This window comes from Urocitellus parryii, chromosome 7, assembly GCF_045843805.1.
Source record: "Urocitellus parryii isolate mUroPar1 chromosome 7, mUroPar1.hap1, whole genome shotgun sequence".
In the NCBI taxonomy this organism is placed as follows: Eukaryota; Metazoa; Chordata; class Mammalia; order Rodentia; family Sciuridae; genus Urocitellus; species Urocitellus parryii.
This window is the reverse complement of record NC_135537.1, coordinates 104809305-104953483: the sequence shown is the minus strand read 5'-3', so window position 1 is coordinate 104953483 and position 144179 is coordinate 104809305. Positions and strand designations below refer to the sequence as shown.

Here is a 144179-nt window from a genome sequence, read left to right as displayed (position 1 = left end):
GTTCCTTTAAATTTTCACCTATTTGTGTTTTCATGTTTGAACAGAGTTCATTGTAATTTGCAGATAGAGACATAGGTCTTTCATTTCTATCCAATACAAAACATTAAATGGACATTCAGAATAATGTAATTTATTAATATTTTATATAATTGGGCTAAAATCTACCATTTTTTCATTGTTTTAATTTAAAATCAATTTTATTTCTTTTCTCATATTAGCTTTTGAAGCAACTTTTTACTTCACAATTGATGTAAATATATAGTATAAATACCATAAAAGAGAAGCCAGTTTTTTTCACCTAAATTTGTCTTAGTCTGAGAAAAAGCACATTCTGAATGGATAATCTTTTATCACAGAGCTCCAAGAGATAAAAGAGACATTATCAACAAGCATCTTTGCTTCACGTTCTGATAATTTTGTGATACCTAATGGAAGATCCATGTTTTCTCCTTGGGTAGATTTTTTCATGAGTTTTAAGAACAAAAAAATTACCATAATACTTGACTCTTCAACTCTAATTAAATCCAGTTCAGTTAGGTTGTCATACCAGCTGTCATAAGACTTGACTGACAAATTTGGAGAACCCAGAGCAAAGCAAAATATATTCTTATTTGAAGAAGTCTCCTTTATGAAGCCTCAAAATAGTACTCACTATTTAAGTACTATTTACTATGTGACATTATACTAAGTATTTCACCTGTATATTATTTACTCTTCACAGTTATGTCCTGTACTATCAGCTGCTCTTTAACAAAATGGAACTTTAGATACATAAAGATAAGCATTTTCAAGATCACAAATCTTGTCCTTTTAATTACAAGGCTTTGTTTCCCCTGTTTCCTTTCTGTTCCCCTTCTCTCCAACATGAACATGATTCCTTGTCATCTAAATAAAAACCAACAATTCTTCAAATTTCAGTGCCAAATACCCAAAATGGAAAAGGAAATGTCTATTTACTGAACACCGGAACCTTACCACTGAAAGGTCTCATAGTTGAGGAGTTCATGGTGGTGGAGGAAATCAGGTATTCCACCTCTGCTCTACCTAGAGCAGAGGAATACCAACTTGCTGACCTGATTCTGGAGATCATTCCTTCCTCTTTCTGACCAGATAGTCTGTTGTAAGCTGCTAAGACAAATTTCTTCTTCTTATTTACCCTCTCCACTTTTTCCCCATTGCAATTCTACCTCAAGTTCAAGTTTTACTGAGGTATCAATGATACACGAAAGCTTCAGATATTCAATGTATACAATTCAATGAGTTTGAATACATGCATACACCCATGAGACCATCACCACTATCAAGGTAATAGATGTGGTGTTCATCTTCAAATGCTCCCTCGTGCTCCTCTCCCTGGTGTTCCAGAAGCAAGGACACACGAAAATGTACTCTCAAAAAATTTCAGGTACAGAATACAGCATCATTAATTATAGGTGCCATGTTGTGGACTAGACCTCTAGAATGAATTCATCTTGCATAACTTAAACATTTCTTTTTCTATTAAAAATGTATTTCATTTATTCTGTCTCCCTTTTTCCTTCTTCCCATTGGACTCTGTAATTTTGAGGATTCAATTTATCACCATAGTTGGCTCATGAACCACAATAGTTTAGTTGATATTATGGGATTTAATGTGCTCACCTCTAACTTATCAGAATGTGACCTACACTGATGTTAGGCCATATGGATATAGTAACTTGAGAACAGCATGTTTCCATTGTTCTACTCCCAGCTTTTGTGTCATTATTGTGTTATTATTTTACTTCCACATGTGTTATAATCTCAACAACAGTTTGCAATTACTATTGTTTTAAAACATCCAGCAATGTTTTCAAGAAGCTTAAAGAAGAAAAAAATCTATTTACCAATGCAAATTACTATTTCTACAGCTCACCTTTCATTTTGTAAATCTTGGTTTTAATTCACTATCATTTTTCTTATGTTTAAAAAACTTAATATTTCTTGCAAATATGCTTGGGATGAATTCGTTTAGTTTTTTTTATTTCTAAAATCACTTTCAGCTTTGAAAGATATTTTGATGAATAAAGTATTCTACATTGATTTTGTTTTGTATCTCAGTAAAGATTGTGCTCTACATCTTGCCTGCATTGTTTTTTGTAAAGAATCTCAAAGAAAGGATTCACAGAAACAAGGTGCACAGGCAGGGAAGGTGGCAGGGTGGCTCTTTGTCCAAGGGGTCACTTTTATTTATACCAATAGGTTACATTAGGTCATTAGTACCATAACCACATTATTGTTTAGAGTATCAGTAAAGTTGCTTATGCTTCAGTCACACTTCAAAATTACAATATGCAATGTTAGGAGCTTTGTGCAGTTCTCAAGACTAAAGTCCATTGTCTGAAGTTACTATTAGGCAGGCAGAGGGGAGCTTTATGAAACATTGTAGTTATCTATCAAAGGAATTCTTCTATTCCTAGGAGCTATGTGCCTAAGATCAAGGTCGAAACCCTCATGAAGAGCATTGCCACAACGGCCAGACATCCCATGTCTTTAACACAGAAGTTTCCTAGTAGCCAGGGATTCTGCACCTTTGCACAGAAACTTCCCAACAGCCAGACATTTTGTACCTTTGCACAGAAACTTCCTAGCCACCAAGCATGCCACAATCACGAAGTTTATCAGAGACCCAATCTCAAACACAGAACTCCTACAGTTTTTTTTAATCTTCTCACATTCTATGTCTGTTCCTATTTATGAATTGTTTTTCCACATGTTCTAAAGATTTCTTCTTTATAACTAGTCTGAAGCCATTTGATGATGATATGACTAATATGTTATTCTTCATGTTTCCTATAGTTAGGGTTCATACTTCTTAGTAAAAAATTTATAGTTTTCCATTAATATTGGAAAATTGTGAACTATTATATCTTTAAATTTTTTTTCTACTTATCATTTTTTATATCCGGACTCAATGACACACATATTTGTCACAGTTCACAGATTCTTTTTATTTTTTGTTGTTTAATTCTTGCATATATTTCATTGTTGATTGTTTCTGTCACTTTCTTCAAGTTGCCAATTGTTGTTCTGAAATTTATGTTCTGCCATTAATCTCACCCAGTGAATTTTTTCATCATATACTTTCACTTCTAAACATTTGACTTGGGACATTTCTATTTCCATGTCTTCATTTCACATGTCTAATATATCCTCTAGATTTTTCAATATAGTGTACACATAAACTATTCTTTAAATGCCATTTTTGCATGTCTGCTAATTTTTTAAATGACTACCAACCAATGTAAATTTTACCCTGATGCTTATTTTTTTATTGCTCAAAATTTTTTTGAGCATTGCTTCAGTATGCAGTTAATTTTAAAACAGTCTGATCCTTTTGGTTCTTATTAGACCCTAGTAACTTCCTAGAATACAAAATATTGGGGGAAGGCGGGTAGCCAGGGATTTACAGGTCTCAATCTGGTTGTGGGGAGTCGGCACTCTTCTCAGCTTTGTTTGATTTTGCAGGGTTCCCACATTCCTTCTATGTGGCTCTTTTCTATTTCAGGTGTTTCCTGGCATGCAGAAGCTCATCAGTGCTCAACTGAACACTTGAGGAAATCCTCTGAAAGTCTCCAGATTTCTTCTGACCAACTTTCTCTCTCCCACAGTCTGTCCTTTGAAGTCTAGCCTCCATGGCTTCCTTGAGCTCTCTATTTATTCTTTTCATTTCAGAGAGACAATGTCCAGTTATCTCTGTACCCTCTGCCCTCACCCACACACACACAAAGGCATCATGCTGGGGAAATCATAAGCATGACATTGTGTCCTGCTTGTCAAGACATTACCATCCTTCATTGCCTGATGTCCAATGACAAGAGACAATTGTTGCATTTTTTTTCCAATAGTTCAGTTGTTTTAAGAAAGAGGATGAAATTTAGTAACTATAATTCCATTTCAGCTTAAGGTAGCAGTAAAATGCATTTATTTTTTCAATTATGGAACTATGTTGACTATGCCAATTTGTACCCTTTTTGTCTTTATAAAATTTCTTTAAAGCTAAAACACATTTGTTGACTTTTTTGAGATTTTAAAAATAAACTCTTTCTAGTACTTTAGAAAATAGATTAAAAATTGCACAAATTCTTTCAGTATGCATAGTACCTAGGAATAAACAAAAACAAATGTTAAAAACAAACCTATGAAAAAAATCAGTGGATGAACTTTTTGCTTTAGTTGACTGAGACACTTCTGAGAACCACTATGATCAGTAAGTGAACACCTTTGTAGTTTTCATATTCCTTCTATGATCAGAAATTTGACATTAAAACATAGTATTCCTTTAACACTAGGACAAAAGCAGTTTGGCACATCTATGATTAGGATGGAAGTATTTGGAATTGCATAGACTAGAGATTGAAGAAACATCATAGTCTACTAGCATCACTTTGAGTTCATATCAACCAACGAAATGTCTTCAGTTCATTAGCACTTCTCCCACTGCATTAATAATCATTCAGCATGTCAGAGCAGTAAAGACTGTCGATCATGAAACCACCACTCCAAATGTGAGTAGTATAAGAATTATTACATTATAGAGGAGCTCCCTCCACAACTCTGTGCCAAAACACTTTCTAGGGAGCTGCCAGTGGGGCTTATTGTAGAGATTTTGCCTGGCATAGGTAATACCTTGGGTTTGAGCCCAACTACAAGTAAATAAAAATAAATAAATACAAAAAGACACATTAGGTATCTATAGCACATATTAATGATAGTTTCAAAGGCATAAAAAGTCAGTTATTTTATATGGTAAAATATTTACAAGTCATCCATTGATCCATCTATCATCTATTTTCTAACTATTTTCTGTGTTTTATGTCTCACTTTCTGAATTTGTAGCTCATTTATATTACTTATTATTTTTATGTTATACCTTGAAGGCAGTGACTTGACTTCTTTGTGCTTCTATTTCCTCATTTTAGAACATGAGGAAAACAATCATTCCTCTCTGTAGAGTATAGGGAGGGAAAAACCCATAACCGGTTTTTTTCCCCCTTTTTCAGTGAATGTTAGCTACTAATTTCTGTTTCTGCTGAAATCTTCATCTTAAGCATTTTTATTTATTTATTTATTTTTTTACTACTCTGTCAATCCAGAGTTGAATCACAGGTGTCTTGTTTTATTTTCATTTACCCCACTTAACATGAAATTTAACGTAAACATACTTTAGAGACCTGAGGAAATCAGAAAGCATTACTTTACAGTAATGCCCAGTAAACATCCTTAAAAACTGAAATATGACTGATTGTAAAAGTCCATAACTCATTCTATCTTCTGAGAATTCTTCCAGGGTAGATATTTCAAAGCAGTATTCAGATCCTCTTTCCTACCTCAGGGCTTCCTGTTCCTACACACAAATTATGCTAATTTCTTCACACAGAACAGTCTAGCCCCCACCCCCCCAGCCTCATTCTTCAGTAATCAGCTTTGGTAGGTATGTTAACAATTGCTAAGATGCATTCTGTAATTACTTTTAACTGATTTATATCTTTTAACAGGAAGGAGGGAAGGTAAGGAGGGAGGAAGAGAACAAAGTCTGTCCACTTAAATGTCAACAAGGACATTTTAAGGAAATATGTTCATTTAATACAATGTAAATAATATTCCCTTTTGCAAAAGGCACCCAGCTCCAAATGATCCTTTTCACTGATTGAATAATTTTGTCAGGAACTTGCTACATGAATTGTCATCAAAGTGCTCACATGCCCAACTTCTGGCCAAAGTACCAATTGCATGTGAGTTTGTAACAAACTGATCTTTAGAATGTTGCTTTGCCCAATAACTCATTAGGGCACAGCTGGATTATCTGACCTCTAATGTTCTTTCCAATCCTGAGATTTTAAAAGGCTGCTATTTTCTTATGTATATACAAACCTTGCAAAAAAAAAAAGTGTAAGGATTTTATTAGACCCTATTCAAATTCATGGCAATGGTTAAATGCTGAGGTTTGAAAATTTCATTCCAATGGATTTATATGCAAATATTAGCAGAGATGTAGCCAGTCTGTATTTATTGGCTTGATGACTATTATCTATGTAGATTTCTCTAAAATATTCATTACCATATTATCTAAACAGCTTAAAGTGTGAAGGCCATTTAGGTACAGAATTATATCTGGATGTGTTTGTCCCCTGAGTTTAGAAAATGATCATTTGAAGGCTTAACATCTTTCTTAGAACACAGTGTCTCTCCTTGAATTCACCTCTGGGCCATTCAAAAAAACATACAGTGACCTGGTTGATCTTGCCCTGGTTAGGCTCCACCAGCACTGTAGTATTCGGGTCTACTACATTTATTTATGTCTTTTCCTGGGGCTTCTTTCACTAACTGTTCATATTTTTCTTCCTTTGTTATTTTGGGCCCTGTGGCATAGCTCAATCAATTATTGCAGTCAGAACTGATGTTGCAAGACTCAAACAAAAGCCCAGTAGCAACAAAGAAAAACAATGGCAAGAGTAAGCTGTAGTCCCTGTCACTGGATCAGCTGATCAATCCAAGATAGAATTGTTTTTAAATGCATGTCAATTGAAGAACAGAGCTCAGAGATATATATTTGAGGCAGGACAGAAAGGAGAGGTGTGATTTCAAAACAGTTTCCTTCATAACAGAGCAGAGCTGACCTTGCATTTAAAGAAAGAGGATGGGGGTAAAGCTATATGAAAGTGTGAGCAGTGTGAATAAGTACTGTTTATAGGAAGCTGTTTTAATACCTTTGCTAAAGCTGAACAATAGGAAGAGACAAAGCTCTAAAAAATGCATGCCTTTGCCTGTGATTGATCCTTTTATCTCTCCATTCCTGCCAGATGATAAAAAGCATTTACAGGGCAAACAAGCATCCTGCCTTTATTTTCCCCTAATATGAGAAATCTTCCTTTTTTTTTTTTTTTTTTTAGAATTTTGCTATTAAAGCATTCACCACAGTATGGTTGTTTTATTCTCCCTCTCATTTAAAAATGAAAAAAGGATTTAGGGTGGTGAAGCGAAAAGCTAGAAGTCTTTATAGAAATCTTTTGTTTTGTTTTTGCAATTAATGAACTCATTCTTGGCACAAAGGTAACTGGAGCGGTGCTAAAAATAAAACAGACTTTGAAGTGATGCAGGCTTCTTTAAAATTTTGATGACACTAGATGACAATACTAAGGACCACAGCCAAGTGAAAATAAAGGCTCAGCCTATGAAGATTCCCATCACCCACATTTTTTACTCAGCTGTTTCTAGGTTTCTCCATGAGACCATAATTCCATAAGAGTAACACATTGTATGCGAAATAGGAATTTAGCCTTTGTTTAATAGTGACATTAATTCAGGAAGTGAGTTAAATGCTTTTACCTACTGTATCACTTTGTTCTCATACTAATTCCTCCTGGTCATCCCCTCTCCCTTGCCTCAGGAAGCTGCATTCTGGAGTTATTAGTAACATACTGACTGTCTTTGACTTACACTTGACAAAAGCAAAATGTGAAAACATATATGGTTAAATTCAAGGGTCTTCTTATTTCTTTGAATCAGTGTTTCTAAAATGTTAGGACAAATCAGAATCCCTTCTAGGGCTTCTAAATACACAGGATACTGAGCCCCAAGTCCAAAGTTGGTCTACGTGGACCTGGGTGAGGCCAAAGGATTTGCATTTCAGCAATGTCCCCCAGGATGTGGATACTGCTGATTTGGGGACCACACTGAGCACCTCTGCTCTGTGCTTTGTACTATGCTGCCTCTCAACAGAGAGATAAACTGGGGAGATTTTACGTTTTATTGCTGACAAGATTCAATATTCAGGACAAAATGTTTGAGAATCACTTGAAAGATGAAATGCTACATACTGAGGAATAGAATTTTATTAAAGTGCTTTACTTATGCATCTAGAAATGACATGCAATGGAAATAAAATAATGAATAAAATGGAATCCTTGACTTCCAGTAGCTCTTCATTTCGTTGAGGTTACAGTCATAGCTAAGTACTTGTATTTACCATTAATATAGCAAGAGCAGTAAATGCCTAAGCAGAGACTTTCTAGAAATGTGGTTTAGGAATATGAGGCAGGAAATTCTGTCTTAAAAAAGAACAACAAAATTCCTTGCGTTCAACTTCTTTTGTCTCCAATGTCACTTTCCTTTGTCTCTTACTTTCAGATTAAAGTTCATTCATTCTATTTACTGTGGCCACTATTCAAATCCTATAGCTACCCTAATCACAAAATGAAACTTATACATCAAATACCGTAATGAAACTAAAGTTGGAAAGTTCACCATAAACTCCTATTGCTTTTTGGTCTATTCTGAGGCACTGGGTGCTAGTGGGCACCTTCTGTCCTTTTCTTTCCAACCTTGGCCCCACAGACCCCTCTTTGTCTTGCTGTACACCTTGACCTTTGCAACATCCTCCTGCTTACTGTTGCAAAACCACTAAGTGGTAACCATATGCATATAGGGTGTGGCTGGAGAAGGCAGGTCAGCTGCAATATCACATCTCATGCCTTTGTGGTTTATATTTTGTCCCCAGTGAGTAGAGTTCTTTCTGCTTCCTGCCTGTCAAGTCCTGAGCTATTTTCCTCTGCCACACCTTTACCATGTGAGATTCCCCCCCTCACCTTAGGCCCAGAGCTATGGAATCTGCCATCCATGGGCTAAACTTTTGAAATCATGAGCCAAAATAAACTCTTCATTTTCTATGCTGTTCTCCTCAGGATTTTTTGGTCACAGCAACAGAAAAGCTGACTAAAAATAGATATCTTTGATATGACACCAAGAAAAACAATATGCAAAGCAACAAGATGAGTTGTAATTCATTAAGAACTTCTGCTCTTCAAAAGAGACTGTTAAAATAGTTAAATATACAAGCCACAAAATGGGGAACATGTTTGCAAATTACACATGTGGGTAAAGACATGGAGGAGTTCAGAAAAAGCAATAGTAGGGAAATTAACATTGTTTTTTAAAATGGGCAAAAGATCTTACAATTTACCAAAGACAACATGTGAGTGAAAATTAGCATATGAAAAGTTTGACAATACTAGTCATTTAAAGAAATATGAATTCATAACCCTATGTACCACTGGTGCACATCTATTAAAACCACTGAGATTTGCAGTGATCTTAGGATGCTGGCAAGATGTGAAGCAAATGGAATTCTTATACATTGCAAATGGGAAATAAAATGTGTAACCACTTTGGAAAAATATTTGGGGTCTTTTTAACAAGTTCAATAAATAACTAATTTATGGCTTAACCATTAACTACCAGACATTTGTTTAAGAGAAATGAAAGCAAAAATACACACAAAACCTACACTTGAATATTCATAGCAGTTTTATTATAATCAGAAACTGGAAATCACTCATATAGCCATCAAAATGTAAGTTAATAAATGAAAAAAGTTATAAAACTAAACAGTGGAATATCACTCAGCCACAAAACAGTTTGAACTATTAATTCATGCAATGTGTGAAATGTTCTATGAATTACTATGTTGAGTGGCAGAAGCCAGATAATAAAGAACACATGTAGAATTATTCTATTTATGTTAAATTCCAGGGAGGGTGGTAAACAAACTAATCTGCAGTGGTGGTGGTTGGTGCTTGGAAATAAACGGCAGGAGGGCTAGGAAGAATGGAACACACAGAGAAATGTTTGAGGGAGATGGATATGTTTACCAGTTTGATTGGGGTGAGGACTTTACACATGTACACATGTCAAAATTTATCAGTTGTACATTTTATTGTGTGTACTTTAATGTATACCATTAACTAAAGCTATAAAAAGAAAACACTTATTGGTCAAATATGGAAAACATTTATAATAAGATTGGGGTCAGAGAAGCACATCTGTTTTCATGACTGCTTTTCAACATTGCATGGCCTCTTATAGCCAATGATAATAAGGGAAGCAAATGAATTAAAATGACTCAATGCAACTCAGTGGAGAAGGGAAATCTTTTTATTATAGAGTTCTGGGTCAATTAGAAAGCAATGTTGGGGGAAAACTAACTTTGACCATTACTTAGTCTACATACAAACAGTAATTTTAGGTGGATTAATTAATTTAATTATAAGTAATACTAAAATTTAAATATTTTAAAATTGGAAATCATTAATATCAAAAAAAGGTTGGTTCCTCAAAAGAAAGTAAAGAAATTGAAAAATTAGACACAGAATAGGAAAGAATACTTGCAATTCATTTACCTGACAGTGGACCTATATAAGGATAGATTCCTGTAAACTGATAATTTAAGATGACCATTTTTTTTAAATTGGGCGACAGATTTGAGAAGGCACTTCACAAACTGCATCATATAAATAATCAATAAACACGTAAAAAGATGTTTTAATATTATTGGTTTCAGGCAACTGCAAATCAAAGCCACCACAACTACTATAAACAGTAAGCATGACTACATTTTTAAAAACTGTGTGGTATCTAATGCTTGAGATGATATGGGGTGTCTAGAAAATTCCTATTATTTTTGTGAGAGTGTTAAATGATACAACCAGTTGGGAAACTGCTTGGCAATTTCTAACAAAATTATACTTGCACTGGCCATAAAATCCAGCAATCCAACTCTGTTACCAGCTCTGGTTCAATCAGAGCTGAGAAACAGTGAGCAAATTTGGACAGGTGAAGTTTAATACAAACATAATTAAGTACAACAAGAATTTAGAGATTTAAAAGTCAAGTGAACTCTAACGGATCAATGAACAGCACATATAAGATGTAGCTACTACCCTTTGGGTGGAGATAGGGAACCAGAGTGTTGGAGAAAGTGGTTCTTGGAAAGATGCTCTTATCAAAGACACTGTCTCACAAAACTTTCCAGGTAAGTGGACTACCAAGGAAAGATGGTAGTGACTGGTGCTGCTGTTTGCCATGCCAGGCAGAACACATGGGTTGAAGAAGTTTCAAGTGTTGCTGAAGCCAGAGAGGCTAAGGAGGTCCACCTTGTACAAGCCTGTGGAGAGGCCTGCAGCAACCTGCAAACTACCCCCAGTCTCCTGCAATATGTCTGTGGCGACCTCTATTGACAAAGTTTAACAATGTGTCAATTGATAAAGAAAACATCTAAATGACCCAGATCTATTTTGACAGAGCAGGTCACATTTTTGATTTGGAACTAGAGATGTTACAAATCAATAGGGAGCTCACGTCCCCAGTTATTTAATTTCCAAACCAGACTTATATTCATTGTAAAAATATTTCACAAGGATGTAGTATTTGTAGTGGGAGGAACAAGGGGGAAGAGAGAGATAGAGAAAGAGAGAGACAGAGGGAGGAAAACAATACAAATTTATATTAACATAGGATTGAGTAACATAATGTGATATACTTACTCAAAGTTATGCTATACAACATGGAAGATACCATACGATATATGTGAAAATCTCAAAAACATATTGAGCTAATGAAAGAGGACACAAAACAATGCATGTTACATAATTCCATTTATTGGAATTATAGAACAGGCAAAACTAATCTTTGAAGCAAGAAATCAGAATAATGACTGAGTCTATGGAAGGAATGTGGATGAGAATTGGAAAGGGGAAGAAAGGAATTTTAAGTGTGTTACAAAGTTCAATATTATGATTGCATTTTGGTTAAATACTTTTGTCAAGATTTATATTATACACTTAATATGTGTGTATTTTATTATGTGTAATTTTATGACAATTTTAAAAATCTACACAGATGAAAAGATAACCAGAGCAGTTTGTAGCAAAGTAGGTGAATAAGATTATAAGAAATAAACAAAAAATATAAACAAATTCTATTTTTTCTTACGGAAAAACTCAGGCACACGAAATAATTCAGTATAATTTAGTTCAATTTTAGTTTTAGGTCACACAGTTTCTTAAGTCAAACTGAAGGATGAACAAATTTTTTCAGTATAATCAAAAGAAATAATGATATGGTATAAACCTACTGTTTTGTAGCTTCTTATTTGCTAATTTGTAATAGCTGATATTATCATTCGAAACAAAGCAAATGAAAGTATTCATGTAAACAAATTTTATTTCTGTTGAAAGATTTCTGCCTTAGCCTTCAAACAATAGACAGTAGCAAGACTTGCTGACGAATATAAACTTCTTTAAAATACTAGGCAAAGCAGAACACGGGCTTCGTTTTTCTTTTTTCTTTTTTTCCTTTTTGCTTATGAGAGATACATTAAAATGAATCAGAAAAGGTTATCCAGTTATTGTGACCTACATAACATACCATTGCCAGGGGGAATAAAAATGAGTTTAATCTATTTGAAGGTATTTTCAATGAAAAGTTCTTTTTAGAAAAAAAATAACTGATAGGCTGATAGCTTTGAATAATTATGCAGTTAATATATCAGAGACAGAGTCAGCATAATTTTTACAATATAATGATATGGCCATTAGAATTACAAGAATATGGCCAGCATACATATTTAAAAGAAAATTCAACACATTTGTTAAACTCATTTGCTCTGCTCAGTGCCATTTATTGATGCGCAAATTGCCAAGACACCCATTTTATGGAGCAAAACAAGAATCAAGATGTACTACCTGAGTTGTGATGCAAATAAGGCAGTCAAATGAAGTGAAGTTCAGACTTTGTGTCCAAACAAAACAAGAATTAAATAGTGGAGCTGAAAGTCTTAATGTCTTTGTATTTCCTATTTTTACAAAAACGTATGACCATGATCTGGGTTTCTGTAGCAACAGGCAGGAATGTTATCAGAGTCATGCTATAGATAAATGGCCCCTCATATATCTTATTTTTTATAACCATAGAAAGATACATATGAGAAATGATATTGTAGTCATAATTAAAGATTAAAGCAGAAACCATATCACCAGTAGACCTGCAGTCTCATCAAGACAGAAAATACTCATCAGAGCACTCATGTTCTGTAAAGAATAACTGGATGTTTATAGCTATTATTTCCATATTCTATTTTGGTTGTTTTCATTGATTTCAGTACCAGTGTCTTTCAGAAACACTAGCAAAATTTGATGATGCCCATATCGAACCCCTATAATGGAATTAGAATTTATTTAAATATGTTGTACTTTTTACAAAAGATAGAGTAAGGTTCTCACTTTGCTTTTCATTTTCAAATTTAAGAATAACTAAGCAGAAGCTATTATATAAAAAAGACAACACTCTAGGTTGTTATCATTATACTATTTGCTGGAATTTTTTAATTTTTTTTAAAGTATTGTGTTCAACTACAATTTTTTTAAAATATTTATTTATTTTTTTAGGTGTAGATGGACACAACACAATGTCTTTATTTTTACGTGGTGCTGAGGATAGAACCTGGGGCCTGCCCATGCTAGGCAAGTGCTCTACCGCTGAGCCACAATCCCAGTCCTGGAGTTTTGCATTTTTATTCTTAATGACATGTACTCTAAGTTTTGTACTTTTATTCATAGTAAAATATGCTATAAAATTTATATTCTCAATAATATCAAATTATTTCCTCTTCTTAATTTAAGTTTTTCAAGCACAATTTAATTTGAAAAATTAGTAATAATTATTATAGTAAAATGTGATTTTACTATACAATGATTATTTATTATAAAAAGTAATCACAGTAAACTCTGTATATAATAGTGTATATTGCTATTTTAATATTCTTCTTATCATCTTATTACATCAGGGAAGCCCAAAGATGATACTCTGAATTTTAAAACACAGAATAATTCCAAATGGTATCAAAATGTTATTATAATAATTAAGAAATTAAATATTTCAGGATTCACATTAACCTCTTATAAAAGAATCTATATCAAAATTATTCACCTATTACAAAGTCTAATATCATTATCTTTACAAATTAGGAAGGTGGTATAAAATCTAATGGAAATTATTTTCAGCAAGGTGCTCGTAAATAGAGTATATTAGAAACTACATAGATAAAACCTCACTATTCACCAAATAGCCATTATATCATAGAGATCTCTTTCAATTTTTTTTAATCTTACCTTGAGAACAACCAAACAATATAACATAAAATGGGAAGCTGAATTGTCTTTCTTGACCTAAAGTACTAATGTCATTAATATTTCTAATATAACACTATTTATTATATCCATATCAATTTTCTGTATTCAAGAATTGGGATATTATTGAAATGTATAACCTCAGATACCGAATTATTTGTGTGTGAATAAATATATATAATAATATATTTAATAATATGTTAGATTATATTTAATAATAACTAACTATTATTAAAAAGTGAAGTTAGTATTAAACAACTTGTTCTGGGTGGAAATATACTGACAAAGAACCCTGTACCTGTTTTTCTAAAACCATTTACAAATAATCACTTCAATGTACTTTATTCTCAAATTGGTCAGCCTTTCGCAAAGATCACCTTCCCTCCTAGTTCCAGAATCTTAGTTACTTCTTTTAGTTAATAGCTTCACGTTGTCAATTTTTAAAAATTGGGTTTTTTTATCTTCTCCTAATTCCTTTCCTCAAAATAGTCTCCAGGATTAAGAGTGTAAGATTTCCAGTTGTATTTTTAAATTATTTCAAGTCTATCTTAATCTATTGTATCTGAGACTGAAGATGAAATTATTTTAAACTTTTAAATGTTATCTTATTATTTAATATACTTAACTATTCTATTTTCTCCTAAAGTTTTTTATCCTTCAGAGGATTGTCTTTGGGACAAAAATGAAATAAAAAAGGAAGGAGCTCAGTATTTCTACATTTTGGTTTGTGTGATAATTCTTCAACCTTCCTTTATACCAACACCTGAATAAATGAATTCTACCTTCTTCATGCTTCTTCCTGTGATAGCATGCATTCAGTCATTTTCTCTATTAATCTCACTTATGAATAATTTGAATGAAACTAATGGGAGATGAGTAGAGGAAGGAGACAGAGGAAGGGAGGAGGGCAGAAAAAGAGGTTCTGGGGAATTAAATTGACTGAATTCTGTTATGTGCATGTATGAATGTGTAACAATGAATCCCATGATAGTGAATAATTATAATATGCCAAGAAAAAATTAATAAAAATTTTTAAATTAATGACACAACTTCATCAGGCTTGTAAACTATATACAGTTCTAAAATCATCACCATAAACAAGATATAGAACATTTCCACACTCCAGAAGGATTCTTCATACCCCTTTGAAATGCAAAGCTCCTTACACATCAGAACACAATCACCATTCTGCAAATAGTCACTATGGATTGGTGCGCAACATGTATCAACAAAATCAAATAACATGTACTCATTTTATGTATAGATACACCATTTTTTTGTTAATCAACTGTATCTATTATTTTGTTGATAGGCATTTTAAGTATATTCAGTTTTGTACTATACTGAATAAAATGCTATAAAAGTCCTTGTGACTTTTATATATTCTCATTTCTTTTTGGTAGTATTAAGGAATGGCAAGTTGAATCATACCATAAGCAAATGCATTAAAAAAAACAGTCAAATAGTATCCCAAAGTGGTTATATCATTTTACATTTCTACCAGCAGCATATGCAATCCAGTCATTTCAGATCTTAGCCTTACATGCTAATGTAAGCTATTTTAACTTGAGTCATTCTAATAGGTAGATAGCAGCATTTAATTTGGTTTTAATTTGCATTTTCCTGAAGATTAATGATACTGAATATCTTTGCATGTGCCTATTGGCCATTTTCATATATTCTTTTGTGAAACACCTGTTAAACTCATTTGCCCACATTTTTTGAAGAGGAACTTTTCCTTTTTATCTTTGAATTGTCAGAATTCCTTAAATATACTACATACAAGTCCTTTTTCATATATAAAATATTTTCTCTACAAAACTCCTGTTTTCATTTTGAGAATCTCTGATGAAGGGGATTTTGTTTTTTAATCTTGAAAAGTCAAATTTCTGCTTTCTCATGAATCATGCTTTTATTATCAGATCTAAGAATTTTGTGTATTCCAAGATAATCTATATTTTTCTTCCTATTCTTTTCTCAAAGGGTTTTACATATTAGATATTCTGCTTAGAATTAAGGCTAATGTAGAGTCAGTTCTTCTGTATGATAAGAAAGAAAATACGAAATTCCTTTTTCCCCTTATGAATAGCCTGCTTTTCTGATTTTCTATTCCCTCAGGTATAACCTTAGCATTTTTTGAAAAGCAATTTATAATATATATGTGGATCTAGTTCTAAACTATGATCTCTTTCACTTATACGGCTCTTCCTTTTTTACTGTATTATACACTATTCTATTTCTGTTCTTCATTTCAAAAATCACTTCAGTGATTCTAAATTCTATGGAAGTTTATAATTAGGTTGTTGATTTCTACCAAAAATACTGTTCAATTTTTTTATTGGTTTTGCAACAGTCAATTGAGGGAGAATTGACATCTAAAAAATATTGAGTCCTTCCACTCATGTCTGCAGTATGTATCTCTATTTATGTATTGTTTCATTTCTCACATCAATATTTTATATATGTCATCAAAAGGAACTTTTACACCTATTTTGTTAGACTTATCTCTAAGTATCTCCTAATTTTTGGTTCTATTGTAAATAACACTAAGGAGGAAGAGATCTCCAAGGTCATCCCCAGGTTCAATGATTGGTAAAGAAGATTCACAGGACAAAACATATAGGTGTACTCATGACTAAGATTTATTACAACAAAAAGATATAAAGAAGATCAACATGTAATGGTTTGAATATGAGGTGTCTCCTAAAAGCTCATATTAGACATTGTAGGAATATTCAGGAATAAAATGATTAGATTTTGAGAGCAGTAACCTAATCAGTGGACCTATCCATTTGATGGCTTGCTAATTTGAAAGCACTACTGTACTGAGTAGTCACCATAGGTTGGTAGGATGTGGCTGAAGGAAGTAGGTCACTGAGGATATGTCTTTGTGGATTTTGAATCTTATCTCTGGCTCCTTTCTCTTCTCTTCTCTTCTCTTCTCTTTTCTTCTCTTCTCTTCTCTTCTCTTCTCTTCTCTTCTCTTCTCTTCTCTCTCTCTTTTTCCTTTCGTCCCTCCTTCCCTCCCTCCCTCCTTCCTGGATTCCATGATTTAAATAGTTTTCTTCCTCTATGTCCTCTACCATGAGGTACTGTCTCACCCTGGGCCCAGAGCAATGGGGTCAGTTGACCCTGCACTGAACCTCAGAAACAGTGATCCCAAGATAAACTTTTACTCTTCTAAGTTGTTCTTGTCGGGTATTTTGTTCACAATGACAGAAAGCTTACTAAGATATAGGCAAGAAAAAGGCACATGGGGTAAATCTAAAGAAAACCAGGTATACGTTTTTGAAAAGTCTTCTCCTGATGGACTCACACAGAATATGCTTAATCCCTCCACCAAGAAGTTGTGAGACCAGATATGAAATGTTCTTTCAGGAAAGCTTAGTAGAGATCAATACCTAAGGCTCTTATTGGGAGTGGGTCTTGTAGGCACTCTGCCTAGTGTGTACCAAAGTTCTGCAGGTATTCACCACAAATCATATTGTTTTCATGAAGAGTTTTGGCTCATTGACCCATTTTTATCAAAGACTGAGGGGAATCTTCCTGAAATTCATCTCTCCAAAATCTAAATAAAGGCCAGACTTGCAAGCAGACTTTGCCAAGGATAAGTCTCAAGATTGTTGGATTTATTCTTTTGTGCATGTGTACTTAATTTTTGTATTTTAATTGTTCACAACTAGTATGTAGAAATATAATAAGTTTTTATTTATATTGACATCTTGCAACTGTGTTTAACTCACCTATTAGTTCTGATAGATTGTTTTTATAGATTCCTTGGATTTTCCATGTGAACATACATTCCATATATGGATAATGACAACCATATTTCTTCCATTCAGATCTATTTACCAATTTAATTCTTTGTCTTACAACATCATATTGACTAGGACTCAGGGTGAAATTCAATAGGAATAGTAAGAACAAATAATCTTGTTGCTCATCTTAAAGTAACAGATTCTCTTGTCACTATTAAATGTAATGCCAGATATAGAGTTTTTGTAGATGTAATTTTTCAGTTGAGGAAGTTTACATCTATCTCCAGTTTACTAAGAATTTTACTCAGTAATATGCATTGGATTTTATCAATATTTTGTCTTTATCTATTGTGATAATATCTGTAGTTTTTTAAATTTTCTTCTTCTTATGTCAGTTGATAGGTTGAATTTACATTTGAATGTTGAGCCAGTCCTACTTAAGTTAATTCTATTTGATCACCGTTGACCAGTTTTCTGGTGGAATGACAAAATACCTAAAAAAAAAAAAAACTTAAAGGAAGAAAGGTTTATTTGCTTATGACTTTGGAGGTTTCAGTCCATAATCAATTGGCTCTATTGTTTTTAGGCCTGTGGTGAGGCAGAAAAATATGGCAGAGACTGAGCGGCAGAGTGATCCCAATATCTGCTTAGAGCATACCTCTAATGACCCAATGTCCATCCAGTAGACCCCACCTCCTCAAAGTTCCACCACCTTCCAGTAAGGCAACCAAATCTTTACTTCATGAGCTTTTTTTTTGGGGGGGGGGTGTCTGTTGAGATACAATGTATAGTAGTCAAAATATATTACCTTTTCAAATATTGCTGGATTAGATTGGCTAATATTTTGTTAAATGTTCTGCATCTGTATGTATGAAATTTAATGGCATATAGTTAATTAAGACCAGAAGTAACATTTGTTCTGTTGCTGTTTATGTCCCACTATTGAAGCCAAACACTTCTGAGGACCATCCCCAATGACCAATAAGTTATGATGTTTTTCAATCTGGCTGGTGGCAATACTCATTTTCCCCAGCTCTCTCAAAAAACAGATGCTATTCCCTCTAAGCATTTTAAGTGATTCTTTCCCTAGTGTCTGATAGTTTTCTTATACATATACACTGATCAGTACATAGCTAGGTACTTAAGGCAGATCCTCCATAGGTCTCCGGAGTTTTCTCCCTGAAACTTTCTCTTCTCCAGTACTCTCTCTTGCAAACTCTAGTCTCTTTGATCTTCTGACTCACAGCTTTATCTCCTTAACTCAGGGAGCCCACTAGTCTCTGCTTGGCTAAACTCTCCTTGCATATTTCCCAGAAATTTAGGACAATCAGCTGTAGCAATCAGAGAACTCCAATTAGAGGGCTCAACTTGGCTGGACCCAATCTCTCTAGGATCACCATTCAGGGCCTCATGTGGAGTGTCTAAATAAACATTATTTTACATATTGTGTGCCATTTTCTTAGTTGCTCTGGTGTGCAGATATATCCTGTATTTCTATATCTTGGCCTAAAGCAGAAGTCACAGTGTATTTTTTTATGTCTGTTTTCAAATCAACCTAAACCATGCTTTCCTTTTCACAAGATCCAATATTGAGAGTGCATTTCAGAGCTTAAATTCCTACAATTACGTGAAGTTCTCTTTTTCAAATTAAAAAAAAACTATGTAGATGCAAAATATATGATTTCACTGCTTCATCTGCTCTCATTTTCTATTTGGTAGAAAGTAGTCTTTTATTTTTCTAGTTTCAACATAAATATTGAGTTAATTGTTCTCCCAGGTCAGTTCAGATTAAGTATTTAAGAAACTCTTGAATTATATAAAAGATGTCTAATTCAAGTGGGTTGATATATATCTTTGATGAAAGCACCATTTTTTTTTTACTATAAGTGGGTGTCCTCATTAGGATGTGATGATCTGTATGAAATACTTCAACAAAATTAGTGGAAAGTTATTATCTATACTTCTAACTCTTATATGTGCTATTCATGATAGTTAATTATATTTTTGAGGAAAATTATATTTCCACTATTATATAGACATTTCCCCTAGAATTCTTAGTAAGATAAAATCTGGAAACATTGTATAAGGAGAAAGAAACATTAGCCAGATAAAGAAACATTAACCAGATCATAAGTTTCATTTAGAAGAAGGTAATATTGGCAGTATATACTTTTTCTAAATTAAACAGCAAAACATTGAAAGGCTCAAAGAGTACTTGTGGCACCAAAATGGACTTTTTGAATGCTCTGACCAAAAAAATAGATGAATGCGTAATATAAAAATAAAATTTTGTGGAAATGGTCCTAAATGTTATTTTCAGACTGATTCAGTAACCCTGCCCTAAACCTTGGTTTGCTCCTGTAACTAGTCAGTATTACTTAGCCACTTTAAAAATGCATAACTCACTTCTACTTGTGCAATTTACATACCAACTCATTGCCATACTTCTTTGTTGAAATACAAATATTGAGATTTTCATTTCCAATAGTATGGCAGACTACTTCAGAAGATATCTTAAAATGTTTCACAAAATATTTTCTTGCATTGGATATGCACCTCTGGATCAGAATAATAAATGAGGTGTCTAAATAATTTTTGTGTGCTTTCCTCATATAGCAGATCATTAAATTATGAAAAGAATCCATTTTTATAATCTAGAGAGTTATATGACGTACCCAACCTTCTACAGAAATCTGTGCTCTACAGTTTCTGAAGCTAATTAATCTTTTAACTAAGAATATCCTCCTAACAGCATTTATGGATCAGGTCTCTTCCTTGGAGAATATATCATTCAACCATTTACTTAAGTGTCTGTTGACAAGGGGGTTAACTGGGTCACTTTCTTTCTCTCCTGTCCCTGGCAGTACTGCTCATTCCTCATCAAGAAAGCAAAAAGAATCATAGGGCAGCTGTTTACTTACTAAAATGCAGGTACAGTAGAGGAATATGCATCAGAGTTTTCAATCTTTCAAGTAGGTACAGCAGAGCATTTTAAAGGGTGTTTATACTTATAATTTTCATGAATAAATAGACTGTTCCATGTGCCTAAACAACTAATTCTCAGAAAAGGCTGATGTCAGGTAAATGTGGCCTCTTCTTCTCTGTGACTCTAAACATGGTGTACTCAACTGTTCCACAAATGTACAAAAGACTTTCCCAAATTCTCAAGCACTTAAAAGTATTTAAATCCTCTTCCAGATATTTTTGTGTGAAAGGAAATCTGCATACATCTGACTAATGACAAATGAATATCATATTTTAACCTGAGATCTCAGTTGAGTTCCCCAACACCCTACACCTCAATCTGTACCTGGGATTTGTTTTTCCCAATATCTGATTCCTATCTAATTATGACTGCTGAAATTTATTCAGATAATTTTCATACTCTTTGAAGCTTATTTTCCATGACTAAATTCAGCAAATTTTTGTTAAGAAACTATTAGGTACATTGTAAGGAAGAGATGTGGCATTATATTCTAGAAGTGCGGGCAGAGTCTAAATAAAAAATGAAGGTTTTCCCCAAATCCAGGTTTAATGGGGATCTAGGAATTGCAATAACAATCTAGATATTAAAGAAAGCTTTACAGAAAAGGAAAACATAAGGTAAACTTTAACAAGTAAGTAATATTTTGACAGTAAGTGGACAACAGAATTTCAGTCAGATCTAGGCACACCTGCAAGTGCTGGGTGTGATGAGGGATTTTGGTGTGGGAAACAAAGTTTTAAAAGGTTGAGTTAATGGTGAATTATGAGTGTCAGCCTAAGAGTTTGTGCTTTATTTGATAGGTTACATATATTCACTAATGTATCCTGGGTAAGATAAGCTTTCATCAGACATTAGAATTTTTGTATAAAGAAGGGGAAAATGTTAAAATAGCATTTATTGAGTGCCAATTGTTTTCATTGGCATTTCCACATGTTTTGACACATTTACTTCTGGCCCTTATTCTATGTTGGACGTATGATATATGATTTACATTTGTGGGAATAGTACTCATAAATGTTTTAAACTGTGCTCCAAGTCACACAAGCAGTAGGTAGATGGTGGTGAAATTGGAACCTACAGCCATGAAAATTTTGAGGAAACTCTGATGGCAATTTAGGGAAGAAATGAGGAGAGTTACAACCAGGGCAACTGTGGTGGGAAATTTAAGAAGGTGAAAGATTTTCAAGAGTTTCATTGATAATATTTGGGGAACAAGGACCAGTCATCAGGCACTAAAATATCACTTATGTCTTTATTGTGGTTGTTCCAAGTAATACAGAAACCCAGGCTTGTTCTGGAAAGCCAGCTATGACAAATCCCCATTGTTGTTAAACCTCTTTGAATCCATCTGGAATAGTCATGAGGACATGGCAATATTCACAGTCTGGAGCACTGTGTCTTTCTAACAGTTGACACTTGGTATGTTAAATTGTTACAAAACAAGGCATGATCACTCATCTATTTTCCACCACCAGTGGAAGATGAATTGCAGCAATGCAATCACAAGTCTAGTTAGCCACTCACATCAGTTCCATGACAACACCAAAACCCACAAATAATACATCATGCATTCATCTATTTATTGATTGTTTGAACTTACATTGTAGATAATCTGAAAAAAATACCATGTAGGAATGGGAAAGGAAACCCCTTCCCTCTTAAAGCTTAAATTGTAGAAAGTATACCAAAGGGATTGTTTGACCAAATGAGGATTGTGGAACACATTAATGCTGCAAAAGGTAGGAAATTATAAATCTCAAAGTAGAGGAAGGTCCGATAAATGTTGGATCCAAGATTGTGGGTGGGAACTGAAGCTAAACTGAGAGTCTCTTACTTTCTACCTAAATTGATATTTGTCCGTGAGATACCCACTCACACCTATTAGAATGTCTTTTAACAAGAAGATGAAAGAAAGAAAATGTTGGAAAGCATGTGGAGAAAGGGGAACACTTACACACAGTGGCAATGTACATTACTGTGGTCATTATTGAAAATGCTTTCAACATTTCTCAAAATATTAAAATTAAGAAACTACCTTGTGACTCAGTAATCCCATACTGGATATATATCCAAAGGGTAAAAAGTTTCAGTTGAGCTGGGAAAAAAAAATTCTGAAAATCTATTGTTTGTTATGGTGAGACAATAATAATAATATTAATGTATACTTAAAAATTACTTTGAAAATAGACTTTAAATATTCTCTCCATGAAAAAGAAATACGTGAGTTGATGGATATATTTATTATCTTGATTTAATCGTTCCACTATGTAGTTAAGCATCAAAAATCACATTATATTCAATAAAAACATACACTTTTATTTATCAGTTAAAAATAAATTTCAAAAAATTGTGCATACATCTGTGTGTAGAGTTGTGTGCACAGTACAGACTTTCATACACCAAGCTCACTGTAAATCAATTTGTTAAAAAATTAGAGAGAGAAGGAGAGAAATGGTAAATATCCTTTCTCACCTAATAGACCTTGCCCATGAAATGTCACCACATAAATGCAGAAACAGAATCAAACCTATTCAGCCTGAGCCAAGAGAGGGTAAGAGAGAAATACAGCATGGTATGCATGAGTAAAAGCTCAATGTGCTCCACAAACTGATGTGTCTCTAGAAATGTCTATTATTAATACTATACATGACATCAACCACCTCCTCTAAGTCCCCTAATAAGAGGCCTACAAAGTCAGTAGTCAGGTGGGCTCTGGAGCTATACCGCCATAGGTTTTCATGTCACAAGAATGTAACCAATTTCCTTATCTACATTCATATTTTATGAGTTTCTTTTTCTTATAGCTGTCTTCTTTTGTAGTAGCAACATAGCCACCAAAACTCTGAGTTACTTGAGTTCTTATCTATATTCAGAGAGTATGAAAGGAATAGAGAGATGGCAGAAAATGATTTGGATACAGATGAAGAGATCACACAACAGGATATATCTCACAATGCCATATTATTCTCAGAGAACAAATTTCCATACCCATCACTAAACTAATCACTGTGGTTATGAGGAAACTATTGTTTAGATCTGATTATCATCTCCAACCTTTGGCTAAAAACTGGGAAAGTGAGATTTAATAGTGGTCCACCTTTGAAATTAGGTGATTCCCATCTAAACATCAAGATAGGAAAATGCAAGTTTTATTTTTTATTTTTACAAGAGAAAGTGGAATTGAATGCCAAGAATGTCAATAAGCATGCTTCGCAGCTAATAAACTTGAATTAATTATGTTGCACTTCTCATTTGAGAGAAATGAAGGGACCCAGAATGCTCCCTTGAAAATTTCTCACTTGTGGAGAGAAAAACAGAAACTTCAGAAACATGATAAGGGGTCATAGATTTTTCTTTCCAAACATACCATACAGCTAATTTTTTTTGGTCTTAAGGTATTCATAAATATAATGTCTTATAATTTTATTTAGGAAAAAGTGTATTTTTTGTAATGGTTATATATTAATATTGGACAGCTCTATGCATGTTTCACCTTTTGATTTATAGTTAGAATAAAAATTAAAAATTTAGAATACAGAGCAAAACACTACAATGGCTAAGTACATAAGTATTATTCATTATTCAAAGTAATATGAGTTTGTTAATCTTTGAAGCACTTCTACATATCTTCATTAAAATTTCATTGTAATCTAAGTAACATTTATGTTTTATAAATGTCAAAAAAAGGTCTTGTTTCAATTTGTGCTTGAACTTTTGACAGCCAACAGTTTTCTCTACCAACACTTGCGAGAAATAACTTCACCCCTAAGCTTTTCCCTTTGGTTTGTATTTTTGTTTTATGACCCAATTAACTTTAAATTAAGTAGGCTTTATGATGAAAGAGCACCATCAAGTTGACATATAAATAATGTTATAAATAGACTCCCAAAGGAGGAACAATGAAATCTGTTACTGCAACCCATTTAAAAACCAACTCTTATGAATATAATATAAAACAGTTTTGTTTCTAACTAAAGACTGCATTCCACTTGTAACTATCCAGCTTGTGATGAAAAATTAATTTTGCTTTCTCCTGAAAAACAATATTTTTTTCATGATATGTCATGTATATTTACTAAGTCTAACATACACCTTTGGGGTTTGTGGTATGAGTCTTCAGAATGTTTTACATCATATACTTACATCTGGATCGGCTGGATTTGGAATACTTATTCTGGAAGAAACAGAGATTCCTTTGAGAATAAAACTGTTTTGTGACATTTTTGTGTGTGTACAATCATATAAATATATGTACATAGGTATATACATAATGAGGTTCACATATATTGCAATTTTTTATTTTAGAACAATTTTAGATATACAGTAAAACATGTAAAGATAGCACACAGGGTTCATATATATTCTGCATCGATCCTTCTATTGATATCTTACTTTATCAGGGTACACTTGTCTCAATTAATGAACCAATATTGATACACTATTACTAATGCAAATCCATAGTTTATCAGGATTTCTGTGTTTTTGATATAATTTTATAAAATTTGTTCTGGGGTCCCTTAGACTGGGCTGCATCACTTTTTTCTGATTTTCCTTGTTTTAAGTAAGCTAACAATTTTGGGAAATTTTTGTAGAATGCCTCTCCACTGGAATTTGATAATTTCCTCATGATCAAAACAAAGATAAAATTTTTGCAGAGGATACATCTGTTAAAAGATCACAGAAGATACGTCCCATTTTTTATCACATTAAATCAATAGTACATAGGGAACATATGATTTATGAGTATTGATATTGACCTTGATTATCTGGCTGAGGTTGTGCTTGCCAAATTTTTACATGATAAAGTTAGACTCTATGTTCCTGCTTTCCATACTGTATTCTTTGGGAGAAAGTCACCATACACATAAAATAAAATTTCATTTTTATTCATTTAATATGTATCTTTCTACCTCTTTATTTATTGGCATTATTTTTTCAGCTATGGCCTTGAACAAACAGAAGTATTTTGAGTGGTTACAAAAATATCAAGTAGAAAGTTTTCAGAGTTGCATCATTAAATTTCATGAGTTAATTTTTTGAACATACTCCAAATTTTATTATTATAATTATGTGTAATTTTTTATCTTATGTACATTTAAATTTATTATTTATTATAATGTGTGTATTTGTTATTATTTGTTATTCTTATATGCTTTACAAGTTACGAGACCACCAGCAAGTGTCAGGTAATTTTAAATTACAAATCATGTTGGATAATTATCAAACTTTGGTTCTGTATCTAGGGATATATTTAAATGAATTTTTTATTTGTTCCAAACTCGTGGCAAATTAAACTAATTTTTTAATTATTAAAATGCCCTGCCTTCTTAATATAATTTCACCTCAGTCTGATTTCTGATTTTCATATATATTGCTGAATGTTATTTCCTAAGAATTTGATATTAGGATTATCCTTTCTGTTCATGAAAATTCTCATTCAATATTAAAAATAGGTAACCTTGAAATATAAGGTGGGTAATACTTCATCTTTTTTCATTCTCTGGACAAGTTTGTATAATATTGTTTTATATATTCCATAAATGCTTGTAAAACGTTACTTCAACCATCATCTAGACCTAAGATTTTGTTGGGGGATATTTTTCAATTACAGATTCAATGTCTTTAATAGTTAAAACAAAAATTTGTAAGTGTTCTGTCTTTGTAAGCAATCTTGGATAACTTTTGTTCTAAGAATTTGTCCATTAATGCCTAACTTGTCAAATCTATGGCATGTTATATATTTTTATATCTTTCATGTGTTTAATGGTCTTTCTTTTATCATTTCCTGTTTGGTAATATTTGCTAATATTTGTTCTTCTTTCTTTGTCATATTTTCAAGTTGTTCATCAATTTTTATTAGGCATGTCAATGAGTCATTGTTTGACTCTGTCGATTTCCTGCATTTTATATTATGTTTTGTATTTCAAAGATTTGTGATACATTATAATGATTAAAAATAACTTCTTAATGTGCACATCATAGATTTGCAATCTTCCTTGTTTCTAACATCTATTGTTATATAACTCTACCAAACTCTGCTTTCCCTGCATCTCACACACTTTGACATATAACATTTTTATCATCATTCACTTTAATATATTTAAAAAGTTCATTGTGATTTCTTTCTTGGTTTATACCTTAGGAATAAATATATTTATTAATCAATAAATATTTAGAATGTTAATTTTATGTATTGATTAATAATTAATTTCACTCTAATAAGAACACATATCTGATTTTAATTCTTTGATACTATGACTTGCTTAGTGAAGCATACTAACGATTTTGATAAAAAGTTCTTCTATACTTATACATAATATGTATTTTGTAAATGTTGCATGTAAAAATTTATACATATAGATTATGTGAAAACTTTTGATTTCATTATTCATCTATTGGTGTTTTATTTAATCCAGAAAATGACAAAATTGTATTAATGTCTCCCATATTGTAGATTTGTTATTTTCTCTTTTATCTCTTCCATTTGTGCTTTATATATTTCACAATGTGTTATTAGTTGCATATAAATTTTTAATGATTATAGTTTCCTGTTTTAATCATTATTTTATTATTATAAATATTACTACTTATTTCTTTTAAATATTTTGCCTTTATGTATATTTTACAATTCGTCTAGTGTTTGTTTAAATATGCCAGCTTTCTTTAACAAGTGTTTTCATGGCATAACTTTCATTCTCATTCCTTTTCAGATAATCTCTTTGCTTTTTAAATTATGTCATAATATATTTCTAGTTTAATTTTATTCTCCTTAGATAGTCTTCAACTTTTAACTATAGTTTTTAGTCCTTGTGTTTTGTTATTATTGTTTATTTGTATTTAGTTTTGAGATCTTATTACTTCTTAAAATTTTTTCTCCTCTTGTCATTTAATAGATTATTCAATTGCTTTATTAATTTATTTCATATTCAATTTTACATATAAAACATGAAAATGTATGTCATATTTTTCAGATAAGAATTTTTTTTTGCTTATTTTTACTCCAGTTTTATAATGAAATTCCCTTTCTTGATGTAGTGACAGTGGAAGAGAATTAAGGTGACTGAACCCTTGGTTTCAGACTTCATAAGTCTCATTCTTTGTAGTGAATATATGCTTTCCAGGACTCCAAGTGAGTTTGGGAAATTTACTTCATCCACTTTCCCTTGGTAGGTCTTTAACTCTAATGTTAATACCTCCCATATGGTATACAACAGCTGAACACAGATTTCCAATCTCTTTTCATTTGGCCCTTTTTGATATAAGAATTTGCAAGTGCTTTGAAAGAAAGACCAACTCAGAATACTTATTGCCATGAATAGGCATTTTATTTTGTTTGATATGATGCACTGAGAAGGATTCAACACCACTTCTGCATGCTAAAATTCATGATATAAATCTAATCTTGCCGAAGCATTGTACAACTCAATCTGAGTAATTTTATAAATAAATGGGAGTGCCCTTTCAAAATAACAGTTACTTAAGATAAAGAAAAGTTGAAGATCTCATACAGTTTTAGAGGAAACTGAAACTAAATGATGAATAAAGACAATGCTTGATCGTTAATTGAATGCTAAACCAGGAAAGAAGAAATCTATCAAGGGCTGTAGAGAGAACCTGACAAAATTTGAATATGAGCTACAGAATAGATAATAGTTTTAAATGAAATTTAAAACAATTTGAATCGTCAATTTAAAGTTTTAAATTCCCTCATTTTGATAATTCTGCCAGAACTGTGCAATTAAAAACCCCTTTTTATTATGTAGTGGTATAGTTAAGGATTGAATAGGATAAAATGGATAAATGTTTATAGCACAGAGACACACACACACGTACACACAGAGAGAGAGAAAGAAACAGTAAAGCCTAAGGCAATGTACAATTAATTGATTCATTTTTTTAAATGGGTATATGTGTTCTTCTTATAGTATTATTTCAACCTTTCAGTAAATTTGAAATTTAAAAAAGTTACAGAAAACATAAAATGCATCCCCCTCAAAAACAGACAATAATTGTTTCATTTGAGTATATTTTTGCTAAATTGCAACTATAATTTAGCTCCTTTATTGAGCATGTAGATATGAAAGTTAAAAACCAGACTTATTCTCTGCTTTAATTTAGCTATCCATCATCTTATGGATGAGCCAGAAAAAAGTGATTGATAGATAAACAAATACATAAAGTAAAATATAAATTCATAGAAAGTTGAGGTGATAAAACCAGCAGAGATGAGATGGTTGCTACTTTATAAGAACAGTGAGGTCCCTGTTGTTGCAGACTTGGGCTAAGGAATAGCAGCTCCTATGAAAAAAGGAACAAACCTTTCTTCTTTCTCCTCAGAGAATAAAAGCCTTGAGCTTCTGGTAAAAGAGCAGCAAACACCATTTCTTCTAGAGCCCAGGGGAAGATGCACAGCTGGAGATGAGAAAGAGAAAAATAAAACAGCATGTCTGAGAAGAGAAGGAAAACAACCCGGCCTATACCCTAAGAAAGCCTCATCTACAAGACCCGGGATTGTAGACTGAAACTTCAACAGAACAACAAAACAACCCAGTCCTCCCTACACTTCTGCACATGTCCCTTAGTGGAGAAGACAGAGTGGATAGGTCAATTGGCCCAGGTGCAATGGGAAGACTTCAAGCTAAGGGAGGGACCAAAATGGTGAAAAAGAAAAATACACCTGACAACAGTCCTGTCATCAACACAGACAGAACTGGATTTATTTGAAGACAGTGATTAAACTGAGGGTAACAGAAGCAATAAGAAAACCTGAACTCAGTTCAGCTCTTGCTTACATTCACTCAATACTCACACTAAAGGCCAATAGAAAACGAGGAATGCTCAAATACCTACACTAAAGTGGAGGAAATTTATTATACATAAATTATTCCATTATTAAAAATATGCAAACTGAAAAAAGTCTACATTAGCCCTATGGCACAAGTTGCAAATTTTAAGATTAAAGGCATGTGACAATAGATAGAACCCCAATTCCAGAGGATGGGTCAAAAGACATGAATATGCTGTTTTATATAGGGGCCTACAAAAAGTTATTTTACAAGCTTGTGCGTGTGTGTGTGTTTAAACATTTTTATAAAAAAATACTAATAAAAAATGATAATGTTCTGAGTTGATAATATTGAAGTGTACTATACAACAATTAAGAACATAGAGGATACAACATAATATTAAAAATACAATAGCATAAATTTCCCATATTTTTCACAAAATGGTGAAATCATTTTGAAAGTACATAGTTAAAATTGGATGTAGAGCAACTGTTAAAAACAGTTATACAAAGGAACATAACTAAAATGTCAATAAAGAATATCAAGAGAAATATTAAACTATTCTTGATTATCCAAAGAAGGGAGAAATATTTGTGACACAAATAAATGACACAGAATTTGTGGTCACAATATGTTGTCAATAATAAAATGACAAAATGCTCAGTAAAATGTGTCAAAATTCTTGAATGGCCAGTTCATGAAAGGACCTATAAATGGCCAGTGAGCATGTGAAAAAGTACTTGATATCATAAGTCACCGATGATTAGGGTCTGAGGGTTGCTTCTTGCTTTTGTTTGTGATGTGTTCAATGTGTGAGTTTTCCAATAACAGGGATAGTGGTTTCCATATCTTTTGACATCAGTGACTAGCACCCAGTTGGGGTACAATCAATAATCTACTGAATAGAATCTATGAGCCTCAAAGATGGCTAACTTAAAGAAAAGAGGAAACTGAAAAGGAGAAAGCAAATTCTATCATGAGAAGAAAGTTCCAGTTTCCCAGGACCTCTGAGAAGTAGAGGAGTTGGCATTGGGAACAGGGCCTTAAACTCTATGCTGCTTAACACTGGAAGCCACATTCTTTGTGTTGGATGAGTCACATAGCACATTTCTTACACTCTCAACATGGGTCATGTTTTAAATTATCATTAAAAAGACATTAAATAATTAAAAATCTCTTCAAAACTTGTACATGGTGGCTGAACTCCTTAAAACTCTGCTCAGTCTCTTTGTTCTCTGTCATTGCTGAGTACCTCATCATCATGAAGTTCTCGCACCAACTACTTTCTTTTTGCTTTCAAAATAAATCTTACTTAAATGATTTAAAAACATCCTCTTCATGAGATCTATTCCTCAGTTATTCTTTTAGCCCTTGATAGAAATTTTATTAAATGATCTCTACATCTATGAAATTCTTCTTCTTATAGTTATATTGTTTCAATTGGTTTTAGCTTTGACTTCCCTCACTGATTTTGTGTTTTCGTTTTTTTTTTTTTTGTAAATGTCAAGACTCCACAAGAAGTTATATGGAAATTGTAAATGAGTCCAAATTAGTTTCAAAACTAGAGACTTGTTTGTCATAAAAAAACTGAGAGTAATTGAAAATCTTACCTATTTAATAATTACTAGCCATGAGCTAGTAATATATATAAATTATTTCAGAGCACTTATGAGCCCTGTTTTATCAAGTGCAACAATAGCTATTGGTTTTAATTGAACTTATTTTTCCTAATTTTTTATTTTGGTCTTTAAAATCTAAAATTCAGTTATTTTGAATCTTTTCTCTCTTCAGTTCTTTCCTCTTTATATTCACAGAAAATTTGTTTACTTTAAAATTTACCTTACTTATCAGGAATCAATTCTAGAACAAATACACAAGGGTGCTTCAGAAGATCATTTAATCCTATGTTTTGGTAACAATTGAAAAGCATGGATGAATTAGAAAAGAATTGTTTTCTATTTCCTAAATACTAATTTACAGGACACATAATGGGTTAGTCAGGTATCCACAAATGTGAAAAGATAGCTGACATAATTAACTTAAGAGAATGAAAAGATTATTTTGGTTCATGGCTTCTGAGGTTTCATTGGATGGATGCTTAACCCTGTTGTGTTTGGACCTGTGGTGGATACTACTACAAGGTGAGGGACCATGGCAGAGACAGCTGCTCACATCATAGTGACAAGAAAGCCCAGTGAAAAAGGGTTTCCATTTTCCCACTTACAATGACCTAAATTCCTTCCACTAGACTCCACTTCCTGAAGGTTTCATCACCTATCAAAATGCCACATGGTGTCAACAAAATCTCTAGCACAAGGATCTTCGAGGGACATTTAAGATGCAAAATATAACAGATAGCTGTAGGATAAGGGGTAGAGTAAAATGTGAATTGGAAGAGTAATGAAACCTCAGAGAAATTGTCAGTTGAATTTTTGAAATCACATGAGCTCTAAATCTAGGAACATTTTGAAGTCTTTCATAATTTTCTAATAGTCATTGAATGACAATTTTAGCAACATTGAAATAGTAAGGAAAATGGAAAAAATAGAAAATAAAAAGGAGTTCTGTAAACTCCTTTCAATCCATATCCCTTTTATTGTCTAGCCTGACAATAAAATAGAATGGAACATTTCCCATATATAGAAAGAATTTTCTCACAAATTCATTGGAGAAGTTTTCATGTCCTCTGAAGGACTTAAGCACAGCAAAACTGATATGAATAATATTTCCTGAAATATACCTATATATGTATGCATATTCATGACTTCTCAAATATTCATGAGATTTATAAAAGTATAGATTACATAGTTAAAAAATAAAAATCTTTTCATCCACAAGTTTGTGACCCTTCAATCACTAAATATTACAAGGTGGAGAAGAAAGATAACAAGAAAACTTACTCATTATAACTGAATTCTCCCTTTTCAGCAATAAGCCCTGAGGTAGTCAAAATAGTTTGATAACATAATTACATCAGCTTGGGGATGTGTTCCAAATCTCCTGACTCTTTTTTCGATCTTCAGTTTGTTTTCAAACATAAATTGGTAAACAGGGAAAGACTGCACTGAGCACTAAATATGAGAGATTCAGTCCATCTGTTTAACTAAAATTCTTATTGTAAGTTAGTTTGTTAGCTTCTTAATTTATACAGTAGTTCCTGGTATGTTTTAGAATCTGCAGAAATCAAATTTCTGGTCATGAAAAATAATAATCACAAGATGATTCTGCCTGATTAAATGTTTAGCATCCCTTGATTTCATCTGGATATTATTCTAGCAAAGTTCTTGCTTCAACATTCTCTTTGAAAGTCTACATATAAATTAAGATCTCTTTGTTCTCTTAAACACATCTTTCAAAATTATTTTCCCATATTCTCACATCAACTAAGAAAATATATATCTAAATCACTACTATATTCGAGTGATAGAGAAGATACAATTTGAGAAACAGTGAATGTCCATTCCTCCCACCTGTCATATATCCCCACCACCTGAATACCTAGTAGGACAGACAGAAAAACAAAACCAACTGGCTCAAAAGACCCTCTTTAAATAAACAGTGAGCAAAAAATATTCAAGTAAGCCCTCCCTGTTAATACAAGACCAGGAACAGAGTGAGACATCAGGAGACGTAGCTCCAGTACCAGATGGAAAGGTAGAGGCTGCCAAGGAGGCTGAGAACAGAAGCTTCAGACTCAGACCTGAAGTGGGATCTGGTTTGGATCCTAGCTCCCACCTCAGAACATTTAGCAAAGTTCTTTTTGCTGCAGTTTCTCATCTAGGTAATAGGAATAACAATAGTGCTTCCAGGATAATGTGAAGTTGAAATGAGTTGATGTAGGGAAAGTTCTTGCTATAGATTAATGTTAACTCTTATTATTGAACATCCTAGGAGTTTTCAATTCTTAAAAGCACCAGGTTACAAATGACAAATTTTAGTTACAATGAAAGATAATGCTTTCCTGAAATAAATGGAAGTCATCTGTGTTTAAAAGACACAAAAATCAAAACAAAACAAAATAACCCAATATGCAACACTAATGATGTGGAAAAACAGGGGCAAATATTTCTCTCTTTAGATCTCATAACAGCATGGAAACCTACATATAATTCTTTATGTGGTCAGCATATTCTTGATGACAGGCTCCATGCCTCAACAAAATGTGATTGTCACCAGTAAAATTTTAGCACTGTACTTACTTAAGTTGCCAAAAACATATAACAACACACATCAATGTACATTTCATGTTTCTGTGTGCTTGTCAATAAGATGAAATACTAATGTTTTAATGTATTTTCTTATAGTAAACTTTAGTTATAGAAGTGTTTTTGCAGCTGATATTATAATGTCCCTTGGATACTTGTGACATTTTGCTGTAGATTACAAGATTCTCTTAGAACATGAAAGAGTAGAGGTATTAATGTGGTCCAGTTTCTTTCCACAAGCCATCTATCACTGGAAGTAAAATAAATGACTTTCCTAAGAGATTCAATCATAAACCAAAGTGAAATGGAAGCTTTAAAGACAAGATTTAAAGACAAGACATAAAACCATAGCTGGAGAGAAGGAGGGATGTGCAGAAGTGGATTCTGAATGATTCTGCAACCCTAGGTTTTCCCCAGTAAGATATAGTCACCAAGCAATCCATCAGTATTTCCTCCCCACTGTCAAGTCATTTGTAGCACTTATCTACTACTTTAATTAATGGTTCCCAGAGGATGGTATATCCATTATGCACAGAAAACACCTTTTCTTAAACATCAGTGTCCATACAACTAAATCCTTGAGTGAAAGAAGGAAAGATCCATGAAATCATAGAAGGAAATAAAAAGATGAGAGATCCCAAGATATTCCATAATCATTTGAGAATTATCCAGGTAAAAAGCCAACTAAATACTTACACAAGCGCTTCAACATCTCACAGTCTCCTGCTACCACTGCCTCTAGCAGAGCCATGAAAACTGCAGGGCCTTACAATCTCTTTGAGTAGTTTTCTTTATTTCTCTGAGGATTTATTATGTTTTATAAAAAGTTTTAAAAAAATAATTAAACAACTCAATGCCCTTTATAAATAATGCATATAATTCTAATAATCATGTCTAGATATCTTATATAGTGTGTTGCTGTTCATTTTAATTAGGATTTTTCTGAGCAAACACTTAAATGTTAACATTGAGCACAAAAGTCGGCCTCAATTCATATCACCCCTGCACCTTACTTTCACAGCAAGATATTAAGACCTGTGCTGCATATGACAGAAAATAAAGTAATTCCACTATGGGATTATTAAGGAATTTACACTCCAAAATTACTATGGCTACTGACTCCTAACTAGACTTTCTGCTATAAAATGGTTGATTGTAAAATATTTATCACAATAATCCTCCTTTTTTTTGCAATTGTTTTGTGTGGTCCATTAAGCATGGTCAACTACAGTCTGAAAATATTAAGTGGAAAATTTCAGAAATAAACAATTTATAAGTTTTAAATTGTGTGACATTCTGACTATCTGGATAGAATCTTGTTCCATCGCACTCCAACTCACCTAAGACATAAATCATTCCAGCTATTCCAACCTGTGTACACTTCCCAAATATCGGTGATCAGATCAAAGATCCCAGCACCAGGGTGCTTGTGTTCCATAAACCTTATGAAGTTGCCTAAGGCTAGGTCACAATTCCTTTGTCATTCATCACACTTCAATTTTTCACATACATAGTCCATTTCACATCAGGACAGCACAAAAGTTTAGGATAACAATGAGGGTCTCCTTTCAAGGATGTGAGGGGAAAGGGAAAAAAATACAAGAGAGAGAAATGAATTACAGTAGATGGGGTAGAGAGAGAAGATGGGAGGGGAGGGGAGGGGGAGGGGGAATAGGAAGGGGATAGGAAAGGCAGCAAAATACAACAGACACTAGTATGGCAGTATGTATAAACGTGGATGTGTAACCAATGTGAATCTGCAATCTGTATATGTGGTAAAAATGGGAGCTCATAACTCACTTGAATCAAATGTATGAAATATGACATGTCAAGAGCATTGTAATGTTTTGAACAACCAATAAAAAAAAGTTTAGGATAGCACAATCAAACATTTTGAGATAACAGTACTACGTTCACATAACTTTTATTATGTTGTTATAGATGTCCCATTTTATTAATTATTGTTAATATCTTACTATGCCTAATTTATAAATTAAACTTTATCATAGGGATGAATCCATAGAAAGAAGGCAAAGTATATATAAGAATGCAAAATAAACAAATAAAAAAAGATTTGTTACTCTCCATGGTTTCAGGCATTCATTGGAGAACTTTGTAAGGGGAAATTTGGCCTAACTATAAAGACTCCTTTTACACAAATACTCTGAATTTTCTTTCTTAAAGAACTTGGAAATTTTGAAATTCTATTACATTATTTTACTATTATTAATAGTCTATGGCTAAAACTGCAACCCTATATCCAAAGGTAAAAGGCCACATAAACTTTTTCCTGTGTCCATTAAGTTAATGAATGCAAAGAGAGAACTCCCCCTTCAAAAATGGTTAACATCTGATATAATTAGGTTTTCCTAAACATGCATGAATTTTAACAAGCTACTGACAGTTTTGCATTTAGTCATTTTTTTTAAACCATAAAGGTTTTTTTTCTATTTTTTTTTTTTAGCCAGTCTACTGGTATTAAAAAGAATGTATGTATGTATGTGTGTTTCAAGAACTCTGGCTGAATTAACAGGGAAAAGTCTCAGGTTAAACTAGTTATATGTGTTGTTTTAAGAGAAATTCATGTTGTACAAAATTATTGTTATTAGGAAAAAGAAAAGCATCAAACCAGTTGGCATCACTTCTGAACGGGGAGCAATGTTTTACAAGAATGTGCTATTTAATGGTAATAATGGTAATAAATCACCATATGCTAGTGTGCATATTGCATTGTATCTTTTATCTCACATAGTTTTGTGGGTTTCAAATCCCTAAACTTGCATAATATGGGGAAACTAACATTCAAAGCAATCTTTATGAACAGTTTTTCTGTTTCATAGCTTGCAGATAAGAGCTTCCACCTCCTGCAAATAAAGTCTCTGTCAACAGAATCCACTTGAGTTTTTGTCAGTTATTAAAAGAGGGAGAATCCACAAATTTGTGATTCTATGTTATCTCTTCCATTTTATGTTTTCAGCTTATACAATTTTCATGCTTTCAAATTGTAACAATGGTTTAACATTTTAAGTACATTTTTTAAGCACATTATTGATAGAACATGAGGGACATTTGAGGTTTTTTTCCTTCTGTTATTTAGCAGCTTGTTGATAATTTTCACCATCAGCTCCTGTTCCCCTAAAGGAAATTCAGATTTTTCTTTGCCCATATAGCTATTAATCAGCTCTAGAAATTTGGTATCTAATTCTGGATGACTTATTCAATATGGTTAAATAACTTCTGCTCAGCTCCCCCTACCACACTCCCACAAGCAAAGATATGACATTTAGGTGAGGACCTGTTTAAGATCCTAAGAGGCTGACACACTTCAAATAAAATCCTTTTCTGTCGGTGAACTTAAAATACATCCAGGTATGACATGGGAGAATGATCTGAATGCTTTTCTTTGCCTAGAATAAAATAATATGTGGGGAAAATAAAAATAATCACCTTTAAAAATGCATTCCTTTAAGCATTTCTTTTAAAAGAAATAATGTTCTGTTATAATCCACAATGTTTTCATTGTGGTAAAATCTGTTCATTTTGATATATTCCCCCATATCACTTTAAAATAAATTCTAATTCAGTTATTTGCAATTTGTGTCTATGGTACATCTAAATATCTCATTTTTTATTCATTGTCAGGAATCAAAATTAGACGTAAGAGCTATTATCAAAAATTGTACCTGTTCTGTAGTGTCTTGGTCATCCTAATTAAATCTGCCCAAGATCAGGTAAAACCTGATCTGTTTGACCACTCTTCAATATCTCCCCATTGCTTGAGGAATAAAGCCCAAGTTCAAGAATCTTCAAGATATATTATCTACTTTTCCCTATTTATTCTTCAAGATTCACCATATCCATCACCTCACATCATTTTCACCCATGACTCTTTTACTAAGGAAGCTCTTCCTTCTTCTGGCTAATGGACATTTTAATGCAATTATCTTAATATAAATACTTTGTTTCTAGCAAAACAACATGTATTTCTCATTCTAAAATTCAAATGAGATTGCGTTAGAAACAAAAATTTCCGCTTTTCATACTCCTAGATCCCCTCAAATCTTGATCCTCTGAGCAAAGTGCAAAATGAAAATATGGTACCCATTTTCAAAAAAAAAAAGGAAAAAAAAACGAGCAGGAAAAATGTTGTTATTGGTATTAAAATATGAAAGGTTTTTCTTTTCTCCCTGCCTTCTTCTGGTGTTATTTTATTTGTAATTTAATGCTATTTATGTCTAGAAAAATTAAAATTTAAATCTTTTTTTAAAATATTTTTAGTTGTAGTTGAATATAATACCTTTATTTCACTTATTTATTTTTATGTGGTGTTGAGGATCTAACCCAGTGCCTCACGAATGCCTGGGAAGCTTGCTACCACTTGAGCCATATCCCCAGCCCTAAAATTTAAATCTTTAGCATGAATCTTAACATTCATTTTATATCACACAATGACAATAATGAATGCACATACATAATCACTTACATCTTTCCAGTATAATTATATAATAATTTTCATAAATTTATAATTAGTCTCCAGATCATGACTCTAAATCTTACAGCTAAGCAAGGTACTATATTAGGCATATAATAATAACCATGCTTTTATAACTGTTTTCACTGCAGTTACTAACTACCTTTTTTGCTTGATTTTCTCTTAACTCTCAAATCTACAATATAATTTTTTCTTAACTTAGAAGTTAATCAGTATATATATATATTTCTTCATCTACTTTTTCCCCCCTATTTGGGCTCTCAATTTATAGTTCTCTAGATTTGTTCTACATATCTCTAAACTTCCTACTAACATTGGAATTCTCTTCTTCCTCCCACATTAAATCATTTGTTTCCTGGGTACCTTCCCCGCCTCCTTTTTGAGGGGAAATTATAGATTTGAAATATAGTACAATGAAGACACCAGTAAGTTCTCCGGAATAGAAGCATAGGTGGTCAATATTCTGAGACATTGCCTGGCTGAAAATACCTTTTCCTCTAACTCTCCAAAGTGATGAGTAATTACAGTTAAAGGATTTAAGGTAGAAATAATTTCCTGTCTGGACATTGAGAACAAAATTTCATGCCTTCTAACTTCGGATGTTAAAGTCAGAAATACAAGCCTTGCTTCGTACCAGGTGCTAATATATGATAAATTAATTTATCTCTGAAAACAATTAGTATGACAGAATTTTTATTTTTCAGTATTTTAAAGATGTTCCTCTAATATCTTCTTGCCTATGTTACATTTTACAATAAATGTGTTACCATCATTATATTTGTTGTTTTGTGTATAACAGAGATATACATATGTGTGTGTGTGTGTGTGTGTTGCTTAGGGCCTTCTTAAATTGCTGAGGCTGGCTTTGAACTTGAAATCCTTTTGCTTTAGCCTTCCAAACCACTGGGAGTAGAAGCCTGTGCCACCACACCTGGCCCAGGTCATTTTTTTAAAAATTGTTTTTGAGATGTTTGATTTGGATGGGATACTTAATTTTTAAAAAAAAATATGTCTATGGCTTAGGATTTATTGATATTTGTGGATTTTTGAGTTTTTAGTATGTATAAAACTTGGAAAATGTTCATCTACTATTTCTTCAAATATATTGTGTTCTTCCTTGCTCCTTTCAGAAATTCTAATTAGATCAGTTTGGGGTCACTATAAGTTGTCCTGCCTCTTATTCCTTATACAATATTTTTTTAAATTTTTTCTTCTGTGCTTAATTTTAGATAGTTTCTATTGGTCTATCTTTGGATTTCGGATTTACTGATCTCTGCTTCTGCCATGTATAATCTATTAATTTCAAGTGTATTTTTCATCTCAGATATTTTAGTTTTCATTTCAGGGGATTTGTTCTAGAACTTTTCTGTATCTATCTGTGTGTCCTTAAATTTTCAAACATGTGGAATACATTTATAATAAAAACCTTAACATTCTTGCCTGTTAGTTCTAATGTGCAAGTTAGTTTGGGGTCCATTTTGATTTATTTTTCTTTGCATTATGAGTCTTTCCTTTTTCTTTTCATGTCTGTTAATTTTTAATTGGTTGCATCCTGTGTGAATGTTACCTGGTAGAATGCTGGATGTTTTCATTGTTGTAAGTAGTCTTATTCTTTGTTCTGGGGTGTGGTTTAGTTACTCTTTATGTATTTATTTACTTATTTTGAGGTGTCAGGGACCAAATCCAGGCCTTGATCATCCTAACCAAGCACCAAGCTGCACTCCCAAACCCTCTGTGGTTTAATAAATCATTATGTTTCTTGTTTTTAAGGAGTTGTTAATTAGACCAGAACTCAGTGTGGGACTTAGGCAAGACGCTTTTGAGTACTGAGTCCATGACCAAACTTGAACTTTTCCCGATGGTGGGAACAGGCACCATACCCAGTACTGTTATATCTAACTCTTTCAGGTGATTCTTTCCTGGCTTCAGATTGTAACTGCAGGCCTATGTGTCAATCAGTACTTGGATAACACTTGAGGTGCACCCTTGTAGATACCTTGTAGACCTTGAATCTCTCTGGATTGTTTTCCCCAGACCCTCAGTTCCTTTCTCCCACTCAGGGAGTCTGCTGGGATCTACCTCAGTTCATTTTCCATCTGCTACAGAATCCCCTCAAGGCAATAGCCGGGTTTATGATGGGGTTCCTCTCATTTGGCAATTTGGGAATCATTGTCTTTCATTGCCTGATGTACATTGTCTTGTCATCTATTTTTTTCCATATATTTTGACCTTGTTTTGGTAGTTCGAAGCAGGAGGATTAATCTGTTCTTTATTTCTGCATCTTAACCAGTATTGGAAATCCCTCCAATCAGCTTTAGTGTTTTTCATTCCAAAGAAATTATCTAACTTTTCTCCCTCATTTCCTTCCTCTCTTTCTTTCTTCCTCTTATAATAGTGGATTAACTTGTCTTTGTATTGACTCTTTTTCCTGTTTCTTACAAAGGACATTTATTATTCTATTGGTATTTTTCTTTCATTTGTATATTTTCCTATGATATATAATGACCCTTAACTGTTAGTTCGTATGTATTAACAGGCCATTATAATATTTTGCGTTGACATAATCCTACTCTAAGATTTCATTGAGAAACCTCAAAATGTGATGAATAGAATTTTTTTCCCAAAGAGAATCTTCCAAATCTCCTAGCTGAAATGGAATACCAAGATTCTAAGACACAAAGAAAGGAGGCTATGAAAAAAGGGAGCATTCAGGATTCCTTACATGAATTTATACTTAGTTTCAATTTTTTCAGTGCACCTCCTGGCTCTGGTGACCTAGTGTTCAGAGACCCTTTGCTTCAACTACTCTTACAAATAAAATTTTATGGCTAAGTGGATGAAGAAAAGGCTGGCCTTTCTAAATAATCCATTATAAATTCTTTCAAACAAACCTGTTTACAGATTTACTTAATAACTTGAATTCAGAAGTCCTCCATATTCCTAATTCTTGATTTATGCAGCAGAGTATGGATTAAAAGTCAAAACTGTTGAGGCTTTTTGGGATTCTTCTGTGGAGACCAATTTGCTTTCTAATGGTTTCTGGCCTGCTGGCTTAGTCTTAGCTTTCTTTGGTGAGCTAATCCATTAACACTCATTAGTTAATTTTCAACATATGGCTAAGGTATTTAGCCGACTCAAATGTCAACATTTTTCCTCCAAGGATTAATGCCTGTCTTAGCCTGTTTGGGCTGCTTAAAGAAAATATCATAAAATGAGAAATTTATAAGCATCAGAAATTTATTTATGATAGTTCTGGGGACTGAGAAGACCAAGAACAATGTGCCTGACATTTTATGTCTAGAGAGGACTCTTTCTCTGATTCAAGGTTGGTATCTTCTAAGTGTCTTAAGTTGGGGGAAGGAGCTACACAGCTCTCTGGAACCTCTTTTGTAAGGACACTAATCCCATTAGGGAGAGTTCCATGATCATGACCTATTCACCTCCCAAATATTCTATCTCCTAATATTATTACACTGGTGATCATGTTTCAATTTATAAATTCTGGGGAATCACAACATTCATAGAGAGTCTGTTTCAGGCAATATAGAAATATAGATTCCTATATTGAAATCTGTGTTAACCTTGGAAAAGAACAGAGATAACTACCTGGAATGGATTGGCCATAATTGACTTGAACTAATAGCTCAATTTTCAGCTCTCACCTCTGACATGTCTTAACCAGGAAAGTTTACTATGTTGAAAGTCAACCAACTCTCTTTTTTCTTTCATGAGTATATGAGAAAATATACTTACCAACATCTGTATGTTTCTGGTCAGTGGAATGTGAAGTGCATGATATATGAAACATGGAAACTGAGGAAGTAAAAGAACTTGAATAATTCTCCAGCCTCTGTCTTCTCCCTTTGTAGAACAGCAGGTAGGCAGTACCTCACAGAATGGATATCTGAATGTCTGAATGACCATATGGAACAAAGCACCCACAAAAAACTACAGGGAACCTTGCATGAGAAACATAATGTTATAGGAAAGCCTTGGGAGTTGAAGGTTGTTTTATGTACAGCTTAAATCTAGACTATGTTGAATCATACTCTAACTCCCAAAGAAGCGGTTGAGTATCTACAGCATCTTTATTTAGCTTCTTATAAGAGAAATAATTGCCTATATTAAAGTACTATTTTTTCTCTAAAAGCTTTTTGAAGGCAGAAGTAATGCCATGTAGCCATAGTTACTCATACATTGGCTAAATAGATGAATGCTAGGGTTTAATTTTTTTGTGTAATATATTGAGTGTAATTGATGCTTATAATTACAAAAAAAATATGGATTGAAATAATGCAAACATGTTAGCAGTAAAAATCAAATACAATAATATAATGGCTTTTGTGTATAGTAACTGAGGGAAAATCCCTAACTTTTTTTTGGTTCTTCTAATTTTTTTATGTAGGAAGTTCTTCTTATTGTACACCTACTAATAATATGCTGTGCTTCTACACAGGATATGGTCCTAAGAACACAAGAGAGGAATTGCATTCAATTCTAGTACTGATAACCTTATCTTGGATTTTGAGGGAAAATGGCTTAACAGAATTTCTTAAAAATGTATTGCCATTTTGGTTCAATACTTGCTAGAATTATTTAAAATGATATTTTCTGTATTGGATAGATTGTGTCCATACAATAATGTATTTATCCATAAGCTAGTTGTTAAAACACTAAATTGGATAAAGGTATAAATAGAATAGCTCCAAAACTTTATATGGCAGAATTTTTTCTTGTTTTTGTCTACTCCTCTTTTTTTCTATTCCTTGGAAGTTGATTCTTACTCCAATAAAAGACCCATTCATTCTTCTACCAATATGCTTACTGTCTGGCTGACAAATTTGACAATCAGACTGCTTCAATGGTTTATTTGTTTTGTATACAGAATTGTATCTCCTTGAGAATAGAGTGACTATCACACCATATCTTTTTCAGCGACTGATTTGGCAGAAATAGTTCATAAGCCCAGTGCAAATATTCAATAAGCATCTCAATACATAGTTGGCTTATAACTTCTCTCGAATATATGAGCCCAGAAAAGTCTTCATTAAACTAATTTCTTTCTCATAATTTCTTATAGTCTTTTTATACATTCAATAGTCATTAAGTACACACTATGTGCAGACCACTTTTAGGGGAACACAAAAGGGAAAAAAGTAAAGTTAAAAAACCTCTTTTTTCATGGAGCTTGAAATTCTAGAATACAAAGATTAGACTGAGACAGGAACTATAGGTAAAAAATAAAAAGAAAGAAAGAAAGAAAAAGGCTGGCAATGTAGCTCAGTGGTAGAGTGCTTGCCTAGCACGTGTGAGGCATTGGGATTGATCCTCAGCACCCATAAAAGAACAAATAAAATAAAGAATGTTGGGAGCACGATATTCCCTTAAAAACAGAAAGAAATGTAAAGGAATGCCCAGGAACAATAATAATAATAACACTGTTGGGGGTTAGCAATGATGGAGGAATGTGATGAACATCATTATCCAAAGTACATGTATGAAGAATGAATTGGTGTGAAAATACATACAGAGATATGAAAAATTGTTCTACAAGTGTAATAAGAATTGTGATGCATTCTGCTGTAGTGTATTTTAAAAATATAACCAATAAATGATAATGATAATAATAATAATAATACTGATGAGAAGGATGACAACTTTTTTTGGTACTGGGGATTGAACCCAGGAATGCTTTACCACTATGCCACATCCCAAATCCCTTCTTTTTTTTTATTTTGAAACAGAGTCTCATTAAGATGCCTAAGGTCTTGTTAAGTTACTGAGGCTGGTTTGGACCTTGCAACCCTCCTACCTCTGCCTGCTGGGGTTACAGGCATGTGCCACCCTAATAATGAATGGAATTAATGACAATTTTTCTAGTTCAATACTTCTAAGTCTTACAATATGAATGGATTTCTAATAGACTCAGTAAAATATTGAACATAATCTTGTCATAGAAAGTTGTGGTTTATTTTCCTGGGAATGCTTAACTGCCTTGTCTTTTGTTCTACCTTTAAAATTCATGGTGATAATAGGTGATTCATAACTAGTCGTGAGTAATTCTTGTAAAATACTCTCTAAACAATATGTTTAAAATGCATCAGCACATATATGTATGAATATATATATTCACTGTATCTCTCTACATATATCCATTCATCCATGGATTATTTGAAAGCTAAATAATTAAAATGATTAAAGTGACATCAGATGATTCAGTGTTAGATTTAGAAATGGAATTCACATTTTCTTAAAAATTTCAGTAGTACATCAAGAATAACTTGCACAAAATTGAGAAGGTGCTTCCCAAATATTGCACTCCATTTCTTTAATATTATGATATAAATATTCAAGATATAAGTTTCTATAGTGTCTGCTATTCATTTAAACTGACTTCAAGTAAATACATCTAGAAGAATAAATTCAGGGATATTTCTCTTCAATTATTATATTTCTGCATGATTGGGTGATGTATCTTTTGGGCTATACATTTAAAACTTCGGTGATCCAATGTTTGTTTTCAACCTGTTGATTTAGGAACTGATCTTACCCAAGTCACATAACTTCCCACTTGGTTTCTTCACCTGAAAACCAGAGATAAGAAGAGCTTCCTGCTGTTACCATTAGGATACAAGTGTGATGAGCTCTAAAGCCTTGGTATACAGAAAAATCAAGGATTGCTAAAACCGTATCACAAGGCGTGGTAACAAAGCTGATCAGGCACACAAAGTACTTGCTCTCTACTGCCAAAGCAATTTATCCCACAGGGCACAACTGTTCCTTAATGCCTGACGTTTTCTCAAAGAAGTCAAGTCATCCATTATGTTCTGCTGGGTTCTTGATCTCATCCGTTGTCTCATGGTCTGAAGTTTCAAAGTCAGAGATAGAAATAAAGAGAAGACAGCTGCACAGCCAGGAAGGTTGCTGTGATTTCTATCCCCTTCAGGCCTTTCTCTGTCCCAACATCATTCTGCATTCATCCCCTGTAAGTCTCTATATTCAAAGAGATAGTAAACTATGAAAGCATATAACAGGTGTCAACAATGTAAAGAGTGATTGGCAAGGTATGTGATTAAAGCCCATGTTTCTTTAGGGAGCTTAGATTCAAATGGGGAAAAAAAGTTGTAATATAAATTGGCAGCAAATTGCTCAGAAATATATGCTAAGACTCTGACGTAGATGATCACTAATGTGAGCACTATCAGGCATATCTGAAGATATGCAGGATTAACCATATTTCTAACATCTCGTTTAATCCCATGGTGTTAGAGCTGCTCACATTGTCCATCTGTACCTTTCCCTCTTTTCTATGGCTACCTTTTCCTATCTCTAGAAATATATTTGAGATTGTCTCAACTTTCCAGTTTGAACATTAAATTAAGATTATTTAAAAATTTACCTTTAATTACTATCACATTCTTTTTCACAAGTTTCTAAAACAGTGATAGTAGAAAGGAGCAAACTTCACACCTTCCTTTTATTACAAGTATTTTAACACTCGAATTTCTCTCTGAAAATGAAATGTGAAATGCATAGACAATAAACTACCTAAAATATATCTTTAAAAATAAACAGAAAACCCTAAATGTAATATAAATAAGAGATTTAATTAAATAATAGACATTTCAGTTTGAAAACGTTTGGGTGGAACTATATAGAAAACACAAAGAAATGATAAGGTACTTAGGATTGTATCTAGAAGACGCTTTCATGAACTAGCTATAAAAGCAAGCTGATACACATGTGCTGTACAGGTGGTCCTAACAGCAGTTTTGCTATTGGTGTAGTTTTCTGAAATAGCAAATATCTCTTGGTAAACAAAGTAAATCTTTTGTTGATTTTCATGAAGTTTGCTTTCCCCCAAATTATAGTGATATATATAAAACCATGTAAAGAGATTTTTATTATACATTGATGATGTTAGTGTAAGACCAAAACAAACAAACAAACAAACAAACAAAAAACAACATTCCTAAACCTACTTTTCAATTTTTTTAAAAAAATTATATGAGGCTCGGGGACCCCCTCCCCCACCGCGCGGGCGGGCGGGCGGGCGGGCGCTGCGAGCTGGGCTCGGCCGGGGCCCGGGCTCCGGCCCCGGGCGCTCCGTGCCCGGGACCCTGCCAGCAGAGGAGACAAGTATATGCTGGTCACTTTCGAAGAGCCGCCCTATGCTATCAAGGCTGGATGGAAAGAAAACCATGCAACGTTTATGAATGAACTGAAAAACCTTCAGGCTGAAGGACTTACGACTCTTGGCCAATCCCTAAGGACAGCTTTTGATTTATTAAATTTAAATAGATTAGTAACTGGCATAGACAACTATGGGCAGGGAAGAAACCCTTTTTTCTTGGAGCCAGCAATAATTATTACAATTACTGATGGGAGCAAGTTGACTACTACCAGTGGAGTCCAGGATGAGCTCCACTTACCTCTTTTTTTTTTTTTTTTTTTTATTGGTCGTTCATAACATTACATAGTTCTTAATACATCATATTACACGGTTTGATTCATCCACTTACCTCTTAATTCCCCTTTGCCTGGAAGTGAACTGACCAAGGAACCTTTTCGTTGGGATCAGAGACTGTTTGCATTAGTGTTGCGGTTGCCTGGCACCATGTCAGTAGAATCAGAGCAGTTGACAGGTGTGCCTTTGGATGACTCTGCAATCACACCAATGTGTGAAGTGACAGGCGGCCGCTCATACTCTGTATGTTCTCCAAGAATGCTTAATCAATGTCTGGAGTCCTTGGTGCAGAAAGTACAAAGTGGGGTGGTAATAAACTTTGAAAAACAGGACCAGATCCTTCCCCTGTAGAAGATGGGCAGCCGGATATATCAAGGCCTTTTGGATCTCAGCCTTGGCATAGCTGTCACAAACTCATATATGTCAGACCAAATCCTAAAACTGGGGTTCCTATAGGTCATTGGCCTGTTCCAGAATCTTTTTGGCCAGATCAGAATTCTCCAACACTACCACCTCGTACATCTCATCCTGTAGTGAAGTTTTCCTGTACAGACTGTGAACCAATGGTTATAGACAAACTGCCTTTTGACAAATATGAGTTGGAACCTTCACCACTGACTCAGTTTATCCTGGAAAGGAAATCTCCTCAAACATGTTGGCAGGTATATGTGAGCAATAGTGCAAAATATAGTGAACTTGGTCATCCTTTTGGTTACTTGAAAACCAGTACAGCACTGAACTGTGTTAATTTATTTGTGATGCCTTACAATTATCCAGTTCTCCTTCCCCTTTTAGATGACTTGTTTAAAGTGCATAAAGCAAAACCAACATTGAAATGGAGACAGTCATTCGAAAGTTATTTGAAGACAATGCCTCCCTACTATCTCGGGCCCTTGAAAAAAGCTGTTAGAATGATGGGAGCACCTAACCTAATAGCAGACAGTATGGAGTATGGACTCAGTTATAGTGTCATTTCATACCTCAAAAAATTGAGTCAACAGGCCAAAATAGAATCTGATCGAGTCATTGGATCTGTAGGCAAAAAAGTAGTACAGGAAACGGGAATTAAAGTCCGAAGCCGATCACATGGTTTATCAATGGCATATAGGAAAGATTTTCAACAGCTGCTCCAGGGAATTTCAGAGGATATCCCTCACAGACTGCTAGACCTTAATATGAAGGAATACACTGGGTTCCAAGTTGCTTTACTAAATAAGGATTTGAAGCCTCAGACATTTAGAAATGCTTATGACATACCAAGACGGAATCTTTTGGATCACTTAACAAGAATGAGATCTAATCTTTTGAAGAGCACCCGCAAATTTCTTAAAGGACAGGATGAAGATCAAGTGCACAGTGTTCCTATAGCACAAATGGGGAATTACCAAGAATACCTCAAGCAAGTACCTTCTCCACTAAGAGAACTTGATCCTGATCAGCCTCGAAGGTTGCATACATTTGGCAACCCCTTTAAGCTGGATAAAAAGGGTATGATGATAGATGAAGCAGATGAATTTGTGGCTGGACCTCAAAATAAACATAAACGACCTGGAGAACCAAATATGCAAGGGATCCCTAAAAGACGTCGGTGTATGTCTCCATTATTAAGAGGCAGACAGCAGAACCCTGTTGTGAACAATCATATTGGAGGAAAAGGACCACCTGCACCTCTGACTCAAGCACAGCCAGATCTTATTAAACCCCTTCCTCTTCATAAAATTTCAGAAACCACTATTGATTCAACAATAGATGATGTGGTTGAAAATCATGTTGCAGACCAACTTTCATCAGACATTACACCAAATGCTATGGATACTGAATTTTCAACATCTTCAGCCAGTTTACTGGAACGACCAACCAATCATACAGAGGCTCTTGGTCATGATCATTTAGGAACTAATGACCTCACTGTTGGTGGATTTTTAGAAAATCATGAGCCGCCAAGAGATAAAGAACAATGTGCTGAAGAGAATATACCAGCTTCTTCACTCAATAAAGGAAAGAAATTGATGCATTGCCGAAGCCACGAAGAGGTCAATACTGAACTAAAAGCACAAATAATGAAAGAGATCCGAAAGCCAGGAAGAAAATATGAAAGAATCTTCACTTTACTGAAGCATGTACAAGGCAGTTTACAAACAAGACTAATATTTTTACAAAATGTCATTAAAGAAGCATCAAGGTTTAAAAAACGAATGCTAATAGAACAACTGGAGAACTTCTTGGATGAAATTCATCGAAGAGCCAATCAGATCAACCATATTAATAGCAATTAAAGGAAAATGAGAATGTGGCCACTTATTTCACTATCTTCTCCAAATACAAAGTAAATACAAGACTGTTGTGATCTTGCATTCATTTTTTGACATGCATTGTTGGCTATTTGAAATACTAAAAGCAAATCTACAGATCCTTTTTCCATCATTTTACAGTGACCTTTTCTTCATTTTGGTTTATTTTTGTAATGTGAAAAGTATCACTCTAAAAAACATTTTTATTTAACAAACTAAAAATATTCCTCCAAAAAAAAATTATATGATTATCCAGTGGATATTTCAGAAGATAGCTATGATGTAGGAACACATCTTTGTTATGGAGTACTCTCCTCAGATCTAGCTTCCCTTACTCACCTCTCTACAAAATATCAGAAGTACTTACAACTATTGTAAAATCACCCATGCAGAAATACTTCCAAAGTGCCCCCTAGGAAACAACAATGTCCCACTGACATTTTGTGAAAGATAAAGTTTACACAATGTTTGCATGTGTTTTTGTTCATTTCTCAACCCAATGAATCTAGCTTTAGCCTTTACCATTCCTATGTAGCATTCTGCTCTATGACATGTCATATTCAATCATTCGCTGTTTTGTTGCTACACATTAGAGCTGTTTTCAAATGCTGTGAAAATACCATTATAAGTTTTTCTTTTTTAAATTTTTTTTATTCATCTCAGGAGTTTCAGTATTGAAAGAAATGGAATTTCTGAAGTATAGGGGAAGATGCATGTCTAAGTTTAATATTAGTTCATAAGTCATTTTCAGAAGTGACTCTACCATTGTAAACCTCTATAGAAAATTATTAGTTGCTTCACATGGCCATCATCTAGTGTTTTCCATGTAGTCGTGTCTCATTGTAGCTTTAATTTGAATTTCCTTGATGACTGATGAATTAAAGAGTGTTTCAATGTACTTCTTGGTCACTTGTATATTTTCTTACACAGAATTTACTTTCAAGACTACACTCATTTTAAATGGGATTATTTTATTATTTCTCTTTTAGGCCAATGATTTCTTTTTCTATTATTGACACAAGTGTGATAAGTGAATTTATAAAGAATATTTTCCATAATCTGGCTTGACTTTAACTTTCTTTTACAAATTTATTCATTTAAGGCTATACAACCTACTGTTTTGAAACACATATATATAGTGAATTAATACTAAGCTAAAGAAATAAACCTATCTATACATTCTATGTTTATCTAATTTTGTGTGTGGTAAGAGCACTTAAAATCTACTCTCTCAGTAAATTTTCAGTATACTGAAATATGTTATTAGCTCCAGCCCATACAATAGCTCTCGAGACTTCTTCATCCTGCACAACCACAAGTTTGTACCCTTTGACCTACTTCTCCCCCATATCTTCCCTCTTCTGTAATGATTATTATACTGTCTATTTCTATATATTCAATTTCTTTTGTTGTTTATCCACATATAAGTGAGATCATGTAATATTTTCTCCTCCCTTTGGTTTATTTCAGTTACCATAATATCCTACAAGTTCATCTATGTTGCCATAAACTGTAGATTTGCTTTCTTTTTAGGGAGGAATAATATTTCCTTTATATATTACTACAATTTCTTTAAAAAATTATCCACCAACTTAGGATATTTCCACATCTCAGTTACTGTGAATGAGGCTACAATGTACATGGGAGCTCACATATATCTATGACATACCGTTTTTATTTCTTCTAGGTGTGTATCCAGAAATGGGATTATATAATCTGGATCATATAATAGTTCTATTGTGAATTTTTAGAAGAACCACCATACTGTTTTCCATAGTATCTGAGCCAATTTACACCTTCACCAACAATATACAAGGATTTCCTTTGCTCTATGCCCTCACCAATACTTGTTATCTTTTGAGTAATGGCCATCTAAAGAGATCTGAGGTGGTAGCTTATTGTGGTGCTGATTTGCATTCCCTTGATGATTTATAACATTGAGCATCTATTTCTATACCTTTTGGCCATTTATATGTCTCCTTTGACAAAGAGCTTATGAAGGTCCTGTGCAAGGTTTTTAACTGGGATATTTGCTTTTCTGCTATTAAATACTGTATATTTCTCTTATATTTTGTATATTAATGCCTTATTGAATATATAGTTTGCACATGTCTTCTACCAATTCATAGACTGCCTTTCATTCTTTGATTTTTTTTCTGTGCAGAGGCTTTTTGGTTTGATGTGGCCCAACTTCTCTGCTTTTGCTTTTGTTGCCTAAACTTTTGGTGTGTTAGAAAAAAAGCCTAATAAAGTCAATATCAAGGAAGCTTTCCTTTATGGTTTATTATATGACTTCAGGTGTTATGTTTAAGTTATCAATTTCATTTTGAGTTGTTTTCTTGTGGATATCATAGGACAAGTGTCTGGTTCGATTCTTCTGCATGTAGATATTATTTATTCAACCATTTTTTGAAGAAATTCTTCCTTCTTCATTGTGTTTTCTTTGTGATCTTGTCAAAATTTAGTTGATGTCATTTGTTTGAATTGATTTCTAAGTTTTATATTTCATTCACTTGGTCACTGCATTTGTTTCCATGTCAGTCCATACTGTTTTAATTACTGCAGTTGACAGCTTAATTTGCAGGTGGAGAGCATTTTACCTTCATTTTTTTTCATTTTCAAGATTGTTTAGCCATTCAGGATCTTTTGTGGTTCCATATAAATTTTAGAATCTTTTTTTCTATGAAAAATGAGTGGAATTTTGATAGAATTGTGTTGAACTTGCACAGCATTTCAGTGTGAACATTTTATAATACTAATTCTATTTATTCATGAACATGGGATGTCTACCCATTGATATGCATCTTCTTGAATTTCTCTCATCAGTGTTTCATAGTTCTTCACAATGTTATATTTTATAACATCTCATTTTTTTCAATTAAAATGCAGTTTTATTATTTTTAAGATAAATATAGCACTTTTATTTCCTAAGCATTTCCCTTGTTATTTCTATGGAAATATAGTGGATATCATGTTAGCACTCTATTTCCTATGTGAATATGACTTCCCCAATTGTTAAGTAAAGAGACTCTTCTTTCCTTATTGTGTTTGCTTGATGGCCTTGCTACTTATTTATGATATCTTTCCTGATCCAAAAGCACTGAAGAAAATCTGTCATTTTATAAAGTCATATTATTTTAGTTTTCACTTGAGGACTATTTCAATTTGATTTAATATTTGCATATGGTGTAAGTTTAGATTCAGAAGCCTTACTTTTTCATTCAGATATCCAGTTGTTACAGTAATGTTATTGGAAAAGCTCTTACTTTTCTCCAATGAATTAAGCTGTCAGATTTGAGGGAAAAATAATAAACAGAAGTGTGGCTTTATTCTTCTCTGCTCTACTGATCTATTTGTCTGTTTCAGTGATGATTTCTCATTCTCTTAATCACTATACATTTATAATTAGTTTTTAAAAGCTACAATTATCCTTGGAAGAAAATTCTGAAGAAGATTAAAATTGAAAGACTCAAATGTTGTTGAAATTTCAATGACTTAGGTCATCAATATGCTTCCAATTACAAAATCCAATGGGTCCTTTTTAGAAATATCTTATTTCTACTTTTTATTTTTAACACTGTTTTGGAATTACATAATAGTAGTCAAATAATAAGATAGTCCCTGAATACCTTACACACAGTTTTCTTCCATAAATATTATAATTCACCAATGAATCACCTGCACTGGTAATTTCTTTATTAAAAAGTTTTAAAATACTACTTAAATTTCTCCCACAAAAGTAGAATGATTAAATTCATTAGTTTCTTTCTGAGTGAGTTTTAGCTGGTTGTGTCATTAAAGGAATAGAATAGATGTAAGGTCCATTTAAGTTGTCCTGTTAATGGTATTGAGATTTTCATAATATTCTTGTCTCATCCTTTTGAGGTCTACTGGGTTATAATAATGTCCTTCCTTTCATTTTTGTTGATAGTTTATGTCTTCTCTCTTATTTAGTAGTCAGCATGGCTAAAGGATTACCTTTTGATTTTTTTCAAGAGAACAACTTTGGTTACATTGATGTACTGTATTGTTTTACTGTTTTCTGTGCCTTTGATTTATGCTTTTATTTTCTTCAATCAGACTGTTTGAGGTTAGAATTCCTATTTGAGACTCTTCTTTTATAATATGAACATTTATTGCTATAAATACCCCTGTAATCACTCTTTTGTCTACATATCAAAATTTTTGATATGGTTATATTTTCATTTTCATTCAGTTTTTAAATAATCTCCCCTTATCTTTTCTTTGATTTATGCATTACTAAGAAATGTATTGTTTAATTTTAAAACATTTTGGAATTTCCATCTCTTTGTGTTGTTATTATTTTTTATTGTTATTATTCTAGGGTACTCTCTTATGGTTTCTATTATTTTAAGTTTTTAAACTTATTTATTTTTTTATTCATACCTAACATTTGCAAACATTCAGGAGGTATAATATGATGTTTCAATTCACTAATATAGGTTAATAATCACTCAGGGAAATTAGCACATCTAACACTTGAAAATTTTATCATTCCCTTTTAAATTAATCGGTTCTATTTTTTTAAATTTAAACTTTGTTTAATTTATCCACTTAGGCATTTTATTTTAACTTTCTAAAGAGCGTAAGTTGACATTTTGCATAGCATGTGTTAGGAATAGGTACTCAATGTTTAAATGTACAACTGTATTTATCCCACTTATAACCAACACTTCTCTGTGCTTAAACACTGGTCTAGTGTCTCTTTTATTTTGAGATATGTAATGCATTACTTTCTACTATATTTACCTTGCTTTTCTATACATAGAACAACAAAGTTTAGATTTTGCTTTATCATGGATTGTATAGTTCATCTTGGAGAATGTTCTATGTGCATTCAAAACTTTGTATTCTGTATTTAGATAAAGTCTGCTCATAGTTTTTTTCAAGTCTTTTTATTCCTATTGACTTTGTTACTACTTTGTTTATTAATTGCTGAGAAAAGAGTGTTGAACTCTCCAATTGTAATCTTATATTTCTCTATCAAGTTTACTAATACTTTGCTTGGCTGTGTTAAGCCGACTGAGAGCTTGCCTCTCAGTTACATAGGGTGAATGTGTGTGTGCCTGTGTGATTACTTTTAGCACTTCTTTCAATTCTAATGATTTTTATCACTTGGCTAAAATCACCTATCTGCTTTTACATGGTGTCTACCTTTTTCATGAACACATTTAATATATTAATCAGTCATTTTTTGTTTCTTATCAGATAGTTCCAACCTATTTAAGTCTCACTCTGTCAATTGGTTTGTTTCTTAACTGTTTCAATGTTTTTCTTTTTTTCTTATATGCATCACAAATTTTTATTGAAAACTACATAAGTGGTTGCTTAATAGCAATTGAGATAGACAAATCATATGTTTGGAAATGTCCCATTTTCCTATTAGGCATGGATGTGGGAGGAATCAATTAATCTAGTCAGAAGCTGATTTGAATTTGATGTAGGTTAATGCTTAGTTACCTTTAACATGGCACAGTCTTTAAATGTTTTTCAGATATTTTCTGTTGAAGGTGGAGGCTGCTTCTCCAGACTCTCATCTGCTTTTTATGCAGGTTGTCTTGAAGTCCCTTAGCAGTTTGACACATTTCACTCATATTTCATGTTTTATCTCTCAAAGTTAGCTATTCTATAATTCCTTTTCTACCTCCTTCAGGCAAATTTAAGTGGCTGTACTATAGTCTAAATTGAAAATCAGATATCATTGTTTTTCACATGACTTCCCTATACCACATATATCATTTCAATCTAGAAAGTAGCCTGAAACAAAGTTGTAAAATTTAAAAGAAGTGTTTCACTAAAACCTTTGTAAGATATAGAGAAGGAGGCAATACACATTAAGGCTTTATGCTTTTTAGAAGGTGACTTAGATGAATCATTGACTTCTGTTAAGTTGTTGCAAACACACAGTGGTCCTTCAAGCTCTATTTCTATTCATTAATTCAATGGTCAATGTGTTTAACCTGTTCACATGTTTCCCAAATTTCAACAATTTTATATAATTTACTTTTAAATTTCTAATTTATTATTTAAAAATCAAGTTGATAAATTTTGTACTCCTGCATCATGATTTTCCTTTGTTTCATTCTTTATAGCTTTGACAAATTAACACCTCAGAATTGTATTAATATTACTGAGACTTTAATTACTGAGAAATAATATTTTGATAGTTTTTTCTGATTTTTCTTATTCATGGTGTTTTAATATAATATTTTCTAAAAATTTTTATTTTGCATATTTGTGTTCAGAAGGCTTTATTTGTGGATTTTTTCCCTTCTTTTGACACTGGGGATAGAACCCAGGAGTGCTTACCCACTGAGTCATATCCCCAGCAATTTTTTTTTAAATTTTGAGACAGGGTCTTGCCAATTTGCTTAAAGCCTTACTAAACTGCTAAGGCTGGCTTTGAAATTGCAATCTTCCTGCCTCAGCTTCCCAAGTGGCTGGGACTACAGGTGTGTGATACTACACCTGGATCCATTTGTGGAATTTTTTTAAGGTAAGAGGCTGCTTCTGTCAAAAACCATGTTCTCTAATGCATTGCTACAGAACCTGGAGGTCTTTGAGGGTCCAGGCATCACAAAGGGTCTTCAGTAACAACATTTACTTTGACTAGGTACAATGGTCATATTTCAGTCTCTTAGAATTAAAAAAAAATGATTTTATAAAATATCCAAAGGAAGTCCCCACCAAATCAGTGCATACTTATGACTCTTTTTCAATCTCTTTTTTTCACATTTGGATCCTGATGATTTACCTATGCTTTTGCAAATTTAATTATCCATTTGAAAGGATTTGAATATAGTGTGTCACTTCTTGCTGATTTTCAGGAAGACTACTTTAAGATATCTATTTCAACTTATTTCCAGAAACAGAAGCCCTAATTCAGTTTTCACACACTGCATGCTTTTATTTCCAGTATTCTGCCACACTTTCCATGGTCATTAATGCTTTTCATTTGTTTTATTTAATGCATAGTGTTTTTGTCCTTATCTAACCAAACCAAAAAGGACCTTTGGAAAATGTTGTTTGTCCTTCTTCCCTTGAAACATATTCTTTTCTCTTCTTTTTACCACAATTTACTTCTCATATTTTTTATAGGCATCTAAAATGAATGTGATAGATTTTAGTATGGTGCAATTCATCACCTATCCATGAGTCCACACTCATTGCTACATAACTTTGTAGCCCTCTTCCATATGGGTAGGCTAAACTGCACCATCTTTCAACCTGGTACTCCATCATGTGACTTGCTTTGGCAAGTAGAATGTTAGTGACATGAGAAAAGCAGAGGTTTGAAATTGGTTTTTACATTGACTTACTCTCTTGGGTTTCTGCTATTGCCAAAGTAGCATAGCTGGGTTACCAACTGGGCCTAGAAGAATAGTGAAAAACACATAAGAATAACCATACCACAATCACATGAATATGACCAACCCTAGTTATGATTAGCTACCTCAAGACAGCTGTGGGTATAGTTGGTTATGGTCAATGCCCTTTTAGAATATGATAGCATACCTTGAGTTCATACAGCAGAATGAAGATTAGAATGATGTGCATTTTAGTTTAACAGTGTGGCCTTCCAGTTGTCTTACTACAGGAAGGATTCTTGTTCCCCCTACCTGTCTTCTTACACATTGAGAGAATATCCAGACCTGTCTCCTATAGACTATGAGTCTATGATTAAGTAGATCAACTTTCAATGTTGTCTTTAATTGACTTTGTCAGGTTGATTTTTGAGGAAAAGTTTGGGCTTGTAATTTCTAGTAGCAAAGAAATCATCTTCCTTCAACTTATAGCTGCATTTATTAGGTAAATAAACCTGCTGAATTGATCCCCAACTTTTCTTTACATAAGTACATTGAGGTTCTCAATTCCCTGTGTTATTTCTCTATAGGGTTGACACATGCTTGGAGGAGGAAGACCTACAAGCACTTAAAGAGTCTCTGCCCATGTCCCTGAATCTCCTTCTCCAGATGCTCTAGTAGATGTGATTATTTTTGGGAGAATGGTACAGGTTCACAAACTAAGGTGTGAAGGAATATCCAAAAATTGTGTTTTCCAAAGAATCAATGTTTTTAACTATATAGCCAATAGAAGATGTGATGAACCTGCCCAAACTACTAATGACTATAAAGCAAGTAAGATTTTCTTAACTGCAGGGGCACACTTTTGCTTCAAGCAGGTACCTGAAGTCCACTGACAAGATTAATGTATATGTCACTGGTCTTAGGAATTTCAGAGGGACACATTACCAGTAACCCAGGGGAAGAGACCTTTGGAATCCATGGGTATGTCTTTGTTCAATGCTATTGACTTGTTGGAGAGCACTATTCCAAATACAGGAGCCAGACACATGTTTTCCACTGGTGATCCCCCACCCAAGGGCCTTACATGAGGGAGATGAATTAAAGATTTCTATTAATTTTTGGTATGATCTGGAGAAAGATCATGTATATTCATGAAAAGAAACTAAGCACTATGAGATTCTTGATGAATGAACGTCTACAAAAGATTCTATATTATCTTAATATTTATTCTTATAGCTTTGAGCAAATTGGACTTTTGGAGATTAAATGTTCAAATATTACTGGAGACCATATTGTGATGAGAAATATATTCAACATTTCTCTTTCCAAGTAGATACTCCAAAGAATTTTTTGTAAAGATTTTAATATAGGGTTCCAAATGGCATTTAGTACACTTTGGAAGTAAAAAATCTCTAGAGATCCAAAGATTATTGGAGCTCTTGGTCCTAGCATAGGTAATTCTGAAATAGGGAAAGACCATGTGTGTCAAAAAATGAACTGGGTATCAGTGGTATGAGTCAATGGAAAATATGTGGCCTGGATCCCATATCTACGTTCAAAATCTCCTTTGAAGTAATCCATCAGCACAATCCTCCAATCCCCCAGGAAGACCAAGGTGCCATTGAGTTTGTCACATTGTCTCAACACTTTCGCACCCAGAGATGCATCCACATGACCATATTTACATGAAACTGGGCAGATGCAGCCAGCTAGGGCACATAAGATGTTGCAGCATCCTTGAAGGAATAGTTTGAAGTACTCTGAGCAGAGTCAGAGAGTACCAACATGTTCTGGTTGTTGGACCAGCAATGAAGTGCCTATTTCTTTTAGGTTATGAATTCCTTTTCCCTATATTTTGTTAGGTTCCATCTTAGATTTCCGCTTCTTCAATATTTAACAAGATTCCTGATTGTAGACATCACTTTCTCCTCAGAATTTGATCTAGTCCCTCATCATGATCCAGTCCTTTTTAATCCTATTCTCCCTGGGTCTCCAGAGCCAGTACTTTTAGTAGAAACATTTTAACTGAAAGCCTTTAAATGGTGGATTTAAAAAAAAATTGTCATTTATCTTGGAGATAGCACAGCCCAGTGGTTCCACTAGGTTTGTAACACTGTCTCAACACAATAGCACCCAGAGATATATCCACATGACCATCTTTGCATGAAACTGGGAAGATGCAATCAGCTCAGGCACATGGCATCAGGGACATGACCAAGTACAAAATTTTAAGCACCTTCTGCATCCACCCCTAAATGATGCTCAAGAAATTCTTCAAGTATGCTTCCTTATATGAGCATGGAACATGGAGGTAGTTGGGCTCAATTCCCATTGTCCAGGTGAATTTATCTCAAGGAACAAAATAACCTGTATGCTTACAGATAAGAAATGGGAATACTCACCCAGTTGACATTAGCCTGAAGGTGGTCATGAACCATTTGAGGAAGCTGGGTGTCTCCAGTGCCATTAAGCTGAGAATGTGACTTAAAAATTGAAGAAAACACTGTAAGATAGTGCTCATAATAGCTTATGAAGGCTTAGTAACATTCCTTTCACTTTTCTGGAAGATATTAAGTAAATAATAAATTGAAAATTTTATATAGAAAAGACATTTTGCTATTTTTTAACCCAAGCAAAATAAGTTAAAACTTATAGTCATACAGGAGAAAAATGTTATTTTAGTATGACACAAAGTTTTAGGATATCTTATTATCCACAAAACTAATACAAGTTGGTAGTTTAGAGAAAGAAACTTTTATTAAATAGTGATTGAATTAATTAATGTATTAATTACATTGAATCAAATTGAATTAATAGAGAGATAATACAATAATCATGAATAGGTTCTTTAGTGTGGATATGAGTTGCAAATTCAAATACCTATAAGGATGAAGAGATATTATAAATAACCTATATTTCTACTATTTGAGAAGTCAGTAGCAAAAAAACATGCCAGTGCTAGAAATATCATCTTTATTCCTTAAAGTAAAGTATGCCTTAAGTATGATGTTTTAATAAGACAAAGAATGTATGCTTTGGAATTTTATATCTAAAATTCAAAATGGAAAATATATAATTGATCAATTATTTATTTTCTTTTATGATTTATTTTCCAGTTGTAACTAGAGACCTAGCAACTTTTCTTTTGTACAAAGATGTAACTGGTGTTTTCCACTTATTTGTTTGGCAAGCTTGAAAAATTCACTCTTGTATTTTTCATCTGGAATAATAGTTTTGTGATGGGAAACAGCTTTTCATAAATATAAATGTCCAAATATGTATAAGTGTGTGTGTGCACATGTACATGTATGTGTGTTTGTATGTGTGTATTTAGAGTGACCAATGCAGAGATATTTGTAAAACTCTATCATTTTAATATTGTCATATTTGGTTCTTAAATCTCATTACACTGCATATTCATAAATTCAATTTCTTATTTGTTTTCATGATCAACTATCAGTATCAATTATAAATTAAACATACATTAATTTTCACATAGTCAAGTATTAAAAAAAAAACCTATACTGGGTTTTAATTTTGTGGTCCATAGTAATCGAATATAGTCATGCCATCACTGTTGCTTCTGGAAACTGATTTCAGCAAAACAAAATGATCTTTATTATTGTTTCTAATGAGACTCTTAAAGACATAGCTTAAGCAAGAGTTATATAATTGATGATGCTTAATAATTTCTTAGCATATAGTTGTATAATGAATTGAATAATACAAGATTTATTAAAAATCAGACTGATATATTCACCAAAATATCTAAATATTTGAGCCAGTATTTGATGAATAAGTGTAGATTTTCTCTTTGAATACATGGGCAAGTCATTTCCTTAATTGGGTCAGGACTCAGTTACCTATACTCCAGTTGGCTATCTAAACTATTCTCTTGTGCATTGATTAACCAAGAGAAGTAAAGATGGTTTGTTGAGTGTTCAGTTAATGTTAATAATTGTCAAGTCTTAATATATTCCATTATAACATTTTATCTTAGAGAAATACCTGAAAACAATAATAGGATTTGAGTATCATTATCTTAAAATATTGGAGTACAAATTTTCAAAATAATTTCTAATTATCTTCTGTATTTCTGTAGTGTCCATGTTAATATTTCCTTTTTTATCACAGAAGTTAGTAATTTGAGTTTTGTGTCTCCTTCTCTTTGTTAGCATGGGTAATGGTTTATCAATTTTATTTATTTTTTCAAAGAACCAACTTTTTGTTTTGTCATTTTTGCAATTGTTTCTTTTGTTTCAATTTCATTGTTTTCAGCTCTGATTTTAATTACGTCCAGTCTCCTTCTGCTTTGGGGGTTGATTTGTTCTTCTCTTTCTAGAGCTTTGAGATGTAATGTTAGGTCATTTATTTGTTCACTTTTTCTTCTTTGAAGGAATGAACTCCATGCCATGAACTTTTCTATTAGCACTGCCTTCATAATGTCTCAGAGATTTTGATATGTTGTATTGGTGTTCTCATTTACCTCTAAGAAATTTTTAGTCTCCTCCTTGATATCTTTTGCAACACATTGTTCATTCAATAGCATATTGTTTAGTCTCTAGGTGTTACAGTAGCTTTTATTTTTTTATTTTATCATTGATTTCTAATTTCATTCCATTGTGGTCGGATAGAATGCAGGGTAGTAGCTCTACTTTTTTTGTATTTAATAAGATTTGCTTTGTGGCATAACATATGGTCTATTTTAGAGGAGGATTCATATGCTACTCAAAAGAAAGTATATTTGCCCATTTATGGATAATATACTCTATATATGTCAGTTAAGTCTAAGTTATTGATTGTATCATTGAATTCTATAGTTTCTTTGTTTAGCTTTTGTTTGGTAGATCTATCTAGTGGTGAAAGAGGTTTGTTAAAGTCACCCAGAATTATAGTGTTGTGATCTATTAGACTCTTGAACTTGAGTTTGATTAATGAACATAGATGCTCCATTATTTGAGACATATATATTTATAACTGTTATGTCTTGTTGAGGTATGATTCCCTTAAGCAGTATAAAATGCCCATCTTTTTCCTTTTTGATTCACTTTGGCTTGAAGTCTACTGTATTTGATATAAGAATGGAAACCCCTACTTGCTTACATAGACCATGTAAATGGTATATTTCATCCCAACCTTTCACCTTTAGTCTGAGGGCATCTTTTCCTATGGAATGAGACTCTTGAAGGCAGCATATTGTTGGGTCCTTTTTAAATCCAATCCACTAGCCTATGTCTTTTGATTGGTGAGTTTAAGCCATTAATATTTATGGTTATTATTGAGATATGATTTCAACAAATTTCTAGAGGCATATGATATGCCTAAACTAAATCATGATGATATACACAATTTAAACAGATCAATTTCAAGCAAGGAAATAGAGGACACCATCAGAAGCCTACCAACCAAGAAAAGCCCAGGACTGGATGGATACACAACTGAGTTCTACAAGACCTTTACAGAAGAACTAACACCAATACTTCTCAAACTATTTCATGAAATAGAAAAAGAGGGAACATTTCCAAACACATTCTATGAGGTCAATATCACCCTGATTCCAAAACCAAACAAAGGCACATCAAAGAAAGAAAACTTCAGACCAATATCTCTAATAAATATAGATGCAAAAATTCTCAATAAAATTCTGGCACATCGAATACAAAAACATGTCAAAAAGATAGTGCATCATGATCGAGTAGGGTTCATTCCAGGAATGCAAGGTTGGTTCACCATATGGAAGTCAATAAATGTAATTCATCACATTAATAAATTCAAAGATAAACATCATGTGATCAACTCAATAGATGCTGAGAACGTATTTGATAAAATACAGCATTCCTTCATGTTCAAAACGCTAGAAAAACTAAGGATAACAGGAACATACCTCAACATCATAAAGGCTATTTGTGCTAAGCCCCAGGCCAACATCATTCTAAATGGAGAAAAATTAAAAGCATTCCCTCTAAAACCTGGAACAAGACAATGCCCTCTGTCACCACTTCTATTTAACATAGTTCTTGAAACTCTAGCCAGAGCAATCAGACAGATGAAAGAAATTAAAGGGATGTGGATAGGAAAAGAAGAACTCAAATTATCATGATTTGCAGATGATATGATTCTATACCTAGAAGACTCAAAACATTCCACCAGAAATCTCCTAGAACTAATAAATGAATTGAGCAAGGTAGCTGGATATAAAATCAACACCCATAAATCAAAGGCATTTCTGTACATCAGTGACAAATCCACTGAAAGTGAAACTAGTAAAACTACCCCATTTACAATAGCCTCAATAAAATAAAACATTTGGGAATAAATTTAACAAAAGAGATGAAAGACCTCTACAATGAAAACTAACACGTTTAAAAAAAATTAAGAAGAGCTTAGAAGATGGAAAGATCGACCTCGTTCTTGGATTGGCAGAATTAATGTTGTCGAAATGACCATACTACTAAAATCAGTATACAGATTCAATGCAATCCCAATAAAAATCCTAATGGCATTCCTTATAGAAATAGAAAAAGCAATCATGAAATTCATCTGGTAAAATAAGAGACCCCAAATAGCCAGAGCAATCCTTAGCAAGAAGAGTGAAGCTGGTGTCATTACTATTCCAGACCTAAAACTGTACTACAGAGAATTAGTAATAAAAACAGCATGGTATTGGAAACAAAATAGACCTGAAGACCAATGGTACAGAGTAAAGAACACAGAGTGTAGCCCACATAACTGCAGTTATCTTATATTAGACAAAGACACCTCTTTGTGCCTCTTCAACAAATATATTTTCCCAACAACAAAAAGAAACTGGGAAAACTGGAAATCCACATGTAAAAAAATGGAATTAAACCCCTATTTCTCACCATGCACAAAACTCAAATCAAAGTGGATCAAGGACCTAGGAATTAAACCAGCGACCTTGAGCCTAATGGAAGAAAAAGTAGGCCAAAATGCCCATCATGTTGGATTAGGCCCTAACTTTCTTAATAAAACTCCAGTAGCTCAAGAATTAAAGACAACTATCAATAAATGGGATGGATTCAAACTAAAAAGCTTCTTCTCAAAGAAACAATCAGTGAGGTGAATAAAGAACCTAAAGAATGGGAGCAAATCTTTACCACAAGCACATGAGATACAGCACTAATCTCTAGGATATATAAAGAATACAAAAAACTTAACACCAAAACAATAAGTAACCCAATCAATAAATGGGCCAAGGGACTGAATATACACTCAGAAGAGGATATACAATCAATCAACAAACATGTGAAAAAAATATTCAACACCTCTAGCAATTAGAGAAATGTGAATCAAAACTACTCTAAGATTCCATCTCACTCCAGACAGAATGGCAGCTATTAAGAATACAAACAACAATAAGGGTTGGCAAGGATGTGCGGGAAAATGAACATTCATACATTGCTGGTGGGACTGCTAATTTGTGAAGCATAATGGAAATTCCTTGGAAAACTTGTAATGGAACCACCATTTGACCCATTTAATCCTCCTCCTAGGTTTATACCCAATGGACTTAAAAACAGCATACTACAAGGACACAGCCACATCCATGTTTATAACAGCACAATTCACAATAGCTAAGCTGTGGAACCAATCTAGATGCCCGTCATTAGATGAATAGATAAAGAAAATATAATATATATACACAATGAAATATTAGTCAGCATTAAAAGAGAATAAAATCATGGCATTTGCAGGTAAAAGCATGAAGTTGGAGAAGATAATGCTAGGTGAAGGAAGCCAATGGTGGAGGAGCATGAGAGAAATGGAGAAACTTTAGAAAGGGCAAAGGGAATGGAGGAGAAAGGAGGGGGCAAAGGGGTAGGTATGATAATGGAATTAACTAGACATCATCACTTTAAGTTTACATATGAAGACACAAATGGTATAAAAATACTTTGTGCACAATCAGTGACTTGAAAAATTGTGCTCTATATATATAATAGGAAATAAATTGCATTCTGCCATCATGTATAACAAATTAGAATAAATAAAAATACTGAAACATTGGTTTTAATTTTCATATCAAATGTCATAATTGACTGTGAGAAAATTATCTGTATTCTTGCTTACTCAATTTAACTGATTCATGAGTGAATATTTCTCAATAGCTAAAATATATGTCATTTCTTAACTTTATACTTCTTAGAATCTCCATGCTAAAATGTTAAGACTGTCACTACAACAGAAGAAATGAATGGTATTAGTGGCCTTCTTAATGTCTAATTTCTAATTAACTCAACAGAAGGATTTTGTTTTTAACCATACATTGTTGTATCAATCCATAGTTATATTATCAATAAATTAAGCTATAGTATTTTTAGAGATGCATAACTGCTAATGTTTGCTACACTTACTTTGTGTTATATTCAGTAGACCTTAATTTATATAGTTAAAAGAAGCAAATAATTTTTCTTTTAACTTTTTTCCTTTTAGTTGTCAATGGACCTTTACTTTATTTATTTATATGTGATGCTGAGAATCGAATCCAGTACCTCACACATGCTAGGCAAGCACTCTATCACTGAGCCACAACCCCAGCTCTGAAGCAAAATATTTTGACAGTATTTTTTATAATAAATAATACATTTTTATAACTATATTAGCCTTACAAAAAAGGTTTTAAAAATCAACAAAGCGGGACTGGAGATGTAGCTCAGTGGTAGAGCAATTGCCTGGCATGTGTGAAGCCATGGATTCAATTTCCAGTACCAAAAAGAAAAAAAAAATCAATAAAATGCAAAAACAAACCCTGATGAAATTTAGCTTTCTATTAGTTCACTGAAATTTTCATAAGCGAATCACCTTGCATTTTGGTTGCTTGTTTCAGTTGTTTCTATTGCCTTGCATTCTACCCAAGGCCCTGCACAGGATAGGCAATTGCTCCACCACTAAGCTATGTCCCTGGACCTCTTTGTTATTTTTTCTTGGAGATGGCAACTCTTTCGGCTTATCCTCATCATCCCACTTTTAACAGATATCATACAAATATATTAATCTCCTTGTACTTCTGGTGAAAAAGAAACAATAGTACAAACCATAATGGCACACTACATCTGACATTTGAAAAGACCTGGAAAAACACCAATTTAGTAAAACATCTACTATTCAGCACCCCCTGAGTATTGCCAAGTATAAGGCTAGTATTGACACATTTTTAAAAATTTTCTATAAAAACTCAGAAGTTAGGATTTTGGTATGTAACTTCTGAATTTTAAAATTATTCAAATTTTTGAAAATGAAAACAAAACACTGTAGGATAAATGATACATCTGTATGACTTGAGAACTCCAAGTGAGCAGTCTTGAATTCTGGAACAGATACTTTTTTTAAAAAATTATGATGCATTGGGCTTTTAACTGGTAATTGTGAGACAACAGCAACTTAAAAAAAATAAGGTGACTTTTCTGTAAAATAGACTGTTGATCCATAACTTAAACTCATTTGCAAGCATAAAGAACATCTTTATTTTTTTTTTAAATCAGACCCTTAACAATGATATTGAATAATGAGGGAATCATTGCATTCTTCATTTACAAGTGAATTAGCATAACAAAGCCTCTTAATGTGAGCATTCAGAAGGCTCTGATTAATACATTAATCCTTATATTTTACAGTGGGACTTATTTTTATCAATAATTTTGGAAAATTCACTTTTTCCCCCTTTGAAATATTAACTCTTCAGGTATTATCATTTTACCCAGTAAATTTCAGGCCTGAAGAAGGATGGAGCCCTTGCTAGAAAGAGTTCCAGTGCAGGGAGAGGGATCAGGTCCTAAACCGCACTTGAAGGCTTGTATTTTCCATGGCCATTGCTTCAATAAGATATTCATTCTATAACCAAAATTTTACTATCTTCCTCTCACCCAGTTATTTGCTGAATCGGTTCTAAAAGTCTCTTTAATTAGATTCCTATAGCCAGACATGGTGGTGCATGCCTATAATCCCAGCTGCTCAAGAGGCTGAGGCAGGAGGATTACAAGTTCAAAGACAGTCTCAGCAATTTAGAGAAGCCCTAATCAACTTAGAAAGACCCTGTCTCAAAAAATAAATAAATACATAAATAAATAAATAAATTTAATTAAATAAAAAGGACTGTAGATGTGGCTCAGTGGTTAAGTGCCCCTGGGTTCAATCTCTGGTAGTAGTAATAATAAAAATAGTAATAATAAAAATAATAATAATGCCTATAGTTTTCCTTTCATGGTAATGAAAGAGTTTAGTAAGGGCTCATTAACTGTGTGGGCATACAAAGAATACTCAAAAGTTTCAGTTTGGGTGGGATAATTGTATAGTTCAGAATTTGGGCTTTTCCCTTTTTTTTTGCAAATTTCATTGGGAAATGATACATTTTTGATGGAATCCAATATTTACACAGTGTTGATGTATTCAATTCCTTATTGTCACTAACAAATACTTTTGCTAATTTAGTCTATTTTGGCACTTTATATCATCTTTAAATGTATGAATTTGAAATGGCAAAACTGGAAAAGCAAATATTGTCAATTTTTATAAAATCCTAGCCAATTAACCCAACAAGAAATTCAATCTACTTTCCTTTGGCTCTTGCTTTCCTGTCCTCAGGGTCACAAAATCATTGCGGAAACTTGTCCAGATATGGAAGAACTATGCGGATCACTGCAAGGCACACCACCATCAATGATGGTGCTTTGGTTCTAGAAGCCAGTCCTCTAGCAGACCTTGAAGACAACAGAACTCACCCATAAGCAAAGGCCTTCTAAGTCCTATCTTCTCCTGTTACCATTTACCATACTCTAAACCTGAGTTCCTTGAGCATTTATCTCATTCAGGAGTCAGGCAGTCAAAAACTAAAGCCTAGAAAACAGATTTTCTGAAAACAGCTTGTATTTTAGCCTAACAACAGAAATTCTTTCAGCAAAGGATGCACAATTCTCGCTGAATTGGCTAAAACAAACACAAATTATTATCTCCAGAATATTCTCATTGCATTAATTTCATTCTTTCAATTGTAGATTTCATAGTAGTAATGATAATGCCATGTAGTGGTTAATATCACATAAACTAGCTTAGATAAAGTAGGCTGCTGAACCAAAATATCCCAAACAGAAAACTTTTTCACAAAAGCCACATACCAATATTTAATTTGGTCACAAACTCACATTTAAGCAAGAAAGTTTTAGGATTTGAGTCTGATTTAGAATTGGAAGAATCTCATTCTTGCCAGGCTATTGATTTTGTATGTTTGGATGAAATATCTAATTCCATGGTTGTCCATCTATAAACTGTGACCTTGAAAGTGCTCTGCTTATCTACATACCACGATATTTTACATTAGGTCTGAAAATATAATATAACCCATGTGTGGTATTATTTTTTGAAAGCTTGTAAATTCTCTTGTGATTTGTAAAATTCAAATTTGCTTCATAGCATTAATAAATGCATGATAAGTTTCTTCATTACACATTTAAAAAAATCAGTAAATAGAGTGAAATTATTATGCGGGGAGTAATATTTGTCTGGAAAGTTTTGGATATTTAAATTCAGTATTCAAGGGGGTCAGGAAGGTCAAATGCTTCTACTGCAACACTTTTTAAAAAGCCATAAATCTACTGAATGAAATCAGATTTTTAAAGGCATAAAAGAACTGTGAAAGCAAGGATGACTAGGTGACTTACAATTACTGAGAAGATAGAATTACTCCAAGTGAGCTGAGGGTTAAAAGGTGGGTTAGCTCTGTGGTCATTTGCTGATACTGAATTTGGCCTTAGGTTCAGCCTTAGCCTGGGGACAATGGGACTTTCTCAGCCAAAAGGGAAGAGAAAAACCAGAAAACAGTCTTTCTCAGGAAAGTATGGGAGCCTGAAGAGCTCCACTGAACTCTTCTTAAAGTTAGAGTGAATCTCCTTCAATTATTCAATGACCAAGGAACACTAAAAGGAGGGAGTGTGTCTTTCCAAATGCAATCAGAAATACCCATAACACATTTCTCAATTTTTCAAGCTGTTTAGGACAAGAGGCTAGAGGGTGGAGCTTATAACCTTTGATGCTGCAAATAATCTCCTAGTATCATTTTAGGGTTTAGGAGACAAATATCCTGAAGGGCTTCATGCTACAAACAAGACAGAGATAGACTGAGTTTTACTAAAATTATTATCCAGAGCCTAGCCAGTACAATCCCTGACTGGACCCAAGCCTCAGCCATGCTATTGACTAACCACAAAAGGGAGTTATCCTCTGGATTAGAAGACAACATCATCTGAACCCTCTAAGAGACTTCTAAGCACAAGGTCTCATATAGTATAAAAAGTGAATACAATTCATAATAGGAAACCAAAGACAACATATGATCCAGGCACATTTTGCAAAGCCACCGGGAAACATGCTAAGATACTGATTGTTAGCAATTTCCTCATTGGGTTAACATTACAGAGTATATTTACTCAAACTAAGATGACTGTGTTGTCACTGGGTGATATAATCTAATAGACCATCATCATGTATGTGGTCCATCGGTGACCAAAACATTGTTATGACTAATGACCATAAATAGAGATTTTAAATAACTTATAATTCATGTGTTCCAAAAATTGAGGAAGAGTTTAATAATATGAGAGAAGGGATTGATAAGTTCACTCCTGAAATTATTTGCTGGGTTTTACTGGTTCAAAGAAAAAAGAGAGATAGGGACAAGGGGAACAGAGGAGACCCTATCCTTCATCTTGTCCAGTTGTATAAGAACATTTGCTGAGTAATGTCTATCTGTATCTGCATATATTCCTCAACTTTCTCCATCTGCTCTTTGCCCTAAAGGAACCTCTATGGAAGCCTGGAGTTGAGGTGCAACGTATAGTGAGTACCACCTGGTCTCCACTGAATTCTGGCTTCCCCTCAGGTTTAACCAATAAGAGGTTCCTGTAGGATAGTGTACTTCATGGTATATTTTTCATGATTGCCACAAACCACTTGCAACAAAATTTAATTTTAATGTAATTTAAAATTTAACTTCATCTAATGCCTCAGTTGCAATAGTGCAAAACTAGATTTCATTAACCATTCAATTCCCGTTGTCATGGTGGGTTCTCCTTATTGCAGTTTCATGTTGCTTTGCCATTCTTTCAACACTGCCCACAACATTGGGCACCTGACTGACAGATCTGAATCATTAAGAAAAGGATGACACTATATGCCATTGGGTAGTTATCTAGGACCCTGTGAGATTACATTTTTGACCTTCAAATGAAGGATAGAAGTATAGTAGCCTATATTCAAAGTAATCTGTGTAAAGAATAAATCTGATTTTTTAAATTCTCCTATTTTAACTCCTTCAGAGTGCTCATCGTAATTCTGGCAAGACTAAATTTAAACACATTTCCAGACTAAATTTAAATCTATTTCCTTTATACTTTGAAATAGTCATAACCAACCACTACCCAGCTCTCTAGAGATATTTTCCCATTTTTTCCATATTAATTATTGTAAACTATATCTAACTTACTACCTCAATGTCTTGGAACAAGTTTTTATCTCTAGACAAAATGTTTTCAAATCCTATTTCTGGATAATTTCTATTTGTCCTTCAAAGGTCAACTCCAACTCCACTTGCTCCAGGAAGTCTTCCACTGACCTCTGCCACATAACATCTATTTATTTTTCCATCCACTAACATAGGATCCTGTGTACATGGCTATTATAGCATCCATTACTCTGTCAGATTTAGTTTATTGTCTATATTTTTACTAGCTTGTAAGTTCCTTGCATTGGGGAACTACATCTTATTTGAATTATCAGTGCTTAGCACAGTTAACTGTCATACAAGAACAGTTTCATAGATGTTGAGTAAATGAACAAATAAAAAAGGGACTGGTATATTGCTTTAATCTCTGACTGTATGAAAATGGATCAATCCTCCTTCACAAGTTTCATGAGCAAAGTTCAACCTCAAGGCATCTGAACCTTTCTTTGTTCAAGTTTGTCCAGATTTCTCAGAAGTTAAGTACAAGCTTACTACTTCAGAAGCTCTTATTTGTGAAAAGAGTCTACCCTGAACTCTCATCTCTTTCCCTTACTATTGAATTAGACTGACAACTTAAATGTAAATTAAAGATAATTTTCCCCTATATTTAGCTTTTCAAAGGAAAAACCCTGTCATAGATAAGCCTTCTAAAGAACAGGGTCTGAGTCTGGGATTGGGCTGATGGAGGTATGCTCTCAACAATAATAATTTAGAGGAAGCAAGTGAAGCAAAACTGGTCACAAGGTGAGGTTAAATGAGTCACAGTGGAAATAATGACTTCAGTTTTCACACAGGGAGCTCTTCACCTCCAGAAGCCTTTCAGAGAAACTCAAATCCTGGCAAGGGCCTCAGGTATTGCTACAATATTGTCCAGTCACTGGCTGCCAACTTTACTGGGGGCAGAGTCTAACCTTAGGTGGAAGCTTCTTCTGCTTAGAAAAACTTCCACAATGAGTGCAAGAATCAACCTCCCCAGCAGTCAGGGGATTTGTATGATAAGCCACAGCATCAAGGACCTGCCAATTGTCAAGATGCTTCAATCCACAAGCTTCCTAGTATGTCCACTCCATCTGGGAGCATCTTTTCCAGGATTTTGATTGGTTGTTTGACTTGGAGAAATTTAAAAGAAGGAAGTATGATAAACTATGGGTGTCGTTAGTGCTTCTGGTTTCTAGTTTGGAGACATGCTACTTCAGATTCTTCACACCCTTGATTAGAACGTATGCCAACCTAGTGTGCCACAAAAGCCTTTAATGTTAAGGGGTCTGAACCTTGAAAACAGATTTCATTCTCAGGGGGTTTTAAAGAAGTCTTATCACTTTGCCATATTTACTTAAGTTTTTTTTTTTTTGGCACCCAGGATTGAACTTGGGGGGCACTCTATATCCCTAGCCCTGCTTTATATTTTATTTAGAGACAGGGTCTCACTGAGTTTCTTAGCACCTTGATTTTGCTGAGGATGGCTTTGAACTTGCCATACTCTTGTCTCAGCCTCCCAAGACATTGGGATTACAGGCATTTACCACCGAAAAATTTTTAATAAATAAAATATTAAATGCTTGCTATTTTATATCCTCTCTCAATCCATTCCCTTGTTCCTTTTCAAGACCAATTTTCATCCTAAATTGGAGGCCTTATATATGTTTATTAGGGTGCTCATATAACACGTAAGAAATTAGTATCCAGAATAAATTTTACATCAACAAACAAAAGAGACAAACTACTCAAGAGAAAGAGGAACGGTGAAAAGGAGAGTCATGGAAAAATAACCCAAATTGCCAATAAACCTATTAAACATGCTCAAAGTACTAGTCAGGGAATTATATATTAAATATATAGTGCAATTTCATTTTATATCTATCAGGTTGTCAAAAATTAATGAGTCCCTCACACTTGTTTTTTATCTCTTTTTCCCATTGATGCATTCGGACTGTGAATTAAACCTACTTGGACTTTCTAATGACATTCTTTTGTATTAAAGAAACCCTATTTCTCAGAAGTCATGCTAGTCTAAACAAAAGACACATAGTCATTGATTTTAAAAATATATACATATATAGATATATATAGAGAGAGATTAACAAGACTGCAAGGCCTTTATTTGTAAAAAGTTGTCATTTTACTTCAAAGGATTTTCTTTTTCTACATCTCTCTTTTTAAGTCATAAAATATTTCAAATAATTGTGACATATAGGCAAGTATATATGTTATTAATCCATGTTTTTTAAATTAGTAGGTGAATGCTTTTCTCATTATGTTTCGCTGCTGGATGATACTGATATGAGCCCTTGGTTGATTTTTCCTCTTTTGCTTTAAATTGAAGATTAATTCATAGTTCCTCATTTAACATGATGTTATTCCCCCAAAAAATACCTCTAGTCTTTGTTATTTAAAATGAGACACCCAGGTACTTTGGTTAGATATATTTTCATAGTGAGGCACAAGAAGAATCCAAATGGAATTCAGAGTTCAGAGGTAGCTACTGAATCTACTTTTGGTGTTACATCAAAGTCATTACATCCAAAAGAGCCTGGAGAAAAATTAGTTAATGACAAAGCATCCCCCGTAGGTTGAGTTTGAATTGCTCTGTATCACTGCCACTATAAATATTAAACCACAGTCACAGAGGATTACATTTGTCTACAGTCAGTACACTTAGAAGATAGACATTGACCTTAAATATCCAACAATCACCTTTGCAAGGAAGCCAATACGACCACTGGGATTCTAAGATTTGTTTTGAGAAACATATATAGAGCTTGGTTTTCTGGTCTGCTGCATCCATATCAACATCAGGACACCTACTTTTGTTTTAATAATCCAACCTCTCAGCCTCGTCTCTTCTAATATTGACCTTTGCTCAACTAACCATAACTACTAATAAAGTCCTCCTTGGCTGTCCCATCGCTATCTTATAATATAAATTAAAAGGACAGCATTCTAGAACCCTATTAAATCAATAGCTGTTGAAAGTCAAAATGTCAAATGAATGAGAAATAGGGTTATATAAAGTTGGGGATGGAGGAGAGAGATTAACAAGCTACAAAATTATAGAGAAAGCCAAAGTTTTAAAATTAGTTGGCTAATTCACTATCCTGATATACAACAAAATAAAACAGAATAGCATCAGTATTTAAAGTATTTTTTGATTCACATTAAGAATGCAAAATTCTTAAATCTGTAGTGATTTGAGTATACTAAAAATCCTTTATTACAATAAAAACTTTCCCTGGAATATCAGTTTTACTGTGTTATTTTTTAAGGAAATATTCTTTCTTCCCATAATTCTACTCATTTTAAGTTTGTATTTTGAGCAATTTGTTTTAAATTGTGTAGTGTAAGTTACTGACATCATGATGCAAGAAAGTTTATAAATCTCCTTGGTTTATAAAAAGGTATTCTGCTTTTTTGTTTGTACCAGTATTTATAGACATAAATAGTATTAGTTCATTTTTGTTTAAGCTTCAAAGTAATGCATTTTGTTTTCATACTTTATTGATAATAAAGTCATTGTTCAAAGAAATTACATAACTTGCTGATGTTCATTAAACTAGTGTTTCAGAATTCTAAACTGAGGTTTAACTCCAAAATTTATACTCTTTTTGACTATCCTGTACCATATCTCCACATCAAATGTACTCTAATATGGAGGAGAGTAGGGTGGTGGGCAATGGCACTACTGTGGCACCTATTTCCCTTTCGTTTGAGACATTTCACGTTGAATCCCATAGAGACTAAGAGAGAACTTGAATAGTTCCTGCCTTGACCCTAACTGGCACCAGAAATGGTCCCTATTCATTCATCACCAGCATAATTCTTCCCCTTCTCCTTATTTAGTAGTGTTTTTCAGTTGCCTAGAAATTATAAGATCTTAATCCTCAGTTCTCAGGAAATCATAAGGGGGAAAAAGGGAAAAAAAGCCAAAATGAAGATGCACATGGCTGAATGTAGCTATTTCTAGTTGATTTATCTCTTACTCTCTATTCTAACTTTGTTTCATTTTGGTTGGTTTTATTTGTCCATTTCCATTTCATTGGTAGTGATTGTACAGTTTCCTTTCTTTTCTGTGGACTGTGGAATATCTGCATGTTACTTTAAGTTACCTTCACATTAACAACAGTTTTCAAACCCCTGTGCCAAGTTTTTTTTCCATTAGATTACCAGCTATTTAACATGAGAGAGTCATCAATGGCCAGATTGTTCAGGGATGGGATTCATAAAACAAAATATGGAAACTAATAAAAGGACATTGATTCCCTGTCCCATCCAAAGATAGGTCACAAATTAAGTAATAAAGCACACGTTGCAGCTCATGACATTTCATTTCTGTGGACCTGTAGTTAGTAATGCATAAACCATAGGCAGATGCATAAATCTTATACTTTATCTCGGTAGGAAACCATATCAAACCAAACAACTTGATCTGTATTGCTATTCCCGTTATAAAAATTTGTATTGCCTATGAATTAAGCTAAAAAAGCAACAAAGAAGATCAATTGGACCTTGTGATTTTGTTCAAAACAAGTATCTATTTTTTTCTTTTGGTTTATTATGTCTCAGTACCTGCTTTGTCTCTCTAAATTCTGGCCCTAATACTTTCAACTGTTTATATAACAACGATTAACAGTGGCTCTTCCAATTTTCCTCTGTGTAACCTACATTTCTTTGTATACTTTGGTATTGAGGACTTTGAGGTCTTCAAAGAAATATTAATGGTTGAACATTCTCACACAATGCCTTTTCTTCTCCCAGGCAGATAAATTCAGGGGTTAAAGTGGGTACCCTTCCAAGCGGAAAGAAAAAAGTACACACACACACACACACACACACACACACACACACACACACACTGGCTTGATAAAACATTGCATATTAGCAGCTTTTAGGAGGTGTAAGATACATATATGAAAATATGTAGGAGACATAAAATGAATGGAATTGTTGTTGATGTTGTTATTTTAAGAGTGTAATTAATCTTGAAAAAGATGGGAAAAAGTTTTTCAAGTGAATTGGTGAAGATTTCGTATCTGAGATCTAGGAACTACCTCTCTGAACTCAAATACTGAATCTGTCCCAATATCAGTGCGATCTTAAGGAATTATTTAGCATCTTTACAAATCAGCTTTTTCATCTGTAAAATAAGAAAAAATATATATGGCTGTTGTGGGGATTACATTTATTGTGTTAAAATATCTAAAGTACTTTGAGCAGTTTCTGCCATATAGTTAAGGCCTATATAATATTTTGTTATTACAATAATCATTATCATTTATTGTTGTTAGCCACTTAACAAACATGCAATGCATCATCCCATTCCACATGCAAGGCATTATAAAACTCAAACCAGGAGAATAGAAAAACATAAGACAAACATGTGCCTTCTATGTGTTTAGGACACATGAGCCTTATAGTAACAGCGGCAAGAAGGCAGGCAAATACTAGGGACTGCAAGGGAGAGAGAACAGTTATTCTTCTCAGATAGGGAAGAAAGTTTCCCCTTTAACTGAGTCCTAAAAATCAATAGAAGTTTCTCAGACAGAAAAGTGGCTAGGAGACACTATCAATGTAAAAACTGGCTTGTTCTCCTAGAAAAAAAATGTTTTGTTTATGACCTGAAGATTGAGTAGAGATTCCCCTCTCTGTATGCAAGTTCCAAATTCAAGGATTCAACCAACCATAGGCTGAAACTATTTTTCTAAAAATTGCATCTGTGTTGTACAGGCATTATTTTCATTATTCACTAAACAATACAGTATACATGCAATTTATATAGCACCTATGTTGGTATTATAAATAATCCTGAGGTGATTTAAAGTATACAAGAGGTTTTTAATAGGTTACATGCAAGTACTCCAGGATTTTATTTAAGGCACTTGAGCATCCACAGATTTGGGTATCCACAAAGGGTCCTGGAATCAATCCTTCATGGATACCAAGGGACAACAGCAGTTTGATTCTAAACAAGGGTGTATGAGGAGTAAATGCCATCAAAAGATAGCAGGCACCAAATAATCAAGGGCTTCTTAATTACCAGTCATTAGTGTAGTATTTATGCTTAGATGCTGAGAAATTTTTCAAGACTTTTAGTAAGGCCTGGACAAAGCAGTGGATCATCAACTCTCTCTCTCTCTCTCTCTCTCTCTCTCTCTCTCTCTCTCTCTCTCTCACACACACACACACACACACACACAGCCCAACGCAGTCCATGACTTTTATTCTTCTAATAATAAATAGATATGTCTACAATTCAAAGAACACTGCAGTATAGCATTTTAGTTTTGTGTTTACATAATTAGAAATACCTAAAAAGAATTATTCAAATAACCAAATTATTTCAGTTCTATAGTCACAGAAACCAGACTAATAAAGTATCAAAAAAGAATCCCTGTCATCCTTTTATTTTAATTTTATAAACAGGAAGAAAGACAAGGGACAAAAAAGGGCATAAGAAGTAAAGATAAGAGAGTGGGAGGAAGGGAAAGAGATACAGGGAGAGGGGATAAGAAGCAAAACAAAGAAAGAAAATCAATATAGGTTTACAAAGCTAATACAATTCAACTGAAAAGGGAAACAGAACTTATGGAATGAGATCTTCTTGAGAATAGCCAGAAAAAAAAATGAAGATTTCCTTATAATATTATTACAGTGCAGACTTTCCATGTAATGATCAGGATACCGAAGGATGATTTCAAACCTGTGATTCTCCCGTACAATTAATCCTCTAATTTCATTTTATCTTCAAAGAAAAACCTCTTGGCCTACAAATATAATACAAGAATACTATGTGAATTTGACTTGTATTTCCCACCTTCTAATGGACACACATAAGCAACATCTACCACTCTGCCATTCAAATAGCCCAAATCGATATCTTAGTACATTAAAAGAAATAACCAAACTGATGAAAACGCTGTCTCATTTCATGATCCTTGCCCTATTCAGAAAGATCAAATCAGCCTGATTAAACTCCCATTTCTTTCTTATAATCTCCAGCTTCTTGCAAAACCTTTTCCTCTCCTTTCCTTTATCCTTCTTCATTACTAACCTCTTCAGATGACTTTGTGTAACCCTTAGCAGGATGTGTCAAAATGGAAGCATTGAAGTGCAACTGTGCAGTGTTTCTAAGAGAAGTCATCTAACACAGCTAATCAGGAGTCTTTGGTCCACAGGATGAGTGGCATTTTAAACAAGTCATTGAGCACAAAGGAAACGTTCTGCTAAAACATCATTTAAAAATTATAGTGCATGGTCGGTGGTTGATAAGAGAGAGTTGAGGTTTACTTTTTCCTAAATGAGAGGTCTTTTACTTAGATGGCAAGCATTTTTTTGTAACAGTTGTGGAAGCATATGAAATGTCCTCCTATCTGGTAAAAACTTTCTGTGGAAACTAAATCGATTGACTGGATGTAGCCATATTAGTCTGGCTACATGACTAGATAATCTGTAAAATGTAAATAGTAACTAAGACCAGAGCAAGCTGATAAAATAGAGTCCATCAGAACAATTTATCTGGAAAAACACAAAAATGTATCTGGGAGTTCCTTCTCTCATATATATACCAAACACAGGATATGGAATATAAACACAGAATCAAAAATGATGGAGAAAATAGAAGATCTTATCACTATATAACTCCCAAAACTTTTTTACACACACAGCTTAGCAGACATACCCCAGAGCTCAATGACACTGGGTCATTTATGTAATGGAAGACCACGCTGATAATATTCTTATCAAGTTCTTATAAACATTTGTACTGCTATTAAGAATCATTATCACATTCTTTAATAGTAATAATGGTTGACATATTTTGAATGACAATACAAGGGGGGAATTTAGATATTCGGGGTATGTTTTTGTTTAATACTTTGTGACATTTGCTTACTATTTCATCCTTGAATTTACAAGGTCAGCCCTCCATGGGAAACTTCCTAATTCCTCCTGGGAAGAGTGAATGTAATGTGCATATTGTCACTAGAAAGCAAGAGGGAGACCTGATTTTGTCAGCCTGGATCATCCTGCTGGATTTCCTTCAAGTGAGATAATTAAAAGAGAGAAATAATATTAATCACACTGACATGGCAAGAATGCATTTACCCTAAGCAGAATGTAATTTTAAATATCAAGATTCATCCACAAATGCTCTCCGGTCATTATAATTGTATTATCTAAACAAAGCGTTTTACTTTCAAATAAGCATTGATCAAGACCATAGTTGAATGGATTCATGAACCTTTATCAGGGGAGAAAGATTTTTCAAAAGTGGACACTTAAGAAAAAAAATTGGGGCGAGAGCGCCGGTGGAGGCGAGAGACCCACGTTGGAAGAGGTCGCCTGGCGACTCCCGCGCGGGCAGGACCGGGCGGCCGGCGACATGACCTTGTTCCACTTCGGGAATTGCTTCGCCCTCGCCTATTTCCCCTACTTCATCACGTACAAGTGCAGCGGCCTATGCTGTTCTTGGCCACTTTCTTCCCCACCTGGGAAGGTGGCATCTATGACTTCATTGGGGAGTTCATGAAGGCCAGCGTGGATGTGGCAGACCTAATAGGCCTAAACCTTGTCATGTCCCGGAATGCGGGCAAGGGGGAGTACAAGATCATGGTTGCTGCCCTGGGCTGGGCCACCGCCGAGCTCATTATGTCCCGCTGCATCCCCCTCTGGGTTGGAGCCCGGGGTATTGAGTTTCACTGGAAATACATCCAGATGAGCATTGACTCCAACATCAGTCTGGTCCATTACATCGTTGCCTCTGCCCAAGTCTGGATGATAACACGTTATGACCTGTACCATACCTTCCGGCCAGCTGTCCTCCTGCTGATGTTCCTTAGTGTCTACAAGGCCTTTGTCATGGAGTGAGACCTTCGTCCACCTCTGCTCCCTGGGCAGCTGGACAGCACTGCTGGCCCGAGCAGTGGTAACAGGGCTGCTGGCCCTCAGCACTTTGGCCCTGTATGTCGCCGTTGTCAATGTGCACTCCTAGGACTGGTGACCTTTTCCCTGCCTCTCTCCAGGTTGTTTTAGTGAAGTAAACAGTATTTGGAAAGTTAAAAAAAAAAAAAAAAAGAAAGAAAAAAAATTGATGCTGAGGTCATTCCAATAAGTTGTAAAGGTTTTTCTAATCATTACACTTTTTAGGTTCGAAGTAGAAAATTCTTTAAATTTAGCAAAGAACACAAACTTTCAGGTAAACTTGGGCAGTTAGGTGATTTAAAATATCTTTTGAAACATAGTCCTTAAGTTGAAACTTCAAAGGGTCTCTAAACTCAGGAAACATATTCTAGTCTTGCCATATTACTGATATTTCTTCTAAAATATGGTACTGTTTAGTGCTCTCCTTTGCTTATCTGATATATCCTTCAGACCAGGAGAAATCACTTAAGGTTGTTTACTCCATATGATTTTACCTTATTTACAGGACAGGATGAGACAGCTTCTGAATACACTCACACTCCTCATTGTTTCTTGTATCCAACCAGTTGGGAAAAATGTATTTTTGATTGGTTGGTTGGTTGGTTGGTTGGTTGGTTGGCAGCTGAGATTGAGCCACATCCACAGCCTGTTTTTATTTTTTTTTTTTATTTTTAAACTGGGTCACGCAAAGTTGCGTAGGTCCTCTCTAAATTGCTGTGGCTGGCTTTGATTTTGCAATCCTCCTGCCTCAGCCTCCCTAGCTGCTGGGATTACACTTGTATACTATCTGGCTAAAACACATTTATATTTTAATTATTTTCAGAAATAATCTTGAAATAACTTATTTGGCTTTCAGAGATTTCAAAACAGCCTTCCTTTTCTACCTTTTAACTAAAATATATTTAAATAAAGTCAACTTTAGAAAATGTTAGGAAAAATAGAAATTCTGGTATATCTCAGATTGCCAACTGAAGTTAAAACAGTAGTTTATAAAAGCATTTAAATATTCTTGAAGTTATTTTGAATTGTCTTATTTTTTAGAAAGTGGTTTTATTAGTTTTTCTTTGACCTTTCTTTGTAAATAATAGAAGTAAAGCAAGATTTTGAGATATCCTGTCCCTTGTACAATTAGACTCTATAAACAATTCTCCATCTCAAAGTCCATGTTAATGTACAAATTTTTAAATATTTTGTTTTAGTTGTAGTTGGACACAATACCTTTATTTTATTTTTATGTGGTGTGGAGGATTGAATCCAGTGACCCGCACATGCTAGGTGAGTGCTCTACCACTGAGCCACAACACCAGCCCCAATATGCAATTATTATTGCAAAGGGTACGCAATATATACATCCATACACAAAGGAGATTTTATGACATAATCCAGAGAGAGGTCTCTAACTCTGAACTATTACAAGGTTACAGAAGATCTCAGACTGTTTCATAAGTAGCAAAATAGGCTCTCCATCTCAAAAATTCCCAGAAAAGTATAGGGTAAGGAAGAGTAGGCTCTAGTACACATTCAGATTTTATTTAATTTTTTAAATATTTTTTGTAGTTGTAGATGGACACAAAATATCTTTATTTTTATTTATTTATTTTTATGTGGTGCTGAGGAACGAGCCCAGGGCCTCACCCATGCAAGGCAAGCACTCTACCACTGAGCTACCCCAGCCCCCACATTCATATTTCAAAACAGCACATAATAACAGGCAAGAGTATTTTAATGACATATTGTGTTTCAATCTATTCATTTGCTTTTTCAGTCTTTCACTTACCAGGCAATATGCAAATGATGGGATACAAATGAGAATAAAATATTGCCTCATCCTCAAAACCATTATCTAGTAATCTAAGAAACAAATTATGTGGAGTTAAGTGAACTATTAAAATTCAATATAATCACAATAAATTTTACAACAGCAATCTTTTTATCCTCTGCCCATAGCTTAAAACTGAACTCCATATGCCAGAGAGAATATTTACTTAAAAAATCTTAAAGTCAGTGAGTGACTTATCCACAAATCAAGACCAAATAACAAAATGAAAATAAAACAAAATCTATTAAAGATCAAGCTAAATTATCTCATTTGTTCATCCTATTTATTTACCTGTTGATAATCCAGACTATTTGCCTCTGAGAGAGTAATACCAGCTTCATACTGTTAAGTAACAAGTTCATTTTCAAAGGATTATAAAATGTCCACAGGATACTAATGGAGAACAAGGACTTGAGGGTCATTTCCCTCAACTTCGCCCTCTCTCAGCAGGAAGTTCCTTAGAGATGTCATCAAAATGGAAAATAGAAATTGACAGTGAGGAAATTTAACAGTGATCCACTTTATACTTTGAATAAAGCCCTTGCCACTCTGCCATTGCAACTTATCTTTAAAATGGATGTGTTTCTTTGTCTTCCTCTCTCCTCCTTCCTCCTTCCTAATCTGGGGATGGGAAAGACAGGATTACCTTTCTTCTCCATCCTAGGCAGAGTTTTCTGTCCTTGAGCACACACCTACTACAGGAAGGAGGTAATTCAGACTTGGGGATGGCACTTGCCAATGTGAATGTAGCCCTTATGATTAAAAAAAGGAACAAGTATGGCAGACAGCATCTAGCTTCCTGCCACATTCATGAATCAATGGAAATGTAGTTATTAAATGCCTATCAGATGTGTGCATGATATTGTATTCTTCCAAGTACATAAAATGTTAAAGTAATAAAGGGTTATAGACCCTGTTCTGTTTGACAAGAATTCCAGTTTTAATATTAACAAATCAATGCTATGTTTTACCCCCATTTTAATCTAATATTAAAAAGTCATGAAGTGAAAAACTCAGACATATCCTATGAATAATATTAAACTAATGTTGATTCTTCTGCCCAATGAACTGAAGATCCTAAAGGGTGGTGAAAGCTTATTGGAATATTGAAGTCTTCTGGGATGGATGAATGCAGATACAGAATGCAGATACAGATAGATATATAATGTATGTAAGAGGTCTACACTGATGGAATATTCCTAAAACAATGTACAAGTATGTGCCTTTCAGCAAGGGGTGGGCTGTGCCTCCTTTCCAAGGCACTTGCTCCTGAAGCACTGTCACTGTACGCATGCATGTCTGAGCAGATGGTTCCTGCTGCTTTTCACTACCTATTTGCTAATCTTATGGGTTAGTTCTCATTTTCATGAGTGCGGTCGCTGCAGGATGTAGCGCCCTGAAAGACTGTGGAATGTTATAGAATTTATGTCAATTTATAGGTCATTTTATGCTAGTGGGAATTTTAGAATATATTATGATATGTATTCATATTTGAAAGAACAATTCAAAGTGCCATTTTCACGGCTCCATGCAAAATATTATCTTCTGGCCTCATTATGTCTCATACCAAAATTTGAATGCCATGATCCCAGCGTTTGGCTTCTGTTAAAAGTCTAAGTTAAAAAGGCCACATTGGTCAAAATTTATTTTGCCTCTTCCTTAAAATGTCATCTTTATCTTGTTTCTCAAGGTCTTTCTAATACTAGAAACTTGACCAAAATTTTCATTATTAGCCTGTTGGTTTGATTACTGATACACTGTGATAGCATCACATTTAGTTTTAGTAATTCTTTGGGGGTTTGGAATATACAGTGTCCTCATCCATATCACCAAATAAATTAGGCATTTATCCAGTAAAGTGAGACCAGTAGGGGAAAAATACTAATTGAAAAAAAAATATTTCTTAACTAATACCCAACACCCTCAACTAACTAGATGTGTGATCTTGAGAATTTGCTTATCCTACTGTTTTATTTCTTCTGTTCAGAGGTTATAGCACCTATCTTGATTATCCCAAAGTACTGTTTAGATAATCAAATGAAAAAAAATAACATCTAGTGGCTTGAAATTATAAAAACATTATCAAGTGACTATTATCTGACAAATGCTCTATTCATCAAGTTTTATATTTTTAACATGCAAATACCTTTGGTATATTTACCACAGCATGCTCCCAAATGTTTTAACTCCAAGGTTTATTGACAACTATTAAAGAAAGAAGAATACTTTCTCTGCCTAAATAATTTTGGAGAAATTGTATTAAATCGAGTTAAACAAGTTCCTTTAAGTTACTTCTCAGAGCTTCATTAATATATTAATGTGCATTGAGAATCTCCAAGATAATATAGTAAGCAGAATCTTCCCTTTGTATTTCAAGAATATCTCTTAGTATTATTGTTCTTTGGATCAACTTTAGGAAAATTTTGCTTTATCCCTAACCCAAACTAATTCTAATAAAACATAATCTACCTCAGGAGAATCTTCTAAGAAATGGAAGTGAATGGGGGTAAGAATTATAAACCCATAAGCTCTCCACTGACTCACATTCAATAATCTACTTTCATTGTTGAGAATTTTATACTTTTTTCTAGTTTTAATTCTGGCTTAAAAAATAATGATCTTCTATAATTCCTGTATGATTTTCTTACCTTTCCTTTCTCTCATTCATTTTTTCTCCTATAAGGAATATAGAACTAAAAGTGCTTTGAGAAATTAACATTCTTTCTTATCACAAACTCTTCAACTTCTTTTCCATAAAATAAGCATGAGAAAGAGAGAGGGGAGGGATTATGTATTCATATCAGGAAGCTCTCAGGTCATAAAAATTGTGGAATAACCTAGCCAATAAAAATTTGAATCACAGTGAACTAAAGATTAACCACATAACCACATAACGGTACTTTATTTTGCCATGAATTTAATTCTTTTAGGCAAACATGAAAGCAGGAGGAGAGAAAAACGACATGTACTGCTGTACAAAGGCTTCTGTCCTCCAGGATTCTGCCAAGGACACAGAGTGTACCTGGAGAATGCACTGGAACTGAAGCCAGCCCATACCTGTGAGCCACCCACTCCTGTATTGAGCTAACAAAGACAATTCCTATAGGCTTAGAAAAGAGAAATCACACAGCAAGGAAATAAAAGCTTATCTAAAGGTAACTATTATGTGTGTTCTGAAATGAGACAACCATAATCTCTCAAAGACTAGACTGAAAGTGATCTGACAATTTCTGTTGAATGCCACAGGGACTCTCCACAACACCATATGCATTGGCCAACATGTCTAAAGGTGCAGTCACCGCAAAAGCAGTGAAGAGTGTTTTTTTTTTTTTTCAGCTAAGACACATAAGCAATGCTGTCAAATACTCTTCTCTCCTGCAAAAGGTTAGGAGGGAGGGATAGATGCAATTACACAGTTCCCTGACCAACTGCTTCCAAATCTCCCTTCTAAATCAGCCCCATACCTTCATAATACCTACAATTAGAGAAACTCAGGATTGCATGAGGGACTTTGTAATGGCAAAACAAATAATCACTTGTCAATTCTTATCTTCTTTGCCCTTTCATGGCATTTTGATTCTGCTAAATTTCTGCCTACCCAGTGAAACATCCTCCTCTATAACTGTCCATAAAAATTTCTTTCTTTCCTCTCATTCTTTCTCTCTCTTGTATTTTTCTTTTTTTTTTCTTTTTGATCATCAGATGAAGAAGACCAAAAATATACTCCCAATTATGTTCCACATGCTTAATACTTTTTTCTTTTAATATTATGCCTATTATATCACATGCACATCCTCACATGGAGGTTAACTCATTTATTAATTTGTATTGTTTTGTTTATTTTTATCCTTTATTCCTATTCTCATTCTGGCCACTTCTATAGGCAAATGTTCTAATGTATTTCATGTTTCTTTGAATTGGTGTAATATATGTAGCTATTCTCAATTTTGCTTTTCATTTACTTAACTATACTGCATTAGAGAGTTTGTGTTTTATTTCCTGTTTTCACTCTTTACTAGGTATTAAAGATCCAAACACATTGCTTTGAATACACTTAGTTTCTTCTAACTACTATATGTTATTCCACAGAGAATCTACCCATTTTTGTGACATTCTGAAATAAATAATAACATCATCTGAATTACAGTGACTTAAAAACGCAAATGTGTTATTTGAATTATACACTGTGTCTCTATTCTATCACCAATTCACACTGGGATCTAAGTTTAAGGAAGAACCTCTTGTCAACATACAATAAAACCATTCTTGTGATGAAAGAAATAGAAGCACAGGAACTTTGCTATGCTTAAATCTGCTCCTTTTTTGAAAGGGTACATGTCATTTTCACTCATATGTCAATAGTCAAGTTAGGTTCCATTTCCAAGTGTAACGTGAATTGTGTGGCAATTACAATGCTTTCAAAGAATGGACCCAGTGAAGAATATTTTATAAGAAATACAATGGATTTTTCTTTTTCTGTACTGGGGATTGAACTCAGGGATGTTTTACCACTGTGCTACATCCCCAGCCCTTTTTATTTCTTTCAATTTTCAAACAAAGTTTCACTGAATAGCCAAGGTTGGCTTTGAACCTACAAAATTGCCTCATCCTCCTGAATAGCTGGAATTACAGGCAAGCACCACCATGCCTGGCCACAGTGACTATTTTGACAATAACACATCTATCACATATGCTATATACTTACCATGCTCTACATTTCCTTGTTCGTGAGTGTTTAGTTTGTCTCTAGCTCCCCACTTTGATAAGTGACAGTTTGATCAATCTCCCCTACTTGTCCCATAACTATTATTTAAGGATTCCTTTTGAGTAAAATCAGAGTGGAAGTACTGAGTTATAGGGTAGACACATAGTAGAACTGAGTAAAAATTGTGAGATGCTCCACCAAATGATTATAAAAACCCATAATTGACTATCAGTACCCCAAGGAACCTGGTTTCCTGTATGACAAACTTTACTAGTAATTACTTTATACTTCTTGAAAATCTAAATAGAAAAAGAGAAATAGTTCATTTGAATGTCCATTTTTCTTAGACACCATTGATTTTGTTAATCTATTCATATAGCTTTTTCTTGCATATTAAACTGTTGATGTGTTTTTGTTCCACTTCAAATCTCTGTTCTCTCTAAATAACTTTATCTTTAGGACTTTGTGGTTCATCTGCTGAATGTTATCTGTTGAGGCTCATTCTATTCCTATATCTTCTCCAGGTATTACCTAGCATATATTCCAGAATGCTGTCAAATGGATTACTTGATGTAACCTAAATCAGAGGACATCAACAAATGGTCCACAGGACAAATCCAGCCACACCAATAAATAAAATTTTGTTGCAAAAAAACTAATCTCTGTCATTTTTGAATTGTCTACAGCCACTTTCATCCTATAGCAACAGAGTTGAGTAATTACAACAGACACCATATGACCAACAACATTTAAATTAGTTATTCTCAGGACCTTTAAAAATTATCTAAAAATTGATGTTCTAAATACTACATGTTCTCCTATCTCTATGGCCACATCCCAGTGCCCCGCCCCCGACCTTTTAATATATATGTGCCAGTGCACCTGGCTTAGGTAATTCTTATATAGCATCTACTCTCTGTTTTAAACTTTGTTACTTCTTCCTGTATTCTAAATGTCAAGTTCTCAAACTTTTTCTGAGTCAGAGTCTTGCTCTTTCATAAAATTTAGTACTTTATTATTGAAAAAGATCCTTCTGATGTTTGTACATATTCTTACTTCTAGATTCTGAGTTTTATTCATACTCATATATCAGCTTATAGGAGGACACATTTTAATATATATTATATGAATGAAAAAAAACAAGTTCTTAGAAATAGTTTATTTTTGGGGGGGGATCAAGAATTTATTCTCATCTTAGTTGTGTATCCATGTTTCTGTTTCTACATGTGTGGTGCAAATTAGTAAGGGTTTATTAACAACATGCTATTTTAAATGTACTTTTGTGTGGTGGTCTTATTAAGGATGATGAAGAGATTAGTGATCAGGACTGCTGAAGTCTCTGAAATTTTCTGGGCCAGGGTGTAAAAAAGAGAATGATGAAAAGAGATGAAGCCCAAATTGCTGAAAAAAATTCTGCAGTCATGGGTGATTGTATATGGAATTAATATGTGGAAAAAATTTTAAACCTGCATTAGAAAAGCCTTAGAAAGCTGTGTGTGTGTGTCTGTGTGTGTGTGTGTGTGTGTGTGTGTGTGTGTGTGTAGAAACAGACTGTGGGAAAGGGAAGAGAGATTTATTTTAAGGAATTGGCTTACATGGTTATGGAAATCAGCAAGTCCAAACTCTATAGAGTGAGCAATCAAACTGGAGAAGGGAGAGACAAGGTCCCAGTTTGGGTGCAAAGTTTCAGAACACAAAAAATACTGGGGAACTATCTCCTGTTTTTACTCAAATTCCAGCAATTAAAATGTCAGTGTCATCCAAAACACCCTCACAGAAACACCCAGAATGATTTGACCAAATAGATGGTGTTTACTCAGCTTTTCTGTTGCTGTGACTAAAAGACCAAATCAGACAATTTGAAAGGAGGAAAGGTTTATTTGAGGGCTCACAGTTTTAGTCCACAGAAGGCCAGATCCATTCCTTGGGGCTTAAAGTGAGACTGAACATCATGGCAGAAGAGTGTGGCAGAGGGAGGCAGATCCTAGATGATCAGAAGCAGTGGGGAGAGAGGGATAGGGAGAGGGATAGAGAAAGGGAGAGAGAGAGGGAGAGGGAGAGGGAGAGGGAGGGAGGGAGAGAGAGAGAGAGAGAGAGACTGACTCCACTCTTCAGATACAATATACACCCCATAGTCACTCCAACTAATGAATCACTTCCACCAGCCATACCCCACCTGCTGACAGTTACCACTCAATTAATCCCATCAGGCAATTAATTCACTGATTGGGTTAAGGCTTTTGTAACCCAATAATTTCTTCTCTAAAACCCTCTTGCATTATCTCACACATGAGCTTTGGGGGGCCATCTCACATAACAGAGGGACACTCCATGTCCCAGCCAATTTTACACATAAATTTAACCATTACACTAGCATATTTATGCTAATATCAGACAAGGGAGACTTGTGCAAAGAAATATAACCAGAAATACAGAGAATCAATTTGTAACAATAAAAGAATCTATTCAGGAAAATGATATCACAGTTCAAAATACGTATGTTCCTAATGATAGAGCTTTAACATTTATTTTAAAAAGAACTGATAAAAGTATAATAAAGAATATCACAATTCACCATCAGTATTGGATATTTTAACAACCATCTCTGATTATTCACATTGGCCTATTTGATAGTTTTGGAATAATACAATCTACGAGAGAATATATGCAATCTATGTAAAGGAATAAAGAGCACAAGAATGGGTAAACATAGATAAATACAGTATACTTATTTATGTTTTAGAAAAGATAACTATTTAAACAAAAACAATGTTCCATGGATTTATAATATATGTACAAAATGTATAATAGATGTATCTAAAAAGAGCACAAAAATAGGAGAAGGAAAAGGAAGAAGAGACTTATGAGGTTCTTATACCGTGCATGATATTTGAAGCTATGCTATAATTAAAGATGTTAGTCTCATAAATATTAGTCGTAAAAGGATATTGTTATTAAACAAATGATATAAATAAAATTAAATACTATAAATACTCAGTAAATCCAGAAAAAGAAGAAAATTGAACATGGATGTAAAAAATGTTTTTAAAATATCAAGATGATAGATTTAAACTTAAACCATTCAGAATATCTTTAAATATGGGCAAAAAATTTAATAAGAAAGCAGTGTTTTTTTTCTGGATTGAAGAAAAAATAATGCTTTCTAAAAATTTGTATTTTCAAAATACACAGATAAGTCAAAAGTAAATGATACAAAATAGTTACCTGCAAACAGTAAGAGAGAGAAGTTATGAGTTACCTTGTTAATATCATACAAAGTAATCTTCAAAAAGGAATGTTATAGACAAAGAGGAATATTGTATTGCCTATTGATAAACATCCCAATTAATAACAAAGACTTGATCCTAATTATATTTACATCGATAACAGAGCTTCAAAATACATGAAGCAAATAAAATACAAAAATAAAATTAGAAATAAGTAAATTTAAACTTATTAATAGGGATTTTAGTATCTTTTTAGTGAATAAAAGATATAGACAAAGATGCATGTAATTGTAGCTACTTGGGAGGCTGAAGCAGCAGGATTATAAATTCAAGGATAGCCTTAGCAATCTTAAAAAAAAAATTTGGACATGGAGGTTAATGCTAGAGCACCCTGGGATCAAACCACAATACTGAAAACCTTTTTTTAAAAAGGGGCTAAAGGTATGACTGAGTGGTACAGCACTTGCCTAACACATACAAGGCCCTAGGCTTGATCACCACCACCACCACCAACACACACACACACACACACACACACACACACACACACACAGAAAAAAATAAAACCACAATAAAGCAAAAATGGAATTATAGTAGAAGTCAATAGCAAAAATATTTGGCAAAGCACAAGTAATCATATGTCCAGAAATTTACTTATCAACCAAAAGTGAAGTTAAAAAAAAACAATTGTTCTTACATCAAGAGTTAATACTATGAATAATTTAACAAATTAAATGCAAAATTTATAATCCGAAGACCAAAAAATATTGTTGAAAGAGGTAAAGGAAGAATTAAATAAATGAAAAGAAAAACTTTGTGTGAATTGAAAGACATTTTTTGTTAAAATAGCAATACCTCCTAAAGTAATCAATAAATTTAATGCAATCCTTGTCAAAATCTTTGCTTGATTCTTTGCAGAAATTAACAAATTCTAAGATTCACAAAGAAAATCAAGGGACCTAGAAGAGGTAAAACAATCTTTAAAATAAACAAATTTGAACACTACCTAATGTCAGAACTTACTACAAATCTACAGTAAACAAAATACTATGGGCCTGGCATAAAGACAGACACATAAACCGATGGAATAAAGCAAATTGCCTGGAAATAAACCCTCATGTCTGTGGTCCAGTGCTTTTAGACAAATGCCAGGACCATTCGACGAGAAAGGACAGTCATTTCAACATGTGGTGCTGGGAAAACTATATATCCACATGGGAAAGGATGAATTTGGACCCTTACCTACTATGCTGTACAACAATTAATTCAAAGCAAATTAAAAAAAATAAATATAAGACAAAACAAGAAAACATGGGTATACATTTTCATGATTTTGGATTTGTTAACAGATTTTTTAAAAAATGACAGCAAAATCATAAGCAACAAAAGAAAACAGGTAATTGAACATCAACAAATAATAAAATCTGTGCATCAAAAGGCACTATAAAAAAACTACAAAGGGAGAAAATTTTGTAAATTGTATATCTGAGAAGACTAATATAGAGAATATAAATTAAAAGCTTTAATTCACTAATAAAAAGAAAACCAAATTCAAAATGAATAATAATACTTAACCAAGATTTCTCTAAAAATGGTATATAAAAATCCAATAAGCATATAAAAATGATCAATATCATTATTCACTGAGAAATGCATATTCAAACCACAATGATAGTACTTCATACCCACTAGAATGGCTAGATTCAAAAAGACAAAAAACAACGAGTTTTGACAAGGCACTGAAAAAACTTGAAACCTTATACATTGCTGATAGAAATATAAAATAATCCATTTTTGGAGGGAAACAGTTGCTTAAACATAATATTACCATATGATCTGGCAATTCCAGTTTTAACTATTAACCCAAGAGAAATTAATACATACACAGACAAAAACATGTACAGAAATGTACATCTTTGCATTATTCATAATAGCCAAAAAGTTAAAACAAAGCAATGCCCATCAATAGACAAAAAGATAAAAAAAAATGTACTATATCCATACAAATGAATATCATTTGAAACAGAAAGAAAGTAATCACACCTATCCATGCTTCCACCTGGATGAGCCTTGAAAACATTGCATCTAGAGGAAGAAGTCAGTGGTAAGGGCCTCATGTTTATTACATAATTCCATTTCTATTAATGTTCCGAATAGGCAAATCTATAGACACAAAATATCTATCAGTGGTTGCCTAGGAATGAGTGTGGACATGGGAATTGAGGGATAACAGCTAAGGAAGGTGAAGTTTTATTTTGGAATAAAGAAAATATTCTAAAATTGATCTTGGTGTTGGATATACAACTCTATGAATATAGTAAAAATTATTGACTTGTAAATTTTAAATGGGGGAACAATATTGTATGTGACTTATAGAGTAATAACCCTATCAAAAATACTGATAAATCATCTAAGTTTTAAGAAAAAAAATCACAAGAATTCTGATATATTTTTAACTTCATGTAAATAGTATGTCTACCATGCTTTTTTCTATACAACATGCAGCACTGCCTCAGCGTACCAGAGTCATTCCGCCTGTCCATGTTTTATGCCCCCAAGTCACCTATGCTTCACTACTCCTGTGTTTCAGCAAGAGTTACTTGAACACAAGAATTGCAATACAATGGTGACAGTTCTTTGTTGTTGTTGTTGTTTTGTTAAGAAAATATTTTTTTAGAATTTTTTTATTCTAATTGGTTATATATACAGCAGAATGCATTACAATTCTTATTACACATATAGAGCATAATTTTTCATATCTCTGGTTATATACAAAGTATATTCACACCATTTGTGTCTTCATACATGTACTTAGGGTAATGATGTCCATCTCATTCCACCATCGTTTTTATACCCCTTGTTTCCTCCATTCCCTTCCATCCCCTTTGCCCTATCTAGAGTTCATGTAATCTTCTCATGTTCCCCCTCCCAACCCAACTATGAATCATCCTTCTTATATCAGAGAAAACATTTGGCATTTGGTTTTTGGAGACTGGCTAACTTCTCTTAGTCTTATATTCTCCAACTCCATTCATTTACCTACAAATGTCATGATTTTTTTCTCTTTTATTACTGAGTAATATTCTGTTATGTATATATACCACATTTCTTATCCATTCATCTACTGATGGGCATCTAGTTTGGTTCTGTAGTTTAGCTATTAGCCTTTTCCCTACATCCTTGCCAACACTTATTGTTGTTTGTATTCTTAATAGTTGCCAATCTGACTGGAGTGAGATGAAATCTTAGAGTAGTTTTGATTTGCATTTCTTTAATATCTACAGATGTTGAACATTTTTCCATATATTTGTTGATTGATTGTATATCACCTTCTGAGAAGTGTTTGTTCAGTTCCTTGGCCCATTTATTGATTGGGTTATTTGTTTTGTTTGGTGTTTAGCTTTTTGAGTTCTTTATATACCCTAGAGATTAGTGCTCTATCTGATGTACAAGTGGTAAAAATTTGCTCCCAAGCTGTAGGCTCTCTATTCACCTCACTGATTTTTTTTTTTTGCTGAGAAGAAGCTTTTTAGCTTGAATCTATTTCATTTATTAATACTTGATTTTAATTCTTGTGCTATAGAAGAAGTAGGGGCATAATCTGATATGGTGGAGATTTGGGCCTACTTGTTCTTCTATTAGACACAGGGTCTCTGGTTTAATTCCTAGGTCCTTGATCCACTTTGAGTTGAGTTCTGTGCATGGTGAGAAATAGGGGTTTAATTTCATTTTGCTACATATGGATTTCCAGTTTTCTCAGCACCATATACCTAGAAGACCCAAAAAAATCCACCAGAAAACTTCAAGTAGTAGTAAATGAATTCAGCCAAGCAGCTGGATACAAAATCAACACCCATAAATCAAACACATTTCTGTATATTTGTGACAAATCCTCTGAAAGGGAAATGGGGAAAACTACCCCATTTACAATAGCTCAAAAAAAAAAATAAAAATAAAATACTTGGGAACCAATCTAACAGAAGAAATGAAAGTCCTTTTTAATGAAAACTACAGAATACTAAAAAACTAAATTAAAGAAGACCTTAGAGGATGGAAAGATCTTTTTCTTAGATAGGCAGAATTAATATTGTCAAAATGACCATACTACCAAAAGCATTATGCAGATTTAATGCAATTCCAATCAAAATCCCAATGACATTCTTCATAGAAACAGAAAAACCTGTCATGAAATTCATCTGGAAAAATAAGAGACCCAGAATAGCCAAAGCAATCCTTAACAAGAAGAGTGAAGCAGGTGTCATAACTATACCAGACCTTAAACTATACTATAGAGCAATAGTAACAAAGATAGCATGGTATTGACACCAAAATAGACTAGTAGACCAATGGTACAGAACAGAGGACACAGAGACAAACCACATAATTACATTTAGAGAAATTACTATATTAGAGAAAGGTGCCAAAGTCATGACAGTTCTTTTGATAACTTAGAGGGCTACTAAGTGAGTGATGCATGGGTAGCATATAAGCATAGATATGGTGGATATGTTAGACAAAAGGAGGATTTATGCCTTGTGTGAGACAAAGCTGGATGGTTCAGGATTTTTATCTTGCCACTCAGAACAGCATGCATTTTAAAACATGGATTGTTTATTTTCTGAAATTGTTCCATTTAATAATTTTGGTAATTAAAACCACTCAAAGTGAAACACTTGATAAAGGGGGACTAATAAATATACAATTGGAAATTATAGTTGGAATAGATTTTATAGAGAAAATTATAACAAATTTTATATTAGAAATGAAGAAAAATTCAAACTCAACCATTTAAACTTCCAGTTAGGAAGCTAAAAGACAAGTAAAATTTAATTCAAAATTTGAATACAAAGAAATAATATTGAAAAGAGTATCAATCAAACTGGACATATCTGTGATCTAGCTACTCAGGAAGCAGAGGCAGGAGGATCATGAATTTGAGGCCAGCCTGGGCAACATAGCAAGTGGTCTCAAAACAAAACAAAACAACACAACCCAGGAAATTAAGAGTGTAAATCAGTGAAATAGAAAATGTAGAACCACGAAGAAAATCAAATATGGCTGTTTCAAAGAAAACATTATGAAGGATTACCCTTCACCTAGATTGATTAATACCATGGTGGGTAAAACATACCAAACAAAAGACAAACATGGCTTCAGCTCTTATTCAGACACCATGAGAAAACCTACAAAGGGAGAAAACATTTGCAAATCATATATCTGACAAGACTAATATATCAAATACAAATATTACCAATATCAAAACAAAAAACAAACATTGCTTCAGCTTCCAGTGTCAATGAAATGAAAACATGAAATACAATGAACAACTTTTTGCCAACAAAGTCACCAACTTTGTTTCAATGTTAAAGTTCTAAAAATCAAAAATTATCAAAACTAACCTAATTGTAACCAAAAAAGTTTGAATTTCCTTACATACATAAAAAGTGGTAATTATAAAGTCTTCCCATGATGATTTCTATAAAACATTTAAGGGGGAAATAATATCAGTTATATACAGTCTCTTCAATAACTAAAGGAGGAAGGAACTCTTCCTAGCTGATTTCATGAAGCAGGAATTATGATGAAACCAAATCAAGAAATACAGAATAAGAAAATTACAGTCCTCTTATGAATCTTCATCCTAAATTTTTTTAAAGAGAGAGAGAGAGAGAGAGAGAGAGAGAGAGAGAGAGAGAGAGAGAGTTTTTTAATATTTATTTTTTAGTTCTTGGTGGACACAATATCTTTGTTTGTATGTGGTGCTGAGGATCGAACCGGGCCACAAGCATGCCAGTCGAGCCAGCGCGCTACCACTTGAGCCACATCCCCAGCCCATACTAAAATTTTTTAAAATATAGTGAAATCCAACAATATAGTAAAAAGATAATGCTGTGTTGTATATTTGAGTTTATCTCAAAATGTAAAGTTGGTTTCATAGAAATCTGACTAAAGATGTTAACAGAATAAAAGAGGAATGGCATGAGATCATTTCAATAGATTCAGAAAAAGCATTTGACAAAATTGAAAATACAGTTATAATGAAAGCACCTGTAATACCAAAACTGAAAGAAACTTCCTCAATCCAGTAAATCTTATATATGATTTTTACAAAATTACAACAAGACAGATACAAAAGAATTAATTCTGCATGGTTCCATTTTCATAAATTGTTGACCAGGAAAAATTATCTGTGGTAATAAAAAAATCAAATAGTAATAATACAGGGTATTATGAGGAGTCATTGGATTCAAACTTTTTAGATTGAGAAATGTTGTGTATTTGGTTTGCAGGTGTTGTTTCAGAATGTACACACCTGTCAAAACCCATCAAGGTTTTGGTTTAGGCTCTCCATCTTTTACTGTATGTAAATTTCACACTAATAATTCAAAAAATCATAATGTTATTACTCAGCCAAAAAGAATGACTTTATGGCACTTCCCAGTGAGAGGAGGGAACGAAAGACCATCATGCTGAGTGGAATAAGCCATTTACCAAAAGTCTAAGGTTGAATGTTTTCTCCCACATGCAGAAACTAATCCAAAACAAGGAGGGGTGTGATAAAAAAGAAAGAAAGATCAGTGGAGTATACAAATAGGAATGAGAAAAAAGGTAGGAGCTATGGGACTGGGAAAGACAGTGGAATGGATCTGACCTAAATTTCCTGTGTATATATATGAACATATCACAGTGAATTTCGCCAAAGGACACTAATGAAATAAAAAACAAAAAACACTGTGAGTAAATAGCAGAAAGATCAGTAGAGTAGAGGGAGGGAACAGGGGAGGGAAAAGTGAATTCCTGAGGACTGAAATAGACCAAATTATATTCCATGCTTTTATAATTATAACAAAATGAGTTTATTGTTATATATAACTAAAAGAAATAAGTAGAATGAATCAGACATTATTGCCCTCTGGTGCATATGTGACTACATGAACCACATGATTCTACTTCATGTACAACCTGAAGGATGAGAAGTTATATTCCATTTATGTATGATGTGTCAAAGTGCATTTTACTGCCATGTATAATTAATTCGAACAAATTAAAAAAATATAAAGAACATGAAGAAAAAATCTATGATATCAGAGAATAGGTTGCTTAAATTAATCCTTCTACTAAGTGACTGTGTCTTCTTTCCATGAAAGAAGGAAACAATTGATGTTAGAGATCATTGTTTTTCTGTATTTTCTTAAAGGGCAGGGCACAATTGTGTTCTTCAGGTTTTTCATGTGCATAGTCGTTACATAGCTTATTATTTTATTGTAATTTGGGGTGAAACCCTTTGATTACATAATATACCATACTATACTTTAGCAATCAGTAAAATCCTATAAAGTTAGATTCTTTTTTTGAATGTGAAAACCAATCTATTATTTACCTATGTTTGACTGACTTGGATCTGGCCTATACATCAAGATGTGAGCAACTATTGATATTGAAATTCAAATGTATTCTGTGCTATAAATTATTTTACCTTATACTTAATTAATGGTATTTATCATACATACATTTACACACATACACATACACATCACACATACATGTGCTTCATTACATTAATTTAGTTTACCTTTAAAGTTGCTTTCCATAAATAATCCGAGATGAAAGTAAGAGCAATATAGGTTTTGTGAAACCATAGAGAAATTAGGAAATATTTTTTTAAAAAGGTATATATCTCAGAAAAATAAATACCACCAAGTTTTTGTTTAGGATCACCATATTTTACTGCATGTGAATTCTGCATTAATAATTCAAACATTTATAATGTTTTGAAAAAAATGTATCTAAGCAGGATGTGTTAGCTTTTCATTTGTGTGACCAGAAATATCTGACAAGAACGACTTAGAGGAGGAAAGGGTTATCATGGCTTACAGTTTCAAGGGATTCTGTGCCTGATTGGCCGGCTCCACTTCTTTGGGGCTGAGATGAGGCAGCGGAAGGGCATAACAGAGGGGAAATCTGCACATGGCATCCAGGAAGCAAAGGAAGAAAGAGAAAGGGACAGAAAGCAAAGATTAAACCCTTCTGGGGTACAACCCCAGTGATCAGATCAGCTATCCATGGATTCATCTCAACTAGATGAGGTCAGAGACCTCATGATCCAGTCTTTGCCTGAAAGTCCCACCTCTCAACCTTGCTTTTATTGGAGACTCTTTTCAACACATGAGTTTTGGGGGTTACAGGATAGATCCAAAGCATAACAAGGACTTTGTAAGATATTAGGATTATTATCATAGGTAAAGATGACATATAAATAGGGTAAACTCTAGTTTAGGGGTGGTATTTTTAAGTGATTCAAGTAATGTAAAAGAAATTTCATGAAAAAGAAGTATTATTAATAGAAATATTAATAATCAGCCTGGGTAAAACTGGAAAATCAGGCACTGCTGATGGAAATTTTGGAAATCATGAACTCAAGTGTGAGGATTATATTGGACAGAGTTGAGACCCTCCTAGGCAAGGACCAATAAATGAACATTAATTTATCTTGTTAAGAAATTCTAGCAGCAAGTCAGAATAGTTATACTAGAATACTTGAAGGACATGTTAAAACTTCTCTTGGACATGGCAGTAGAAAACAGTGAGGAAAAGTAGGCACGGCATACAAATGTGTCTTCTTGGGCACTAATGGAGTGTTAAGAGGAACAGAAGAGCAAATGTATACAGTGGCCAGTGGCGGCAGCGCCACAAAATCGTACAGAATTGTTTCAGTCATGCAGCATTATTTTTTATTCCAAGAGCCCTGATTTCTCCTCCTGTGAAATCTTGATCTCTGTCCATGCATTTACTGGAACTGTGTGAGAAACTAATTCCCATTGCCTGCTGATTTGAGAATAAGTGCAAGTTTAGGAAAGGTTTTCATCTTACCAATTTCTCCCTGCTATGCTCTATGGAGGGCTTCTGGCCTGGGTATCATAACCTCACTTAGAGATCTGCATGAGGTGCTCAGTTTCCCTGTACATTATGCAAGTTATAACCAAATCTAAAGTAGAAGTTCTTCTGGGCTGGGGATGTGGCTCAAGTGGTAGCGTGCTTGCCTAGCATGCATGAAGCACTGGGTTTGATTCTCAGCACCACATAAAAATAAATTAAAGATATTGTATCCATCTAAAACTAAAAAATAAATATTAAAAAAATAAAATAAAAATAAAGTAGAAGTTCTTCTAATAGTTGGCAATTATTTTTATTCATATGATTTCTGTGCCAACAATTACGAGTAGAGGGAAGAGGAATGAAAAATTTGCACAAAAGTTTCTTTTTAGGAATATCAGAAAAGATATGTAAACGTATTGCTACTCCAGGTAGAGGAAGTTGTTTTAAAAAATCAGTAGGCAACAGGTATAAGATATCCCATGGAAAGAGGACCAAGAAAATGTATCAAGCAGAAGTCTGTATCAGCAAAACATCAAGCTAGAAACCTAGACACACACCAACTATCCAGGAAGCTGTGAGATAAGGCTGTGTGCACTGTCCACTCTGGAAGGGTCTCCACTTACATCCCTCAAATCTGGTTTTATCTCTGCCTCTTATACAGGGACATATGAAAGAACGTTTCATTACATGATTACAATGCAAGAGGAAAGTCAGACATGCCACTGAATGAACACATTTGCCTCGTGGAGCAGCGAGTGAGAGCATACTGCTTCATAAAAAGTGATCTAAGGAAAAGATCATTTGTTAAAAAGTTCAGTAGGGAATTGTCTTACTGCCTTGCTGCTTGCAAATATATGCTTGAGTATTAGAAATAAAAAAAATTCAACTTAAAGAAAAATTAAATGAGCAGTTCAGAACAAAGGCAGCACTGTGTCATGTGAACATGTCTGTGAAGGACAAGAATCAGGTTCCTGTCCAGAGCTGCCACAAACCAGCTTTGTGATCTTGGGAGAACCAGGTAGCATCCAGGGGTTTCAGCTTCCTCCTGTCCAAAGGAGATGGAGAATATCCTCTCTGTGACCCTTTCCGCTCCAATAGTTTGTGACTACAACACTGAAAACTCGGAATTATAAACAAGCCTCAGTTCTTCTCTTCAAACAGCAACAAAAGCCCTCAAATTGTAATGTTACTTCCTGTTAGTCTTATTATAAGATATACTCATATATGTGGAATTTAAGTGGCCACCCTCTTTAACAAAGGGCCATAAAATCAGGATGGTCTTAAGAAAACTGGGCTACAAAAGAAATCTTCCCTGTCTTCTAGCCTCAAGCCATGAAATTTCAAATTATAATAGAATTATATTACTTTTTCAAAAGTGGAGGGAATAATCAGTATGCTAGTCTATATGGAACAGCGTCCTCCATTCATTGATATAAAAGCCGCCATAGTTGTTATTGCTGGTACTATAAAACCTAGGTTTCACATTCTCCACCATGAGGCTGGAATTCTGCCTGCAAGTCACATCACTGCCTCAATGTGTCCAGGTCTGTTGGAGTCACATTCACCTAAGGTGTTGACTCTTAAACTGGTAGATTTGCCACCAGGCACAGCAGATCTAGCTGCAACAGGGCAACCATGCCCTTGGCAAGGTATACCTGAGGTGTGGCCAGCCATTCCAATGTAAATTACATTCTTCTCTGTCATTTATATTTTTAACTCTTAAAGGTATTAAGGACATGAGAGTATTTTTAAAGAAGCAAAAACTTTTGTTTAAAAACAGTCATGTAACTAATTTCTTGATGACTTTGGATTTTCATGGACCAAATACTCCTAAACTGAGACATTTCTTTAAAGTCAGCAAGAACAAGAATAAAGTTTTCCATAGAGAGAAGTATTTCAATGTTAGAACACAATTATCACGTATATTTTTGATCCCTTGTTAAGCCATTAGTTTCTTCTCAAAACTACAGTTATCACAGAACGCACTGGAAAAATGACTGCAGGGCATTAGAATGGAAACTAAGGTTTAACCAAAAAAAAAGTCAGAATTCTATTTTTATTCAAGCAAATCACCATTGGAAGTACTCTGATTTTTAAGAGCCCGTCTTTTTATTATTGTTATTGTTAGTCTGTGAGTTTTTTTACAAACATCTCTTTTATCTTAATTAAGAATTTTTACATAGTTATCCCACATAAATTCACTTACATTGCATAAAACTTTGGATGCATCAGAAAAGGTGTCAAGGCAAAATAATTTTCATAGGAAGCTCTCAGGTCTGCCTCAGTTATAGTGGAAACAAAATGTTTCCCTTTATTTTTAATACACTCCAACAACCCCCAAAAAACTATATGTTTTAATTTGTCCTTGTAAAGAGAAGATGAGAAATCAAGGCACATGTTTATTTCATAGCAAGATGGTAAACATCAGTGAAGTAATCATTAATCATAACTGATTCCTAAGCAAAGATGTTGGCATTGGCGCTACAGCCAGTTACCAGCAACCACTCCAAGTAACTCTAGAACATTTGATTTGAAGGAGAATAAAGAACATAATGCTGCCCACAGTGTACTGTTCGCCTTTGCCTCTCTCCTTCCTGGGGCCTTGCAACATCACAGGCCAGCTGTTAACTAGATGCAAGCACATGAGCCACAGAGTGTGAGAATAAAAATATTAGCATTATTTCCATGGAATGAGTCACGTGGTGATTATAGAAATAATCAGCATTAGCATACTACAATATTTGTTTTGTTCTTGAATGTTGTAATACCCTAGGGGAAAAAAATTATCTTTATTTGAAAAAGGTTAAAAATGAAAGTATATGTTATATATCTTTGCTGGAAAACTGTGGGAAATGGATTTGCTGAAACCATATGGAAAGGAAGAGGGAATCAATTAAAAACAGAAATCTAATAAATCTAAAATATTTCCAAATGAAATGCTTGTGGTAAACTAATTTCTTGTAAACACTGCACTCAAGTCCCTTGAACAGTCCCAGATGGTGAACTAACTTTGTGGTCTTAAAATAAAAGTCAGCCAAAAAAAACCAAAGTGACTACTACTTTATTATTGAAGTAGTGGGAAACATAAGATCCATAATCAACCAATATGTTACTTTGTATTCCTCTGCAAAATTTAAGAGAGTTGGAGAGTTTTACTAGAGAGTTTCAACTAAAATTTAAGTTTATGTATGTTAAATGGAGAAAGAGAATTAAAATAATAATATCGCAGTAAAAAGTGAGGTTAAAAACTATGCTTATATAAAAATATTCCTAAAATGCCATAGTTTTGAAATGCACTACAGGTCTAAAATCCTAAGTTATTGTGAACTATTTTTCAGTTGACAGCTGTAAAATTTTATTCAAGAAAAATTCAAAAATTTTTTTAAAGTTGGATCATAAATAGAAGCTTGTGATTTACATCTTGACCAAAAATGATACTTGCTGGAGCCTTACCTGATCCTCTGTTAATAATCCATCAGAAGATTCTGGCATAGACTGCATAGGTAGAAGCTGGCACAGTGTGCCTAAAAGTAAAGCAACTTCCTTCATACTTCTCCAACAACACACCAGCACCATCTGAGCAGTTACATCACATGTTTTTCCTTCTTTACCTTAAGGGAAAAAAAAAAACTATTGCAACACTAGACACTCGATTACTCACACCCTAGGTTTCTTAGAACAAGCTTGTTCAGAATTTCCCCAAGAATAATACATTTAAACAAACCAATTTGTTATATGTTCTATTTATTCAGGAGAAAAAAATCTAATATTTGTCAAGCATGTGCCATGAGGAGAAATCATGCTAAGTATTTTTTAAGTTGTTGTTTTCAAAATCAATTTTTTAAAAAACAAAATATTCCTTCAAAACTTAAGTCTAACTTTTGGAAATTAATGAAACAAATTCTCTTTGCCTCTTTAATATCCATAAAGTATTATATGAATGACTAATAAATACACTTCTTATTTATTTTGGCAAATATGGCTGTTATATCAGTTGAGTAGAAAAGAACTTTATTTTCTATTTTTATTTTTTATTTTTTTTTTAAGAGAGAGTGAGAGAGGAGAGAGAGAGAGAGAATTTTTTTTTTAATATTTATTTTTTAGTTCTCGGCAGACACAACATCTTTGTTGGTATGTGGTGCTGAGGATCGAACCCGGGCCGCACGCATGCCAGGCGAGCGCGATACCGCTGAGCCACATCTCCAGCCCTATTTTCTATTTTTACATATTTATTTTTTCTTTCCTTTTGTTTTTTATTTATTAGTTCTAATCAGTTATACATGACAATAGAAAGCTCTTTGATTCATTGTACACAAATGGAGCAGAATTTTTTGCTTCTCTGGTTGTGTATGCAGTAGAGTTACACCATTTATGCAATCATACATGTACCTAGGGTAATGATGTCTGTCTTATTCCACTGTCTTTCCTACCCCTTTGCCCTCTCCCCTCTCCCCTTTATCCTATCCAAAGGAAAAATCAAAGGAAAAAGCTAGGTGCATTGGTGCACACCTGTAATCCCAGCAATTTGGAAGGCTGAGGCATAAGTTCGAGGCTCAGTAACTTAGCAAGACCATGTCTCAAATAAAAATAAAAAGGGATGGAGTTGTAGCACAATGGTAGGGCACCCCTGGGTTTGATACCTCTAGTACTGAACAAAAATAAATTAAAGAAAAACACAAAATCTCCTTCAAGATATATTTAAATCCCATGGTCAATAAGCTACAATTACCCTGATTTACTTATTCTTGCTTTAGGAGTATTTTAGGAGTGTTTTTTTTTTTTTTTTTTTGAGAGAGAGAGAGAGAGAGAGAGAGAGAGAGAGAGAATTTCAATATTTATTTTTCAGTTTTCGGCGGACACAACATCTTTGTTTGTATGTAGTGCTAAGGATCGAACCCAGGCCGCACGCATGCCAGGCGAGCGTGCTACCACTTGAGCCACATCCCCAGCCCCTTTAGGAATGTTTTAGTACTGACATTTTTTAAATCCAAAATAAACTTTTAAATTAAAAATACAAATTAACAAAATAATATTTATACTGTAATCCCATGTTTTAAAAAAAAAAATTCCACTAAACTTAAATGATAAATATATATATAAATAACATACTATAGGTATAAAAGAACATATACTAAACAGGAAAGTGGAAAAGGAAGTAATAACAGTCAGCTTTAATTTGTTTTTAATTTGTATTTATCTCTATGTTGTATGAAACTATTACAATAAGCACATAATAATAGTTTTTGTAATTTTAAAAATATAATTGCAAAGACAATTTTATAAAACTATATCGCCACCTAGTGGAGAATGCAGAATATGTAATAAATCAAGAAACTACTGCTTCACAGTATCACAGAAAATTCAATAGTAACAACTAATGATAAAAACAAGCCATAGAGACTGAAATTCTGGTGGCCTAGTAAAACAGAGCACCTCACATTTTGATGAGTACTAAAGTTTATTTCCATTAAGGGCTGTTCTACTTTAAGAACTTGCACAGCAGATGAACCCCATTGCAAGGAAATGACTGCTGCCCCACTCAGATTCAAGGAGCAACACTGCTTGTACAGCACCTGGCCTGTCAAGAGGATTTTAGCACTCAAAAGCCTTCTGCTATACCACCTTGTATACTGAACTGGAACACATCACTTTCTGGTTTTAAAAGTCTATAAAATTCATTCCTAAAACCAGATCATTTCCAAAACCAATTTTTTTTAAAGAAAGACTTCATTTATTATATAAAAAAACATTCCATATATTTTACTATTACTTAATCACCTGGGCCTGAAACTAAAACTAACAGATAAAGCTGTTACTTGGCATGCATGAGGACCTAGGTTCAATCCCCAGTACCATACAAAAAAAAAAAAAAAAAAAACAATGATTACATATCAACTTTACATATGTTACCTTTGATTTCTGCAGAAGTATCAATATTTGACACACTGATATTCAAGTCCTCCAAATCAAAACTATCACATTCTTTCAGTATTTTGGCTTGGTTGAAGTAATTGTTAGTATCTCGTGGCTGAATCTCTTTGAGAATCACCTGTAAGCGGCTTGCTGACTCTGCAAGAAAGACAGGAAACTACAGTTCCACATCTCATGCAGATTCCCTTGGGGGTACCTGCACTAAAAATTGTGTAATTTTCAACACCTGATAATAACCTCTATTAGAAGAGACAGAGTAGGTAATGTGAAAATTATTTGTATAGAGTCTTCATGATATTTAAGTAGACTTTTTTTTTTTTTTTTAGCGGGGGTGCAGTGCTGGGGATTGAATCTGAGGCCTTGTGCATGCTAGGCAAATGCTCTACCACTGAGCCACATCCCCAGCCCCCTTTAAGTGTACTTTTAAAACATGGCAATTTGGGCTGAAGATATGATAAAAAATATAACCATAACCATCCACAGAACAAAGTCTGCCATTTCATTTACATTGCTTCTTTGCTGTCTTCAGAATCTCAAACACGGGGCTGAGGTAGTAGCTCAGCAGTAGAGCACTTGCCTAGCATGCAAGAGGTGCTGGGTTCAATCCTCAGCAAAATAAAGGTAAGGTGTGCTGGGGTGTGGCTCGGTGGTAAAGCGCTTGCCTGCCCTGTGTGAAGCACTGGGTTCCATCCTCAGCACCACATAAAAGTAAATAAACAAAATAAAGACACTGTGTCCATGTACAACTAAAAATATTTTTTAAATAATTAAATAAATAAAGGTTAAAAAAAAGAATCTCAAACATGATGCTTATCATGTGAAAGAAGTCCAATAAATTTCAATTAATTTTAAGAGGTTGTTTCCCTATCTGAAATACAATTTAAAAATATAAATGTTAAAAAATTCTTTAAAATTAACAACCAAACAGTCTTTCATAAGAATATCATGAAGACTCCATATTTGGCTTTAAATACATCATATAATATACTGCTTTCTCAGTGTGGTTTACAGTCCTAGTATTACATTAAATTTCATTTTTATTCAATGAGCACTCACTAGATTAGGAGTAAGCTCCATGAATGCAACACTTTATACACTGTGGAGTACCAGTGCCTAGAACAGAAACTGGTTCATGGCCAAGGTTCAATAACATGGGCTGAATGAATAAATGAATGGCTAGGTAATAAGAAGTTAGCCAAGCTCTGACTTTTTTTAATATAAACATTTTAGTTGTTGATTAACCTTTATTTTATTTATCTATTTATTTATATGTGGTGCTGAGAATCCAACCCAGGACTTCACACATGTTAGGCAAGCACTCCACCACTGAGCCACAAACTCAGCCCCCAAGCTCTGACTTTTTAAAAATACCAACAGGTAATCATGCAGAATAGATGAACAAATCAAAGAACAGGTATTAGCCATACATCTATTATTTATATTTTAGGTACTGTTGGAAATATAAAGATTCAAATTGCTATCATGAAAATACAACCAATGTGTTATGCTCATTTGTCTCTTCACTGAAATTTTGTCCCAAACAAACTTCAATAGCCATGAAAAAGTAACACTAGCCCAAAAGATACCATAAAAAGATGAGGAAAAATCAGAATAAAATTTCAAGGATCCTGTTCATTTATTCTATGGTTCTTGGGAGGATTTTTCCAAGAAATTCAGAATGCATAACAGATAAAATGGGGAAGAAGGGGGAAAAATAAAGACAATCAAAATATGAGACAAAATTTTTTAAAAGTCTGTGAGCCAAAGATATTTTAAAACTCCCTACACAAAGAATTTTAGCCTACCCTATAGGCTCTTTCTACAATAGGTAACTGAAATATTCAAGACCTTTGATCCAGAATAATCTGGTATTTGCCTGATCCAAATATCAGCTATAAGACTACATGTTTGGGGCTGGGGCTATAGCTCAGTGGCAGAACGCTTACCTAGCATGTGTGAGGCACTGGGTTCAATCCCCAGCACCACATAAAAATAAATAATTTTCAAAAGTTAAAAAAAAAAAGACTACTTTTTTTTCATGTACAAAGAAAGAAAGCTAAAACATTAACCTAAATAAATGTGTCTTAGCATCATGAACCAACACATTATCCAACTTATTATTATTTTTTTAAAAATAAATTTTTAAATCTTTTTGTAGGCTTCTGTCCTGGATACGGAGCCCAGGTGTCTGTGCTATGCAGAATCTGAAAACAAACCACAGGGAGTACGCTGAGAACCCTGAGAGCCAGGAAATGGAACTGTTAACATTTATGGATATAGCCATTGATTTTACTGAAGAGGAGTGGGAATGCCTTCAGCCTACTCAGAAAAATTTATATAGAGATGTGATGCTAGAGAACTATAGAAACTTGGCCTTCCTGGCCATGACTCCTAATCATATCCAAGAATATTCACCAGAAAAGGGCCTAAAACATATATTACATGAAGTGATAAGTGCAAAATATGGAAGTTGTGATCTTGACTATTTACCACATAAGAAAATATGGAAAACTACAAGTGAGAGTGAACACCAGAAATCATATATAAAATCAGACCTTGTTCATCACCAGAGAATTTATACTGGAGAGAAGCCCTACAAATATAAAGAATGTTGCAAAGCTTTTAGTAAAAAAAAAAAAAAAAAAAAGGTCTTATTTACCACAAAGGAACCCACAATGGAGAGAAGCCCTTCAAAGGTAAAGAATGTGGAAAAGTTTTGAGTCAAAAACCTGACCTTATTTGCCTCAGGAGAACTCACACTGGAGAGAAGCCCTACAAATGTAAAGATTGTGGCAAAGCTTTTGGTCAAAAATCAGACCTTATTTGCCACAGTAGAACTCACACTGGAGAGAAGCCCTACAAATGTAAAGAATGTGGCAAAGCTTTTGGTCAAAAATCACACGTTATTTGCCACAGTAGAACTCACACTGGAGAGAAGCCCTACAAAGGTAAAGAATGTGGCAAAGCTTTTGGTCAAAAATCAAACCTTATTCGCCACAGTAGAACTCACACTGGAGAGAAGAACTACAAATGTAAAGATTGTGGCAAACCTTTTGGTCAAAAATCAGACCTTATTTGCCACAGCAAAATTCACACTGGAGAGAAGCCCTACAAATGTAAAGATTGTGGCAAAGTTTTTGGGAAAAAATCAAACCTTATATACCACAGCAGAACTCACACTGGAGAGAAGCCCTACAAATGTAAAGATTGTGGAAAAGCTTTTGGTCGAAAATCAGACCTTATTTACCACAGCAGAACTCACACTGGAGAGAAGCCCTACAAATGTAAAGATTGTGGCAAAGCTTTTGGTCGAAAATCAGACCTTACTTGCCACATCAGAACTCACACTAGAGAGAAGGCTTACAAATGTAAAGATTGTGGCAAAGCTTTTGTTCAAAAATCACATGTTATTTGCCACAGTAGAATTCACACTGGAGAGAAGCCCTACAAATGTAAAGATTATGGCAAAGCTTTTGGTCGAAAATCAGACCTTATTTACCACAGCAGAACTCAGAGAGAAGCCTTACAAATGTACAGAATGTGGCAAAGTTTTGATGTCAAATTAAACCTTATTCACCACAGCAGAAATCACAGTGGAGAGATGCCCTACCAATGTAAATAATGTGGCAAAGCGTTCAGTCAAAAAATCACACCTTATTTGCCACAACAGAACTCACACTGGAGAGAAGCCTCAGAAATGCAAAGTATGTGACAAAGTTTTTACTCAAATATTAAACCTTATTTCCCACAGAGAATTTACACTGGAGAGAAGCCTTAGAAATATAAGGAATGTGGCAAAGCTTTTAGCAATAAAACAGGCCTTATTCACCACAACAGAACTCACACTGGAGAATAGCCCTAAAAAAGTGAATAATGTGGAAAAGCTTCTAATAAAAAATAAAACTTTATTCACCACAGCAGAAGACATCCTGGTGAATGTGAATAAAGTAATAATACTTTTAAGAAAGACTAAACCTTGGGGCTTTGGTTGTGGTTCTGTGATACAGTGCTAGCCTTGCATGTTTGAGATCCTGGGTTTGATCCTCAGTACCACATAAAAATAAATAAGTGAAATAAAGGTATTGTGTCCAACTACAACTAAAAAACAAACATTAAAAAAGACTAAACCTTATTAACAACAGAATTTATACAGAAAAGAACCCCTACAAATTGAAAGAATGCATCAAAGCTTTTAATAAGAAATCAATTCTTTTCACCACTTGGCTACTTATTCTAGAAAGAAGACATCTAAATGTAGAGAATGTAGAAACATTTTAAATTATATATCATATATTACTAGACATCAGAGAAAACACACTGGAGAGAAGCTCTACAAATGAGACCACTGTACCGTTACTCTAAGAAAGGGACAGCATTTAATCCTTACCACAATAACCATAGAGTAAATTTTGAAATGTGAAAACTGAAAATGTGACAATGCCTCCAAAATTTATTCAGCAATAATCAGCACCTGTGGATACATACTGGTTAGAGAAAATACAAATGGAAGAAAAATTATAGCTACATGTTTCTTAGACACTGCTTATTTTTGGAGAAATCATTGTGCCCAGAAACTCTAAAAAGTTAAATAATATTTCCAAAATGTATTTAAATTTTAAATTCATTGAACATCTGAAAACTCATACTAGTAGTGAACATTGAACAGATTTTGTCCAAAATGTATGACTTATATAACAATGAAACATTTATAATAAATGTGAGAGTAAAAAAAAAAAAAAAGCCAACATTTTCCATGTAAAACACACTGCTCCAGGCCACTTTAAATATCATCCCAAGGTATTTCATTGTATGGACAGCATGTGTTCATAATAGACTCTTCCTAATAAAAGGCTCTCATCTGCATTACAAAATGCATTCACAAACTTTAACCTGAAATATAAATTTACTTCATTTTAAAGGTACACTTTATGTTTGTGCACATCTTTAATAGCCAATCTTTTTGGACTTGTTCAAGTACCCATGCATGCCACAGTAGGACATCCCAGACACTAAGCTTGGCTCCTATCCTTTCAGTAATTTTTCATTCACTGATATATTCATAATCAATAAATATTTACTATTTTTCTTCTTCTACAGGCCTTTCTTATTTTCTCAACTTAGCTTTTATATCTCTCCAAAGGTACGATTACCAAAGAAGAGAGACAGATGATATAATAATCAAACAACAGCACTATAGCTCTCTTGGTCTGCTGACCTGAATCAGTGTCCATGGGGATGAGGCCCTCAGGGGAGGAGCTCTAAATGACTGGAGACACCACAGCAGAAAGCCTGTAGGACATGGACAGGAGTTTCTCCACCAAAAGTCTCCACTCACTCACCAACTGCAGGCTGCTGCAACAAGGACATTAGGGACACTTATATCAAAAGCAAAAAACAAATATTAATAATGGAAATTGATACATAAAAGGAGTTTAAAGAATGTGTTTCAAAATTATGTAATACATGAAATACTTGAATCACAAAAAAGTATAAACAGATTTATAAGTCTAATTTTCTATTCTCTTTAAGGCAGCAGACTACATTCCATTCCCAGGACACACTGATAAGAGGCAAAAGCTGGGGCCTAAGTGTGCTTCTGAGAGGAGAGGTGGCTGTGGATGTTCTTACTTTAGTGGTAACTTCTGCAGGGCTCCTGTTATACAGTGAACTCGCCCATACATTGGAAACGATGCCGCTGCCTGAAGCAAGGAATTTTCAGCTTGAGCTACCTCTTCCTCAAGATTTTCCATCAAGCACTTGATAACTAGAAAAAGCAAAGAGAAAAAAATACCCATTTTAAAAAACATTTATAAATTTATGGATAGCAAAACAGTACCCACGAAAAACACTCAATTGAACTTCTTACTTGAACCAGAAAGAGATTTTTCAAGGTTATCTGGCCCACTGCCCATTTCTAGTTAAAGACACTAGTTAAAGAACTGAGTGTCTTCCCTAATTGCCTGGATTCATTATGCATTCACTCTGAACCTCCTCTAGCTGGGGTATCAAAGCCCAGGTCCATGTGGCATGTGCTAATTGGTCAAGAGATAACTTTTAATAACAGCTTTCGTGACACATATTTCACACACCATGCAATTCACACATTTAATGCATACAAGTCAATGGTTTTTAGTATAGTCAGATATAGGCATATACCACATTCTATAACATTTTTTTATCCACCCAAAGACCTTTACCTATTTGCAGTTTCTTCCTCTCTGCATCTCTATCTTACCTCTGCCCTCAGCAATCATAACCTACCTTTTGTTCCTATAGATTTTGCTATTCTGGACATACCACATAAGTGGAATTACACAATAAAAGGTCTTCCGTAATTGGCATCTTTCACTTAGCGTAACATTTTCCATGTTCACGCTGCCACATATACTGATGCTTCATTCTTTATTTCATATGGATGCATAATAGTTCACTGTATGGCCATACATTTTTATTTATACATTTATCAGTTGATAGACATGTGAATTATTTCTACTTTTTGGCTACTATAAATAATTCTGCTATGAACATTCCTGTACAATTTTTATTTGGGCATGTTTTCATTTCTCTAGGTAAATGTCTGTTAAGGAATAAATGTTTGTGTCCCTACTCCTAACCCTCAACATACATATAATATTTCTACTTTTATTTTAGGTACTATGGGAAATATGAAGACTTAGATTTCTATCATGATGATTCAACCAAGTATGTTATGCTTATTTGTTGCTTCTCTGAAACAGGACACTAGATTAATAAATTGTGGTAAATCTGTATAACATGTACAATGCTTTCAAAATTATGTGAAACCAAATTTATGACAATACATTGGTGGTAAATTAAAAAGGAAAACAAAATGAAAGATTAAGTAGAATAAAGAAGAGGCTTCTTCTTTTTTTTTTTTTAGGAGATGGGTATCTTCCTGTGTTGCTCAAGGCAGGGATCCTCTTGCCTCAGCCTCCAGAGAAGCTGGGATCCCAGGTATGGGCCACTGCATCCAGCTAAGAAACTGAGGAGTTGTTTTTTTTGTTTGTTTTGGGAGGTTTTTTACTATTGTTATTTTGTTTTGTTTTGTTATTCTGAGATCAAACCTGGCCTTAGGCAGGCTAAGCACATTCTCTACCACTGAGCTCTACCTCTGTCCCTCTTCTACTTCTTAAGCTGTCGTCACCTAACTAGTGAACAAAATTTATGAAGCTTTTCTATTTCTGTTATTTAAACCTTATTTACTCAAGTGTTCTTTGCATGTCTGAAATGAAGTTCTAAAATATCTTAGGCTGGGGTTGTGGCTCAGTGGTACAGCGCTTGCCTAGCACATGCAGGGCCCTGGGTTTGATTCTCAGCACCACATAAAAATAAGTAAAACAAAACAAAATAAAAGTATTGTGTCCAACTACAACTAAAAAATAAATATTTTAAAAAATAAAAAAAATAAAAAATAAAATATCTTAAAAGGCTTTCTGTGACACATGCACTCCCCAGCACATCCCAATTGCAGTCCTCTTCCAGGGTCTCCTTTTGAACCTAGCCCTGAAGCAACTAAAGTGGGCAAATGTTGTCTTCTATGATTCTGTCATCTCTCTGCGGACTTAAAGGCCACGTTCCCACCAGAACTACCTATACCTCCTACTTTTCTCCCACTACAGGTTTCATCATGGCCTTTTTTATCATCTTGAGAAAAATAATTTGCAACTTTCTTTCTATATCTGAGTTGCAAAATTTGTATCTAGCCAGGCACTGTGGCCCATGTCTATAATCCCAGCAGCTCAGCAGGCCAAGACAGGAGGGATGGTGAGCTCAAACCCAGCCTCAGCAACTCAGTAAAGATCCTGTCTCTAATGAAATATAAAAGGAGACTCAGTGGTTAAAGTGCTTAACCTGGTTCAATCCCTGGTACTAAAATATATATATTTGTATCTATTCATATACCCACTACAATTCCAAAATAAAGATTTACTATCATAAAATTAAGACTATAAATCCCAAACAAATATTTGCTGAAAACCACTAGATCTAACCCATTTCTGAGCCAAGATTTTAGAACAGGCTATATAAAAATATAAAAGGGAAGGGAGCATGACAGTCAATCAGAACATAAACTCCAGGGCTGGAGATATGGCTCAGCGGTAGCGCGCTCGCCTGGCATGCGTGCGGCCCGGGTTCGATCCTCAGCACCACATACCAACAAAGATGTTGTGTCTGCCGAGAACTAAAAAATAAATATTAAAAAAAAAAAATTCTCTCTCTCTCTCTCTCTCCTCTCTCACTCTCTCTTTAAAAAAAAAAGTATAAAAAAAAAAAAAAGAACATAAACTCCAACAGATAAGGGAACTCTGCTCTGTATAGAAATAATGAATTTGATCTGACTATAATGTGGTAAAATTTCGGCAGAATAAAAGAGTAGACATTCGATAGAGAAACAGGTCCTCTTTTAAAAAGTACTTTATTAGGGCTGGGATTGTGGCTCAGAGGCAGAGTGCAAAACAAAAAGAAAGACAGGAAGAGCAGGGGCTTAAGCTAGGCGGAGGCTAGGGCTGAGGCCAGAGTCAGAGCAGAACACTTAGGAGAGAATAGTTGCTAACCTCAGGTTCTCTTCATTATAGAAATAATGAAGCTGATCTGTCTATAATGTGGTAAAATTTCTGCAGAATAAAAGAGCAGACATTCGATAGAGAAACAGGTCCTCTTTTTTTTTTTTTTAAGAGAGAGTGAGAGAGGAGAGAGAGAGAGAGAGAGAGAGAGAGAGAGAGAGAGAGAGAGAATTTTTAATATTTATTTTCTAGTTCTCGGCGGACACAACATCTTTGTTGGTATGTGGTGCTGAGGATCGAACCCGGGCCACACGCATGCGAGGCGAGCGCGCTTACCGCTTGAGCCACATCCCCAGCCCAAAAACAGGTCCTCTTTTAAAAAGTACTTTATTAGGGCTGGGGTTGTGGCTCAGAGGCAGAGTGCTTGCCTAGCATGTGTGAGGTACTGGGTTCGATTCTCAGCACTGCATATATATAAATGAATAAAATAAAGGTTCATCAACATGTAAAAAATATTTTTTAAAAAAGTACTTTATTAATGGACATTTGTATATCAATTTATTTAACAAAAATTCTCAGTTTAGAAACAAATATTATAGCTGAGTTCACTGTTTATTCACAAAAAAAGGAACTGCAGGCATTTATATGCTGGTAAACTCTTAAATAAAAAAAACCACAAGTAAGGCTGGGGTTGTGGCTCAGAGGCAGAGCACTTGCTTAGTATGCATGAGGCACTGGGTTCAAGCCTTAGCACCACATAAAAATAAAATAAAGGTATTGTGTCTACCTACATCTAAAAAATAAATGTTTAAAAATTATTAAAAAAATAACATGAGTAAATGTTTAACCATGAGATAATCTAACCAATGAATGGTGAGAGAATAAGATAATGGTTTTGATTAACAACAACAAAAAAGGAGCAAAAGGTCATTTCCTCAATACAAACCCATCAGTGTGTTCCTTTCCACCACGGCAGCAGATTTTTCTCTGTCACCACATGAGTCCTGCTGGGGTGTAGCCACAGAAAGGGACCAGGGCAGAGCATCCTGCCAGATTAAAAAGCTCAGCAGGTAGGAGGCTGTTATGCAGTCATAGGGTTTTGTGCTTCTGCTGAGCTCCAGAGCTGCCTGGAATAAGCCTTGCAGTTTCTCAGAATCCTAGAATGAAGTACAGTCTCAGTCACTGCCACGGAAGAGTTCCAAGATTTGATGGAATAACACATAATAAAAACCACAGCCTACCATATAACTAACTCAGTATGAAGATTAATTTATTTTCTCCCTGAATATGTTAGTTTTTCTTATAGCAATTGATGATAATTATTATTAGTTCAGAGATGAAGATGCTTAAAATTCTTTCAATTGGAAAATTCAACACTACAAGCTATCATTTATTCATTTATTTATTTATTTAGGTACAAGAGATTGAAATCAAAGGCACTCAACCACTGAGGCACATGCCCAGCCCTATTTTGTATTTTATTTAGAGACAGGGTCTCATTGAGTTGCTTAGCACCTCACTTTTGCTGAGGCTGGCTTTGAACTTGTGATCCTCCTGCCTCAGCCTCTTGAGCAGCTAGGATTACAAGCATGTGCCACCACGCCCAGCAGCTATCATTTTTTTTTTTTAAATTGAAGTCTTTCTTCAGCAAAAGTGTACTTATTCACTATGGCTACAGTCAAATCACCTTCGTTGTTTCTATAGAATGCAATCTTTTTCCTCACAGTTTATGTTTTACCTGGCCAAATTATATGTCTGCCCTTCTTCTCCGTCCCCTTTCCCATACAGGTAGTTCAATGCAGAAAATTACAAAGCCACAGGGAGGTTATTCATTTTGAAATTTCACATATATAAGTGGGAAATGAAGTAATCAGATCAGCCTCAGAAATCTGCATCTGAGCTCCCACACCTAGATCTCCTATAAATATCCACTCACATAGTCTAAAGAAGCCAGAACAAAGAATGGTTCACTGCAATAGTCATGGAAGGCCCTGGATGGACAACAGGAGTCATGGGTCCCAGTTCTAATTCAACAGCTGACAGGCCATATGCTCACCACTCTGGAAATCAGGGGTTGAATTCTCAATACTATTCTGACTCTACTAGGATTATTCCATAATTGTCTAGTACATGGGGAAATATTTTAGAACCTCAATTTTTAGGCTTATTATAGATATTTAAAGATGTCTTATAATTTCAAAATAGTAGCTATCTAATGTGCTGATTTGATTATCAGTTTAAGTTCTTTGTCATTTGACAAATACTATGAGTAAAGGGACATGCAGCAGCAATTTCTAGGGCAAAAATTCATAGACAGCGGGCATCAGAAACCTTGCTAAGGAGCTTGAACTCTATGTTATAAGCAATAGCTACTGAGGATTTTTTTAAAATAAGGAAATGATATAGTCAATGTTACTCTTCTGATCAATCACTCTGGCAGTAATGTGGAAGACAACAGTTTAGAGATCAATTAGGAGGCTGGTACAATGAATTCAGTAAGCAAGAAGGGTTCAGGGCACCAGTTATGAGGAGATAGATTATCTACTTTAGAAGGAGTAAACTAACAAGTGAGGAAAAGGAGGGAATCAAGGATGGCTTCCAGGTTTCTGGTTTTGATGGAACCATTAACCAATGGGTTAATAATTAATCAAATCTATAAGGTCCCTTTTACCATGCAAGGAAACATCACAAGCTCCAAATGTTAGTACATAGACATCTTTAGGGAGAGGGGTCGTTATGCTACCTATTACACCTCTCAGTTCCATGAAGTTGAGAAGTTCTCTCAGAGGTCTTAGAAAACAGGAAGAAGATTAAAAAAAAAACAGGACTTAAAAAAAAATCCCAGAATTAACAGGCAGCTACTCAAATTCAGAGATGAGAAACAAATGAGATACGTCAAAATTATTTTGCCTCCTATCTTTTAGGCAAAGGGTAAAGATTAAAAACAGAGAATCTCCACTATTTCTGTTTAATGAAAAAACATTCATTTGGAGGTGATTTTTTAATTTAAAAAAAAAAAGTTATCCTGAAGAACTGAAATAATACATATTCAATTTGGTTAAAGAGAAACAGGCCCAGAAGCACCACCAGAAACATATTTGTTCGATTTGAGGAGGGTCTTTTCTAACAGTTACTGTTGTTAAAATTGGAATGACCCTCCTCTGTCATCTTAAGGGCATTCTTGGCTCCTGTAAGATGATTTTTTTTCCTCTACAAAGAGGGAGTTAGTAAGGCCCCCCTCATCAGAACGTCAGGCCTGTGAATTCTAAAAGAGAATAAACTTTTTGTTTCATTTGTTGTGTGGCCCTCTTCTTCAATTTATCCCCAGCATTTTGTGAATCAAGAATTCACAATACTAGTTCATCAGGATGACCTGGGAATCAGTCTTGATTTCTCCTTTCCATCAATGCTCAGATTCAATCCATCAACAAGTTTGTATCAAAATACTTGTTAAATGCCTTCATTTCTCTCCTTCCCAGCCTCCAGGGTCCAAGTAACTAGTACCTCTGCCCTGGAATGACTGATCTCCAGGGCTTCTATAATTTCCTACCACCCCACTCTAGCTCACCCTTCTACAGCTATATATACAAGCATGCACACACAGAATAACATGTCTGTTATTCTCTTCACAGACAAGAGAATTCCTGTTGAAATGCAAAGTCAATTATGGGACCATCCATCATTATGTGGCCTTTTACCTTTATCTCCAACTTCACTGCACACCAATCTTATCACTTGATAACTATGCTACTATCACACAGGCCATCTTCTTCGTGTCAGTCCTTCCCACTTACTGGATTCTTAAGCTGAAATGTCCTTTCCTCGACTCTGTATGTGCCTCACATCTTAGCCCAGGGATCATCTCTTAAGACAGGCCTTCACTGAGCATCCTACAACTAACTCCCTTTTACATCAGTTTCTTTTATTTATAGCCAATTTCTCCCCATCCACTCCCACCCTATTAAAATATAAGCAACATTATAGCATAGGGAATTTGTGCTGTTTGTTCACCCCCTCTCAGTGCCTTAAACATAACATGTGTCCAATTTGCTAAATAAAGAGACAAAATAATGACTGATTCCATTTGCAGAATAATCCTGCAACTTCAGATACATCGATGGCAAAGTACAAGCACATTCAAAAATCACAAATAACTGATTTTTGGAATAAGCATTTTAAGGACTATTCACACCACAGGGTGGCTCACGCACTTTACAATGAACAAGTACTGCTCTCCTATAACACACTTACATGAGGGCAGAGCCTGTGCCAATGTTCATCACTAAATATTCAAGGAAAAACTTGCTACTCCATCAAGACATATGGTTACTTTATCTTTGATTACCTGGTTGGTTGTACTGATCTTCATAAGCATCCAACCAATAAAACTGGAACACTTGTTCTTCATCTGTCCCTTTTACCAATGGGAGTTGACTGGAATCCACTTGAATTTCTTGTGCTGAGAAACTATCATCTTCCTGATCAATGCCCCAACAAGAGTCATCTGGGATCAACACGCATAAATCAAAGGCATTCCTGTATATCAGCGACAAATCCTCTGAAACGGAAATGAGGACAACTACTCCATTCACAATATCCCCCCAAAAAATAAAATACTTGGGAATCAACCTAACAAAAGAGGTGAAAGATTTATACAATGAAAATTACAGAACCCTAAAGAAAGACATAGAAGAAGACCTTAGAAGATGGAAAAATATACCCTGCTCATGGATAGGCAGAACTAACATCATCAAAATGGCGATATTACCAAAAGTTCTCTATAAGTTCAATGCAATGCCAATCAAAATCCCAACAGCATATCTTGTAGAAATAGATAAAAGAATCATGAAATTCATATGGAATAATAAAAGACCCAGAATAGCAAAAACAATACTAAGCAGGAAGTGTGAATCAGGCGGTATAGCGATACCAGACTTCAAACTATACTACAGAGCAATAGTAACAAAAACAGCATGGTACTGGTACCAAAACAGGCGGGTGGACCAATGGTACAGAATAGAGGACACAGTAACCAATCCACAAAACTACAACTATCTTATTTTTGATAAAGGGGCTAAAAGCATGCAATGGAGGAAGGATAGCATCTTCAACAAATGGTGCTGGGAAAACTGGAAATCCATTTGCACCAAAATGAATCTGAATCCCTACCTCTCGCCGTGCACAAAAGTTAACTCAAAATGGATCAAGGAGCTTGATATTAAATCAGAGACACGGCATCTGATAGAAGAAAAAGTTGGTTATGATCTACACGCTGTGGGATCGGGCTCCAAATTCCTCAATAGGACACCCATAGCGCTAGAGTTAACAAATAGAATCAACAAATGGGACTTACTCAAACTAAAAAGTTTTTTCTCAGCAAAAGAAACAATAAGAGAGGTAAATAGGGAGCCTACATCCTGGGAACAAATCTTTACTCCACACACTTCAGATAGAGCCCTAATAACCAGAATATACAAAGAACTCAAAAAATTAGACAATAAGATAACAAATAACCCAATCAATAAATGGGCCAAGGACCTGAACAGACACTTCTCAGAGGAGGACATACAATCAATCAACAAGTACATGAAAAAATGCTCACCATCGCTAGCAGTCAGAGAAATGCAAATCAAAACTACCCTAAGATACCATCTCACTCCAGTAAGACTGGCAGCCATTAGGAAATCAAACAACAATAAGTGCTGGAGAGGATGCGGGGAAAAGGGCACTCTTGTTCATTGCTGGTGGGACTGCAAATTGGTGCAGCCAATTTGGAAAGCAGTATGGAGATTTCTCGGAAAGCTGGGAATGGAACCACCATTTGACCCAGCTATTCCCCTTCTCGGTCTATTCCCTAAAGCCCTAACAAGAGCATGCTACAGGGACACTGCTACATCGATGTTCATAGCAGCTCAATTCACGATAGCAAGACTGTGGAACCAGCCTAGATGCCCTTCAATAGATGAATGGATAAAAAAAATGTGGCATTTATACACTATGGAGTATTACTCTGCATTAAAAAATGACAAAATCATAGAATTTGGAGGGAAATGGATGGCATTAGAGCAGATTATGCTAAGTGAAGCTAGTCAATCTTTAAAAAACAAATACCAAATGACTCCTTTGATATAAGGGGTGTAAACAAGGACAGGGTAGGGACGAAGAGCTTGAGAAGAATATTTACAGTAAACAGGGATGAGAGGTGGGAGGGAAAGGGAGTGAGAAGGGAAATTGCATGGAAATGGAAGGCGATCCTCAGGGTTATACAAAATGTCATATAAGAGGTAAGGAGGGGTAAGTCAAGAGAATACAAATGGAAGACATGATTTACAGTAGAAGGGGTAGAGAGAGAAAAGGGGAGGGGAGGGGAGGGGAGGGGAGGGGGGATAGTAGACAATAGGACAGACAACAGAATACATCAGACACTAGAAAGGCAATATGTCAATCAATGGAAGGGTAACTGATGTGATACAGCAATTTGTATACGGGGTAAAAGCGGGAGTTCATAATCCACTTGAATCAAACCGTGTAATATGATGTATTAAGAACTATGTAATGTTATGAACGACCAATAAAAAAAAAAAAAAAAAAAAAAAAAAAGAGTCATCTGGGAGAAAACTTCCCCTGCAGAAATCAAATTTTCCAAAACTTTTCAAAATCTAACAGAGTAGGGCTGGTGCTACTGCTCAGTGGCAGAGCACTTGCCTAACGTGTGAGGCACTGGGTTCAATCCTTAACACTGCATAAAAACCTAAACAAATAAAGGCATGCTGTCCATCTATAACTATGAAAACTTTTTTTTTTTTTTTTTTTAAATCTTGGCTGGGACTGTAGCTCAGTGGTAGAGCACTTGCCTAGCACATGTGAGGCACTGGGTTCAATCCTCAGCACCACATAAAAATAAATAAATAAAATAAAGGTATTGTGTCCATCTACAATGAAAAAAATTTTTTTTTTTAAATCTAACAGAGGGGCTGGGGATGTGGCTTAAGGGGTAGTGTGCTCACCTGGCATGCGTGCGGCCTGGGTTCGATCCTCAGCACCACATACAAAGATGTTATGTCCACCAAAAACTAAAAAATAAATATTAAAAAAATTCAAAAAAAATCTAACAGATTAATTAGAGTGCTATCTGCCAGGAAAAAAAAAAAATACCAGAAAATGCTCTTACAAGCAAGACGTGGTCTCTTTCCTAAGATCCGCCTTATGTTTTATCCTCTCTGCTGGCTCACTCTCTTGGTCCCAAGTCTTGGCAGCCACAGGCTTCATATCCACCTCCTCAGCTTCCATGGGCTCATCAAAGTCACCATCTTCAAACTCCATTTCCCCTGACTCACACTCATCTTCCGGACACTCTGGCTGCACCAGCTCTCCTGTAGACATCAGCATATATTCCTGTCACATGCTAGTACCCGGGGCACAATGGTTTACCCAACACTAAAACATCAGCACATCCCTTTTCCTACACTTGTATTTCTCTTTAGTCTCCAAATTGGATGTTTTTAAGTTTTAGTGCTACAAATCCAAATCTTTCACACTTAGACTTGCCATCACAATACCTCCACTTCTTCTACTGCTGTAAAAACAACTGCTCAACACGCTTGCACTTCTGCCTGACATCAGACTTACCAGCAAATTCAGCTCATTTAAGAGGAGCAGGAGTTAATGAAAGCTCCTTCCTGGCGACAGGGGAAGCAGTTTTTCCTGAAGGAATTGCCTGTAAACATTTTTAAATGTTTAGTCACTTAGACTTGCATACTAAAAATATGTAACTGTCCTACCCTGACCAAAGATAATGACAGTTCCCATTTATAAAAAGATTTTATGTATTATTAATGTAACAGCTTCAATTATTTTACTGTTACCTAGATTTACAGAAAAAAATACTTGTTTCCATGAGGAAAATTATTGCATTTAGCACAGTTGTAATACCTATAATAAACACACATTAGATAATACAAAATTTACTATGAAAAAAGTAGGCACATGCTATTTTTGAAATACACAAAACTATATATTGAATGGCAGTCCTAATTTAAAAAAAAATCAAAAATAAATTCAAAGGTATTTCCTTCACATAGAAAAGCAAAAATACATAAATTTAAAACAATATCATAAATCAAGACAGGGTATCTCTATACACTTTACCTTGGGGGTGTACACAGCAAAAGGATTCAGAGAAGCTCCAGTAGATCTTTTCTTCTTAGGTATTATTATAGGTGGAAGAGTTATTTGAGGTTTCTAAAAGGAAGGGTAATACAGATATTCACTGCCATGCTTGGTTTACCACGTAACAGATAAAGTGCATTTCTTTGCTCACTGAAACCCAATAAGCATTTTTGCTTCCCTGCCCCCCCCCGCAGGATCTATGTTCATACACTGTGGTTACTATAGCAACAATACTACAGAAATCACTAGAAAACCTGAATAGATACTGAATCCACCCCTCACCAATTCTTTTCTTTTTAAAATTTAACGCAGTCTTTCACTTATCCTTCCAGAATATTACATTTAAAAACAATCAAGATACATATGACTGCATAGTGTTGATGCTAGATTATTTTGATCTATGGCCATTTAGAAAGAAATACACTTCTAAATAAGCACTTAGAATTTATGAGAAATGGCCAAATTTCAAATTCACAGTGTAGGTGAGCCTATTTGAGTTCTATCAGGAATAGGACACTAACTCTTTCTTCACTCCCACTCAGAATTAAAGACTGACAGGCTTCAATCTATTTAGGGAACATATGCTATAGCAACTGAATACAAGTAGTGAGCATTCACAGAACTGACTCCTGGGTGTATTCTTACTACTTCCAACATACACCCACACAGCCCCATCTACATAATCGCATAGCTGTAACAGCTAGAAACTACTCACCTAAAAATGGTGAGAAGAAACTAACTGGAAGATTTTATTTTTCTTTTTATTTTTGTGGGATATTTCTTTTGGTGGTACTGTCCTTGCATTTTTTAAATTCTAGCAAAAGTCTATTCCATACAACTTCTGAATTATTTCTAGAACCTATGTTCCCTGCACATTTTATAACTCCCAGAGAATCACTTACCTCAGTGTTCAGATCTTATAGAATGTCACCTAGCAGTTCATCCTTAGACAAATCTACAGCTTTCTAGAGATTATAAAGGAAGGCAAAATGAGAAAGCCCTGCACATTAAATTTTCACCCAGACCACACACATGACTATGAAAGGAAGAACCTAACCAATCAGTCCTTACATCTTCATTTCATTCACTCTAAGTGCTCAAATCTATTCAGATTTTAACTACCACCTGTGTATACGTAAATTCTAAATTTATAGCTCCCATCCTCTATTTTAATTCTCATTACATGATATTCCTTCTAGTCACTGAAATTAAACACACTTTCAATTCAGTTTTCCTGTTTAATCTTTCTTTTCTATGTCCCAAATTCTAATCATTGAGGTGCTTAAATCATTTGAAAACTAAAGTCAACTTAGTGAGTGAAGCTGGGAAAATGTTATTTAAATATGTATTAAGTTTCTAATATCTGTATAATCATATTCTAAATTCATTTCACAAAGGAAAAGACAAAATATACAGAAACCATGAAACTCACATCTGTGGTTTTCTTTCCAGCACTGGCAATGAACATTGACTTGATATTGTTTGGTTTTGTCACTGCAAGTTTCTTTACATTCTTCTTGTCTCTGTTGCGTGCTTTAGCATCCTTTCCTATTGGAACATATATTATTTAGAAACACAAAAGGTCCCAGTTCAAATTGGAAAACAAAAAGCCTAGTAGTCACTTGTTCTCCATATATGGGAATTTGGGAAGAAAATATTAAAACTTCAAAATACAAATATATAAGATTTTACACGAGGTACATAAAGAAGAAACTTTAAAATAAGCTAAATTCAAAAACTTGGGCTAAACGTTATTACAAAAACTGATAAAACACAAGTTAAATATCAGGATGAGTTAAGTGTGACTATTTAATTGCTAATGTTAGTGTTAATAAAAATTCTTTTTTTTTTTAAGTGAGACAGGAGGGCTGGGGTTATAGCTCAATGGTAGAGCACTTGCCTGGCACGTGTGAGGCACTGGGTTCAATCCTCAGCATCACATAAAAATAAATAAAAGTATTGTGTAAAAAAAAAGTGATATAGGAAAGATAAAGCCAAGCTGGAATCAAGATATTATCCTAGTAACCTTCATGAGATCATATCTTTGGTTTTATATGTAATTTGACAGAACAACTTAACTGTAAAGAAATGGAATTACAAGTTATGATACTGCAGCATCCTGATTTCCATTTTTATGAGAACAGCAACTAGACACATGCAACTATGTCACATTAATACTAAACAGCACAGAGGCATTTGCTCATTAAAAGAAAACTTTTGCCATTTATTCTCTTCTGACCATGTGTAAATCAACTTTCCTAATACTGTCGATTTTAATCTCACTTTCTGATTCATCCCCAAATAGTCTCAATCTCAAAAAAACTAAATGAATAATTAAAATAGTGTGGTAGTGGCATATACATAGAGATACCAGATGAGTAAAAAATACAATCTAGAAAAAAGACCCCATCACATATGGAAATTTAGCATATAATAAAGATGACAACTTACATCACTTAGGGAAAAATAGATTTATAAATAAATAGTGTTGGCTAGCCATTTGTAAGATCCATATAAACATCAAAAGGAAATTTTAAAAATAAAACTATGCAAGTACTTTAGAAAAGCAAATTCCTTTGTAACCTGGGTATAGTAAAAATCTAACACTAATTCAAAATCCACTTTCAAGGAAAAAACAGACTGATAAATTCAATTACACCGGAAAAGGAATTTAAAGAAAAACCTGGAGAAAATATTTACAATATGTATCACAGATAAAGTATCCATTACCCTGACAAACATTTCCCTGATATAAAGACCTAAAACAACCAATTGAAACTCAAAAGGAATGTGAGCAATAAATACAAAGTTTTATGAGAAGATCCACAACTTTATGTATAAAAGAAATGTAAATGAACACCACACTGAGATGCCATTTCTCGCATATCAGACTGGCAAAAATTCAGCTTAACAACATACTATCAGCAGGGCTTTGGGGAAATACACACTCAGACACTGTTCATAGAAGGGTTCAAAAGAAAAACTCCTAGAAGAACTTGAGAACTTGGCAATATCCTGTCAACGCCTAATAAAAATTTTGTGAGCATTTACTCTCTGAGCCAACAATTCCACTTCTAGGAATTTTCCAAGGAAAACATAATATGCACAAGAGTTACTGGATGTGTGGCACTATTTGTAATAATAAATTATTGAAAATAAATGTCTACCCGAAATAATTATTTTAATAAATGATAGCATACCAATATAATGGAGTACTATGCAGCCATAAAGACATAAATAAGAAAAATCTGTTAAGTACTAATATGAAGTGATTTTCAGAATATCTTAAATGAAAAAAGCAAACTACAAAACTATCTATAGATGATATCTTTTGTCTAAGAAAGAAAATAGAAATACGTACACACAATTCCATTCCTAGGTATATATCCAAAAGAAATGAAAACAGGTATTCAAACAAAAGCTTCAACATACATGTTCATAGCAGCATTAAAAAAGGTAGATAACTCAGTGCCCATCAACTGATGAATGGGTAAACAAAATGGGCAACACATATCCAGATAATATTATTCAGCCACAAAAAAGAATAAAGCACTAATACATGCTATAGCATGGAAGGAACTTTAAAACATTATGCTAAGTGAAAGATGCCAGACAAAAAAGGTTACATATTGTATGATCCCAGTTATATAAAACGTCCACAACAGGCAAAACCATAGAAACAGAAAGCAGATTAATGGTTGCCAGGTGCTGAGGGAAGGAAGACTAGAGAGTGACTGCTTAATGAGTATGGGGTTTCCATCTGGGGCAATGAAAATATTCTGAAATTAGATAATGGTGATTGGGCTGGGGATGTGGCTCAAGCGGTAGCGCACTCGCCTGGCATGCGTGCGGCCCGGGTTCGATCCTCAGCACCACATACCAACAAAGATGTTGTGTCTGCCGAGAACTAGAAAATAAATATTAAAAATTCTCTCTCTCTCTCTCTCTCTCCCCTCTCTCACTCTCTCTTTAAAAAAAAAAAATAGATAATGGTGATGGCTGCAAACACTGCAAATGTACTAAATGTCATGGTAAATTCTGTGATATGTATTCTACCATAATAAAAACAGGCATTTTTCACATGGCAAGGCTATGAAAAGGTTTACAGGACATTTGTAAAATATGTGAGACCAGAGAATTGCATGAAGGAACTTGTATCTTTATTGAGACCAACTGGAGCAGTTTGAAGACAGAATATACTTAATGGTTAAAATGTTTAGTATGCAAGGGGGCTGGGGATATGGGGATATAGTTCAGTTGGTAGAGTGCTTACCTTGTATGCACAAGGCCCTGGGTTCAATCCCCAGCAACCGCCCCCACACACACAGTTTAGTATGCAGAAATCCACAATTAGTGTCTGTTTTATTGTGCTTTTCCAGTTATTTTTCTTCATTTGGACTTGACCAATATTTTTCTCCATTTGAAAACAGCATGCCAGGGACTGGATTCACACCATAAGGAGCTGACTTTATACTCAAAACTACAATTTCTTGTAAATTTTTAAAATGGATTTCAGAATTCTGTTTGCCTTCATAATATCTTGTGACCTTACGTGGGCTCTTAGTGAGGTTCACTGAAACAATGGGGATTTGTGGGTGAATGGCAGTGGCAAAGCATGAAATAAAAATTTCTAAGACTAGCTGTCTTCCAGAATATCAACTCATTCTCTTTACTAATGTATTGCCAAAACAGATAACAATATGAAAAGAAACAGTGGTGGCTCATTTATTCAACAAATACTGCATACTTCTTTCATGTCTGCTGCTGTGATCAGCCCTGGAGTGAGTGGGACATGGGTCCTTTCTTTGAGAAGCTCCTTAACCAGTCCAACATCCTAATTTGCAGCTGACCAAAACTAAAATCTACATAGGTGTTCGGGACTAAGTCAAGTTGATATAATTAACAAAATAGCCATAACACAGGTCTCCTTGATTCTGCGACATAATACAGTAAATGGGTTCATTCTATCTTCCAGGACGCACATAAACTACAAATACACAATTTGCCACAATTCTACAAAAGGGTCCCAGTGTATAGAGTTTCTACACTACAGTTTGGCAGAAATTGGTCCATTCATACTCTAATGGATGGATGAATGAATAAATAACATCCCCTCTGAGGGAAAACCAAACATATGTTTTTTTTAATAACTGTGAATAAAGGAAAGGTAAACCAGAAATTAATTAAAATGGTTATTTATAGAGATGGGTAGAAATAAGTCAGAAGGCATAGGAATAAGAGCAAGACTTTTCTGCATATATCTCTTGATATCATTTTGATTTTGACATTATATAGTTATTTTATAATATTGTAAAAAGTTAAAGACTTTTAAAAATTTGAATACAAAAACAAATGAACCTATAAACTCTCACAATAAATCTTTAGAGGGATATACGCCAAGAACAAGTAAAATTGCAAAGAAGTCATAAACTTTACTTAGAAAGGTTGTTAATAGAGGGCTGGGGTTGTGGCTCAGAGGTAGAGTGCTTGCCTAGCACGCATATGGCACTGGGTTCGATCCTCAAAATAAAATATATTGTGTCCACCTATAACTAAAAAATGTACCTTAAAATAAACAGAAAGGTTGTTGGTTTAGTAATTCTAAATCAACTGTGTATATTTCAGAAAACAAGGATTTTCATTGAAAGTGTAAAAATATGAATTGAGAAGATGAATTCAGTAGTATTGGACTGGGATAAAATTTATCAGTATGAATTCAAAACATACATAATTTCCTAGTTCTGTTCACCAAAAGGGCCTAGAAGCTAGAAACCATCATACCCCAAGAGCAATAAACACATCCTTCTCCCAGATCTGAATAATATTCCCCATGAAAGGAACCAGATGGTGGCTAGAAACAGTTGATTCCAAGTCTGGTACAGGAGGAGTACAAGGTAAACTTTGAACATCTTCTCAGCCCTGATAGCTAGGAAATGCTCAGATTGATTGGATCACATCAAAAGATGCAGGCACCAACTAAAAAGGGTTTCACTCCTACCAGCTAAATCTGGGATAATTTGAACACTGAAAGGAGAAATGGTAGCACTGAATTATAACAGTAAATTTTCTAGAAACCCATGAGTTTGAATCGATAATTTTAAAAAGAAAAGAAGCTGAGTGCAGTGGCATGCACCTGTAGACCCAGCCATTAAGGAGGCTTAAGCACGAAGATCACCTGACCCTAGAAGTTCAAGGCCAGCCTGGGCAACGTAGCAAGACTCTATCTCAAAAATAATAGAATAAAATTTAAATGGAGAGAATCATCAACAGATGCTGAAAGCACTGGGTGAAAATTCATGGGAAAATGGGATATACACATGGTCTCAAATTATCACCACTTATTTGCATTAATCATAAAGGGGGAAAGGTAGCTTTAGAAGAAATCTGACATATCATCTTAACCAGGAGATCAAATTTATTATCAAAACTAAGGGAATGGAATGCTCTTTACAGAGGGCATGAATTCAGGGCCTTGTGTATGCGAAGCAAGCCCAGGGTCATATCTAATACTGCAAAAAAAAAAAAAAAAAAAAAGCTGCAAAAGACCTTACTCAGCAAACTGGACACATATTACTATAGACAACGATAAATGATAATGGTACTGTGGTTAAGCAGATGAGAGCCTTTATTCTTAGAAAGGGACTTCTGAAGTTCAAAAATTTCACCAACAATTAGTCTGTGTCAGTGGTTGGAAAGGGGGAGAGGAAACAAATGTTGCGAAACATTAATGTGCAAATGAGAGTCCACTCCCTCTGTAAGAGCATGATAGCAGAGACTAAGGCTTTGTGGCCAAATAGGATTCTGTAACATGATTATGGGGGCTGGGGATATAGTTCAGTTAGTAGAGTTTTTACCTCCCATGCACAAGGCCCTGGGTTCAATTAATAGCACAGTGTTTAAAGAGAAATCAGCCAAATTGTGCCAACATCAGAAATGCCCCACAAAACCTACATTAAAAATGCTTTACTTTTGCTTCACTCTAATTCTTTTAGCAACGTTTTATTATCTGATTGCTTCCCTTAACTTGAACAAATGGTGCCAGCCACATGGCAAAAATCCTCTTCTATTTGCTTAATTGCCCAGTACAGTAAAGGCCATAGTGAAATGTGCATATTCCAAAACCAGACTGCCTGGGTCTAAATAAAGGATCTGCCATGTGATCTCACTGAATTTCTGTGCCCTCACCTCAAACTGTTGTTAGTTATAGTATCTAATTTATATATGGTTACTAGATGGATTAAATGAATAAACATATTAGTAAAATCACTCATAATAGTGTAAGCTGAAAAATAAAGTTAGGTATTAAAAAAAATCATTTTGAATAAAAAGTTCTTTTGACTCTTTATTTTTTCAATATTTTTTAGTTGCAGTGGACACAATACCTTTGTTTTATTTATTATTTATTTATTTATATGTGGTGCTAAGGGTTAAACCCAGGGCCCCACACTCACTAAGCAAGCGCTCTACCACTGAGCAACATTCCAAGCCCAGCAGACTCTATCTTTAAAAACAGTATTGCTACTGTTCAGCATGCTAGGCAAGTGCTCTGCCACTGAGCCCCAGCCCCAGCCTCCTTTTTATTTTTTGAGATAGTGTTTCACTAAGTTGCTTAGGCTGGCCTCAACCTTGTGATTTTTTTTAAATATTTATTTTTTAGTTGTAGGTGGACACAATATCTTTATTTTATTTTTATGTGGTGCTGAGGATCAAACCCAGTGCTCCACGCATGCCAGGAGAGTGCTCTACCTTTGAGCCACACCCCAGCCCCCAAAATGATTTTTAAAAATAGTTTTCTTAGCCAGGTGTAGTGGTGCATGCCTATAATCCCAGCAATTTGGGAGGTTGAGGCAGGAGGATCACAAGGTATTATTATTTTCTAGCATTAATCACTTTCTAGCCTTGGCAGTTAAGATACTCAGAAAGAGTGCTGGAGGTAAAGCTAAACAATGATATATAGATGGTAATCACTTTACTTTTTGCATACAGGGCAAAAATAATGAGCAGAGGAAAACCACCAAAAGTGTATTACATTCAATCTTACAAGCAGGACATTGCAGAAGTAAGGTCCAAGTCTCCATTCCCTTGCAAATTAAAACAATACTGTCCAAGGAGAAGGTACTTAACTAGGCTGCTAAAGACTTTAAAGTTAAAGCACCGCTCAGTTCCCCCAGCAAAGCCAAGGGACCTAGCAGAGACACAGCACACCAAATAAGGTAAGTACAGATATAGCTACTTTAATTTTGGAATTTTAAACTCATCTGTAAAGTGCCTTACAGGAACTTTTAAGGAATGAGTACTCTCCATAATCTATAAATCTACCTCATAATTACTATTAAATTAAATTACTATTTAGAAATACACGAATATTTCTAAATCCATGTGATTTCTTCTTTGGTGGCTCAAATATGTGTGAAATCACTTTGTAAACCCTAAAACAACTTTATAAAAGTCAAAGGGTGTTTTGTAGTTTTGCTTTGTTACTAATGACTTGTATTCAGTCCTCAACTGAAGCTATTCTGGGAAAGTATTATTTCAAGCAGGTTACAGTTTAGGTATACGGTATGCCCCAAAAGCTCATGTGTGAGACAATGCAAGAATGTTCAGAGGTGAAATGATTAGGTTATAAAAGCCTTAACCTGATCGGTGGATCGATTGACTGGGCATTAACTATAGGCAGATAAGGTGTGGCTATAGGAGGTAGGCCACTGGGGTGTGCCTTTGGGGTTTATATTTTGTCCTTGGTGAGCAGAAATCAATCAATCAATATCTCTCTCTCTCTCTCTCTCTCTCTCTCTCTCTCTCTCTCTCTCCCTCCTTCCCCCCATTGCCATATTCTGAGCTGCTTTTTCTCTGCCATGCCTTTATGCCACGATGTTCTGCCTCTCTCCATAGCCCCAGAGCTATGGAATTGGCCAACTATGAATTCAATCTCTGAAACAGTGAGCCAAAGCAAACTTTTCCTCCTCTATGTTCTTCCTGTCAGGTCTTTTGGTCACTGGGACAAAAAGATGACTAATACAGTAACAGAGGTGACACACACTACCAGCAGGCTATAAATTAGATAAAGTACAGGAAGAAAAATGGTTACTTACTTCATATTTATACTTCTCACCGGCTTTAGCCTTTTTCAGTCTTTCTAGAGCTTCTTGGAGACCTTTCTTTGACTTTTTTTCTCGACGAGCCCGAGAAGTTACAAAACTTCCTGAATCTGACACAGGTGATAAAAACAGAAAGGTATAGGAGATGTTACAAAATCACAGCCAGGCATGGTGGTGCATGCCTGTAATCCCAGTGACTAGAGAGGCTGAGACAGAAGAATTGCAAGCTCAAGGCCAGCCTCAGCAACTTAGTAAGGCTCTAAGCAACTTCATGAGACTCTGTCTCAAAATAAAAAGGGCTGGGGGATGTAGCTCAGTGGTAAAGTGCCCCTGAGTTCAATCCCCAGTACCCCCCCCAAAAAATGAAGAACACTTCTAGTCAACAATAATATGCAATTTTATTATATGTAATATTAAATTAAATATTATAATGTAAAATAATTCACAAAGCTCATGGCCAAATATGCAGATCCTGTAGTTCTTCAAAAATCTTCTCTAAGATCCTGTTACAACTGAAGCCAATGTTAATTTTTTCCACAAAAAAAAAGGAAAATCTCAAAGCCAACTGATACCCTACAGAAATATTAGCTGTCCACAGCCTTTCCATTGGAAATGACAGGCCACAAATAATCCAGTAGGTCATAAAAGAACAATTCATTTTGCTTCCTATTAATCAACATTTGAAAGTCTTTAAGAAGGATCTGTTCTTTGCAAAATACTAGGTGCTATGATGGACTAAAAGATCAAAAAATATGGTCTTTGTGTTTACCCTACCTACAATCTAATGTAGGAGATAAGTAGCAATTGGATCTTAAAGAATATGTAGAACACATGCCCTAATAGAAGTTCAGATAAAGTACCTGGAATTTCAAAGAGAAATACATTAGAGACTGGGGGTATTTAACAAGGATGGTACCATAATTCTAATACAAGATGATACTATATAAAGATGCAAAAGTAAAAACATTAAAAGTGGAATTATTCTTGGGCTGGGGCTGTAGCTCAGTGGTAGAGCACTTGCCTAGCACGTGTGAAGCACTGGGTTTGATCCTCAGCACCACATAAAAAATAAATAAAGTGTCCATCTAAAACTAAAAGAAAAAAAAAGTGGAATTATTTTTTTTTTAAAAAGTTCATAGTGGTGAGCTGAGGTCATGGCTCAGTGGTAAAGCACTTGCCTAGCATGTGTGAGGTACAGGGTTGATTCTCAGCTCCACATATAAATAAAGAGCCATTGACAACTAAAAAAAATATTTTTAAAAAAAGTTCATAGTGGTATTGAAAGATCATGACAGAATTAGAGGACAACAAAACAACAACAAAAACAAAGATGGTTCTAAGGAACCATCTTATTAATTCTATCACTGACTTCAAGACCTCAGTGGACCATGATATTATAGGTTAATAATAACACATTACCAAGGTTAAAATATATTTTGTCAAAACTGATTGAAATACCAGAGGGCCTCAGCATTCACTCATTCAACTTTTTAATTCTTCATGCTTTTGGTCATTACAAACTGACCACCCCACACACATACTGAAATGAATTCATCCACAGATACCAGCTGATGAATAATCAAATCAAGATGACAGTGCTGCCTGCCAGCCATAAGTTTAGGCTCAGCAGCCATCTACTATATTCCATGCTAATTTATTAAAATGAGTAGGCACAAAAAGGGAGATGTATTGATAAAGAGGCATTTTAAAAGCTCCAACCCCAATGGCATATTCATAACAACACTAAGTTGTTTGACTGTTTGAAGTATAAGAAACAATCTAAAGAACATGTACCAAATACTGGCAATAAACTGTTGAAAATTATATCTTAAAGGTCAAGTATAATTAGAGAATCTCATTTTTTTTAGCTTCCTGTAAATGGAATCTCTATAACATCTTAGCCTATTGTTTGACTTTCACATTTGACTTTTAAATCCATTTTTGGAAAGGCATTAAGTAAAAATTAAGTAATGTGGGTACTTAATGATGACAGTCACAAAATCTTGGGTATAATTCAAATGATTTAAAATTTTTGAGTAGGCTTACATGAAAAGGTTTCAGAGATTATTAAACACAATCAATAAGAGTGAAAAGCTAGCCGCAGTACATTCCCTTTAAGACTCCCTTGACATCTGACAAAATCTAAAGGTTTTCAAATGGACTTACTCCACAGGAAACACTGCTCCACTACACAGGGTGTGTGGTACAATTACAAATAAGACAGAGCTGCCTGTATCCTCAAGAGGTTCACAGTCAAGTAAAGCAAAAGACCCTGAGACTACCATCATAATACAAATATAGTGCCATAGAAGAGGTAAGAACATCAGACAAGGAAATGTAGAGAAGAGAACCATTAATTTTGCGTGAGAAATCAGGTCAGTTTTCATAGGGAAGGTCTCCAATACAAGCCTAGAAAGAATTTCACCAGCACAGAACAGGGTAAAAAGTGGAACAAACAGAGGAAGAGGTGTGAGACAAACTACAAAGGTATTCAAATCCAAGGTGTACTCAGGAATCAAGAGAAAATCAGTGCAGAAGGTAAGTTTGACATGAGTGTAAAGTGAGCAGTACAACTGAGAAATTAAGATGTAGCACATCCCAGCTCTGCCATTTAGTAGGTAATATGAGACTACAAGTTAACCAGTTCAGCAGTGGACAGCTGTTTTATTTGAAGCTGCCCAGCATCTGAAACAATCTGTGGAACCCCCCCCATGCCACACACACACACACACACTTTAAGTCCCATGGGTTCACAGAGCCTATGCCTATACAAGCTGAAAGTTCCCTTTCCCAAACACTCTTGCAGCTGGAGCTAGGGCATTAAAATAGGCTCTAATGATTAGAAAAACCTGCCCAGTGGCTAATGTCCCAATAAGAGATATATGGACTTAAGGAAGATTCTAGAAGTAGCAAGAGCTGCAGGAAGATTGAGAATGTGAAGCAACAGTGCCAGCAATGTCCCAAGGTACAAGATCTAGCATCAAGTATTTAGTCATGGTTGGCAATGACCTCCTCAGTGGCCCAGTTTTGTGGTACAATTTTAATCACTGTTTCTGGCTAAGCAACCTGCAGACCAGATTTCCAGTCCTTCAGGATTTGTGCAAATGCTATGGAATTCTAATAAATTCCTTTCCAGTTTAAATTAGCTAGAGTCAGTTCCTTCAGCTTACACCAAAGCACTCTAATGCAGAACCTGAGGGTCCTGTGAAATGGAAATAAACCACATCTGTCTACTTCATAAAGCTGCAAGGATTACATGAGGATGGCTATCTTCATTTGTACTTAGCAACATAAACTAATTTAATGTTTATATTTGTTTCTCTTTGTGTAGATGCAGGGCAGTCAAATACACATACATATACTCCCACATACATAGTCTAGTTTCAGAGAGCAAAAATAAAGCAAAGCAGTTTCCTCAGGGAAGATTCAACACAGCACTGCATATAACTGGAAATTCATCAACTCATGAGGACAGAAACCATGCCTAGTCTACCCATCATCAGAGCCTGGCAGAATACCTATGCCTGGTATGTACGTAACAAATATTTACAAATGAACCATTATACCCACTTTTTTGATCACTAAACTCCCCTTGATCTCTTTTCATCCATAAAAATAGTTATAGATATTTCAACTTTTCACTGCTATTGTCAAGGTGCTCCACTTGCTAACATTTAAAAGAAACAAAATCCAGATTTCCCTTTTTTGGAACATGTCTCTAATGCTTCATGTAAGTAACTAGTAAATAAAGGAATAAGCATGAAAAAAAATCCATTTACAAAGACTTAAATATTTGTTTTTGTTTTTTTTTTTTAAAGAGAGAGTGAGAGAGGAGAGAGAGAGAGAATTTTATTTATTTTTTAGTTCTCGGCGGACACAACATCTTTGTTGGTATGTGGTGCTGAGGATCGAACCCGGGTCGCACGCATGCCAGGCGAGCGCGTTACCGCTTGAGCCACATCCCCAGCCCCTAAATATTTGTTTTAAAATTGCTATCTGGAGTACCTCCATCCTCCCCAAAAGCAGGCCAAGACACTAGCTTGCAAAAGAAGTCTTTCAGGTAACAATCTTTCAGTCTGCTCTAAAGGAAAAATTCCAGTCACAAGTTCTCAGCAAGTACTTAATCAACATCATGACTTAAGAGGGGTCTCAAGATTGCACAGTATCCTCCAGAGAGTGATTTCTTGATGTTCATGGATGGCATACAATTTTTAGGGTGAAGAAAGGGCTTAGTGGCAAATCACTGATAGAAGGCTGCAAAGACTGTTCAGATACTCACATCCCATATCCCATTTGTAATCCAGGCTAGTCGACTCTCCAAAATAAATTGTCTTAAAAAACGAAAGGCTAAAGAACAAATTGAAATCTGTGATTTACAACTAGCTGAATGCAAAGGAAGCTGATTAGGAAGCAAGTTCTCATTAATGGTGATGTATTTGAGTGACAGGAGATGCTTGGGCTAAAAAAGTGAAGCATCTGATTTTATGTTAGAAGTTCACGGAAGTTAAGTCACATTTTAGTTGAACACTGTTCAAAAATCAGAAATCAGACGAATCTATTTGCATTTTTGTATTCTATTTTTGGAAGTAAAAGATTACCACTGACAAACTGAGTGATATACAATGTACCCGAAATGCTGAATTGATGTATTTTTTAGGAACTTCGCCAAAATGATTAGATTTGAACGCTAAAAAATAGCAGCACTTGAAGAACTTTCCATAGAAAAATTTGAAAGAAAAAGTGTTAATGCATAAAATAGAAATCCATTACTAAAAAGACAAAACGCATTTGTATATGGTGTCAGCACTTGCAGCTTTCTCTCCTGCCTAGTTAGAAAGTGTAACAATTTTCCAGGAGTTTCTAGCAAGGGAGAGGAAATATCTTCTGTCGTAGTCCTCAAGCGGGTGGGAGAAGTGAAATACCCTCGATCTGGCCAGTGCCCCACCGACCCCAGTCTCGCTGAAGTTGTTCCCACACGTGGGTATGACTTACCAAAGGAATTTTTAAAAGGGGTCACTTTCTGACAGAGATGTGACAGTCTCCCAAACAGAAAACCCTGCAACGGGTAGCTCGGATTTGCAAGCCGCCCTACTAGAATGCTGGTTCTGACACCCGAAAGGCCCCCACCCTGAACCACAAGGTCTGAGCCAAAGCAGACCCGAACAGCGAACCCGGCGCACGCCTCCTTCGGAAGAAATAAAGCAAAGACCCCACCACCACCACCACCACCACACGCAATCATGCTGCTGTCCCCACACTCCCAACCAGTGCTCTGAGTGCGGAGTCGTCCCTCACCGCTTGCCCCCAGTTCGCAGTCGTCGCCGTGCACAGGCGCTATAGTCCCGCAGTCTCCCGATTCCGCGCCAACCAGCCTGAAACTGGCGCGGGGGCAGAGATAGGCGCCAGCCTGAAAGCCAAACAGAGGCTTGGGAGGCTGCGGACTTCCGCCTGGAAGGCCACTGACGTGCAGCACCGCGCCGCGCCCCGCCCCGGGCCTTCCCCCGGGCGCGCATTTGGCGCCCTGTGATGACCCCTCAGGGAAAAACTGGAGCTGAGAAGAGACCGGAAGAGAGCTGGAGAAAGAAGCGGTCGGGCTCTGTAAAGGAGCTTGGCGGAGGATCTGCGCAGGCGCACGCAAGCTACTGGGAAAAGATTTGGGCGCGTGGGAGTAGGGGCTCTCTGGTTCTGAGAAATGATTTTCTAAGCAAAGAGGCGCGGGCGGGCAGGAAGGTGGGCGTGGTAGGGCTGGCCCCCTTGTCCCCCTCCCCCAAACCGGGAAAATGACTGCCTCCTGGTGCGCATTCTGAGTTTTGTCTGATCCTTTGCCTCAAGGAATGTGAACACTCTGTGTGTGTGTGTGTGTGTGTGTGTGTGTGTCCTAACTTAAAGGTATATGCACCGCTCAGAGCGGTGGCTCACGCCTGTAATCCCAGCAACTTGAGAAACTGAAGCTGGAGAATCATGAGTTCAAAGCGACCCTCAGCAACTTAGCAAGGCCCCGAACAACTTAGCGAGACTCTATCTCAAAATTAATAATAAATTAAAAAAAAAAAACATGGAAAGGGCTTTAATGTGGCTCTGTGGTTAAGCACCCTTGGGTTCAATCCCTGGTACAAAAGAAAAAAAAAAGTATATGCATTATCTTAACCAAATGACCAAAAGAAGCATCACTAATAAGTGGCAGTCTAACCTCATCACATTTGACCTGATGTGATACACTTGAGAAAAGAACAACATCGCCTACATGCTCTTCTTGCAAATACAACACACACTAGCCTGAATCTAAACATGAAGAAACAATCAGATTTTTTCAAAGTATAGGACCACTTATAGATGCACAGTGCAGGATGACTTACAAAGCATCTTGCCTGGACTCCTCCAAAATATTAATGTTTTGAAAGACAAAAGGGCATTAGATTCTTGTGTATGGTACAATGCATGCAATGTAAGCATCTCATTTTTTTCTTTTTCCAAATAGGTATATTTTATTGAATAATGCTTACTGTACATTGGTAATATTTTCTCTACACTTTTGCCCACATGCTTGTCGACCCCCTTCTTCGTGTGATGACCATTTTGTTTAAATAATGATTAGTAACATTACTTAATACCCAATAAACCTATGTTTACTCCCTGTTTCTCCTTCTGACACATATTCAGTCCATAACATAACCTACAAAATATTTTTGAATCCCATTCAAAATTCTTATGTGCCTGGTCTTGATATTTTTCTACTTTTTTTTATATTGTGCATTAGAGTTGTACATAGGAATGGGATTTTTTGTTACATATTCATACATGCATAACAATATAATTTTGCCTTTTTAACTCTCTATAGCTCTTTATATAAACAGTATCCACTGCTGGTAACATGAAGTGTGCACTGCTCCTGTGTTAAAGGTGGCAGTGTAAATTGGTACAATCTTTTGGAACATAACATTGCAATGTGAGTACAATAAGCATGGTTATATATTTTAAGCCATTATTTCCCTATGTAAATTTTTTTCAGTAATGAGGATTGAATCCAAGTCTTATGCATGCTAGGCAAGCACTCTACCACTGAGCAACATTCCCAGCCCTTTTTATTTTATTTTGAAACCAGGTCTTTCTAAATTGCCCAGGCTGGCCTCCAATTTGCAATCCTCCTGTCTCAGCCTTCTGCATAGCTGGGATTATAGGCGTGTACCACCATGCCCAACTCACATATAAAAGTTTTGTAAGAAATAATAAAGATGAAAAGAAATGCAAAGATGTTAATGTGTGCCATTTATGTTAGCAAAAATTTGGGATCTAAACGTCCACTCCAGAGCAGCAGATTAATGATGTGATATCAAAAGGAAAATAATTAGGAAAATGCAAAACCTGGAAAGTGTTTATGATATTTCATAAAGTGAAAACAGCAGAGGGCAAAATGATGTATGCTCATTTAATTGCAACAATATATTGAATAGTTATGTGAATGCAATATGCAAAATGGACTGTATCTTCTGAGATGGTAGAATTATTGTTTTAAAATATTGTTTATAATTTGTTCTCTTTAATATTATATTGGAAGGATTAAAGCATCATGTAGAGTCAGATTTGGGAGTTGACTCTTAGAATTCTACTTCTGTTTAAACTTGTGCTGATTATTGAGATCTCAGGCTCTTCTTTTATAAAATGTTTATACTTACCTAAGAAGCTATTGTGAAATTTAATTGAAATAATACATGTATAGTGCCATTATGAAGTCCACACCTAAAAAGCATTTAATAAACAGCTATTCTTATCACTTTGTCAGTGTGTTGGTATCAACATAATCAAAGGGATATGATAGTTAAACTAATTAAGTGTATCAACTGGCAGAAATTTCTTTCAGTCAACATATTTGGTTATGATCATTTTTTGGAGCATATTGGTGCTTTACCTATTATATTAAATCTCTATTCAAGAAATTTCAAGTTATTTATCCACACAGGCATTTCTCCCCATTTTTTCTAGTAATAGAATGTGGATTTTCAACTGGGCACATTGGCAGGAGGATGAAAAGACCACATTTCCCAGCCTTCTTTGCAACAAGGTTTAGCTATATGACAGATTTCTGGCCCACAAAATATAAGTGGTAGTGTTGTGAGGGGATTTGAGGGAAGGCTATTTAAAGAAATCTGGCATGTCTGAAAGGGGATTCTGTTTTGCCATTTTGCCTTTTCCATGTATTTCTTCTTGCAATGCAGATGTGATGGCTGAAGCTCAGAAGCCATTTTGGGTCATGATATAACTGTAAAAATGAAAGTCACACACTGAGATGGTGGAATAGAGTGGTAACAATGTGAGTCCATAAACATTGTGAAGCCGTTACACCATCCCTGAGCTGCCCTCCTCCAGTCTTTTCCATGATGGAGAACTAAACATTGAACATATTCAAAGAAGCTATTTGGGGGGTTTATATATAATCAAACCTAATTATATAAATTATACTTATTTTACTTTCACTTTACTTACTTTACTAATTGAAACAGTAAAGTAAGTTTCAGATGGGGGAATCTAGCCTCTTATTTGTCTAACACCAAAACTGACCCATTTTTTACATTGTGTAACTTCTCTGTTTCTGGTGAACGGGTGTCTATCTCATCTCAATGGCAGTAGCAGTTAAGACCCTATGAACAACTTTCATAGCACTCATTCATTCATCAAATGTTTATTGAGTGCCTGTTCTCTTTCTGGCACTACTCAAGACCCTAGGGATAATATGGTAAGCAAAATCAAATATTTTCTTTCTTTTTTTTAAGTATTTATTTTTTAGTTGTAGTTGGACACAATACCTTTATTTGATTTATTTTTATTGGTACTGAGGATGGAACCCAGGGCCTCCCACATGCTAGATGAGTGCTGTACTGCTGAACCATAACCTCAGCCCCCAAATCAAATATTTTCTACTCCTCAAGCAATCTTTCTTTTGTAAACTAGATTTTTTTCTTCAGAGGGAAACAAAAAGCCAGGCATGGTGGCACATATCTGTAATCCCAGTGGCTTGGGAGGCTGAGGCAGGAGGATGGCAAGCTCAAAGCCAGCCTCAGCAACTTAGCAAGACCCAGTCTCAAAATAAAAAAACAGAAAGGACTGGGGATGTGGCTCAGTGGTTAAGCACCCTGAGTTCAATCCCTACTACCAAAAAAAAAAAAAAAAAAAGCAGGGAAAGAAACAGTCAACCAGATTATACTCTGTCAGGTTTATTTCTCATTATAAATTAATAAATTAGCACTCTGGTGTCAATCAATATCTGTGTGAGTTTGTTAGTATGAGTCTGGGCCCCGAGTCTGATTTTCTTTGTATTGTCAAAACCAGCTTTGTGGCTATACAAAGATTCTTAGTTCAACTAGGATATTCTTTTTTAAAAATTTTTATTTTTTTTATTAGTTGTTCAAGACAATACAATGATCTTGACATATCATACATTTGATTCAAATAGGGTATGAATTCTCATTTTTTCCACGTGTACAGATTGCAGAATCACATTGGTTATACATCCATGTGTATACATACAGCAATCCTAGTGTCAGTTGTATTCTGCTGCCCTCCCTATCTCCCCTTCCTCCCCTCCTCTCCCATCCCTATTGTCTACCCATACTACTGTGACACTTATCTCTTTTTTTTCCCTTCCCTTCCCCCTCACACCATCGTATATGTATTTTGTGAACCCATGAGGGTCTCCTTCCATCTTCCATGCATTTTCCCTTTTCCCCCCCTTTCCCTCCCTCCTCTTTTCCTTATTTCGTGGTAATCTTCTTCTCATGCTCTTCCTTCCTACTCTGTTTTGAGTCACCTCCCTTATATCAGTGAAGACATTGGGCATTTGTTTTTCAGGGATTAGCTAATTTCGCTTAGCATAATTTGCTCTAGTGCCATCCATTTCCCTGTAAATGCCATGATTTTGTTATTTTTTACTGGTAATATTCCATTGTGTATAAATGCCACATTTTTAATCCATTCATCTGTTGAAGGTCATCTGGGTTGGTTCCACAGTCTAGCTATTTATGAACATTGATGTAGCTGTGTCCCTGTAGTATGCTCTTTTTAGGTCTTTTGGGTACAGTCCGAGAAGGGCAATAGCTGGGTCAAATGGTGGTTCCATTCCTAGCTTTCCAAGGAATCTCCATACTGTTCTCCAAATTGGCTGCACCAGTTTGCAGTCCCACCAGCAATGTACGAGTGTACCTTTTTCTCCACATCCTTGCCAGCACTTGTTATTGTTTGACTTCATAATGGCTGCCTTTCTTACTGGAGTGAGATGGTATCTTAGAGTGGTTTAATTTGCATTTCTCTGATAGCTAGAGATGGTGAGCATTTTTTTGTGTGTATTTGTTGATTGCTTGTATATCTTCCTCTGTGAAGTGTCTGTTTAGATCTTTGGCCCATTTGTTGATTGGGTTATTTTGTTGTTGTTGTTGTTTAACTTTTTGAGTTCTTTGTATACTCTGGAGATTAGCACTCTATCTGAAGTGTAAGGGGTAAAACTTTGTTCCCAGGATGTAGGCTCCCTATTTACCTCACTTATTATTTCTCTTGCTGAGAAAAAAACTTTAGTTTGAATATGTCCCATTTGTTGATTCCTGATTTTAACTCTCATGCTATAGGTGTCCTATTAAGGAATTTGGAGCCCTATCCCAAAGGATGGAGATTAGGGACAACTTTTTCTTCTATTAGATGCAGAGTCTCTGGTTTGATTCCTAGTTCTTTTATCCATTTTGAGTTAACTTTTGTGCATGGTGAGAGAAAGGGATTCAATTTCATTTTGTTGCATATGGATTTCCAATTTTCCCAGCAACATTTGTTGAAGATGCTATCCTTTCTCCATTGCATGCTTTTAGCACCTTTGTCTATTGGTTTAATGCAATGCCAATCAAAATCCCAATGGCATTCCTCGAAGAAATAGAAAAAGCAATCATGAAATTCATCTGGAGAAACAAGACCCAGAATAGCTAAAGTAATCCTAAGCAGAAAGAGTGAAACAGGTGGTATAGCCATACTAGATTTCAAACTATACTATAGAGCAATAGTAACAAAACAGCATGGTACTGGTACCAAAACAGGCGGGTAGACCAGTGGTACAGAATAGAGGACACAGAGACCAATCCACAAAATTACAACTAGGATGTTCTTTACATAGATATGGTGAGAGAATTGTCTACCAGCTGGAAATAGGCAAGCAGTGACAGGGGCTACATATGCTCTCAACATCCCACAAAGAGTCCTATTGATAGGAAAATGTATACAGCTCCCCTGGACAGCTAGCAGTGCCCAAGCTCAAACAATTTCCCCTTCCACCTAAGTTGCAAGTTCCCTTTTCTTACCTTACTTGACTATTAAAAAAAAGTGTAATGACAGTGTGTAGGCCCCCTCACTAGCACAACCCTTGATGCATCCCACTGTTCATAGACAAAACACACCTCTCTGGATGGTATTTGCCATCCTGTATCCATGTGGTCATGTGGTGCCTATGCTGTGTAATCTTCAAGGTGGTTGTTTAAGTCATTTGCTTAAAACAACAATGATTCTGATGCTGATATTAAGTGAATCAACACACAATGGAAGAGAAACTTTGACTTAAGAATGGACTCTGTATAATCACCTGTAAAGTAAAACAGGATAACTTCCTGAAAATCAAATGGATCTAACATTGCGCAAGTGAAAGAGACACTGGGGAAGAAAAGCAAACTACTTGTTCCTTAGATATGATCTCTAAATAGATATAAATACATAAATACACACATTAGGTTTTCATGATGTTGATAACAACCCCTTAATTAATTCATGATGGACACCTGTCATTGTTTTAGCTGCCTAATACCTAATGCCCCTTTCCTGTGTCTGGGGAATTTTCCACATTCTAAGTTTTGAGGGAAGCCAACCTAACTATAACTACACATTGAAAATGTTTTTGTCCCAGCAACCCTGCCAGTTACAGCATGAGCATGTCTATTGGCCATTTCCACAAGAGATTTTAATTTGGAGCTACTGGCACAAAAATAAGGAAAATTCTTTGTGTTGGCAGTAGCAGTTTTTTGCTTCCTTCTGGGCAGCAAACTCTTCAGAGTCACTGCAAAGGTCAGCCAGCATCTAGGTCACCTTCAATGGCAGAAATGGTCAGGATGCTATTTGTCAAGTGCCTCAGAAACGTGATTTTTATCCATGATTTCAACTTAGAGTCTCCCTTTGTGTCTGTCCACTTGAGCCTGGTTCCTCTGGATGCTTAGTGATTGTGTGAACTATCTGCTATTCTCTCACAAACTTCTTTTCATCCTCCTCTACACACTCCTTCTCCTCTCTCTCTTCCTCTTCTCTTCCTCCTCTTTTCTCAAATAAGCAAGAAGTTAATTTCTGTTGCTTGCAAATAATATCCCTGGCTGATACACAATTCTATTTATTTGCTTTATTCTCATGCCAGGCTCATCAAGAAATCTTCTGGTTAGTATTTCAAAAGCTTAAAACTAGGGCAGAAGAATGATAAACAAAGGGTGGATAAAAATATTGCAGTTTCAGCATTTAGAACATGATGGTCCCCACAATCAATCAATAGGTGCCTATTCTAGTTAAAATGTCTATTATGGCTGGGCACAGTGGTGAACACCTGTAATCCCAGCAGCTCAGGAGGTTGAGACAGGAGGATTGCAAGTTCAAGGCCAGCCTCAACAACTTAGCAAGGTTCTCGGCAACTCAGCTAGACCCTGTCTCAAAATATAAAATAAAAAGGGCTGGAAATGTCACTCAGTTGTTAAGCACCCCTGCATTCAATCTCCAGTATAAAAAATAAAAATAAAATAACCTGTTATGAGTTTAATTCAAGTGTCAAGTAGAACTGTCCCTAAAAGACCATATATGGGTGCTCTAAAGGAATCTGGTCAATACCCACAACACTAAGGACAGGACCCTGGAGACTGTGAAGACCAAGAAAGGTGACCCTAAGAAGGCTTTCCTACAACAATGAGAACTTGGCACTTCCAGACCACAATCCTCTCTAACCAGGGAACCTTCCTATGGGGCTTCACCTTCATGAGTACATCTCTGTCTTGTCTCTCACAGTATTAATTCATTGAAAAATGACTTTTTTTTTAAAAGAGAGTGAGAGAGGTGAGACAGAGAGAGAGAGAATTTTTAATATTTATTTTTTAGTTCTCGGTGGACACAACATCTTTGTTGGTATGTGGTGCTGAGGATCGAACCCGGGCCGCACGCATGCCAGGCAAGCGTGCTACCGCTTGAGCCACATCCCCAGCCAAAAAATGACTTTGACATTTGTATTCATTCATCCTTTTCAGACAAAAAATCATTTTGTAAGGTGTGGTTTTCTAGATCTATAAAATTGAGAGAAGTGAGAAGACTTACTAGAATTATCCATTAATTATTCCACTTCATATCCATTCCATCTCATATCTGCTAGTAATAATTTACCTATTACCTGATTCCAGAAAAACCAGCAGCAATTTACTGTGTCCTGGTCATGTAGATGTGTGCTGCATATTATACCCTCTGATATTTAATCCTAGAGACTAGAATACAAAACATTGAATCTAGAAAGTATATTCTTGAATGACTTGAATCCTAACCCCCACAGCCCTAGTGGCTTCTGGACAGAAAATTTCATTTTCTTAGGACATCCATGAAAATAAATTAATTAGAAAACAATAAAAAACAAAGACATCTACATGTATATCTTAACTAAAGAGTATTAATTAAGCCAAGAACTCAGTGAGAATTAACCATCTTTGAGTCCCACATTTATATAGCTAATTTTAGCCATCCAGATCAATACATCTGTATCCTTTCCTCAGACCCACTAGTGCATAATGTCTTTAGTCCTTCCCTCCTAGACAGCAATGTTAGATCCCTGCTCTCAAGTGATCTAACATGAATTATTGACCTGGCAGATCCTTTGTGACAACTTAGGCATGACTCACAGTATAAACATGCATTGTCGTTGTACTAAAACCTGCTATATACTTCAGAACCCTCTAAACTAGCATTTTTAATTAATAGGAATAGAAAACTAGAACTCATCTAGGAGGTATTAAAGTTATTAGAAGAATTGTTGTTAAAGTATGAATCATATAAATTGGTCAATAGTGAATTTCAGCAGAGGATGGCAGCATGAGGATTTTGTGATTTATATCTAGCCAATGTTCTATAAAGCAGTGGTTCTCAGCACTTGGATGTAAATTAGAATCATCTGAGTAATTCTTTAAAGTTCTAATGCCCAGTAGTTCCCCAAACCTATTAAATGAGAATTTTTGAGGATGAGATTTCAACTTGCAACCAAAGTTAGGAACATGTAGTCTAGATGAGGCATTGCTAAACTTTCAGCATGATGGCTAACTTGGACAGACATATTAAATTATATATTGTCAAAATTGCCTGGACACACCACTTCCCATGAGGAATGAGGGCTCATCTCCTACCTCTACCTTATAGGATTTGGTATTGTGGCTTTGTGTGAATTGAATGCTATCTGGGTTACCTAAAAGTTTTTATTTCAGTTCAGCACTAGCTTTACAAGAAATAATGCAAAAGATCCCAGTCTTCTTGTTAAGCATCATTCACCAGTAGAAATAATAGTCTGACAGCATCTCTGTGGTTTGGGTTTGGGAAATTTGAAAATTATATTTAATTCAAGCAGCCATTACTTGTTGCTTTATCATATTATCCCCTGTTCCTTCAACAGCAAAGACAACTTATATTTCATTTCCCTTAGTTTTAACTACATATTAAATAATTTCACCAGTGAAACAAATTTGCCCAAACACTCATTAATAGTTCAGGAATAGCCAAGTGAGAGAGAGGGGTGACTGACCCCTCAGTCAAAAGTTCTTAGTAAGGTAAATCTGCTGAAAAGTTATGCTTGTATGTGTGAATCTGATGCCCTCCAGAGACATGAATAAATTATCCTTAGAGCTACAATAACATTCTATCTTGATTGATCTTTCATTTTCCTCCACTGGCATCAATAATCAATGGTTAAGCTATACTTGATAACTTACTTTTATAAATGTACCTTTTTTATACAATGGGCCCATTCTTAAGCATTTTTGTCCAAATTATATTTTATATGTATACTTTGTATCTTACATTTTAAA

General features: G+C 34.7%; 1 protein-coding gene and 2 pseudogenes across 1 annotated transcript; 2 read left to right on the top strand and 1 right to left on the bottom strand.

Moving 5' to 3' along the window:
• Positions 1-29113: 29113 nt before the first annotated feature.
• Positions 29114-134558, bottom strand: LOC144256094 (tRNA (32-2'-O)-methyltransferase regulator THADA-like). The gene is made up of 17 exons (XM_077801225.1): positions 134368-134558; positions 129067-129182; positions 121407-121522; positions 120877-120939; positions 119954-120046; positions 119435-119522; positions 118977-119178; positions 118813-118878; positions 116151-116309; positions 112752-112962; positions 108909-109044; positions 108496-108632; positions 103260-103418; positions 100803-100960; positions 58698-58778; positions 56308-56360; positions 29114-29138 (listed from the first exon to the last, which is right to left on the bottom strand). Exons 12-17 carry the CDS (start codon positions 108509-108511, stop codon positions 29114-29116), a joined length of 492 nt encoding a protein of 163 aa, XP_077657351.1. The 5' UTR covers positions 108512-108632; positions 108909-109044; positions 112752-112962; positions 116151-116309; positions 118813-118878; positions 118977-119178; positions 119435-119522; positions 119954-120046; positions 120877-120939; positions 121407-121522; positions 129067-129182; positions 134368-134558.
• Positions 46320-49192, top strand: LOC144255727 (integrator complex subunit 6-like; annotated as a pseudogene).
• On the top strand, positions 76229-81312 carry LOC144255726 (BOS complex subunit TMEM147 pseudogene; annotated as a pseudogene).
• Positions 134559-144179: the final 9621 nt, after the last annotated feature.

Excerpts from the sequence above, each read along its gene's own strand:
- LOC144256094 (XM_077801225.1), bottom strand. Across the intron at positions 58,779-100,802 it reads GATTATTAACAGAGGATCAG|TCACATTCTCAGCTTAATGG; the intron begins GTAAGGCTCCAG and ends TCAATTTTTAAG. Across the intron at positions 29,139-56,307 it reads AATAGCAGAAACCCAAGAGA|CTGTGCATCTTCCCCTGGGC; the intron begins GTAAGTCAATGT and ends TCTCATCTCCAG.